The following is a 143533-nucleotide window of genomic DNA, read 5'->3' as shown; positions in this document are numbered from 1 at the left end:
ATGTAACACAAAGACCTTCAATTTTCTTTTCACAAAATAAAGTTCCATGCATTACTTCGTCTAATCTCATTATGGACACAGGGACCTCGTTGGGGTGAAAGTAGATCAGAAAATAGCCGTTCGCATCTGTTTGTATATCGGATAAAGAAACATTTTAGCATTTGACTAACATGTATTCATATTTGTATCCATTTAATGAAAGAGATACGGATATGGATAAACAATTGTACAATCTGTATCCAAATATTCGGTATTATATAGCACTCATAAATTTTTAAGATAAATAAATATTCATATTAAACGTTAGGTTTTATTTCCCTTCTACTTGGTGATATTTTTGATTGGTGGTTATAAAGTTTAAAATATTTAATTTATATCTATATTTATATCCATATTTTTAATACTCAATCTGTATCTATACCTATTTAAAGCAATATAGATTTGCATGTTATGGATATATTAATATCCTATCTGAATTCTATCAGCTTTTAGTCCCGGAACATGGAGAAGAGGGGATGTGGAATAGCTATTCATTCGGGTAAGAATCTATTCAATATGATGCAAGACGGACATTTCAAGGATGGGTCTGAAGGAGATCATTGCATGGAAAGCCCAATGATATAGTTTCTAAGTATAATCAATGAACTATATAAAAAAATGTGAGGGATCTAATAATAGAGTTATATGTTATATTTTCAGCAAAATGTTGGGTTTTGGTTCGTGATGGGTTGGGTTCATAAAAATCAAATCCATGATAGAAGACAAAGCAAGATAAACTTATTAGTTGGCCTAAACTTTGAGCCAAAAAGTTACATTAGTCTACGTCTAAACCTATACCCGAACTACAAGCCTGCACATCAACGCCGGGCAGCGCCGGAGGTTAATGCAGTCTATGAGCCACCTTGACCACAGGTTACCAAGCGAGCAAGGTAATGAAAAGGTTACCAAAAAAACTTTTGTTATCTTTTGTGGATGATGTTTCGGTGTTATGCTAGCACTATGAAAATATGTGATTTGTTGCCGTTGATATCTATTTCAGTGAAGTTGTGGACAACTGGTTGAATTGTGATGTAGCAATTATTTTTTCTGGACTTGAAGTTGGATTTGGAATTTAGTCCTGTTTAGTGAAAATGTTGAACTGGTCTCGGACATATTTTTACTTAAAATTTGTTTGGAAATTCTTATAGGAATATTCTACAAGAATCAGATCTGTTCGCCCACCCGATCCAACATCTTTAAAAGACTCACCATGGTTTTACCTAATTCTCAGTCTGTAGATATGTTGGTTTGCAAGAAAAAAAAAAGGACCAAGGAGATCCTTTTTTTTTTTTTCCCCCTCCCCAAAGGATTTAGATTAAGAGAGTGTTGCATTGGTATAGGTTATGCTCAAATTGGCTTCCTAGTCCTTGAATTCAATAGACAATTCAGTCCAAATATTATTGGATTACCCAAACGAGCTTTTAGTTAGATATTTGCATCGTGTTGCAAAAAAAAAAAAACCTATTTTATTTTTCTCTTACAAATTTCAATCATGTTTAATTTGTTTTTTTAAAAAAATTAATCAAATTTTAGAATTTCTAGATACTTTTCCCCCTGTCTGAGTGGGCATACTTCAATTATGTATTTAAATGAAATTAAATATACATATTTCTAAGGTTGCATGCAAAAATTTGTTGAGTATTGGTTGCACATAATCTATCTACGAGACCAACGGCACAAGCATCTAAAAAAATGAAACTAGATCAATATGCTCTAAAAAAGAATAAACAAATAAAATTAAAAGTGATTCTAATCCACAAAAATAATAAATTCCCTATCTCATGAAAATTAAAAGTGGCTTTCTTTTGTTTTTTACATAGTCTCAAAAGGAAAATATAATGCCCGAAAACCATGAAGTCGGCCATTAAAGCTTCAATTTTATATTAAAATTATTAGTGTATTCCAAATGATAATTATATGCAAAATATGACGGCATGGCAACCGGTTACAAGAACTCTATCTACTTTTCAACTTCAAAAACATAAGAAAAATCATTTTCCACCAATTGAACCAAAAAAAAAAACATACAAAAAACCTAGAATCCACCAATTAAAGAAAAAGAGGAGGATCTGTGGGGCACCATACAAAGATGATGTGGATGCTGAGGTTATAATGGAAGCCAAAGCAATCAATGCAAGGAGACAAGATGGCTCCAAAGGGGTGAGAGAGGAGGGAGAGGAAAAGGACGTGCCTATTTGGTGATTTTGTCCCTCTCTCCTAATTTGAAATAAAAGCCTCCTAATATAAGACCTCTAGCATAAAGAAACAGTGATCTGTATCACTATTCTTTTTGGAATAAAAATTGAGAAAATGATGTGATTTATAAGGGCATCAAATCTCACCTTCCCCAAAATTATTAGTGAATGTAGTAAATGCAATCTTAATCATTTCCTATAGTTTGATGTATTAGAGCTCCATAAATATTGGTAGTTATTAAAACCCTCCCAGGAAAATGGTCATCATGGTATGCCTCTATAAATAAGTACTGCAATTAACAAATTATCTCCAGTTGCCAATACGAGTATGAGATGTTTTCTCCTTCTTCCTTTTCATCTACATGACTAATAAGTTGGGTTAGGCTCAATTTGAACTTGATTAGACCAACCGGCCTACTGGGTTGGATTGGACCAAAAATTTATGAAATCGGGTTAGCTTGGGCTCAAGAATCATCCCTATTTCGATAAATAAATGTATCTGTTATGGGGGAATTAAGCCGCCATGCCCCACGTGATCGGCACGCGTATCCAGGAAAGCTACAGTTACCCTTTGACCCAGCACTCCGACCCCGAGTCGGACCTCCTCGGCTTCGCAGCCCGACCCCGGGTCGGCTGCCCTATGATCCAGCACTCCGACCCCGAGTCGGACCTCCTCGGCTCCGCAGCCCGACCCCGGGTCGGCTGCCCTATGATCCAGCACTCCGACCCCGAGTCGGACCTCCTCGGCTCCGCAGCCCGACCCCGGGTCGGCTGCCCTATGATCCAGCACTCCGACCCCGAGTCGGACCTCCTCGGCTTCGCAGCCCGACCCCGGGTCGGCTGCCCTATGATCCAGCACTCCGACCCCGAGTCGGAGATCTTTTGATAACGACAGGCTATTCTCCAGAGGCACGCCGCGGCCTCCTGCTCCACTACTCCCTGCAACGGCTGTACCCGATGCTGCCCACGATCTCCTGTATCAACCGTACAAAGCGGAGCTCCACTACGCCCTGTCATGGCCGTACCCAGCGCTGCTCCACGACGCCCGGTAACGGCCATGTCAGTGGCCATTCTATCGTGCCCCACGACGACAAACCCCCCTGAGGGACCTCCCAGCCAGGTATATACGCGGCTGGGGGGAGAAGGGGGGGAAGTAAGCAATACCTCCCAGAGCACTCTCTCCCACTTGTGATTATCATCTCTCCTCCTCCAATCTCCTCTGACTTGACCGTCGGAGGGCCATCACCACCCTGGTGGTGGTGCAAGGCTTGTTTGCAGGTTCCTTGGCGGAAGGTGGAGCGCAACCAGCACCAACCAAGACAACTCAGGCGGAACCCCGTTCACACCGTCGTGTCAATCGTTCTCGGTTTGGACCACCAGCAACAGTTGGCGCTAGAAGGAGGGCCCGAATCTCAGAACGATCGTAATGGCACGGCGAGGTGGTCGCGGAGCTTCCAATGCTTCCGGTCGCGGAGCCTCTCGCGCCTCTGGCCGGGAGGCTGCTGCGTCCCCAACACACTCTCAGCAGCATTCCACCGCTTCTCCTCCCATTCAGACGGTCGAACCTGCTCAGTTCGACCAGCTAGCCCAGCAGGTTCGCACCCTCGCGGAGGCAGTGCAGAATCTACAGGGTGTGATCTCTCGGGTGCCGCAGCGGGCTCAGGAGCCGCTGCTCCCCGAGCACTCGCCTCTTCCTCACAACCCGCGCTCCTTCCTCTCCCATGGAGAGGAGCGCCGGCGCGAGGAGGATTCTCGAGTGCGGTCCATTCTGCCAGGGCCTTCTCATCGGAGCTGCGCGGGGTACGAGAGGCGGACCCGGGCGCGTTCTCAGACACCCCAGTCCTCGAGGGGCCCGCACTCCAGTCGGTCCCCCTCGCGCCGCTCCTTGTCTCCCACCCACCGGTCGCGCTCCCTGGACCGGCGGGTGGACGATCTCCACAGACAGCTCCAGGTCCTGAAGGGCCACTCCAAAGATCCCTTCGCCGACTTGGAGATCTCCTCCCAGCCGGCGCTTGCCTCAAGGATCCTGCGGACCCTAAACCCGCCGGGGTTCAAAATGCCGGCGATCGAACCGTACGACGGGGCGGCGGACCCACGGGACCACGTGGAGAGTTTCAGGACTCTTATGCTCCTCCATGGAGCATCGGATCCTCTCCTCTGCAAGGCCTTCCCGGCGACCCTCCGCGGCCCGGCAAGGGCGTGGTTCGCCGGCCTGGAGGCTAATTCCATCCAGTCCTTCCACCAGTTCACCCGTCTCTTCATCAGCCATTTCGCCGTCAGTAGCCGGCGAAGACTGGTCTCCGACTCCCTCTTCGATGTCCGGCAGAACGAGGGAGAGAGCCTGCGGGATTATCTCACCCGCTTCAACAAGGCAACACTGGAGGTCCGGAATTTGAGCCAGGAGGTGGCTCTCTCAGCCCTGAAGCGAGGCTTCCGGAAGGGCAGACTCACCTTCTCCCTGGACAAACGCCTGCCGCGGAGCTTCCCGGAGCTGTTGTCTCGGGCAAACCAGTATGCAGACGCCGAGGAGGCAGCCTCCCACCGGAACAAGGAGGCCGCCGAGGCCCCTCTAAAGCCCGGGAAGAAAAGGCGAAAAGAGGCACCCCAGAGGAGGAGCCCGACGCCTCAACGCCGGCGCAGAAGCCCGTCACCAGCAAGGAACCACGGCGCCATACGCCCTCGTTCTCCGCACCGACGCTTCAACCGGTACACCCCACTCCTGGCCCCCCGGGCCCAGATCCTCATGGAGGTCAAGGGGCGGGAGGACCTCCCGGTCCCGAGGCAGATGAAGAAGATCCCTGGGAGGAAGCCTTCTCGGGCGTACTGTGAATACCACCGAGACCACGGCCACGATACCGAAGACTGCTTCCAGCTTCGGGACGAGATCGAGGCTCTCATTCGCCGAGGGCGTCTCGGTCGATATGTAAACGACCGACGTCCCCCCGCAGATCCGCGTCCAGCCGACCCGGCCCCTCAGGAGCCTCGGGAGCAGAATCGACCCGTTGCGGGAGTGATCCACACCATCACTGGGGGGTGCTCTCGGCCCGTGAGGAACACAGGGGGCTCGGCGGAAGTATCAGGAGTGGCCGTCGCGAAGAGGCAGCGGGTCGGAAATGTAATCACTTTTTGTGATGAAGATGTAAAGGGGGTTCAGACTCCCCACGATGACGCCATGGTGATCTCTCTCACTATGGCGGACTATGATGTAAGGCGTGTTCTTGTGGATAGTGGAAGCTCAGCTGATATTTTGTATTACGAGGCCTTCCAAAAGATGGGCTTGTCCCGACAATTGTTGCACAAAACATCCACCCCCCTCATAGGATTCACTGGAGACGCTATCTCGGCCGAAGGTGTCATCGAGCTGCCTGTGACTGCGGGCATTGCACCCGCAGAAGCCACGGTGCGGCTCGGGTTCTTGGTCGTCCGTGTCCCCTCGGCCTACAACGCTATCCTCGGACGACCCGGACTGAACGCCCTTCGCGCGGTGGTTTCTACCTACCATTTGCTCATGCGGTTCCCCACGGCGGCCGGGATTGGAGAGGTCCGAGGTGACCAGCCGACCGCACGGCAGTGTTTCCTAGCAACTCTCAAAGGGAAGAAGCCCATGGAGGCCCTAAGCGTCGAGTCACTTGACGCCAGAGACGAAGTGGCCTTGCGGCACGGGGAGCCGGCTGAGGGCGTAATCGAAGTTCCCCTCGAAGAAGGCCGCCCGGACCGCACGGTCCGGGTCGGTGCCAACCTCGACTTGGAAGCTCGGCTCCGGTTAGTGGAATTCCTCCGAGCCAATGCAGATGTGTTTGCCTGGTCGGCGGCCGATGTACCTGGGATCGACCCGGAGGTCGTTTCTCACGCCCTCAGCGTCGACCCGACCCACCGACCAGTAAAGCAAAAGAAGAGACACTGTGCCCCGGATCGGATCCGGGTGGTCGACCAGGAGGTAGACAAACTCTTGGAGGCAGGTTTCATAAGGGAGGTGAGCTACCCCGAGTGGCTGGCAAACGTCGTACTTGTCCGGAAGGCGAGCGGGAAGTGGAGGATGTGCGTCGACTACACCGACCTGAACAAGGCGTGCCCCAAGGATAGCTTTCCGCTTCCACGGATAGACCAACTGGTCGACGCGACTTCCGGATACCAGCTACTGTCTTTTATGGACGCCTTCTCCGGCTACAACCAAATAATGATGGCTCCACAGGACGAGGAGAAAACTGCCTTCATAACAGACCGGGGGCTGTACTGTTACAAGGTAATGCCCTTCGGTCTGAAGAACGCTGGCGCCACTTACCAGCGCCTCGTCAATAAAATCTTCAAGGAGCAGATCGGCCGGAATATGGAGGTGTACGTGGACGATATGCTGGTAAAAAGCCGCCATGCAGACCAGCACATTGCAGATCTGGAGGAGACTTTCACCACCTTGCGAAAGTTTCGCATGAAGCTAAACCCAGCGAAGTGCGCTTTTGGTGCTTCGGCCGGGAGGTTCCTCGGTTTCATTGTCAACCAACGGGGGATCGAGGCCAACCCGGACAAGATCAAAGCCATCCAAGATATGTCCCCTCCGACCAAAGTGAAGGAGGTTCAGGAGCTCGCTGGAAGGGTCGCCGCGCTCGGACGATTTGTGGCAAAGTCGGCCGAACGCTGCCAACCATTCTTCAAGGTGTTGAAGCGCCCAAAAGACTTCCTCTGGACGGCCGAATGTCAAGCGGCGTTCGACCAGCTCAAGGAGTACATGGCGTCTCCTCCCCTGCTGTCCAAGCCGCAAGAGGGGGAGATGCTCTACCTTTACCTGGCGGTCTCCCCAACCGCAGTCAGCGCAGTACTGGTTCGGGAAGAGGCAAGACTTCAGAAGCCTGTGTACTACATCAGCCGAGTCCTCCGGGATGCCGAGACGCGGTACACGAAGGCTGAGAAGATCGCCTTCGCGCTGCTGACTGCGACCAGGAGGCTTCGCCCCTATTTCCAGGCTCATTCTGTCACCCTTTTGACCGATCAACCACTGCGGCAGATTCTCAGCAATCCAGAGAATGCGGGACGGCTGGTGAAGTGGGCAGTAGAACTTGGTGAGTTCGACATCCTCTACCAGCCCCGACCAGCCATCAAGGCCCAGGTGCTCGCGGACTTTCTCGCTGAGTGCACTGTGCAGGAGGCGGAACCTAAGCCGCCGGAGACACCCAGCCTCGATCTCCCGATCTGGACGCTCCACATTGACGGGTCGTCGAACCCTGAAGGTGGAGGGGCTGGGCTGGTCCTCACCAATCCCGATGGAGTGATAGCCGAGTATGCCTTGAGGTTCGGATTTACAGTGACCAACAATGAGGCGGAGTACGAGGCCCTAGTCACGGGACTCAAACTCGCCAAGGAGCTCGGCGTCCGGCGTCTGAAAGTCTTCACCGACTCCCAGCTGGTGGTCGGGCAGGTTCGAGGGGAGTTCGAGGCGCGGAGCCCGACCATGCAGAGCTACGTCCGGAAGGTGCAAACACTCATTCCCGACCTCGGCAGTGTTGACATTCAGCAGGTCCCAAGGAGCGAAAATGCCAGGGCCGACAGGTTGTCCCGCCTAGTGGACGCAGACGCGCACAACTTGTTGAGGGCAATCTACCTGGAGACCCTGGATGCCCCGAGCATTGACGGGGCTGGAGCGGTGATGGCAATTGACCCGGAGCCGTCTTGGATGGACCCGCTCGTCGCCTACCTCGCCGAAGGAATCCTCCCTGAAGACGAAGATCAGGCCCGGCGGCTTGTAAAGAAGTCCGCCCACTACGTACTTTATGAAGGGAGGCTGTATCGGACCTCGTTTACCGCCCCCCTCTTAAGGTGCCTCCGCCCCGCGGAAGCGGCCTATGCCCTCGGCGAAGTCCACGAAGGCATCTGCGGATCGCACTTGGGGGCTAGGTCCTTGGCGCATAAGATCATGAGGCAAGGCTACTATTGGCCGACCTTGTTGGAGGACTCGAAGGATCACGTGCGGAAATGCGACGCCTGCCAGCGCCACGCCAACGTCCAGAGAGTCTCCTCTGTTCCCTTGGCGCCAATCACCGCGCCCTGGCCCTTCGCACAGTGGGGAATGGATATCCTCGGACCATTCCCCGTCGCTTCGGCCCAGCGGAAATTTTTGATTGTCGCCATCGACTACTTCACCAAGTGGGTGGAGGCAGAGCCACTGGCCACCATCACGGAGGCACAAGTCCGAAAGTTCGTAAAGAAGAACATCATTGTCCGATTTGGAGTACCTCGGGTCCTCATCTCGGATAACGGTCGACAGTTTGATAACAAGCACTTCCGGGACTTCTGCGAGGAATTCGGGATCGAGCATCGGTTCACATCCGTGTCGCATCCCCAAACCAACGGCGAGGCCGAGGTCACAAATCGGACAATCCTCCAAGGTATCAAAGCGCGGGTCGGCCGGACGGGGCAAGCTTGGGTCGAGGAACTCGAGAATGTCCTTTGGGCGTATCGGACCACGCAACGGACTCCTACTGGAGAGACGCCTTTCAGCCTAACCTATGGCACGGAAGCCGTTGCCCCCGTGGAGCTCGGACTCCCCTCGCCTCGGGTGGCCGCGCACCGACCCAAGGCCAATTCAGAGCAACTCCGAGGGAACTTGGATCTCTTGGAAGAGGCAAGGGAAATGGCTCAGGTTCGGATGGCAATGTATCAGCAGAGGGTGGCCCGATATTACAACTCCAAAGTCCGACCGAAGCTTTTCAGAATTGGAGATCTGGTGCTGAGGCGAGCTAAGGCATCTCAACCTACGGAAGGTGGGAAGCTAGCGTCAAATTGGGAAGGCCCGTATAAAGTTCGTTGGGTAAACCGACCTGGCTCCTACCAGTTGGAAGCCCTAGATGGCCGAGAAATTCCAAGGGGCTGGAATTCCGCTAACCTGCGGATGTATTACCAGTAGAACAACAAGGCCAAAAAGACAATTTAAAAAGGTGCAACACTTTTCATTTCAATAATTTCTGGTTACAATGGCGTGCTCGTGTGATTACAAGGAATTCCCAGAGGGGAATTAGGGAGTAAAGAAAGTAAAGAAGAGGTGGGGACCCAAACCCTCAACCCAGGGCGGCTGCAGTCCCGCTAGAAGTGGGTGCTTCTAACCGGAGGCGCCATCCAGCACCTCACCAAAAAGACGAGGAGCCGCCGCAGAAGAAGCTCCCGCTGCCCCCAGGGGAACGCCGCCTCCAAAGGATATTCCCATCTTCCCCAGTGGTAGGGAAGAGAAGGGATTCAAGGGGGAGGAGCATTTGGTGGCGCGGTCCCGGATTGAGCGTCCGGCGCAGAGCTCAACCGGGAGGCTGAACTTCAAGGAGGGGAGATGTGATCCCGGATGAAACGCCTAGGGCGGAGTTCCGCCGGGGAGACCCTCCTTGTTGATCCCAGATGAAACGGCTAGTTGGCTGAAGTTGTAAGGGGAGCGCCTCCCCTTTCCTTCGACAGGAGTCTCTCAGTCATATGCCAAGGAGGAGGTCCGCGATCCATGGCAACCTGCAGCTCCGGCTTGGCAAATTCCATCGTACCTGCACCTGTATTTATAGCCAAGCTGCGGCCCCCTGGTAGTTCCGATACGGGTGGCTCCAATAAATGCAGGCGCACTGAATCCGGAGCCGTTCCGGCTCCCGAGGCGTATCTCCCCGCGATTTCCTAAGCGTCATTCTCCTTAAATCGCATTCTTTGTGCAGGACAATCCGGGTGACGTATACCCCTAGGTCCACGTGTCTCCGCTCGCGCCCAGGCCGCATCCTCCTCGAAGAACCCGCGTATCGCGGCCGCTCAACTAACACTCCTCACCAGCAGCAACTGGCAATCTGATTTCACAGGTAACGCATTAATTAGCGTTTAATACCCTTCTCGTGTTCCCCCCAGGCAACGCTTGGAGGAGAGGAGAAACACGGTCGCGGCTGGGCACGGAGAAACCCCGATGGGCGGCGAGCGACAAGTGGCCGACCAACGAGTGGAATGTCCCGGGGCTCGGCCCCCGGATGCCTGGCTAACCCGATGATCATCCCGGGAGCAGACTAGCCGGAAGCCCCGACCGGTCGCCTCGGCTTGCGCCAGCCTAGGCCGACCAACGAGTGGAATCTCCCGAGGCTCGGCCCTCGGATGCCTGGCTAACCCGATGAACATCCCGGGAGCAGACTAGCCGGAAGCCCCGACCGGTCGCCTCGGCTTGCGCCAGCCTTGGCCGACCAACGAGCGGAATTTCCCTGAGGCTTGACAACCCTCAGATGCCTGGCTAACCCGATGATCATCCCGGGAGCAGACTAGCCGGAAGCCCCGACCGGTCGCCTCGGCTTGCGCCAGCCTAGGCCGACCAACGAGTGGAATCTCCCGAGGCTCGGCCCTCGGATGCCTGGCTAACCCGATGATCATCCCGGGAGCAGACTAGCCGGAAGCCCCGACCGGTCGCCTCGGCTTGCGCCAGCCTTGGCCGACCAACGAGCGGAATTTCCCTGAGGCTTGACAACCCTCAGATGCCTGGCTAACCCGATGAACATCCCGGGAGCAGACTAGCCGGAAGCCCCGACCGGTCGCCTCGGCTTGCGCCAGCCTTGGCCGACCAACGAGCGGAATTTTCCTGAGGCTTGACAACCCTCAGATGCCTGGCTAACCCGATGATCATCCCGGGAGCAGACTAGCCGGAAGCCCCGACCGGTCGCCTCGGCTTGCGCCAGCCTAGGCCGACCAACGAGTGGAATCTCCCGAGGCTCGGCCCTCGGATGCCTGGCTAACCCGATGATCATCCCGGGAGCAGACTAGCCGGAAGCCCCGACCGGTCGCCTCGGCTTGCGCCAGCCTAGGCCGACCAACGAGTGGAATCTCCCGAGGCTCGGCCCTCGGATGCCTGGCTAACCCGATGATCATCCCGGGAGCAGACTAGCCGGAAGCCCCGACCGGTCGCCTCGGCTTGCGCCAGCCTTGGCCGACCAACGAGCGGAATTTCCCTGAGGCTTGACAACCCTCAGATGCCTGGCTAACCCGATGATCATCCCGGGAGCAGACTAGCCGGAAGCCCCGACCGGTCGCTTCGGCTTGCGCCAGCCTTGGCCGACCAGCGAGCGGAAGAATTTCCTGAGGCCTAACCCTCGGATGCCTGGCTTAGCGCCGGAAGAATTTCCTGAGGCTTAACCCTCGGATGCCTGGCTCAGCGCCGGAAGAATTTCCTGAGGCCTAACCCTCGGATGCCTGGCTTAGCGCCGGAAGAATTTCCTGAGGCCTAACCCTCGGATGCCTGGCTTAGCGCCGGAAGAATTTCCTGAGGCCTAATCCTCGGATGCCTGGCTTAGCGCCGGAAGAGTTTCCTGAGGCCTAACCCTCGGATGCCTGGCTTAGCGCCGGAAGAATTTCCTGAGGCCTAACCCTCGGATGCCTGGCTTAGCGCCGGAAGAATTTCCTGAGGCCTAACCCTCGGATGCCTGGCTTAGCGCCGGAAGAGTTTCCTGAGGCCTAACCCTCGGATGCCTGGCTTAGCGCCGGAAGAATTTCCTGAGGCCTAACCCTCGGATGCCTGGCCTAGCGCCGGAAGAGTTTCCCGAGGCCTAACCCTCGGATGCCTGGCTTAGCGCCGGAAGAGTTTCCTGAGGCCTAACCCTCGGATGCCTGGCTTAGCGCCGGAAGAGTTTCCTGAGGCCTAACCCTCGGATGCCTGGCCTAGCGCCGGAAGAGTTTCCTGAGGCCTAACCCTCGGATGCCTGGCTCAGCGCCGGAAGAGTTTCCTGAGGCCTAACCCTCGGATGCCTGGCTTAGCGCCGGAAGAATTTCCTGAGGCCTAACCCTCGGATGCCTGGCTTAGCGCCGGAAGAGTTTCCTGAGGCCTAACTCTCGGATGCCTGGCTTAGCGCCGGAAGAGTTTCCTGAGGTTTAACCCTCGGATGCCTGGCCTAGCGCCGGAAGAACTTCGGGAATCAAAAGTCAGCAAGAAGCAACCAAGAGCTAAAAAAAAAAAAAAAAAAAAAGAGGACGAAGGCGAGATGAAGAAATATTCAACGTGCATTAATTTTCAGGGCCGAGGCCCATACAATTGGGCAAAACGCCGACATACAAAAATAAAAAAGACAATGAAAGGTACAAGAGGTCAGCTTGGAGGAACTCCCGGGTCGGGAATGCCGGGCTCGTCCGCGGGAGGTAGGGAAGCAGCAGGAGAACCAGCAGGCGATGGCGCCGGAGAGGAGTCCAGGAGGGAGATCTCGCTCAGGTCAACTTCGGGATACTTAGCCGACACCCTTGCCAGGCCCTCCTCGAAGCCCAAGGTGAAGGCTTCGGCCCCCGCGTCCGACGCGTCATGGACAAACTCGTCAGACTGGCGATAGGTCCGCACTGCCTCCGACATATCATGGGCGAACTCGGCGGACTGGCGATAAGCCTCTACCGCCTGACGCCCGATTTCCGCCCTCTTCTCGGCCAGCTCCGCCTCAGCTCGCTCCATAATCTGAGCCTTGGCCTCCAAGACCTTCGCCACAATCCGGCCTTCGGCCTCAGAGGAGACCCTCAGCAGATCAGCCTGAGCCTCTTTATGCTTCGCCTCGGTAGCAACCCGAGCGGCCTCGGCTTCCTTCAGGCGCGAACGGAGCTCTTGGACGTCCGTGCATGACTTCTCCAGGGCCGACTCCAGTTCGCCTAGTTTGGCTTCAAAAGAGCGGATTCGGTCGCAGGCGTTGTCGGCAGACCGCTGGGCCTTCTCCCACCGCTCTCGATAGTCCGCGATCTTCCGGGACTGCTTTTCAGCCCGTTCCTCCGCCTTCTTGACCCTGCTTTCGAGGCCCGAGGCGGCTTTGAGTTGCTCCCGAGCCTCTGACAGTTGCTCCTCCAGGGCGGCGAAGCCGAGTGCCCGCTCTTCGGCCTCCCGGAGCCTCGCCTCGAGGTCCCCGGTCGTCCTGCCTGCCGCAGCCCGGCCTCCCTCTTCCATTGCTTTCAGCCGGTCCTCGGCCTTCGCCAAAAGCCCCGCCTGTTCCTTGTAGCACTCCTCCAGACGGATCATGTACTGGGCGAGCTAAGAAATAGGAAAAATAAGGGAGTCAGGCGGAGAACAACAGAGCCAATAAATGGTGAAAGACGGCCAGAAGAACACTCACCGACATGAGACAGACGCAGCTGGCGGCCCCAACGTCAGAGACATCCAACTCCCGGACCCGCCGACGGTCCTTCTCCAGCAACACTGTTTCGATGAGATTTCGGGCGCCATCGGTAGTGAAGGCAGACCCCGATTTCTTCCCGGAGCCGGATGGTGGTTCTGCAGCCTTACCCTTATCCATCGCCTGGGGAAGAGTCCGGCTGATCGCGCTCGGGGCGGGGGTCGCCCCAGGAATTGATAGGGTCCCGCTCGGCCGGGGCCTCGGCGCGTCCCTCCTCGAGTCATCAGGAGCCGACCGAGTCGAAGGCCGGGTCGGGGACCGATCACGTCCGACCCGTCCGTCTTGAGCAGGCTCAGGTGGCACCTCCGGAGTAGCGGCAACCTTACCACCGGAGGGCTGATACAGCGTCAGCTGCCGGTCGGTGCCCACGACATCTCCCTGACCGGTGGGCCCGGACTCGTCGGTCGGCATCGGAGGTATCTCCTTACGGGACTTCTTCGCCGGTGGGGCCCCGCTCGGAAGAGCTCGTTTCCTCCTCCGGACTGCTTCCAGCAGGGACGCCCTACCAACAGCCTTCGACTTCACCGACCGCATGACGTCGTCGACCTCTGCAAGAAGGACGGGATAGTCAGGGACTGAGAAACCGAAAGGAAGAAGGAACGAAAGAGAAGAAAAGAGCTAAAGAAATGATGGCGGACTCACGGTCGGTGGGGACCGAGCTCAAACCGACGTTCACCAAGGTATCCTCAGAAATAAGGCGGCCCACCGGGGGAAGCTGGCCCTCGGCGACCAACCCTTTCAAGGCGGCGACGCCCTCGGATTCCTCCCTCGACAACTTCGACAGGCCAATTGGGGACTTCACCGGCGTCCCCCAGATTGCCCTGATTTCCCAGGAGGGGTCTGCATCAACGAAAAAGAAGCGCTCCTTCCAGTGGTGAATGGAGGTAGGACCCTCCTTGACAAGGCCGCACCCTCGTCGCGCTGCGAAGCACCACCACCCTTTGTCCTGGGGGTGGCCACTCAGGCCGTAGAGCTCCCAGAAAACGTTCAAGGTGGCGGGAATCGCATGCAAGCGACAGAGAACCTGGAAGATCGTCAGAGCACGCCACGAGTTCGGCACCAGTTGCGTCGGTGCCATTCCTAAACCCCGGAGCACCTGTAAGACTAGGTCTGAAGGGGGAAAGCGGAACCCGGCCTGGAGGATGCCCTCATTGATGGCGATCTTCCCTCGAGGAGGATGAGACATCCTCTCCTCAGGCCCTGGGAGCGTGACATTGCAGGCCTCGGGAAGGTGGTACCGAGCCACAAATCCGTCTAAGTCCTCGGCGACCAGTTTTGACTTGATGCTATCTGCTCCCACTTCGCCCATCCCTAATGGCCAATAAATCTACGGTCAGGACGGGGTCAAGAAGGAGGGAAAGGCCGGAACGACTGGGGTGCACTAGTACAAAAAGAAAAAGTATGAAGAGCTCAAAGTAGAAGAGTGGGAAACTCACTTGAAGAGGAGGAAGAACGGCTCCGAGAGCGTCAAAGGAAAAGCAAGCGAACGTTTCGGTGGCAACAATGGCAGCGCAAAGGAGAAACTCGAAAATGTCCGTAAAGAAGAAGACGGACGGGGGAGGGCCCCCGATTAAATAGGCGAAAGGGCAAGTGACGCCTCGATGACGCCAGAAGACGCCTGGCCGCCGAAGGGTCGCTCGCACCCCAAAGGCGAATCGACACCATTAAGGAAGGATGTCCGCCGAAATCCTCAGGTTGCCAGGTCAGCAGCAACCGCCATACGCCATAAAGAAGGCGGGAAGCTTGAAGCGCGCGCGCCTCTCCGAAGGATGGCGGCAATCTCGAAACATCACTCCCTTCACCTGTTCCCCTTCTGGTTCCAGGCTCGGAAGTGGGGGGCTACTGTTATGGGGGAATTAAGCCGCCATGCCCCACGTGATCGGCACGCGTATCCAGGAAAGCTACAGTTACCCTTTGACCCAGCACTCCGACCCCGAGTCGGACCTCCTCGGCTTCGCAGCCCGACCCCGGGTCGGCTGCCCTATGATCCAGCACTCCGACCCCGAGTCGGACCTCCTCGGCTCCGCAGCCCGACCCCGGGTCGGCTGCCCTATGATCCAGCACTCCGACCCCGAGTCGGACCTCCTCGGCTCCGCAGCCCGACCCCGGGTCGGCTGCCCTATGATCCAGCACTCCGACCCCGAGTCGGACCTCCTCGGCTTCGCAGCCCGACCCCGGGTCGGCTGCCCTATGATCCAGCACTCCGACCCCGAGTCGGAGATCTTTTGATAACGACAGGCTATTCTCCAGAGGCACGCCGCGGCCTCCTGCTCCACTACTCCCTGCAACGGCTGTACCCGATGCTGCCCACTACGCCCTGTCATGGCCGTACCCAGCGCTGCTCCACGACGCCCGGTAACGGCCATGTCAGTGGCCATTCTATCGTGCCCCACGACGACAAACCCCCCTGAGGGACCTCCCAGCCAGGTATATACGCGGCTGGGGGGAGAAGGGGGGGAAGTAAGCAATACCTCCCAGAGCACTCTCTCCCACTTGTGATTATCATCTCTCCTCCTCCAATCTCCTCTGACTTGACCGTCGGAGGGCCATCACCACCCTGGTGGTGGTGCAAGGCTTGTTTGCAGGTTCCTTGGCGGAAGGTGGAGCGCAACCAGCACCAACCAAGACAACTCAGGCGGAACCCCGTTCACACCGTCGTGTCAATCGTTCTCGGTTTGGACCACCAGCAACAGTATCAATTTTATTTTCACAAAAAAATATATGTTTTGCTTAACTATATATTTTTAATCCTATTGAATTAGACGTGCACCAAATGAGATCCTAACCAACAAAATACTAACTAAATAATTTTTTTTTTAATATCTTTTTTGATCTTGAATGACTCATACAATTTGCCCTGGGTTCATCTAATCTAGTCCAATTGGAGATTAAACCAATCCGGCGTGAAGTTAGGTCAACATGGATTGGGTTATTGCAAAAAAATTCTAATCCAAGATGGGATAGGATTAGAGTTGTGAGATATAAAGATTGGTATAGGCCAGGACTAGCCCTTAACTCAAACTCGCCCATCCAAATTGCAATCTAATCCAACATGACCTACAAATCCTATGATGCCTTACATTAGAGATTGGCATGTTAGACTACTAAAGTTATATGATCTAAGCCCATTTAGAAGATCATTTCTGACCTAATGAGGATTTCCACCCTGCTCGACCCATATATCGATTCTGGATTCGGGTGAGACCAAGGTCACTTGACCTACTTGCATCCGACCCTCTTAACATGGATTCTCTTGAAGTTGCCCAAACTATGTGATAATGTGGGACCAATCCAATGCCTTCGGTCTCTACCAAAGGAGAGGAATTCCTACAAGTCTTCCTCACGTTGCAGATATTGAAAGAAAAAGTAAAATAAAGTATAAGGAGAGGAGGGAAGACAGGGTCCAGATTTCCTCAGATTTCCCCAATGGAAACTTGGTTTCAACATTTGCTGAAATGGGCTTCCACTATTTTCATTTTTCACTATTAACATACAGATAATAATTTAATAACTATTACGTACCTGGATCTAGTTGGATTTGGATGTTAGGAACTAAAATAGTAGCTGCTATAATGATTATTATATATCATTAAATAAAAAATAACAAAAATAATTAGGAGATGATAACTTTATTTTTAGTTATTGTTTTTTGATTAATAGAATTATTTTAGTAAAAGAAGTTTTTGACTTTCGGCTCCACTGGGGCTACAAGTAATGTCAATTGGATTGGAGATAAGTAAAATATAGATCCATTTATATTTGAACCAATGTTTTAAATTATAGCAGAATGAAAGGTGTCTTGACCATTCTATCGGATTTTTCCCATTCTTATGAGAAAACAAGATTGAGGTGGTGGCTAGACTCAAAAATCCATCCATGTAGGCAAAGTAGAAGAAAGAGGCATGGGAAAAAAAATAGAAAAAGGAAAGATAAATGAAAGGAAGGAAAAATGAAAAAAAAAGTAATGAAGGAATGAAGGAAGGAAGGAAAGAAAGAAGAAAGAAAGGAAAGAAAAAAAGAAAAATATGAAAAAAGGTAAAGAAAAAATAAAAGAAAAAGGAAGAACAGAAGGAATAAAGAAGAAAAGAAACAATCAAACAAAAAAAAGAATAAACAAAAAATAAGGTAATAGATGGAGGGTACTTATGAAAATGCTCAAGTGGGACGGGTAGAGACAATAGGGCATCCGATTTTATAAAGAAACAGAAACATTCCCATCCGCAAGATTTAAAGCCTTCATTTAAGCTGAGTAATAAATTAATCAAGGCCTAATTCAGTTGTATTCAATTGATTAGATTAGATTCATGATTTATCTTATCGTTCTATCAGATTTTTTTAGATCAAACCGGCTCAAAAGAATGTAAACACAAGCCATCCATCATAATTATATCTAACTAGATTATATAATTTTATCGTACATATAATATGCAAAGAATATTGATAAGTAATACACAAATATTATCGACAATCTAAAATTAAAAACTATGTATACATTATAGATGACAAATAGATTCATGACTATGCTAAATTTAAGATCCATTTCATAGTTGATGATATAATTATACAACCAGCATATCAATGCTCCGCATTTCTTATTCGAGCTTGGGACCAGCCATGATAGTGCTTAAGAATAAATTCACGAACATCATAAGATATATGATGTACTAATTTTAGGTTGACTCAAATTTGGGTTGGGATACACGGTATTTCCATCCTATACATACTTGAAAAGGAACATAATTTTCGAACTAAGCATGATTTAGATAATTTTGATTTAGATCAGTCCGATCATTTTTAAGTTGCTTTAGGATCATAAATGTGTCAAAGTAAGTCACTTGTAATGTCACAATCTAAGGATATATACACCGGTATAGATATTTTAATTAGCAATACATTAATTTGTAAGAAGATGAATAGTCAAAACTTTGAAACAAAATTATTATTCTTATGATATAACGACCATATAATGGCACTATGGGCACCCTTACAATAGGTCACAAAAACAGTTATAACAATTATAATTGTAAACATTGGCTGTTATGATGTCATAGCCTCCATCATTTTAAACCTTGGCAAAAAACAGGGGCTAGTAATGTTTTTTTTTTCCAGTTATTCTTCAAACTGCTGTGCCTAAATTTCAAGCACTGCAAGTTTGGTTGGTAGGTGACTCTCCAATAGTGGCTAAATGAATTACGAAACCCCTCTACAAACAGTTGTCATTAATCCCCCTTATTGAATTATATTCCTTGCATCCCATACCTATCGAGAAGGCGATCGAGCTGCCGTTCTGCATTTTCTAGTTCTTGATGTTCAGTATGGTGTGTTGGTCTCTGTTCACTTATGGTTCCTGATGTGTAGTTTGGTGTTGGTTCTGCAACTTATATACTATGAGATTCTCTGACTTTGGTAATACCAGCTACAAGCTTCTCTTCCTACCAAGAGAAAGAAAAAGACCTAAAATTGTTTCTAGACTCTAATTGGACAGGGCATGGTCCAAGTTATAGTCATAACTTAATTTGAATTAGAAGTTGTCAACTGCTAACTGCTTGCATGTTTTACGAACAGGGTCCATGCAAGTTTAGTCCACTTTGTCTCAATTATATGAGTGGAGCTTGATAAGTATACTTTGTTGTGATTAGACTTGATAAGTATACTTTGTTTTTTCTGAAGATGCGTGCTTAAACTTCTATTCTTGTTGTGATTATAAAAGTATTTAAGGAATTAAAATATCCATTCCCTGCTTGGTTCTTCGATTGCCGTGGCAATTGGAGATTGGTGCAATGAGTGGGATGTAAGTGAGTGTCCCATAAGAGTTTAGGCATTTACTAGATATCACATCAGAGGAAGGAATGGAGTGGGAAACTGTAGCTATGCTCCATAATATATCTTTATTTTCTGAAGAATTCCCATTGTGCAACTCTTTGTCTAAGATTTTCATGCAACTTTTGCATCTCTTCTTTCCTATAAAATATAAGGATTATAATAACTTTGGTATAAATTCCATTTATAATCAAATATTGATGCACATTCATTAAGAGTAAATTATAGGAGGGAGAAGGAATTTAGAAGAAAGGCATGCTACTTGTTACCCAATAATTAGTCCCACCTTCATTCCTAGCTAGAATAAAGTGGATCTAAAAAGATTAACCACAACAAGAAGCACCAATACCTGCTAGTTTTAAAAGAAAGGCATGCTACTTGTTACCCAATAATTAGTCCCACCTTCATTCCTAGCTAGAATAAAGAAGATCTAAAAAGTTTAACCACGACTGGAAGCACCAATACCTGCTAGTTTTAAATCTCATGCCCGAATGATATATTCTATAAGCTAAAATGTATTTTTATTCAACATAGTTAATGATAAGATTTGCTACCATTAAGCAGATTACGAGAATATATCCTTTCATGCTTCCTTTACATGTAGCAGACACACCTTTCCCATAGATTAGCCTAGCAATTCACATTGAATACCATCATGGCTCTAAATCAAAGGAAAAAATAACCTCCAGTTAACATGATCCCCACCATCCTTTTGATATTTTTCATCTATCACCCCTTCTCTTTTAAAAATAATAGAAAAATTATAGTTGCAGCCCCTCTATTTTGACTGATTTGTATTGACACCTCTTCGGATTTGAAAATTTTTAATTGGATCCTTTAAATTAGCATATTCGCCCAATATGATACTGCCGGTCATCTCCATCAATAGAATGGTGTTATGTGCTCATCACATGATAATTTAATTATTTTAGGTTTAAAATACCTTGGGCATCAATTTTCAGGAGTGGAAGCCATAGAAGGGAAAATGGAGAAGTCTTCAGTGTATCTTCGAGCAATTCGATGTGAATGGCGATGTTGTCGTCTTGTCGGATCCCTACAACAAAGGCCTCGACCACTCCTACTACATCCGCCGGACGCCCCGTCGGCACCATTGCCTCCTCCAAAGTCCACCACGCCAAAGAAACCACCACCTTTCGTACCATCTCTGATGCCTCTGTCGGCACCAACACTACCATTTCTCTCTCCACTGCCCTCTCCAACCTCAATTACCCGCCAATCTTCTATGCCACCTTTAAAAGCTCCACCTCTTTCTCCTTGGTCCCTCTCCTGCTCGTTCTCCCTTTCTCCTCTGAGCCTAGGGGTGCAAATGGGGTCGGACCGGGTCATGAGTGACTCCGACCCAACCTGGTTCCTTGTTCGGGTCTTAATATTGGACCTAGACCCAATCCAATAGAAGATCGAATCAGGTTGGGTCATGTCCGTTGCTAAAATTTTTGCACCAATGAGTCATTTGGGTCGGGTCGGATCCATGTATAATCCGGTCCCAACCCAAAAAATTCAGGTTTGGGTCGGGTCGGATCCATGTATAATCCGGTCCCAACCCAAAAAATTCAGGTTTGGGTCGGGTCCGGGTCGAGTCCATTTTGGATTAGAAAATTGAAAGCCATTATAGGAATTATAAAGTAGAAAAATAAATTATATAATATAGAATAAATAAATCATCACAGTGAAAACCATGTTTATCCTAGAAACACATTAATTGCTAAAAAAATCTATAATCTTTGACCATCTGTGACCGCAAGTTTTTGGTTTCTTAGGGCGAACAGAATTCATAGGCCAGAGATAGCATCAAGACTTTTGTTATACAAAAATAAAATAAAAAAATAAATAGCTAAACTCAAACACATGAACATAAATATGTGGGTTGCATATTTTGGGCCCTATTCGGGATAACCCATTCTAGGCCCATGGGCCAGGACAGAACAAGTGAGATGGTAGAGACTGCTTGAAAGCTGTGGTTCGTGGTCGAGCATTCCAGAGCTATTGACGTCTTCGCACTATAGAGTCTGGAGGCTTCTCCACTGCTGGCGGCGAGCCCCACCACCACAACCACCTCCTCTCTCTCTTCACGAGGGCCCACCAGATCGGCGCCCTCATCCTCGCCACCTTCCTCCTCATCCACATCTTTGACCGCCTCTATTGCCCCCTCCCTTCCCCTGCTCCCCTCTCCACAGGCTGCTCTGCTGCCTCCCTCTTCGACTGCATCGGCGCCCTCTCCTGACCCGATCAAGGCTACGACTCTGGCCTTGACCTCAAGGTCTACGTCTATGAGGAGCACGACGAAATCCAAGGTTCCAAAGAGAAGAGATCGAAATCAAGAACATGCAAAGGCATTGAAAAATTCAAGGTTTGTACCATCTTAGGTGGAAATGTAGTTGACGTAGCTATAACCGAGAGAGTGCCCGATGGCGAAATCGCGGTAGACCCGGACAGATGTCAGCACCCCAATAGAGGAGAAGAGCTTGAAGATGTGCGCATCCATCACTGCCCTATGGAGGTCTCCGACGTAGAGCGCCAGCACCGGGGCCGTCGGAGGCACCGCCATTACTTTCCCCAATAATCCAAGAAAATAAAATCTAGGGTTAGGTGCAGTTCGGGTTGGGCCTGAATTCAGTAAATCCAAATCCGATACAAAAAAATGAAACAGGTTCAACTTTAAAATCCAACTCGGCCCCATAAGTCCTCCAAAATGGGCTACGTTGGGTCTAAGCGGGTTTGGTCAAGTCGAATCACGGTCTATCCGACTCATTTGCAGCCTTATCCGAGCTCCTTCTACCCATCCACATGAACCAATGGAAGCCTCCCTGCCAACTGCCTCATCATTGGAGCCGGACATTCGACATGCCCCCACACTTGGCTGGTAGCCCATGTGGACCCCACCCCTAATGACGACCTCTTTGAGCCCGTCTCCCTCAAAGATTCGACCCACCCTTCCCTGATTTCTTCACCCCAACCAACCATGCCCCCATCACTGACTCCGTCTACTCTATCTCCAACAACTTGAACTGCTCCTTTGGCTTCGACACTACTTTAAATTTTCCTCTTTTGTCATCGAGGTGGAGCTCCAAGACTCCCTCTCTACTGACATGCACATCTCTCCACCATACGACCCCTTCGGTTCGATGCTCAAGCCATCGCCCTTGCCAGCTAGCTTTGGCTCTTACTCATCCCTTGTTGGCTCACTGTGAGGACCCATGCCGGCTAGCCATTTTGGGTGAGGTCCTGGGTTGTTACACTCACCGTCGAAGTCGAGGGTGAAGCTAGCAATGCTTAGAGATTGTTCATTTGGTTGACTTCACAGTCATAGAGAAGGCGGAGAGCATCAAATCAATGGCATCAAATGGCGGCACCTATGATTCTAGGGATATATCAAGTGCACTTCTTGCTACAATGGGAGGAGGGGAAGGCCTTCATGAGACAAGAGGTGATGCGCCTGCAAATCGACCAAGCTGATCCTTTGGTTCCCCTAGGATGGAGACTCAAAGAACTACAAGTCTTCGAGAACAATAATGGTTAAAGCTTTGCCTTTAATTTTGCGAGCTTGCACTAGAAATCACACAATGTGCTCAACTGAAGGATTGCTTGGAATCTTATTGCAACTTGTAGAGTGCCTTGAGATGGGATACCATTGTGCCAAGGAGTTCAGGATTTAGCAGGGCATGGGTTGAGCGAACTCATTAAGAGGGGTCTTTTTTCTTTCTATTTTATTTTTGAAGCCTTTCTTGCAGTAGGCCGGCCTAAAGCGAACTCACTAAGGAGGGTGAAACTATAATTTTCTTAAAATAATAAAATAAAACTTTTCTAGCCCACCCGGGGTCTACTACTTATAAAGTATTTGCCGAAGATGCTAACACAAGGAAAGGCTATGTGGGGCAAGGAGGCATACGGTCCAGCCCCATAGAGAGAGGGTTCATGTTCGAGAATTGCACTCAAACCCTCGCCTAATTAGCAATCCATTAAGCACATGGCATTTAAAGTGATTGATAGCATGAGAGCAAATATCACAAGCCGTAATCCAACAAAACCTACAATGACTTCAGCAACAACAAATTTTTGTGATGATTAAAATTCAACTCTACCTATGTTAAGAGAAGAAAACATTCAACCACAGATCGTAACTAGGAACAAAAATAAAATAAAAAATACAAAATTTGAAGAATTAATGAAGAGAGGTAGTTTCATCATTTCAGATGATGGACTACGATATTGGATGATGGATGAGCTATAAGGATAATATTAGGCCAGTGTTCTAACTTAAAAGATTCAATTAAAAATTATTAAACTCAAGATGATGTAAGTGCAAATCGACCAAAATAGAAGAATATAACTATAATTTTTTAAAATAACAATGATAAAACTTTCCTAGCCCGCTCAAGACTACTACGCTTATAAAGCGTTTATTAAATAGTAACGGTCTAAAAATAAGACCAAAATATGCCAAATTCTGTCGCCACCAATGCTAAGAAGCCCAACTTTGGTACCAGAACACAATGTCTGAAACCATTCTCGACGTGACACGTGGCGGTACTTAGACCGCACTCTGGAGAATTTGATAAAGCATTTACTAAATATAATTTTGAAAAGATAATGCCACAGCTACGGAAACATACGTGAGGAGATTTTTCATGCCATGTGGCATCGAAGCATTGGCTCAACCAATCACCCTCTCGTCACCCATATCACCATCAGTCAACATTGTGTGTACAATGACGGCTCGGACGCGACCAACGTGGGCGCAATCAATAAAATTAGATAAAAAAATATATAAAAATTAAAATACAGACACATATTTTTTTTTCGATAAATTTTTTTTAAAAAAATTTGATAAAATAATGAGCCAGAAAAAAACCATCCAATCGGCAGCACTATTTACCTTAGCATGCATGCCTGGCCCGCTATTTGTCGCCACCTTTTCTTCCTTTCGTTGCCCGAACGGCAGCTGAGAATCCGAATTTCACCCGTGTTCTTCCAGTGTTAACAGAGGAGGAGAAGAGAGGGGTCTTTGAGGAGTCCCAGTACGCTGCAAGTCTTCGCATTTGTTTGGAGTCCTTGATCAGGTCTAGGGCTTCTATCCTGGGATCCAGCTTCGTCTTCTTTATGTCCTTTTGATTTGAGCGGTTCAGTTTGTTTTTATGAATTATGAGATGAGATTTCCGTGATTAGTGTTAACAAAAAAAAATAATAAAGAAAAGGTCTCTACGTTGATTTTATTTTTATTATTGAGCATTTCGTTCTATGTTCTTGGGAGTTCATCTTATTTGTTATTTGATTGTTGGAGTCGGCTTTTCTTTATTCCTTATTTAAATTTCTTGCGGGATTTTTTTTTTTTTTGGAGAAAGTGTTTTTAAGGATAAAAGAGTGTTTTCGTTTGGGTTTCTGTGGATTGTACTTTTGTTGATTTAATTGGAAGTGGTTGATACTTGAATTTTGGTTGGTGAATGTGGTTTTCGTTCTTGGATATTAGATTGTCGCAGTTAGATACTTCCTTGGAGGCTTGAGTACAGGACTTGTATCGCAATGGAAACACAACTAGTATGAACTGTTTGTATGATTGCTGGAGATTGAATGTATTGGTTTCTGACGATTATCGACTCATAGGCATGTGAAGTCAAAAAGCTTGCACAGCGAGTGTCAATCTTTGCCTAGCTCTGTGGGAACAAGGTCACAAGTTCTTCTGGATGAGTAAAGTCATCTTTTGAATGCAATTTTCACAAGAAGCAAGTATAGCATGCTCGCCCTTGTTGTGCTCCTGTGCATGAAGAGAAAGGATACAAGTTGCCAATTTTTTTATAGCAGACTATAGTTTGAGGTAGTTTTTAAAGCATGGCACAAGGTTAGGCTATTTGTGATTGGTGATTGACATATGTACTGAAGAAAAGACATGCATGCGGTTGAATATGTAGCTTTCAAATTTACCAGTGGTGCCCTTTGGTTAGCAACATCATTATTTCAAGCCTTCTTATGTGCTTTTTGTTCATAAAATGTTAAAAAGTTTTGACTATACCTGGATGGAACAGAAAGAAAAAAAGCTTTATCCTGGTGGAATTATGAAGAATCATGATTATTCAGTAAAGCTTCTTGCTTTGGGACTAGGTCTTGTTATTATGAGCTTCATAGCAACTATTTTTTTATCCACAATCTTTTGCATAAATGCAGTACTGTTTCTTGCAAATAAGTTGCTTTACATGTATGTGGGTTGAGCCCTTATTTGTTGGAATGTATCATGATGGCAGTCTGCGGAATTTCATTATATGTCTTATGAGTTACACGATGGAGTATTGTCAAAGCCTGAAGATATCTATGTTTTATCATTGATAGAGATATGTCTTGGTTTGTCTTGTAAGCATATTATCTAGTGTATGTATGTATGTATGTATGTGTCATCAGAAGAAGGAAATTTATGATGAATGCTTACTGCCCTCAGAGCATGGTGTGAATAAAAACATGATTTAAGGTATGGTACGCAACTGCATACCAATTTGTTACTGATACGGTATGGTATCTACTGGTACGACAAACTTCGGTTATAATAGTGTTAGGGGTTTGAAGATATCATCACATTTTCAAGTTTTCGAGTTTTCAACGAGCTGGTTGTGTGCAATATTGTCAGTATAGTTTTTTCTTTCAGAGATTTAAAAATAATGTTTTTGATAGGGAAATTGATTGAAGCAGTCTGGTCAAAGATTCATTGCTCTTTGCAATATCCTGAGCCTTAAACTTCTTAAATGAACCCTCCTCTTTGAAACCTCTTTGAAGCCTTAGGTCTATGTTTAGAGCATTGAATACTTTCTCCTTCTCTATGTTCCCCGCCAGATTGGAAGCATCAGGCTTTTGACCACAGTGACTTCAATTAGAGTTGTTTGGGTTTGTGTCTAGAAGCATCATTGGTGGCAACAAATTGTTTACCAATGAAGGGGGAGAAGAGATTAGCCAGGGAGAAGAAAGCCATAGATTTTGATTTGACTAGATAAGCAAGAATCAAGAATCAGAGAGTAGAAAACACTCAGCCAATTTTTGTGATTACTTCATCATAATATTTTCTTATAGCTGAAGTGGCACATGTTCAGACCTAAATCTTTTCCATCATAGAGCAGTTTTCTTAAATGCATTGACTTTTATGGAACAAAATTTATAATTTAATACATTCAGGAGCTTAACATATCTATTATCTGGAGCAGAGGTTTACGCACAGCTCAGATCTCCTCCGGGGTTCCATAACTTGGTGGAAGCTTAACCTGGTGGATTGCACCTTGAATCAACCTTGCTCTTGATCGAATTTTGACCAGAACCTATAGCTCTTGGACCAGGACAGCCAATTGGCATCCCTCCTGGTCTTGGTGTAGATTCCATTTGGAGAGCTAAAATGTTGGGGGTTACATTCAATTGGATATGTAAATGGATAGCTTGAGATCCATATGTGCACCTTTTTTTCTTACGTGGCTTTTGTTGTAATTAGATTGCAGTGCAATTGTCAAATATAGGCCACTTTTTCATATCATTCATCAGTTCTGCTGATCCTATGTTCTGCATATTAGCCATTGACCAAGACATGATAGTTTTTCTTTTCTTTTTCTTTGTCAAGAATTAATATATGACAGGAAAACTGGCCAAGAAAAATCAAATAGTTAGATTTCTCAGCCAATATGCAACTAAAAAGATAATTTATAACCAAGATAATTTTAATCCCTAATTTTTGGCTCTTGCCTTTGTTTTTTAGTCAATTGCTTTGCTGAGGAACTTATACAAAATCCTGAAGTTGGCCTTCAGAAGCAACAGTTTCTTTTCTCTGTGATGTTATATATTCTTTTTCTAGGTGTATGTGTTGGTGGATCATGTTTTGAATACTAAGCAGTGTATTTTTCTATTAGGCTAATAAAATGTACAAAAAATGGTTACTGCTTTTCAATGTGACTATGAACATCTTATGGGTTAGTAATATATTTTCATGGCACTTTTCTGTTTTTAATGTTTTAATGGTTTCTTTTCCAAAAACAGTCATATTCAATAGAATAATGAAATAGAATCATCATTTCTTTTTCACTTTATTTTTATGTCTTCTTCTCAATTAAACAGGATATGTTATTGGAAGTATTCAACGCTACGGTGTTTTCTTAGACTGAGGTCTTGTTCTTTAACTGGCTCATGTACATCTACTGACTTGCTGCCTATGATGCCTGGTTATGAAACTTTATCATTCTTGAGCTAGAACAATTTTGTATCATTTACACTTTATTTAACTTTATTTCATACTAAAATGTTACAGAACCTGCTGCTTGTTGATCATATTGTCATGAAGGCTGAGCCATCTTTTTGAAGAACTAGCAATTATGAACATTTGAACAATGTGGAACAGCTTCCGGCTTGAAGAATCCCTATCTTTGCGATTTTAAAGTTGGAAAATCATGGCAAAGCTTGGTTCCATCAGCTGCAGGTGTATATAAGTTCTTGTGAACAGAGAGCTGCAATTTTTATGTATCATATACTTATTTTCACTGTACGCTGTTTTGCTCGAAAAAACTAGGGCTTGCAGTGGACTCGTTGGGAAAAAAAATGTGACTGTGAGGTTCACTATAGCAACGATCATAGGAATTGTGGTTGGCTTTTTGATTGGAATTTCTTTTCCTACAAAGGTGGACTAAATTGTTCCTCTCTCCCTCTTTCTAAGTTTGTGTCTATATATACACACATAAATAATGCAAGTAACTAAAATTTTTACTGGATGAATTTGGCAGCTCTGCTTTCCTTCTAGCGTTATTCCATACATTGAAGACAGGAACTGGGTCACAACTCAAGCATTGTTGAACCATGCTTTGACATCTGCAAGAAATCGCAGCGGAAACAATTCAAACGATTTCAATGATACTTTAAAGGTACTTCTATGCTACAAAGTACCAATACTATATCAATTTCAATGATACTTTAAGGTCTCCTTTGCAACCTTTGTGCTGCAACCTCAGAATCTGAAGGTCAGTGTTGCCTTAACTCCTGTCATTTATGTGGATGTATTTCAAGATTATACACAAGACGAATAACCTTCAACACAACTTATATATTGAATCAAGATAGGTATAACAAGGTAGTCCATGGTATGATGAATCAACCACAACTGATGAATAACCAGACCTTAGAGACTGAGGATGTTATCTGAGTCGAAGGCCAATATTTTGTATTGGGGCGTGAGCTGAGCTGAGCGGGGTACTATATATATAAGCGTTTCAATCTGGCCCTGTCCAGAGGTAGCTCAATGCAAGCTCAACATGTTATGAGTCTAGCAGTTCATTTTGTCTCCCCTTGTAAAACTAAAGGAGGAATTCTAGAGTTGTACGCTGACCATGATTTGAATTCACATATGATCTCTGTTTTAGTAGTTGTGAATTTGCCTCTAGTTACTCATCCATGCTCGCATGCTAAAATAGCCTCTCCATATGGTGCTAATGGCTAGTATTAATAACATAATTTGTATCTTTAGCTTGTCTATGAACTTGTTTGTTCCTTGAGAGCTATTTGGAAATTTGGAAGTTCATGATATCCATGTGAAACCTAAGCATACTGACATGGTTATAGATTTGTGATATCAGTCCGCTTTTTCTGGATTTGCATCAGTTAGAGGTCCTTGAAGTATTTCTTTTGGTTGATCCAAATGGCAATGAAAACAAAATTACAAGTAAATCAAATGAAAGCTGTAACATGAAGATCACCCCTTTTTTTATTTTTTTTGGTACAACAACGGCTCAAACCGGACGGTGTAAGTATGGCCAACAAAATCAGAAAAAAGAAGACTACGCAAGGGCTGAGGCACAGACACGTAGTTGTCCTAGATGAAGCCTCTGGAGTGGTGCGCCGCAAATGGGACAACCCAATCAGCAGCACCATTCGCCTCCCTATAGACATGTGTAGCCTGATAAGAGCAACACTCTCTCAAGAGTCTGCGAATGTCGTGGAGCAGCAGCCTACCATCAACAATGCACCCCCGACCCCGAACCCACTTGATCACCATGGCCAAGTCCCCCTCGAGGAGAATGCGATCCGCACCCAACACACGCTCGCATAAGTGATGCCCTCCCTGGCAGCTCTGAGCTCGACACTGTCGATAGACGTGTCGAAGATCCGCCATTCGCCGGCCGCCACCAGTCAGGCATCATGATCTCTGATGACAAATCCCACACCTCTACTGCTCTCTCCCTCACCGACACTACCGTCAAAGTTCATCTTAAGAATGCAAAGGGATGGGGGTACCTAGGAAACAAGCACTATTCTGGTCGCTGCGAGAGCAGAATGGGTACCCCAGATTATCCTAGCCGTCCCAAAGGATAAAGCTTCAGTAGTGCCGATAACCTCCGCTTCATGCTGTAGAGCTCTGTCCGCCACCAACCATGGGTACGTGTTGCAGCCTTCAAAGACTCGGGCATTCCTATCTAGCCAACAATGGTAGGCCAGGTAGGCAGCACTGATCCTCCGCTCCATAAGGTTGGGCCCCCACAAGGAAGCCTCTAGAAAGTACAGAAAATACTCGATCGACGTCCACCTCCGCCACAGGACAGGAAAGTCCGAGGCGCACCCCCAGATCTAAGTGGCACATAGGCACTCAATGAAAGCATGGAGAATAGACTCCTCCACCTCCGAGCAAACCATACAAACTGAGGAAATCCTCACCCACCACCGAGCCAGAACATCTCTGGTAGGCAGGCAAACTCATGCCACCTTTCAAATAAACAATGCAAACGGGGATGGATGCGCAACCTCCAAATCCAGCCCCCATCAATATGCCAAGTTGAAGTCCTCCCGACCACCCCAGATAGGTCTCGAGCTCTCACACCCGATCTCCCCGTCGTTCTCCAGACTCTCCTGTCCACCGCCTCCCCAGCAGGAATCGGTAATGATAGGACTCACTCAGTCAGCTGCTCCACAAATATTCGCCTGATGAGGTCCTCATCCCACCTTCGCTCCTCCGATGCGAATAGATTACATACTCTGCGTCCCTCTAGCCAACCATGTGGTGGGGTGCGTCGGACGGCCGCCTCTACACCACATAGTCCCCTTGCCTCCTTTGCGTCTGCCCTTTGAATGATAGTGCCACCTCGACCGGATATAAGCAATGCCGAGTAGATTTGATGTTCGACACACTTAAAATCTCTTTGTCGAAGATCGAGATTTCAAGCTGTAGCTTATCTTGATGTTTGCACAAAAAGGATGGTTGTCTCTTCCTCGGAATTCTTGAACCATCTAAGGGATTACTGGCTGCAGCTTATCCTTTGGTTTGTCCAAGTTGAATCAACACACACGAGATGCACAATGAGAGAAAAGCTTGCTGATCTGATTCCAAAAGAAACAAAGACGAGAACAATTTAAGGAGGGATTGGTTTATCCCAACCTTAGCCCAAGCCCGAAGGCCGATTACAATAGGCACTAGGCCTCCCAAGCCTTTGCGGCCAACTCACACTCTAGGTGGATAAAAACAAGACTTCCAAGATACCTTCCTTAATCCTATCCTACGCCTTATATAGGGTTTTACATGGACACATGCAGAATTCTAAAATAATTCAAATTTAAATTTCAAATTCAAATTCAAAGGAAAGATGGAGGGCAACACGTGGCATGGGATATGGCTTGATTTGCACTGGGCGTGATCAATGGGCGTCGGTTGCTGTTGTTGTGTGGATTGCAAAATTCAAATTCAAAATTTGAATTGAAATTCAAATTCAAAATTTGAATTCAAATATAGGCCGGTTGGTTGGGCGCATGGGGCGATTGCTGCGCGCGGCGTAATCCTCAGCCTTAATTGCTGCAGTGCTTGATGGTTGCAGAATTCGAATTCAAATTCGAATTTAAGCGATTGTTGGAGGCTGAATGCGATGGACAAGTGCCTTAGCCGGGCGCTTGGCTAGGGGTCTCATCATCCCCCCTCTCTTAAAGAACACCCTTGTCCTCAAGGGAGAGTTCTTGTGAATACTTATCCTCTTCCATTATTTCTGCTAGCAATGGGCTTTCCTTTTTCCGTGATAATGCATCTGCTACCTTGTTGTCTTTGCCCGATTGGTAAACTATATTGTACTCAAATCCAAGCAATTTGACTAAGAATTTTTGCTGCTCCGGGGTGGTTATCTTTTGCTCAAGGAGGCGTCGGATGCCTGCTGATCTGTAACAATGGTGAATCACCTCCCTAATAGGTAGGGCCTCCAAACTTTCACGGCATGTACCACGGCCATCAATTCATAGGCATAAGTACTCCAAGCCCTCTTTTGTGGACCCAAAGTTTTGGACATATACGCGATTGGCCTCTTTTCTTGGACCAATATGCCCCAGTACCCTCTCCGCTAGCGTCGATGTAGACTTCAAATGACTTGCTGAAATCCGGCAATACAAGGACTAAGATTTGAGTCACTCTCTTAAGATCTTCAAAGGCTTTTCTAGCGGCATCTGACCACTCAAACTCCCTTTTTTTAAGCATGGAGGTCAACGGTTTTGCAATCAGCCCGTAGTTTTTTACAAACCTCCGGTAGTAGCCCGTCAACCCTAGAAATCCCCTCATAGCCGACACATCTTTGGGCAAGGGCCAATCTACCATGGCTTCGATCTTTCGCTAGTCAACTTTAACTCCATCCCTCGAAATGATATGCCCAAGTTATTCCAACTCTTCTTGTACGAATGTGCATTTAGAAGCCTTGATATAAAAATGTTGTTCTTCTAAAATGTGCAACACCAACTCTAGATGCTCCATATGCTTTTCCATAGACTTCAAATAAACTAAAATGTCGTCGAAGAATACGATGACAAACCTTCTCAAATAAGGTCGGAAGACTTCATTCATGGCGGCTTGGAAGGTTGAAGGTGTTGGTATACCGTGCATGTTGCAGAAAAATAAAATCGCAGTGGAAGATGCATGCACGGCCGTTCATCTCATGAACAAAACAAAAACCGTTCATAAATAGATTAATATTAGATTATTAGAGGAAAGATTGTATCTTCATCTTGTGCAGGTAGATTTTCACTGCAATCTGATGATCGTAGAAAACTTGAAAGGCTCGCTTGAAGCCGCACACGCGTCCGGCCTCTACGGATATCCACATAAGTAAGAGAACCAATCCAAGCATCTAAATCTCACCGGGGTGCTAGCTCACTTGCAGAGATCATCTTTAATGATTGAAGCCCTCTCTTTTTGAACCATCTCTTTGATTGTTTTTGAGAGGAAGAAGAAGGATGAAAGGAGGAAGAGAAGGCCACACCCAAGAGAAGGGAAGGAAGGTCGTACGCACCCTTTTTATTTTTTTCTTTCTTTTCTGGCGGTCCAGATTTGCCCCCAAAGTCCCTTAGGGCTTCCTCTTACGCATGCCCCCCAAAAAATCCAAAAATAAATTAAAATAATGAGGGGTGCATGCCCCTCTTTTTATTTTGTGCGTGAATCCTCCTCCAAGGGGGATTAGGTAGCCTAATCCAATCATGACTCAATCATGGGCTCCAGGACTCTTAATCCTTATCTAATAAGAAGTCATATTACAATTAGGATTCTTCATCCTTATCTAATAAGGAGTACTATTGCAATTAGAATTCTTCATCCTTATCTAATAAGGAGTCCTATTGCAATTAGGATTCTTCAATTAAGATTTTCAATCCTAATCTAATTAGGACTCTACGAGTCCTACTCCAAATTGGACTCTTATAATTTGCAGTCCTAATCTAATTAGGACTCTAAGAGTCCTACTCTTAAACCTTATCTAATAAGGTCAAGCCCAATTTAATTAAGTCCAATTGATTCAATACAATTACAATTATTCCTTCTTCAACTCACTAACTCTTAGTGGGTTAAACTAATTATCAATCAAATTGATAATCATGATCTATTGTGATTCCAAATCACAATCCAACCATTAGATCGGTCAAAACTCTAATGTGTGTAATCCAATAGGTTCTATTCTATCTAGTAGTGAGATATATTGTGATGCCTATCACAATATCATTGAAAACTCCTTTCAATAGGTTGGAACAATTCCAACTCATCTCACCAGGGATCATTGACCATCAAGATAATCTCTGTGAGTCTCACCATCCACCAGTGACACCTAGCAGTATGTAGTGGCAACTCATCAGAATGAGATAAATGAACCTCTAGGTGCAGTTATCGTATATCCTTCTATCATGGATCCCTACAAGACGGAGGTCATGGATAACTCGTCAAACCCTATTGTCTATTATATGTCAAAATTTATTCAACTTTAGTTCGAGAGTGGAAAATTTCTTTTCCACTATACATACTGCTCTGGCCGAGGTCTTTCGAACTCAGTCTCATAAATCACATAAAACTATTCCTTATCTACCAAGATCGATTGATTCCATGTATGTGCACACCCTACTCCTACAGTAAACCTACTGCAGCCAATCTGCACCACAAGGACCCATATGACTAGAGACCAGGTACATGTGCAGTCAAACTATAACAATTTCACTATGAATAGCCAAGGCACCGCAGGTTAAAGGATCAGTCATACCACTGCAACATCAAGTAAGTCACTGACGAGTGGATAGACATCCAAGTAACTTCTTGCATTAGTCACGCTCGGTATCCTCGTTCTCTAACAAGCACCTGCACTATCACTCCAGTGTTCCTACACTGTGGATTCGAGACTCGTTCATCCAAAAAGAAAAACGATCTGTGCACTAATTTCATCGGATCAATTACCGTCTTCGTGATGATCCATCGATCAGGAGCATTTAGGAATTAATCACCAATGATATATGACTCAAATTCTCAACTCTTGAGAATATATATCATCATCTTATTATTTTTTGGATAATTCATGGATATATACACAACATGAATGAAAACACATGCCCAATATTATTAAATAATAACAAAGTCAAGAACAAAACTATACCTCAGAATAAATAATATGTCAGCCAAATTAACTTTTAGGGCATACATCTAACAATCTCCTACTTGCACTAAAGCCAATCAGCCATGTATCTAAGATCCATCTTCTCAAGGTGAGCTTCAGTCTTCTGCTGACTAAACTGCTTAGTGAATGGGTCCGCTACATTGTCCGTGGAGTTTACTCTTTGCACCTCGACATATTTCTTTTCGAGGTAGTCGTGTATAAGATAAAAATGCCGCTCTATAAGTTTGGGCTTCTGATAAGACCTAAGCTCCTTTTAAAAATTATGGTGCCATTATTATCGCAGTAGAGCGTTATGGCATCTGATGACAATACATCTAACTCTGCAATAAACTTCTTGAACCAGAAGACTTTTTTTGCAGCTTCAGAGGCGGCAATATATTCAGCTTCCATAGTAGAATCAGCAATGATCGGTTGTTTGGAACTCTTCCAATTTACCGAACCACCATTGCACAAGAACACATATCCTGATGTAGACTTTCTATCATTAATATCAGTCATAAAATCTGAATCTATGTATCCTTCTACCTTTAACTCTGATCCTCCAAAGACCAAGAACATATCCTTAGTTCTTCTTAAGTACTTAAGAATGTTCTTCACAGCTATCCAGTGCTCCTCACCTGGATTCGACTGATATTTGCTCATGGCGCTCACAGCAAGGGCTATATTAGGTCGTGTACATAGCATGGCATACATGAGGCTTCCTATAGCCGAAGCATAAGAGATCTTGCTCATGCACTGAATCTCTTCAGATGTGTTGGGGCATATCTTCTTGAAGAGATGTATCCCATGCCTAAGGGGTGGAAATCCTCTTTTAGAGTTTTCCATATTGAACCTCTTCAGCACCTTCTCTATGTACATTTTTTGTGATAGGCCAAGCATCCTCTTAGATCTATCTCTATAGACCTTAATCTCCAAAATATAGGATGCCTCCCTAAGGTCTTTAACGAAGAATTCTTTAGACAACTAGACAGACCTTGACCAAAGTTAGCATAGAAATATCATTTCCAATCAGGAGGATGTCATTCACGTACAATACGAGAAATACAACAGCACTCCCACTAACTTTCTTATAAACACATGGTTTTTCTTCGTTCTTGATGAAATCAAATGATTTGATCGCATCATTGAAACGAGTGTTCCAACTCCGAGATGCTTGCGTTAGTCCATAAATGAACTTTTGTAGCTTGCAGACCTTGTAATCTCCATCACTGGAAGTGAAACCCAAAGGTTGTCCATATAGCTATCTTCCTCAAGATATCCATTTAGAAAAATAGTTTTCATATCCATCTTCTAGATCTTATAATCATGATATGTTGCAATAGCAAGCAATATTCAGATAGACTTCAGCATGACCACAGGTGAAAAGGTCTTCTGATAGTCAATGCCTTCGCGTTGACTATAACCTTTCGCCACTAGCCTTGCCTTATAGGTCTCTACCTTTCCATCCGAATATATCTTTCTTTTGTAGATTCATTTACAACCAATAGATACTATACCTTCTGGTTCCAAACTTGGTTAGAATGCATGGAGTCGATTTCTGACTTCATTGCTTCCAGTCATTTTTCGGATTCGATGTCCAACATCGCCTTGTTGTAGGTATTGAGATCCTTTCCATGTTCCTCATCCCCTATGAGGAACATTTCCTCTATATCCTCTGCAAGCATACCTAAGTATCTTTCAGGAGGACGGAAGATCCTACTTGATCTACGAGATGGAGGAGGTAATACATATACTGACTCAGTATGAATAGGTTCTGTAGGTTCAATGACTCGTTGCTTTTCAGAGACTTTTTCTTCAAGCTCAATTTTCCTCCCACTACCTCTATCATGATAAACTGTTTTTCCAAGAAGATAACATGTCGGCTCACAAAAACATTGTGATCCTTTGGGACATAAAAATAGTATCCTATGTAGTCTTTTAACGAGGGCCGGATATCCCCAAATCTTGAGATGACCAAGACTAGGCTTCTTACCATGCCATATCTCATACGGTATGGTAGGAACGGAGAGGGAACTCTATTCGACAAGTAAATTGTAGAAAGTAAGGCATCTCTCCAAAAAAACAAGGGCAAATCAGTGAAGCTCATCATTGACCAAACCATATCCAATAGGGTCTAATTCCTCCTCTTCGACACCCCATTGAGTTGAGGTGTTCCAGGAGGGGTCCATTGTGAGACTATGCCATTTTTTTTAGATAGTTACAGAATTCTTCACTAAGGTATTTACCTCCTCGATTTGATCGAAGAGCCTTAAGGGATTTTCCAGTTTGATTTTCTACTTCATATTTGAACTTTTCAAAAGCTTTAAATTTGTCTCATAAGATACACATACCCATATCGAGAAAAATCATCGGTAAAGATAATGAAGTAAAGATAACGACACCTGACTTGCACATCAAATGGGCCACACACATCAGTATGTACTAGAAAAAGTATCTCAGTGGTCCTCTTCCCATGTCCTACAAAGGGTAATTTGGCCATTTTTTCTTAAAGGCAGGATTCACAGACTGGATATGACTCGAAAGTCAATGAGCCGAGAAGCTCATCTTTATCTAATTTGTTTATTCTATCCTCTCCAATATGGCTAAGCCTAAGGTACCATATATACTTCTGGTTTATCTCATCTCTGGATCTTTTGGATCCAATGGCACTCATTAGTTGCTCAGATAGATTCACAGATATATTCATATGTAAGTGATAAAGACTATCAATCATAAAACCATGTACAACCAATTTATTTGTAAAATATATGAAACAGTAGTCTTTATCAAAATTAAAAATATGATCATCCTATGCTAAACATGAAACAGAAATCAAATTCCTACTAGCAGCAGGTACATAGTAAGTCTTTAAATATCAAACTAAATCCAAATGGTAGTCGCAGAGGATAGGTGCCCATAGCCATAGCAGCAACTCTTGCCCCATTGTCAATACGAAGGATTACTGTATCTTCCGTCAGCCTTCTACTTTTCTTTAGACCCTGCATAATAGTGCGCAAGTGAGCACTAGAACCAAAATCAATAACCCAACTGGAAGTAGAAGAAACTGTTAGATTAGTTTCAATAACGAGCAAGTCTAACATACTTTTCAAAGCTGTATCTCTTTTTTTGTTCTTCAGGCTCTCCAGATATAAAGGATAATTCCTTTTTCAATAGTCGTCGACGTTGCAGTGGAAACATTTTGCTTTGTCATCAGCCTTTTTCTTTTGAACTTCCTTCTTTAGCTTTTTCTCGTTCTTTTGCTTCTTCATAGACTTCTTCTTCTTCCAAGTACATTTTTTCTTAGAAGTAGAAGCCAACTCTGCAGCGAGAACAGTGCCCCTTGAACCCTTCAAGGCCCTTTCAATAGGTACCAACATGTTTACCAACACAGTCTTGGTGCAATCAATCTTATTCATATGGTAGTTTACTATAAATTGCCCAAATGAATCTAGAAGGGATTGCAGGATCAAATCCACTTGCAATTCCGTATACATGGCCATGTCGAGCTTCTCAAGCTCCTCCAAATTTTTGATCATAGTCAAACAGTGATCATGGACAGACTGCCATTCGCACATCTTTATCTTGAAGAGCCTCTTGGATGCTTCAAAATATGCTGTGCGACTTGGCTCACCATACAACTCTTGCAGGTGAGTCAATATGTCCCTAGCAGTCTTTATGTTCTTATGCTGGCATTGGAGTTCATTGGACATAGAAGTCATCATGTAGCACCTGACTCTGAAGTCATCATCCGTCCACTTATCAAACGTAGCCTGTTGATCAGTGGTCGGATGGGCTAGTAACGAGGGAATATCATTGTTGAGTACATAGCCTATTTTCTCGCAACTCAAAATAATTTTCAAGTTTCGTAGCCAGTCTTTCTAATTAGTTTCGGTCAGACGGTTGGTTAGAAGCTGACATTGTGATCTGTAGAGAGTAAAGATTCTAGTTAGATTTTGTACTTAATCTTAATTTGTTTTAGGATCTTTTAAAATAAATACACTTCCTACTATTTTCTCGAATCTCTCACACTCTTTAGGTAGAGAAACGAAAACCCTTCGCGATTAGAGTTTCAAGTGGATACTGCGGTCCCATCGATTTACATGCCATCTAACCTAATAGTTATTGACGATACATAGAATGATGAGTGTACAACTCTTGTACAATACTTCTAAAGCAAGTTGCAACGATATCCGGTCTCTAAGTCATGAAAGCCTCACCTGACATTTATTGGCTTCATTTTTTAGTTAAGTCAGATCCACCATATAACCGTAAAAACAAAGCCGTCATTGGGTCCCTCACCTGACAGTTATTAGGTAAGATGGGTGCCACAACTCATCTCGGACACTTATCCTTATTATTATATGTCACATGGCCCACCATTACCATATAAGATAAGTAGTGCTAACCCGCCTCTCACATCATAGGTAATAGAAAGATGGGTACCACTACTTGGTTTTGACAAATATCCTTGCCATTGTATTACATGGCCTACTATTACCATGTATGGTAAGTAGTGTTACCACTCTTCTCACGTTTTTAAGTAATGCACTTATCTCTTGTCATGCTTCAAACCCGAAGTGCAACAGACACCGCATACCTGCAGGGCGGACCATACATGCATACAAGGCTATTGATCAAATTATAATAATTCTTCGCCTCTCAAAATTAATTTCATTAAGATCTAAATAAATCATTCTCATAACATAATTTAAGATATGCTAACTAATTATTATTATTCAAATTCAATAAAATGTTCAAGCTAAATTGAACTAGTCTAACTAAGCTAGACCAAAAATTGAAATAATCACGAATTTCTTCAGACAATAGTGCACTCCCCCAAGTCCCGAACAATCATGATTCATGATCTGAAAAATAGAGAAAGAAAAAATAATGAGCTATACTAACCTAGTAAGCAACATAACATAACAAAGTAGAATCTAAGCATGCCAAATAAATAACTAATCAAATAGCATGATACAGACTGCGAATAAATCAAATCTTGAATAACACATATTTTTTAAAAAAAAATTATTATTATTTTTATAAACCGATACTATGCCCAATGGGCTATGGCCACGTAACCAGGTAGCATGGGTCAGATAGCAGATACAACATGCCCCAAGAGCCAAATCATAGATACCACTGCTCTAATCACCGGTAGCTCGGTTTCGAAACCAGTTTTTCATATTATAGTTGATAAGGCCAACGAATAATCTCCATTGGCGGGGCCAGATCATAGCCATGCTTAGAATACACACATATAAAACAATTTCATAATTTATCAAGTCATATTTTTTGAAATTCATCTTACAAGAGTATTAAAATACACATTATATTTTAGAACAATTAAAATAGTAATAATAACATGCTTGCCCTGTTTAATCAAGTATAAAACAGAAATCACAATCAATTTAACTAACTAATTATAATATTTTAAAGGTTATTAGAAAACACACTTTGAAGAATTAGGTTACTTCCTCTTGCTTCAAAATCCCACTTTTCAATTAGGCGGGTCAGCTTCATCTATTTTAATATCATTAAAATACCATTAATTTTATCATTATTTTAAAAGCCAAGCAAAGTCAAAAATTAAAATACTATTGGAGATACGCCTCATGCCTAAATTAGATCGGTCAGATGGCGGTGCCCGACTACTCGAGTCGGTCTGAATAAGGTGAACTAAACTCATCAAGATGAGCTATAATTTAAATGGTTCAATAAAGGTTAATGGTAACCAAATTCTAGAGGTACCTGACAAGGCTAGGGTACTGGGTCGGTATGCCACCCGAGTATCAAGATGATGCAGGGCCTCCACCCTAGGGTCAACTTGGATCCAAGCAAAAGAGAGTCATGGTGTTACACTAAGATCGCTGGGTCTTGCTTAGAGAGAGGAAGTGTGGAGTGATTGATCATAACCCTATTTGATTTTGATGAGCTCAAAGCATCTGAGTATATCTCGTGTTTACTAATGAATTCAATTGAGTGTTTCAGTGAAAATCTTGTCTAAAGTGTTTCTAGACTTGGTTCATAATATTTTGGATAAGTTAAGAAGTCAGTTTGAACCAAAGTCTGAGACTCGAGTCGACTCCAGAGTATTACGAGTCGACTCCAAGCGTATCAGAATCACTGGCACGGGCTCGAGACGACTCCGGATCATTACGAGTCGACTCCGACTGAGAACAGACAAACGAGCAGAAAGCATCAACTCAAAACCTGTCAGCGAGTCGACTCCTGAAGTGCGCGAGTCGACTCCGATGTTTACCGAGTCGACTCCGGAGTAGTATGAGTCGACTCCAAGGAGTTACAGACAGAAAAGTCAGAGAGCGATTTTCGACCCTGAGATTCGAGTCGACTCCTGTGGAACGCGAGTCGACTCCGATGGTTGGTAGGTCGACTCCAAAGAAAGCGAGAGTCGACTCTCAGTGGTTCACAAGGCAAAAGTCAGAGAGCAGTTTTCGGACTCTGAGATTCGAGTCGACTCCCGCAATGCGCGAGTCGACTCCGAGACAGCGCGACCCCAAAAAGACAGAAGACCGATTTACTGTCTCTGACAGCCAAGTCGACTCCCAGACAGCTCGAGTCGACTCCAAGGCAACGCTACACCAAAAAGGCAGAAGCCTATGTTTCGGAAACTGAGAGCCGAGTCGACTCCGGGAAAGTTCGAATCGACTCCAAGACTGGACAAGCCAAAAGACAGAAGATCGGGAGTTCGGGCTCTGAGCGTCGAGTCGACTCCCAGGATTGTCGAGTCGACTCGAGTGGGCCAAGTTGAAAATTAGCTCCATGGATTTCATGAGATGAGCCGACTCCGAAAATGCCAAGTCAGCTCCAGAAGTTGGCGAGTCGACTCCGGGTCAAGACGAGTCGACTCCCAGTCGAAGAGGCTATTTTAATTCAAACCCGGAACAGTTGCCGAGTCGACTCCAGAAAAGCATGAGTCGACTCCCGCTACAGCCGAGTCGACTCCTGATCGCGCGAGTCGACTCCGACCCCCAACGGACATATTGTCAGGTTGTGCAGAGTGTGCAGAACGGGCAGAAAAAGGTGTCTAACGGCTAGTTTCCGTGGGGGATGGCTTAAATAGCCACAGAGGACTGTAGCAAGGGAGAGACGCACCATTCCATTCAAAGTAATCAAGCATTCATTCTCTGCAAGTGGTTTTTCAACGAAAAGAGGGAAGAGCGCCATAACTCCATCCAACTACCTCTTCCCAAACATTGAAAGAGATCTCCTCCTGCATTCAAGTCGACCAGACATTCAAGAGGAGACCCGAAGTTTAAGAAGCCCTACTCTACTCCAACTCAAACGTGTTTGAGGGCTCTTAACTTCTCTCTAGTTTATATTGTTATTTATCTGCTTTTGAGAAGCTCTGTTTTTCTGTTTGTTGTCATTATTTTCATCTTGTCTTTGCTTGGTTCAATCGGGGGATTGAATCAAGGGTGTAGAGGTTGGTTGGTGAGCCGAGTGTAAAACCAACGTGTAAGGGTTCGATTGTGATCCCGGAAAAACAATCGGGGTGGTTCTAGTCGGTGAGCCAGGAAAAACCGACCGACTTCGTTGTGAGCTCGTAAAACAACAAGTTTGGTTGTGAGCTTGTAAAACAACCGGCTGTAATCCAAGGGGTTATAGTGAATTCCCAAGTGAGACTTGGGGAGTGGACGTAGGAGCAAGGGTTAGCTCCGAACCACTATAAAAGCCTTGTGTTTGTGATTGTTTGTCTCTTTCTTTTACTCTCATTTCATTCACAGCACATAACAATTAATTAATCATCTTGGTAAAGCATTAATTAGTCATCCACAACGTTTTAATTGCAAAATTATTTTAAAACCCAATTCACCCCCCCTCTTGGGTTGTCTATCTGGGCAACAAGTGGTATCAGAGCCTAAACTCTTCTACCCTAAGAGTAAAAGACCAAAATGACAACCCCATTTGGATCTTCCCACATTGAGGGTCAGTCCACCCGAAGACCCCCATTCTTTAATGGATCCGACTACTCATATTGGAAGGCTAGGATGAGAATATTCATCCAAGCCCAAGACTATGAGATGTGGACCATTGTAGTAAATGGACCATACATCCCATCCATCTATGTAGAGGGTGTCACTGTACCTAAACTAGAAAAGGATTGGGATGAACATGACATGAGAAAGGCACAACTCAATTCTAAAGCAATGAATGTGCTTTACTGTGCATTAGATAAGAATGAATTCAATAGAGTCTCTACTTGCAATTCTGCAAAAGAGATTTGGGACAGACTTGAAGTGACCCATGAGGGCACGAATCAAGTCAAAGAATCCAAAATAAATATATTAGTTCATAAGTATGAACTATTTAAGATGGATTCTAATGAGACAATCACTAGCATGTTCACTAGGTTTACTGACATTGTCAATGGCCTAAAAAGCCTTGGCAAAAACTATACTAACAGTGATCTTGTCAGGAAAATTCTTCGCTGTCTACCAAGGTCATGGGAAGCCAAGGTGACGGCAATCCAAGAAGCTAAGGACTTGAAGAAGGTTCCACTTGAAGAGCTCCTTGGATCCCTAATGACTCACGAGCTAACAATGAAGCAGCACAGCGAAGAAGAGTCCTCCCATAAGAAAAAGGTAATAGCTCTCAAATCTACATCATCTAACAAAGATTTGTCTTGCAGTAGCAGCAGTGAAGAAGAAGATCATGAGGGAGATGATGATGAGGCTCTTCTTGTGCGCAAGTTCAGAAAATTCATCAACCACAAGAAGTCCTATCATCAAAGGAGAGGCCCCTCAAATTCCTATCGCAAGGATAAAGGTAAGGAAAGGGAAAATGAGGGGATTGGGTGTTATGAGTGCAAGAAGCCGGGGCACATCAGAGCTGAGTGTCCCTTACTAAAGAAGGGCAGCAAGTACAAGAAGAAGAAAGCCCTTGTCACCACCTTATCGGACTCCGACGCATCATCTTCATCATCGGATGAGGAACAAGAAGAAAAGGCCAATTTCTGTTTCATGGCCAATGAAAATGAGGTAACATCCAACACGTATCTCGATTTTACCTTTGATGAATTGTATGATGCATTTAATGAATTAATGATTGAATATAAGGCCATAAATCTTAAGAATAAAGAACTAAAAATAGCTAATCAATCTTACCTACATAAATACGATAAGTTAGTTAAGGATAAGGAATGTATCACCAAATAAAATGCAGAACTTAAAACAAGCAACCAAATCTTGATACAAAAGAATAATACCTTAACTAAAGAAAATGAAAGGCTGAACAAAGAAACATTAGAACCCAAAAACTATAAACATATAAATGAGAGTATCACAAAAGAACTAAATGATCTAAAAGCAGAAAAACAGACACTAACTAAAGAACTTGAGAAATACAAACCCTTGGTTGAAAAATTTACATATAGTTCTGAAAAATTAAATATGATACTTAATAGTCAACGAGCAGTATTCAATAGAGCAGGTCTAGGATACAAACCTAAAAACAAGTAAAAACTTCTTAGTAACTTCTTTGTTAAAGCAGGAGAAAGTAAAATTAAGAAAATAACCTGTTTTTGTTGTGGAACTGTAGGACATAAAGCAAATGTATGTGACTATAGGAAAGAAAAAACTAAAAGAAAAATCAAAAGGGTATGGGTTCCAAAAGGAACCAACATGACTAACCATGAAGGACCCAAGAAAACTTGGGTACCTAAAATTATATGATCTGCTTGTGTAGGAGTGTCTTGCAGCCAAGGTCAACAAAAATTGCTGGTACTTGGATAGTGGCTGTTCAAGACACATGACGGGTGACAAGGATCAATTCTTCACCCTTGAAGCTAAGAAGGGAGGTGCTGTGACTTTGGGAGACAACAACCAAGGTCACATCATTGGTATAGGTAAAGTACAAATTACCCCTTCTACTTTTATTGATAATGTTAGATATGTTGACGGTCTTAAGCATAATTTATTAAGCATTAGTCAATTATGTGATAAAGGTTATGATGTTATGTTTAAACCATCACTATGCATCGTAACAAACCCAAATGACAATAGTTTAGTTTTTAAAGGAATAAGACGTGGAAATGTGTATGTTGTAGACCTTGAGGATCTTGCCAAACACAACCCATGCTTAGTTGTTAATGAAACTAAGGACAATGATGCTAGTTGGTTATGGCACCGTAAGTTAGGTCATGCAAGCATGGACACAATATCTAAACTAGTTAAAAGAGATTCGGTGATAGGTTTGCCAAAATTAAAGTTTGAAAAGAATAAAATATGTGAAGCATGTCAATTTGGCAAACAATCAAAGAACTCCTTTAAATCTATAAATTGTGTCTCAACCTCTAGACCTCTAGAACTACTACACATGGACCTATTCGGACCAACTAGAACCACAAGCCTAGGTGGAAATAAATATGGTCTAGTTATTGTAGATGATTATTCTAGATACACTTGGGTCATGTTCTTAGCTCATAAGGATCAAGCTTTTTCAGTTTTCAAGAAATTTCATAAAGAAGTAACCAATGCTAGAGATACTTCAGTAATAGCTATTAGAAGTGACCATGGTACCGAATTCGAAAATCATTTATTTGATGAGTTTTGTAGTAAAAAGGGGATAACACACAATTTTTCTGCACCTAGGACACCACAACAAAATGGAGTTGTGGAGAGGAAGAACAGAACTCTAGAGGAAATGGCTAGAACTATGTTATGTGAAAGTAACCTCCCTAAGTACTTTTGGGGAGAAGCCATTAATACTTCTTGTCATATATTAAATAGAGTTTTATTGAGACCTATTATAAAGAAAACATCTTATGAACTTTGGAAAAACAGAAAACCAAAGGTAAACTATTTTCATATCTTTGGATGTAGGTGTTTTGTTCATAATAATGGGAAAGATAATCTAGAAAAATTTGATTCTAAATCTGATGAGGGCATATTCTTAGGGTACTCTACAACTAGTAAAGCATATAGAGTCTTTAATAAAAGAACCCTAGTTATAGAAGAATCCATACATCTTGTCTTCGATGATTCTAGCGATATCTCTTCTAGTAAGAGAGTTAATTTTGATGATGATACGGAAATTCTTGAAGAAAAGATTGACGAGATGACATTACAAGATAACAGTCAAAAATTAATTGAAGATGCATCATCAAGCCAAGAGACTATAGTAGATCATGGGCTAACTAAAGCTTGGAGGTATGCTCACGGGCATCCTAAGGAATTAATTCTAGATGATCCGTCTCAACCTATTAGGACTAGAGCATTCCTTAGGAACTTAAACAATCATCTAGCTTTCGTTTCACATTTTGAGCCTAAACGCATAGAAGAAGCTGAAAAAGATGTAAATTGGATAAATGCAATGCAAGAAGAATTAAACCAATTTACTAGAAACAAAGTATGGAATCTAGTTGAAAGACCTTCTGAATATCCAATTATAGGTACCAAATGGATTTATAAAAATAAACTTGATGAAAATGGAATTGTCATAAGGAATAAGGCTAGACTAGTAGCAAAGGGCTATAATCAAGAAGAAGGTATAGATTTTGATGAAACCTTTGCTCCTGTAGCTAGACTTGAGGCTATTAGATTATTATTAGCATATGCATGCTCTAAGGACTTCAAACTATTTCAAATGGATGTAAAAAGTGCATTTTTAAATGGGTATATTAATGAGGAGGTATATGTAGAACAACCCCCTGGTTTTGAAAATCATCAATACCCTAATCATGTTTATAAATTGAACAAAGCACTTTATGGTTTGAAACAAGCACCTAGAGCATGGTATGAAAGACTTAGCAAATTCCTATTAGAACATGAGTTCTCTAGGGGTAATGTAGATACAACACTATTTCTGAAAAAGCAAAACAAAGATATGTTATTAGTGCAGATTTACGTTGATGATATTATTTTCGGTGCTACTAACAATCGCCTCTGCGAAGAATTTGCTGATTTGATGCATAGTGAATTTGAGATGAGCATGATGGGAGAGCTGAACTACTTCCTCGGGCTTCAAATCAAACAGTCTGAAGGAGGCATCTTCATCAATCAAGCCAAATATATCAAGGAGATGCTTAAAAAGTTTGATATGGAGGGGAACAAGTCAATCAGCACCCCCATGAGCTCATCATGCAAATTAGACCAAGATGAATTAGGTAAATCTGTAGATCAGAAACTATATAGAGGTATGATAGGATCTTTATTGTATCTTACTGCAAGTAGACCTGATATCATGTTTAGTGTTTGCATGTGTGCTAGATATCAGTCTAATCCTAAGGAATCACATCTAATTGCAGTTAAGAGAATCTTTAAATACCTAATAGGAACTAAGAATATAGGTTTATGGTATTCTAAAGAATCTAGCCTAAAATTAATAGGATACACAGATTCAGACTTTGCTGGATGTAAACTTGATAGAAAAAGTACCAGCGGGTCTTGTCAATTTCTAGGAGAAAACTTAATCTCATGGTTTAGTAAGAAACAAAACTCGGTTGCATTATCTACTGCTGAAGCTGAATATGTTGCAGCCGGAAGTTGTTGTGCTCAAATCTTATGGATCAAACAACAATTAGAAGATTATGGCATTAAACAAGATAAAATACCCATTAATTGTGATAATACAAGTGCCATTAATCTAACTAAGAATCTAATTCAGCATTCAAGAACTAAACATATTGAGATAAGACATCACTTCATAAGAGATCATGTACTGAATGGTGATGTGACACTACAATTTGTTTGTACTGATGATCAATTAGCTGACATTTTTACAAAACCCCTAAGTGAAGAGAGATTTAGTGTGCTTAGGAGGGGATTAGGAGTGATTGATCCATCCTAGTGGAATTTTCCACTAGATTCATTTGATTTTGATGATTAGATTGTGATTAATATAGAGTTTCGTTTCAATGATCATCAAATCAGATCATAATTTAGTGATTTTCCCTCATTCGGCACGAACATAGCATGATTTTTAGGTGCGTGCCAGAGTTCGAGACGACTCGAGCAAGTTTCAGAGTCGGCTCGTAAGGGGGAGTCGACTCGCGCATTTGCAGGAGTCGACTCGAGATCGATGGCAGCAGAGGGGGAGTCGACTCGCATACAGACGGGAGTCGACTCGAGGTTAACAGGCACATAAGGAGAGTCGACTCGCGCCTATTTTGGAGTCGACTCGAGGTCGAGTCGACTCGCGACTCAGAGGAGTCGACTCGCAGTCGGGATCCGACTTTTTAACCCTAACTCCATCGTTTAGAAAACACTTATTTCCACCGCCGCCACTGTTCAAAACCCTAGAGCCGACTCCTAGATCGTCTCCGGCCGTCCCTAAGCCTTTTCCCGTCGACCTTTCACCGTCCATTAGCGTTTTACTCCATTCTAGGTCGACCATGCCTCGTAAAACCGTTGTCCCAAGCCGAAAGAGGCCCCAACCCACAACCGGCACCGAGCGACGTTCCAAGGCTCGGAACGATCCCGCGAGGCCACAACCTCCGGCTCGTTCCCCGCCGAGGGCGGTTCCCTCGAGGCCGTGCGCTGGGAAGGCGGTCTCCACCGGGAGATACGTCGATTTCGACTATCTCTCCCGGGAGGGCTTTACGATAGGAGAGAGACTTAGGGCCCAGGGCTTAGAGTATTTCCTCACCTTAGATCTCCCCACATACCCTGGACTAGTATTTCCTCACCTTAGCCAGCATTCTTAAGACCAAAGAGTCGGGCGGAAAAAGGGGGAGAGCTCTCCGTTCCTGGTTCTCCTGTAGCTGGATTCTCCGGAACCAGGAAAGAGCAGCGAAGGAACGTGACGAGCAAATTGCTCAGGTCCTCCATCTTCCCCAAGTTGGGGTGGCACCCGCACACCCTGAGGATAGGACTGAGGCCCTTACGGCCATTCTAGGGCATCCACCCCAGTCCCCCTTGGATGAGGTATCCGCTAGCTCACTTCCAGTTGAGGTGCGGATCCTCCTGAGCATCCTGTCTAGGTCCCTCTTCCCGAAGACTGGGCGCTTCGACTTTGTTTCTGAGAGGGACCTCGCCCTTATGTTCTATATTCTCCAGGACACCCCAGTCAACTTCTCAAAACTTATTTATAGATATCTATGTGAGCCACTAGATAGACCTAGGCTCACCCTCCCCTACGGCATGATGTTCACCCTTTTGTTTAGGGAGGTCGAGATTCCCATTCCTGAGGGGGAACCCTCTCGCGCATTGCGATGGACAGATCGCATGCGTCCGGGGACCCTACACAGGATGGGATTTCGGAAGGTAGAGGGGACCTGGGTCAGGAAGTCTTCCACCTCCACACATACCACCAGACATTCCCCTAGTCCTGAGCCAGACTCAGATTATCCTGACTTTCCCTCCACTTCTGCTCCTACCACCTCAGCCGGACCCTCCTCCTCAGCTCCTCAGGTCATGGAGATCCGGATCGCTCCGAGCAGCTCCGAGAGTTGCGGCAGGAGATTGTCCGAGATCTGCGAGATGATCTACTTCGGGAGCTCCGGGGTTCAGTGCCTGCTCCCACTCCTGCACCTTCGTCAGCGTTGGTCCCTTCCTTGACAGCCGTGACTGAGATGACGACCCATGTGCGGGAAGAGATTTACAACGTCCGGAGCCTGATCCAGGCTCAATTCTCCAGTATGAGTGAGGTCACGGCATCACTCGAAAGATGCGCGATGACATCCGGAAGGACATGAGCACCACTACTCAGGGGGCGAGCGCTTGTCAAACGTGCTCATCGACAAGCTGGACGCACTTCAGAAGTCGGTGACCGAGCTCTCCACTACCCATAGCAGGGCCACTTCGTCCATTATCTCTCAGCTCGGGCATGTTACAGATGCGGTCACCCTCCTCATGGAGCAGAACAGATTGAGAGGAGGAGCCACATCCTCGAGGAGACCTTAGCTGCTTTTTGCTTTATTTTGACATGTATTCCTTTTTTTTTGCTTTACTTATTGTATTCTCAAATGTATTTACATACACATCAATACAATGAGTAGACATATTCTCTTCAATTGTGTGCACTTTGATCTCTAAGTGATTGTTTGTTCTGCTTACCTCCTTTTTGATATGATGACAAAAAGGGGGAGAAATACTTAACAAATATGTAAATGGAATCAACATAAAAGGAATAATGAGAATTCAAACATAATTTGTTCTTAGTGGATTTGGTACCTCGAGGCTCATTATCTCTCTGTTGGGGCTCCTAATGGAGTAATCTCCAGAATCTATTCAAGGAATATTCGGAGATTAGTTGAATCCAACTCAAGAACAAATTGTCAGATTTTCCCTCTAAAAACCAAAAAATTTCAGTTCAAAAACTTCAATGCATTAAAAGGAAATTCAGAGAATCAAAACAAAGTTGAATGCATATGTTGAGGGGGAGAATCTGAATTTTTAAGAAAGCTAAATCCTTAAATATATATAAGCCAAACAATTGATTGCATGATATGAAGGCTTATATAATTCCAAATGAAAGGGGGAGCCTTAACTCCAAAATTTATTGTTTCACACCTTTCAAGATTGGATAAATCAAATAACCAGACACTTGAATTCATTTATGGATTTTATTTCCTTGTTTATTGAGCAATTCACTTTACATATACTCAATGTTTTGTCATCATAAAAAAGGGGGAGATTGTGGAGTGATTGATCATAACCCTATTTGATTTTGATGAGCTCAAAGCATCTGAGTATATCTCGTGTTTACTAATGAATTCAATTGAGTGTTTCAGTGAAAATCTTGTCTAAAGTGTTTCTAGACTTGGTTCATAATATTTTGGATAAGTTAAGAAGTCAGTTTGAACCAAAGTCTGAGACTCGAGTCGACTCCAGAGTATTACGAGTCGACTCCAAGCGTATCAGAATCACTGGCACGGGCTCGAGTCGACTCCGGATCATTACGAGTCGACTCCGACTAAGAACAGACAGACGAGCAGAAAGCATCAACTCAAAACCTGTCAGCGAGTCGACTCCTGAAGTGCGCGAGTCGACTCCGGAGTAGTATGAGTCGACTCCAAGGAGTTACAGACAGAAAAGTCAGAGAGCGATTTTCGACCCTGAGATTCGAGTCGACTCCTGTGGAACGCGAGTCGACTCCGATGGTTGGTAGGTCGACTCCAAAGAAAGCGAGAGTCGACTCTCAGTGGTTCACAAGGCAAAAGTCAGAGAGCAGTTTTCGGACTCTGAGATTCGAGTCGACTCCCGCAATGCGCGAGTCGACTCCGAGACAGCGCGACCCCAAAAAGACAGAAGACCGATTTACTGTCTCTGAGAGCCGAGTCGACTCCCAGACAGCTCGAGTCGACTCCAAGGCAGCGCTACACCAAAAAGGCAGAAGCCTATGTTTCGGAAACTGAGAGCCGAGTCGACTCCGGGGAAGTTCGAGTCGACTCCAAGACTGGACGAGCCAAAAGACAGAAGATCGGGAGTTCGGGCTCTGAGCGCCGAGTCGACTTCCAGGATTGTCGAGTCGACTCGAGTGGGCCAAGTTGATTAGCTCCATGGATTTCATGAGATGAGCCGACTCCGAAAATGCCAAGTCAGCTCCAGAAGTTGGCGAGTCGACTCCGGGTCAAGACGAGTCGACTCCCAGTCGAAGAGGCTATTTTAATTCAAACCCGGAACAGTTGCCAAGTCGACTCCAGAAAAGCATGAGTCGACTCCCGCTACAGCCGAGTCGACTCCTGATCGCGCGAGTCGACTCCGACCCCCAACGAACATATTGTCAGGTTGTGCAGAGTGTGCAGAACGGGCAGAAAAAGGTGTCTAACGGCTAGTTTCCATGGGGGATGGCTTAAATAGTCACAGAGGACTGTAGCAAGGGAGAGACGCACCATTCCATTCAAAGTAATCAAGCATTCATTCTCTGCAAGTGGTTTTTCAACGAAAAGAGGGAAGAGCGCCATAACTCCATCCAACTACCTCTTCCCAAACATTGAAAGAGATCTCCTCCTGCATTCAAGTCGACCAGACATTCAAGAGGAGACCCGAAGTTCAAGAAGCCCTACTCTACTCCAACTCAAACATGTTTGAGGGCTCTTAACTTCTCTCTAGTTTATATTGTTATTTATCTGCTTTTGAGAAGCTCTGTTTTTCTGTTTGTTGTCATTATTTCCATCTTGTCTTTGCTTGGTTCAATCGGGGGATTGAATCAAGGGTGTAGAGGTTGGTTGGTGAGCCGAGTGTAAAACCAACGTGTAAGGGTTCGATTGTGATCCCGGAAAAACAATCGGGGTGGTTCTAGTCGGTGAGCCAGAGAAAACCGACCGAGTTCGTTGTGAGCTCGTAAAACAACAAGTTTGGTTGTGAGCTTGTAAAACAACCGGCTGTAATCCAAGGGGTTATAGTGAATTTCCAAGTGAGACTTGGGGAGTGGACGTAGGAGCAAGGGTTAGCTCCGAACCACTATAAAAGCCTTGTGTTTGTGATTGTTTGTCTCTTTCTTTTACTCTCATTTCATTCACAGCACATAGCAATTAATTAATTATCTTGGTAAAGCATTAATTAGTCATCCACAACGTTTTAATTGCAAAATTATTTTAAAACCCAATTCACCCCCCCTCTTGGGTTGTCTATCTGGGCAACAGGAAGAGAAAGAGAGAGAATCTCAGTCTGGGTTCAATCATGGGTATGGGTTGGTTGTCAATAGCATGGGTCATTCCTACATCTAATCCACAGGCCAAAGAAGTAGTAGCTAGGAAAGAAAATTATTTATTTATTTATTTATTTTAGAAATAAATAAATAAGAATAAGATGGAAGAAAAGAAAAAATAAGAAGTGGAAGAAGGAAACATGAAGGAAGAGAGGGAAGAGGAGAAAAGGTCTGACAGTGGGTATCGGGGATTGATCGGCCAATCACAGGGAGCCAGCTGCGAAGGCAGCGGTGACTATGGAAGCGGCCAGGGGAGGTGGCAACACCGAGAAGTGGGTCTCAGTTTGGTCCAAAAATAAGAAAAATGGCTCAACATAAGAAAGAATAGAGAGGGCAGGAAGGGAAGCTCATCGTGCATGGCGGAGATAGTGGATCTCAGCCGAAGACCACTGGGTCTGGCAAGATTTGTGGCAGCAATTCTCGGATCAAAGGAAAGCATGGTAATCAGGTTTTAGAGGGATTTAAAGAGAAGGAAGGGAGTTCGACAGTGGCGCTCAGCTGAGGTGGCATGCTGGCCATCAGAGAAGAAGAAGAAAGGAGAGGAGGTGCTCGGTGGTGGATTAATTGCTGAAGTTGAGGGACATTTAAAGGGTTTTAGTTAGGGGGATAGGCTCAATGTCGTTGCAACCGCCTATGATTCTGGCGACAGTTGAGCGAGACCAAATGGCCAACAGCTGTTCGAATGACCCGTATAGGCCTTACCAGCCACGGCTCCGCGTGGTTCTCCCTAATGGTGAGCGATCGGGTAGGGGATCGTGATACCTTATTCCGACCCTATTCTTTTTTTTCAAAGTTCTGAGCTGAAGTTGATTGGGCCTGCTGACTTCAGTTCAGAACGGGCCCAATAGGCCGGTTCTCATATCTCTCCCACATTAAGAGAAGTGGATCACCATACTTCGACTCCACCCCATGAAGGCCTTGTCCTAGGCTGCTCCTCCTCGCCTCCTTTCCATCACATTCATTCGGCCTGTGCCGTAGGTGTTTTGGCATGTGCCTCATTTGGTGGCTTAGATATGGTGTAAACAGAGGGTAAGGCTATCTGCATCTAACCCGCTACAGGCCTGCAATGACAAGAGCCTCGTGCATTGGGGTGCTTTTTTTTGTACTCTAGATGTAATGAAGATTATTAGTCTTTAGCTGTGAAGCTTTGGTGAGCAGTAGTCTTATGATCCTTAACCACACATATCAAAGGCTAGAAAGTGGTGTCGTCTTAGTTTTTAGTAATCATAAGGCACATGGAAGTTAAGTCTTTTCAGGTAGTTGATGCATGGGGCTAATCAAGAATATAATAGATATGGCCGAGATTCAGCAAATGTATATGGTAGAAATCAGAGATCAGATGTAAAATGCAACTGCATGAAGAATGTGTTAGATAAATACCGGAGAATTTTATCAGCATTTTAGGGGCAGAAATGTATTCATCTAAGTCATGATGTTCAAGACTGCAATTAGTCGACTCCTTCATGTTAACCCTCTTCAGTCGGATCTTTTCTGTCATCCTTCTTTTTAGCCATAGCATTTGCTTTTCTTTCTTATGGCAAAGTTTCAGGTTTCATTACTGACTAATTATTTGAGCCTACAGTATTTTTTAATAAGATTGAGCAAGTAATTTTTCTATTATCTTCATAACATTAACCTCTGTTTTTCTTGTGTAGACTTATGTTCCAACAAAACCTCGAGGTGCAGAAAGACTGCCACCAGGCATCATTGTATCAGAATCAGATTTTCATCTTCACAGATTATGGGGGAGCCCTGATGAGGTATGTACTTGTTGTATCCTTAAATGCAGACTGAATTTTTTTGTGTATCGCCATTATTAGTAGATCTTAGAATGCACGAAATGTTTGGTGTATTTGGATGAGGATATAGTCTTATGAAGTTTTTGTCAAAGCATCATCCTTTGTTGTCCCTAGAAGGATAAAAATGTGCCAATTGATAGTTTTATAGAAGTACATGTATTGAATGCTTTTCTATTATACACTTGGTTTTTACTGAGCACTATTAGAATGACAAAACTTGTTCGATCTTTGTTTCTGTGTTTTCCGTACATACATAGAATATCTATTTACTATGTTTTCATGTGGTGTTAAACAAGAATCAATAGCAGGAGCATATTACTGCTAGAGCTTTTGATAGATATATGTTGCTTTTTGCTTTTGATTCAACAATTTATGAAACCCGTATTATGTTGTAGTTAGGGGTGGCAATTTTGCCGGATCATGTCAGATATGGCAAGAAATGTGGAACTGTCGGTTCTACCCATTCCGAACCGTACCAGTGGTCTACTTGTACGGTTCCGGCTGTGAAACGGGTTCGCTACTAGAGCCGAAGAAAACAAAGAGAAAAAGAGAGCAAGTGGGAGAGGGAGAGAGAAGAAGCGGCTGCGGACGCCCGCAAAGTGCCGCAGGAGGCGGTGGAGGCTGAAACGGCAGAAAAAAATAGAAATTTTTATGTAAAGTCGGCGAAATTTTGAAAATTAAAAAAATTTTCAATTTTTTTCTGTGGCCACATTCCCTATATCCACGACTTCTCCTTCTCCCTCTCTCCTCCGCGCGCTCTCTTTCTCTCTTCTTATTCTCCGGCTGGTTTATCTCAGTACGGGCCCGGTACCAAACCGGTATCGCTCCGGACCAGTCACCAATCCTTGAATACAGGTCTGGTTAGAAAATTACAAAACCTGAGCCTAACCTACTTAGTCAGAATTTGAAAGCTGAAACTCTCAAGTTTAATAAGTAGTTAACCTGACCTGGCCTACTTAATATAGCATATTAGGTCAAGTAACCTGTTAGCTATTGAGCTGGTGTCTCTCTTTAGGTCACTGGAGCAGCTGTTCAGGAGTTTCATTTGGGGCAGCCGAGGAGGGAGACGGGGGATGCATCTCATGGCCTAAGAGGTGGCCTGTCGGCTAGTACATCAGGGGATCTGGGGATTCAGTCATTGGTGATGAGACGAGAGGTGCTAGCAATGCGACATACAGGTAGATTTATATTAGAACCAGATTGTCTATGGAATGCCCTTTTGAGTGCTAAGTACAGTGCTTATACGGCGACGGGGGAGCTCCGGGCTGGTCAGCGCTCTTCCTTCATATGGAGGGAGGTATGCTGTTCGGTGGGCGGTGGGTGATGGGCATTCTATAGATGCATTGGAGGACAGTTAAGTGTACGATCAAGCTCTTAGCTGCATGCCGACCTTTTTTGATCCATTTAGACTAGAGGACCGTCGAGTTAGCAATCTAATTGTTTCGGGCTAGGGCAGGTGGGATGAGGCATTGATTCGAGAGGTCTTTGGTAGGCAGCTGGCTGAAATGATCCTGACCATTCCACTTCCCGCGATGAAGGTGGCTGATAGTGTAGGGTTTCATGGCGATCTAGGGGCGCAGTAGAAGCACGGGATTTCAAAAATTTCTTAATAAAATTCCGTTACATCAAACCCTTATGAACTAAGAGCACCTTAATGGTAACAATCAAATAAATAAATATAAATATAGGAATAGAGGAATAGCTTCAACGCTATATCCAATATGCAGAATTTCTACTAGGTGCCTAAGTGTTCACCCTCCAACGTTGATCCACACGGAAACTTGCTTTAAGATTCTAACTCCGAAAGATCTTGATTCTTGATGCTGAATTCTTCCAAAGAATTCAATTAGCTTTTAGGCAAGATGACACTTCTCAAGTGCTTGGCCTTTCTCTTCTTCCTCTTGGCTTCCTACTCCCCTTTTCTAATTTTTCTTATCTTTCCTAGTTCTTCTTCTAAGCCTTTTGACCTAAAAAAGACTCGTCTTAATTTAGAACAACCTAGGAGAGAGATGTAAGAAAGAAGGGATAGGAATTGGTGTGTGAAGAACCCCAGGGAATGCCAACTATTTATAGTTGGTGGAGGGGTGCTTCTTTCTTGACGTGAGGATGCATCCTTATCCACACGCCTTATGGAGAGGGAAGAGGCGTGTGATCAAGAGGTGGCTCCAACTAGAAAATTCCTCAGGTATCTCATCCTATAACATAGGGAAGAGGCGCCATCCTTCTCCAAACACCCTTCACGTATCTCATCCCAAAAAATAGGGAAGAGGCGTGTGATCAATTCCTATGGGGCGCCAACCTCATCCAATGGCTGATGGTAATCAGAAGGTGCGCCCTATATGGATAAAGAAAAGAGAAGAGAGAGAAAGTTGAATGGATAAGATTACTTTATTCAAATGGATTTTTCATCCTTATTCATTCATGGCACCATCAAACCCAATCTAATTGGGTTCTGCTTGGGGGGGGGGGGGGGGGGGGGGGGGGGGGTGCCGAACTTAGTCCCACATCGGCTAGAGCGGAAAAGTTCCGTGCCTTATAATGAGGAAGGCGAAGCCTTTTCCTCACGAGGGCTCTTTTACGGGACAAAACCGTGAGGGGGTGAGTGGTTCCGTGCCCACGAGTGGTTCCGTGCCCGAAAGCCCCCAAAGCGGACAATACCTCGTGAGGGACGCGGTCTCTTTTCTCTGCTAGCTCGGCTGGGACTAGGGCTGTTGCCGGGGTGAAAATCCCGCAACAGATGGTGCTTTCATTGAGAGGCGTGCCCCTTGCCGCAGGCTACCCTCCGGGACTGTGGGGGCCTCCGGGTAAAAATCGGCACGGAACCTTCCCGCTGGGGGGGCTATGTTGTGGGGGGGTGCCGAACTTAGTCCCACATCGGCTAAAGCGGAAAAGTTCCATGCCTTATAATGAGGAGGGCGAAGCCTTTTCCTCACGAGGGCCCTTTTGCGGGACAAAACCGTGAGGGGGTGAGTGGTTCCGTGCCCACGAGTGGTTCCGTGCCCGAAGGCCCCCAAAGCGGACAATACCTCGTGAGGGACGCGGTCTCTTTTCTCTGCTAGCTCGGTTGGGACTAGGACTGTTGCCGGGGTGAAAATCCCGCAACAGATTCAAACCAAGCCAATTAGGTGCCAACTCTTGGCTAACCCGAATTAGGATATGATCTAACCAAAAGGCTAATTTAATTAAATCAATCCAAATCAAGAATCAAAATTCAAATCCAATTCAAATTAGGAGCTAGAGTTTGCAACACATGCTAGCATGTTCATTCTGCAAACATGATCTAATCTAATTAGATCCTTAATCAGTTCCTTTATGTGTGACCCATTGGGTTCCATATCTAGTCAGGTCCAGGTGCAAGTTGACCAGATTTGATTAGAATTCTTCTAATTGATTTAGGTCCAAACTGTGCAAACCCGAACTTAACAATTAGAACCCTTTCTAATTGGTGATTGAATTAATTTCTTTAATTTGATCAAACCTACAAGACAAGATTAACGTCTAGCAACGTATCATGTCTATCCGAAAGATATAAAATTTGGTGGAAATATCAAATATACCCTTCAGTGGCAAGTTATCGTACAATTCAATCCTTCAATCATACTGCATTCCGAATATGTATATGAGTATGAATCTATGTCAAACTCAATTACATATATTCATGTTTCTCTCAATCTTGCAACGATAATTCGAATAATGAAATATTAAAAACTCTTTTTAATTTTCATTCTACTTTGATCAAAAATTTTCTGAATTATCATATGATTAGAGTAAGTAGGATGCGCTCTTCTCTTACTATAAGTGATTGATTATTTATTGACCTACTTATAATCTTCGTACACAATCTACCATATCCGAAAGACCCCGTGCACAAATTATTATCATGAACGAGAGTAAACCAAAACATGAATTCCTGTGCACAAGATACCATGGTGATCTTAGGTCAAAGGATCAATTGCACAACTCCCACTAAGAGAATCATTTTTTGATATGTAAGTAAGACTTCATAAGATATTCTCTTGGCAGGTCAATTCAATGAACTCATTCCTCTAATGAGCACCCACATCTTTATATTAGTATCTCCACATAAGTGATTATGAGATCAATCATCCTCTGCATCGAGCATACATAAGATGTGCCAGTCTTACCGATAGCATTGATCCCCGACTCAATGTACCATCAACTGAAAATATCGTAAATTAGGATTTTAGGATTTTAGGTCTCACTGGCATAATCTCATCATAGCCCTAAAACCATTTTTTTAATCTATGGGGTTCGTCATAAATATAAGATGCAGCAAATGATGAAACATAATGCCTTTTATTTATAATCAAAATGTCATGTACATGATCGGAAAAAAATAAAAGAAACCCTATCGCAATATAGAATGCGGTTGGCTTTTAGGGCACTATTTTTTCAGATAGATTGGTATGGACAGTTACAAGCAGATCCAGGGTATGCATCACAGACATCCAGGTGGCTATGAAAGAAGAGGCAGTGAGACAGATGGATGGGAGGTGGATTTGGAGACTACGCATTCACCCTCGCGTGGCCATATTTCTATGAAAAGTGGCCTGGAGCTGCTTACCCACCAGGGGCGTGCTGGCCAGAAGGGGCATAAGGATCACTCTAAGTTCCGCCTGGTGCTCGAAAGTGGAGAAGTCCATCAATCACATGTTGCTTGGCTATGATTGGGCAGTACAGATTTGGAGTTGTGCAAGCATATTCCAAAGACAGGTCATCCGATCCTTGGACGACCTACTATAGCGGTTGAGGGGAGCAATACAGCAGCTGTAGACAGTGGAGTGGAGAATTCGAATGGCCTATGTGGCGTATCATATATGGTTGGACAGAAATGCTCAAATCTTCAATGATAGACAAGAGCCTCTGTGACGCATTGTAAAGAGGGCTCACATCCAGGTGGCTAAGATCATTAGGGCTACCTCACTGAGTTCATCTAGAATGGCTAGGAACAACCCCGCTCGGCAGCTTCAGTGTCATCTTTAGCGCCCAGGTTTCTTCTTATCTCTTGAAAGTCCCTACCCCCCGGCTATCTAAAGGTGAACTTCGATGGTAGCGACCCAGAAGCTAGTGGTAGGAACGGTGTGGGTTTTGTGATCCGAGGCCATGACTCACAGTTGATTGTTTCTGGTGGGTGACGGACCGATGAGCTTTCAGCTACAGAAGTGGAGCTTAGAGCAGCTTGGGAGGGGGTCTCATATGCGAGACGAAGGTTAGAGGCCGAACGCATCATTCTGAAGGAAGACTCGGCCCCAGTGATCGATTGGATATGAGAGGAGGGATGGAGGAGGATGGCAATCCCCTGCTAAGCGACATCAGGCTGATGCTGAGAGATTGCAGCGCCTCCCAGGTGGTGCACGTGTACCGGAAGGCGAACAAGACCGCAGACTAGGTTGCATCCTATGATGCGCAACATTCTGGAGAAGTACTTTAGCTACACCGGAGAGCCCCTCCCTCGCATTTGAGCCAGGTTTTAGTCTCTGATTTTGTTGGTAGGTCCTACACTAAAGTAGGATGAGCAGCCGCTGTACCAAAAAAAAAAAAAAAAAAAAACATGTTAGCTGTTGGGTACCTACATAACTTGTTTAACCCACTATGAAATCACTAGATGAGATTCAATCCCTTACAAAATATGGAAGTAGCCTTACGCACGTACAGAATAAAACTCCAAATACATGATAAAAGTTCTGATCCAATTTCTCTGCTACCATTCTCAGATGAACAATGCATATTTTGTAACAAAACCTAGAGCAATAGATCCAGCAATTATGCATTGATAAATAAACTAATTAATGAATCAATAATAGTGAATAGGATTCACTTTAAAACAACAATTTTTGGTATTGATAACAAAGAAATTCATGGCCTTCACGGCTTCACCAAGTGTTGATTTTCTCCTAATATCAGAAAATAAGGAATTGATCAAAAACCATAGCTTTACAGTGGGAGGACATCAAAACCCTAGAAGGGGGAGAGACAAAGGGTGATGGGGATGCCATCTTCATGGAGGATGAGGGTGGGGTAGCTGCAGGCGAGCTGCCCGGTGGAGATGACATTGTCATCGGGCTCGTGTTGTTGCAGCATGAGCCACATAGCCTCGATGTAGTCCCGACGACTCCCCACTCATGGGCGGTGGACAAGTTCCTGAGGAAAAGCTTGGTCTGCGCGGAGGCGGCCGACGGTGTGCGTGATCTTGGGAATTCGAGAAAACAGGTGAGGAGTGTCGATCCAAGACCAAAATCAAATTCAAAGAAGGAAACCGTTGAGTGTATTCCTAGGAGCCTAACAAACGAAGAGAAATTGGAGATAACCTCGAGGATTCTTCATCCTCGGAATCTTCTTCTTGCGCTTCAGTTTCTTCTTCCTTGGCGGAGGAGGAGGAGGAGGAGGAGGAGATGGAGATGATCACGCGCTTCCCCTTCTTCGAAGTTAGCGTCCTTCTCAAGAGAATGGTGAAGGATTTCGAGATGGGGAACGAAGCTTGAGGAGGAGGATGAGGAGGGTGGCAGATGCTAGGGCTAGGGTTTCAGGTTTTAGAACCAAATTAGGGAAGGCGAAAGGTAAGGTTGAGATTTTGTTGGGGGGGTGGTGGATTTTTATGGGTCGTAGAGGAAGATCGGATGGCTGAATGAGATGAAATTTGAGGAAACGCGATCGGTGTGCTCTCCTCTTATTGGATGAGTATTTTGATGAGGATGGCTTGCTGGCTCCGCCAGATTAGGACTCGAGATGTTGTTTTGATAAAAATAGTCAAACAGTAAGCAACCTGACCCGGTTATCAAACGAGTTGAGTGAGTTAGGGCCGTTTGCCGAGTTTTTTTGTGGAGTAGGAAGTATTATTTTTTAAAAAAAAATATTGTTAGATGAAATGAGATGTTTACTTAAAAATTTTAAAAAATTATTTTAGTTTTGCCAGAAAAATAAAATAATTTTTTGAAAAAAGTTTCTAATAAATTTTTTTTTTTTTACAACGGCAGCTCACATTCATTGAGTATAAATGCGGCCAACAAAATCAGAGAACAAGTGGCTACAGAGAAGCTTCAGCGCGGATGCATGATCCACTCAGATGAAACCCTCCGAGTGATGTGCAGCGAAGAAGGCAACCCAGTCTACGATACAATTTGCCTCTCTATAAACATAGAAGTCATACTCTCTCAGTAGTCAGCAGATGTCATGAAGCATCGGCCTCTTCTCTGCAGAGCACCCCTGACCTCGGACCCGCTCGATTATAGTGGCCGAGTTTCCTTCCATAAGAATATAGTCCGCACCCAGAACGCATCTCGCATAGGTAACGCCCTCCCATGCTGCTTTGAGCTCGGCGCACGCAACGGACATATGGAAGATCTGCCGCCCCCTACTACCACCAATCTAGCGTCATGATCTCGGATGATAAATCTCATGCCTTCGCATCTTTCTCCCTCGGCCACACTGCCATCGAAATTCATCTTAAAGAAGCTAGAGGGTGGGGTACTCAAAAAAACAAACACACTCCTGAGCGCTATAATAGATGAGTGGCAGCCCCAAATTTTCCTAGCTAACCCTACAAATGAAATCCCAGTGATGCCAGCGAACTCTGCCGCATGCAGTAGTGCTCTATCCACCACTGCCCTTAGATGGAGCTTCTTCAGGGAAAAAAAAAAGCTAGGTAAAAAAGCTATTTTGATTTATAATTTTTTTAACCAAAATATTTATAATAAAATATATTAATTATAAAAAAAATATTATTATGAAAACCTGCAGAGTACTAAAAAAAAACCGGCGGGATGATTCCGTGGACAATTTTTTTGTTAATTTTTTTTCTATTATTTTAAATTTTGTTTTAACAAAAAAAAAATTAGCTTTCTTCTCCCTTACTTCCGAAACAATCATGGAGTCGTCCCTCTCTTCCATCGATCCCTTCTCTCCTTCTTTTTTTCCCTCTTTCTCCTCGTCCTCCATCACCTACTCTCGCGGTCGGCATCGGAGAGAATGGAGGGGGATAGACAGGACCGCGACATCGCGGTCCACCTCTCACCGTGGACGGCGACATCGCGGTCCTCCTCTGAGCGTGGACCGCGATGTCACCTCTCAGATATTGACCGCGATTGGTGATGGAGGAAGCCGCCTCCGCGATGGCCGACACCTCGTGGAGAGGAACGGGGAAGAGGAATTACGGTAGGGATCGCATTGAGAAGCCTTGTCGCGAGAGCGGCAGAGTTCATTCTCTCTTCTTTATTTCGCTCTCTCGCTCTCTCGCTCTCTCTCTTACTTCGTTCTTTGATCGGTTGGGGCGGGTTTCTTAAAGAGCCAGCTGCCAATGGATCTATCTATGCTCGATGACGAAAAGGCCAAGATTTTTTGACCTTCCAATGGATGGGAAGAAGGCAAATGGAAGCTGGAAGCTTTCGCACGTGGAAGGGCATATTATTATATTCCTTACGTTATGTTTTAATGGATAATTAAAGATGAGAGATTTTGTGTGCAAAACAAGTCATTAGATTTTGTTTCGAGTGATCAATATTTTGTCTGCCACGCAAGCTGGATCTTGGATTTTCTTTAGATGCTATCTTAGATTATTGACTAGGAAACTAAAGAAAAACACCCGGGTGGCTTAATGCTATGGATGAAGAATTTGATGCATTACAAAACTAGGGCATTTGGTCCCTAGTTCCAGAACATGCAAACGAAAATATTATTGGATATAAATGAGTGTGCACGATGGATCAATAGAAAGATATAAAGCTCATCTTATGTCCAAAAGCTTCCATCAATAACATAGTATTTACTTTGATACACATTTTGCCAAGTAGCCAAACATGTTACATCATAATATTTTAATACTTTTATTATTATATTATACTATAAATATAACATTATATTACATTATATTTTAATACTCTTTTACGTTAAATAATTTAATATTATATTAAATTATTATGCTATAGTATACGATGTTATATTACTATATTATATAATATTATATTATATTACAGTAATATCATACTATATCATATATTTATATATTAATACATATTATATTTTATTATACTCTGTTGTATAATACTATGCAATGTTCTTTATGGTTATTTTATCATACTAAAAGTATTTTCTCAGTTTGTTTACCAAACACATGTTAAAATTCCACAGCACTTCAGAAATGTAGTTTCCAAACAGCAAACATCTTTTTATAAAAGCTTTACTTCAAAAAGCTATACTTCCACAAATTCTACTTCCAAAAACTTTACTACCAACAGCTCTATCAAACAGGGCCTAAGAATATGAAAGCCAAACCTAATTCATTTAATAAAAACATCAAGATAGGTCAACATGTTTATTACCCGAACTTATTTAGTTTAAATCCAAACTTGTTTATTGCAGGTCCGATACAGGTCTGGTCGATGGGTTGGATTACTTTTTGCCATCCCTAGTTGTAGTGTTGTATTTGATTGTTTTCAAAATTAGTAGAATGTATAGGCATTGTATTAGGTTTGCTCTGTGAGGTCATTATATTCAGACAAACTAAATTTTGTTCTGTCATGTGTAAAACTTAAATTGATAGATACAACAAAATACAAGACAATAAAGATTGTTTCTCTAATGGTTTCTTTGATGGTCGTTGATTAATGAACCCACCAGCTTTAAATTATTGGTCTGATTAGCATGTTTCACTTTTGCTGATTTTCTTGTATGAATCTTTAAAAGTAATTTTACACAGCTTAACCTAATATTTAATCTTAACCTTATTGATCTCCTATACTCTTACATATGGTTGGAAATGCATAGTTGGATTTAGAAATGCTTTTGCTGATAAATTTGCAGTTACATAACACCTCGCCAGCTTTTTCTTGAAAGTAATTCTGCCATTGGAAATTAGAAAACCATCATGCGATGGCCATTTTGATCATTGTATTTTGGCTTGATTTGTTGAAACATGCCCAGCAACTTGAAAAGTGAATGGTTTTCAACCTGTTTTGCATATGTGGTGCTTAACCTCATTTTTTGTTATTTAACTAATATAATGTTTTGGTCTGGTGATATGCAGGACTTAACCATCAAGCAGAAGTACCTTGTAACGTTCGCAGTTGGATATGACCAGAAAAAAAATATTGATGCAGCAGTCAAAAAGGTTAGTGAAGAACCATCAATGGTAAAGGTTCTTAGAATGGCTGTCAACAATTGTTAGCCATAAGAGTGTTATACTGTGATTGCTTTAGCTCTTCTGAGGAAGAAAAATGCATTAGATCGTTGTGAGGACCCGTGCGGGCGCATGTTTAGTTCCATATTGGTTATTTGTTCGGTAGATCTTGGATACTTATATAAGATCAAGGAACCTAAATAATATATTTTGGCTAGCCATTTTGAGTGAGGTCCTGAGTTGTTACAAATGATATCAGAGCGGACCCGGCTCACTCCAACATGTCTCCATTGGGACTGACCACGGGCCGATCGTGGTATTTGTGATTAGATTTGAATAGACGAGGACGTCAGAGCTTAAACGGGAGGAGTATGTGAAGACCCGTGCGGGCGTGTATTTAGTCCCACATCGATTATTTGTTGGGTAGATCTTAGGTATTTATACAGAATCAAGGAACCCAAATAATATCTTCTGGCTAGCCATTTTGGGTGATGTCCTAGGTTGTTACAATTGTACTACTGAAAGTAAATAATTACAAGCAATTCGTCATTCAGTGGCTTTGTCTAATTACAATTAATCTAGCTACTTCATTTTCAAATTATAGCTTCTTTTTTCTGTTTGTTCTTGCCTGACTTAATAAGAATCATGAAATTGCAGTTTTCTGAAAACTTTACGATCTTACTGTTCCATTATGATGGCCGAACTAGTGAATGGGATGAATTTGAGTGGTCAAAACGGGCTATTCATGTGAGCGCTAGGAGGCAGACTAAATGGTAAGAAAGAATGATCTGTTTTAGTGAAGCTTGTTACAGCATAGCTTGAAAACTAATAAATTGCATTGGATGCTGATGGCTGGTTTAAGGTGGTATGCGAAGCGATTTCTGCACCCTGACATCGTGGCTCCATATGAGTACATATTTATCTGGGATGAAGACCTAGGTGTAGAGCATTTTAATGCAGAAGAGTAAGTATCGGCCTTGTTCATGCACGCATTCATTCTACTCTAGAAGCTCACTGCTGACCAGGAATCGCAATATTTTTACACCCAGGTACATTAAACTGATAAAGAAACATGGGTTGGAAATATCACAGCCTGGTTTAATGCCAAACAGAGGATCTATAACCTGGCGAATGACCGAAAGGAGAGGGGATCATGAGGTCCACAAGTGAGTTATGAGTCACTTTAGTTGGTTTTCATCTTCGATTATATATTTATATATTGAATTATGATGCATAACTGAGCCTACCAAAGAATTATTTGATTGGTGGTCATGTTGGCAATAATAAGGATACGGCATATAGGCAAAGATAGTAACAAGCTGATTTGGTGAATCTCATTTATTGATGTGCATGATTGTTGTGCAACAGAGAAACAAAGGAGAGACCAGGCAGGTGTTTCGATCCTCATACTCCACCATGTGCTGCGTAAGAGTTCTTGGTTCCTCATCTCATCCATACTGCATTGCCATTGCTGATTTACTAGAATCCACTTCGATCTCATTTGTCATCCCATCTATAGGTTTGTCGAGATTATGGCGCCCGTCTTCTCTCGAGATGCATGGCGCTGTGTGTGGCATATGATTCAGGCAAGTTCATCTCCGCTGATCCATGCTATAAGGGTCTCCATGCCTAGATATAAATTAAATGCAATTGTCTATTGCTGCAGAATGACTTGGTCCATGGATGGGGTCTCGATTTTGCTCTTAGAACATGTGTGGAGGTACTTTATTTTCACAGTTTTTCTGTTCCACTAGTAGGCAATGCATTGCGACTTGTCCTCCAAGCAGGAAAGATATACTTGATGCTATATAAAAACACCGCATGAACTTGATTGTCTTTTAAAACCCCGCATTCGGAGTCCGAATGGTGGCAGAGAAGGTCACCCCCTACTTCGGAACATTTGGGCGATGGTAAGAGATGGAGTGGCCTTTCAGGCCAAGCATGTATTCAAAGAGGCCAACAGAGCTGCAAATTGAGTAGCTGCTTATGTGGCCTGCCACTCTGAGAATACCTTATGGGTGGGAGAAAAGAAGTTGCCTAGAACACTCCATGACTTGTTGTTTTCTGATTTTATTAGATGTATCTGTACTCGTAATATATAAAATGCCCGTTTTACCCAAAAAAAAAAAAAAAAAAAATCCTGCATTTGGAAGGATAACCAATATGAACTTTGGTTTTTTCGGTCACATTTTCATGATATCCCAATTATCTGATTACATATACTGTGCTCATATTGCCTTCAGCCTGCTCACGAGAAAATAGGAGTGGTAGATTCTCAGTGGATCGTTCATCAAGTGATTCCTTCACTTGCGAACCAGGCAAGACAAAACCTCTTTTTTCTTTTTCTTTTTTTTGATGGAGACTTGATGAACTTTCTGCTAAAATTTGTTTACTTGGTATTTTACCACAGGGCCAGGCTGTTAATGGAAAAAAACCAGGGGAAGCGGTATGGGACTTGCATGTATCACGAATGCTTTAGCCCTTTTTGTTAGAGCAAACATTTTATTCTTTCTTATGATTCCGCAATTATGTGACAGAGGGTTTGTTCATTGTGCTGGTTGTTGTTTGGCAACGTCCAGGTGGAGGAGCGGTGCCACAAAGAGTGGCGGATGTTCCAAAAACGAATGGAGATAGCATACTACATGGAGATCGGATTCCCTCCCCCAACATGATGGCTGCTATAGATTAGTATTGTAAGGATTTTTTTTTTTGTATAAATACCCTCCTATATTTTAAATTTTACACGAATACCCTTCCAAAATTAATATTTACATATATATACCCTCATAAAACACTTGTTTTACTATTCTACTCTTTTTTTATCCATGTTTTTACATATATACCTACATCATCTAACAATATTAAAAATTAACGGTTTTAAATTAAAATAACTAAAATGCCCTTAATGAATAGATGTGCAAAAAAAAACATTTATAAGGTGATCGTGATGGGGGATAAAGAAAATAGTTTCAATATTCTATTATATTTTTAATTAAAATAAATATGATTTTATTAACGGAAGAACCGTTATATTAAAAGTATTTGTGCAAAAACAGTATTTTATGAGGATACAAAAATAAATATCAATTTTAAGATGGTATCAACACAAATTTAAATTTTTAGAAGAGTACTCGTATAAAAAAAAACCCTATCATTAAATTGGACGATAGATATATATCAAGACTGATATCGTAGAGTATATAGATTTTTTTTAATATTAATATTAAGTTTACTCTCTCTTTTTTTAGCTCCAGCTCCAGAATGACTGCATTTAGCATTTGAGTTAGAAATTTAAAATGCTGGCTTTGATAATTCAATTTCAGCCATCAGCAGATGATTAGAAAATGGAGCATACACAGCAGGATTTTTTTTTGTGTGTGTGTGTGGCTGTGGGGTTGGGGTGGGGGGTTGGGTAGGACGGAGAAGGCCAAGGGTGGACGAATGTAAAGGATACAGGGAGACTTGCTATGGGCACCCAAAATATTTAATACTTGCACTCGTTTTTTTTTAAAAAAAAATGAATAACAATATACCTTTAAAATATTTGGGACCTCAGGATCCTGGTGTTGCTGGTTTTAGAGTTTTCTCTACCAAACCCGTTACCATTTCGCCTGTGAGATTGAACCAATCAAACCATCACTGCATTTTCTTACTGCATCAAAGATTAACATTATGAGCTCTCAAAGAAAGGCAAACTAATTACTAGCCATTTTAGCAGCGTTTCCATCCCCTTACTTTTGGTTGAATCCAATATTTATTATTGTATTTAGGTGTTTAGTAGTAGTACCTAAAACCAATGTTTTCATCTTGGCTGAGGTACAAGCTTGTGCTGCTATTTGTCGCTGATGAATGTGATTTAATCTATATCTCTCAAACCTATTTATCTGGGCCAGTATAAGCCAATATATTGCGATACATTGATATATTGGCTGACAGGGTATGCGAATATTGGCCAAGATTTTTTTAGTCAAGCTTTTCAAGTTTTAAAATTCATGGATGGATGTGATACAATTTATATCTCGATTCTATACATCTTGGCCGACATAAGCTGAGAAATATCCATTCATATATTGGCTGATACAGTTTTGGAATTTCAGGCAAAAATTTTCCAAGTCAAGCTTTTCCAGTTTCAAAATATTTTTTGAATTCTAAATATGCAAATTAATGTCTCAAGTGAAAATAGTTTAATTTATTATAAGTTTTCAGAATATCTCAGTCCCCACTGTTTTAGCTCTGTTTTTCCATTCTGGTCAAATCAAACCAAGATCTCAATCCATTTCAATCTTGGCTAGCCAGCCACCGAGATAACCAAGATATTGGATCTGAAACCTTGGCCAGTAGGAGAAAAAAAAGGAAAGAGCTTTGATTAAAACAGCCACTATGAGCTAGAAGTATTTGTCCAAAGATTAAATGGATTTCCAAGATTTAGTTCCTCACCAAGAAATTATACCCGACACTGCAGACACCACGTAGCGCTGCACGCCAGCTGGTAGGCTCCATTCATCAAGCTCTCATGCTGATACACCGTTACAGGAACGAGCGGTTGTGGATATCAGTGTGTATGGCCACGTGGTGCACGCTGTGTAGAATATAATTTCTCCATCAAACAGTGCACATATAGATAAACTTGGAGGTCAGATATTATAGAGCTAAATTATATTTAACCACCAGATTGTCATAGCAACAGCAGAAATAAGAGATGAAACGTATGGAGACTACTTTTCCATCTAACAAAAGCTTGGGTACCAAATAATATGCAGAAAAAGGCGATGGTATCCAGCCAATTATGCAGAAAAATTCCAGTTCTCACACAGACGCCTTTTCTGAGAACCAAAACAGCATTAGGTGCGACAGCACCTCTCCATTATATTTTATATATAACAAAGGGGAAAATATGATAGCCCTTTAGTTCACTATTTAGCATTAAAACAGCCCATTATACTATGAAATAACAGTCATTATTTTCACTTACAACTTTCTATAAACAAAATATTATTTTTTAATTCAATTTTTTTTCATCAAGACTCAGGCCAAAAATGACTGGATGGTCCCAAAATAATATTTTTTATCCAATGAAAAGTAAAGAGAAAGATAACGCTGTTTTTTTCCTTTCATTGCCCCTTATTTTCCATTACAATGACCATTCCAACAATAATTATTTTAATATAAAGAAATTTCAAACACTGCTTTTTGAGGCAAACAAGGGTTATTATAACCATTATAACGGTCAATAACAATTTTGGTAGGGATCCATTGTAACAACATAATGTGTTTAAAACCTTGATATGTTTTAATATAAAAAAAATCAATATCTACACACCAAACAGAACATCCAACATGTTTAACACTTTCACCTTTGAATGCAGCAGTATTTACAAATGAAATTCAACAAAGAGAAATTATTGATTCTTGCAGTTCATAACTCATCAACAAACTTCCCACATAAATGTGAGAATGCTGAACTTCTGCCAACTCTACCTGAATTTAGAAAAGAAACTGCTCTCCAGACTTATGTCACACCACGTTTGTACACAAACGTGAGAGAAGAAATCTTGATTTAGTGTTTAGTGATAGAGACCTTTTATAGACTCTTGTCAAGTGTGCATTGGGCAGTGTTTATTTGACAAACTCACAAAAGTTATTGCAACAATTGACTTAAAAGAAAGCATTAGACAGGACAATTACTTGATTCTGAAAGAAAAAAACAAAAACAAAGCATTAAAAAGGTTGACCCTGTAATTGACATATAGAAGGTATATGACTTATCTTTTCCCACTACAAATAAAGAAGAATATCTGAATGGACATCCTTTAGTTCTTTACATATGATAACCACAATTGAAAACACAACTGTGCAATCCTGATGATCTATTATTCAACAATGGCGTACAAAAACAACTATAAAGGGTCAGAGGTTGAATATGCAAAAAGCAATTAACTGTTCCTAGGTTTATTTGTTGAACATCTTGCATACATCATGTCAAGGGCCATAATCTTAGACAACTGAAATATGAAATTACATGGATCATTCAAAATACATTTGTTTAATTTGAACTGTAGCAATAGCTTTATCTGTCAATCATTTGAAATGGCAATTTTCTATGACTAATATAAACAAATATAACTGAGATATCTTCATGTCATCCCAATGAAAGCAAACACTGCGAACTCCTAAAGATGACCTAAAATCAGATACTTACCTGCTAACTCTCCAAACAACCACAATGCGAGAGATGAGCAACATAAATTTGATTTCTAGATTCAGCACAACATGCTTCATATTATTTCACATTTGGCAGTAACAGAATTACGAATGTTACACATTTAATGTTATATCATATGCCAGTTAACTTGGATATCTAATGAAAGCTGACAAATGAATGAATGATGCAACCTTTAGTTTAAAAAACCTCATTCAATCATTGTAAAGTTAATTCATGTAGCTTTGGTTGTTTACATCACCTAAATGCATGTAGACTCATGCAGCTAGAAGTCAGCAACATGGGCGTAAAAGTTTGCATAACATTAACACATGTAATAACCAGCTCCATAGGGAGTGAGAAGACGCAAACTACAAGTATCTGTCCACCAAAACATGCAATCATAAGAAAAAAGCAAAAATAAAAGTTAAAACAAGAGTGAAATAGATCCCCAATATACGATATAGTTTTTTTTTCATATTAATCGCCACATATAATAGTGAGTTGTCTTGTTACTTACTAAAATATCGAGTATGAAAAGATTAAATGAACGAGTACAGATCATAATCAGTAGAATGATAATGAAATTGCTGATTGGGGCTCATGATAGAGAATACTCTAATCACCTAAATACAGAATTATCTTTTTATACATAATTTACTATTAAAAAAAATTAAGCATATGAGATGTAGAAGTTTCCACATTTGTAATAATGCGACTCCAATGTATTAATACTAAGCTTCCAATTAGTGAAATTCCTCACGTTTTCAATGAAATATAGATCATATTTATATAAAATCTTATGCTCTTTATAAAAATTAAGTCATCATGTCAAGATCCAACTCACATGCTAAAAATGTTATTTCATGCTAAGGCATCTTCTGTTTACATTTCTCTTGAAAGAAAGAAAGAAAAAAACAGTAAAATTTCTAATTCATTGTAGAAATTTCCATTGTGAATTTGGGAATTACTAAACATTGTAACAATAACTTTCTTGTATAAAGATTGAAAATTTAGAACATTAATATAAATCTTTTATTAAAAGTGAAACCAAAAAAAAAACTTTCCTCAAATAGTTTGTCCTCAAATATTAGAAATTTGGCAGGAACCAAGATTCTAGATATTTCACATAGTTGACAAGCAAGTTTAACACTCCTTGTGAACAGGAACCCTTTTTTTGGGGCAAGAATAGGAACCAGTTTAGGTTGCAAGACATTGCAATCACAATATCTTGTCAAATTCCCTTCATGTGCACACAAATGGGATGCAATGGCCCCTGGTTGCTCATTCTGCACGAGAAAAAGATGAAAGGAGGGCAGGAAGCAGCATGTCATCCCAATTCATTCCCCGCATTCACATTTGGCAAGATGTTGCAATCACTATCACAATCTATCTTGTGATATTTCCTTGAGAATTTATATGTATCCCTTATATTAAATAGTTTACAGATAAGTTTCATTTTTTGACCAAAACCTATATTAGTGATAGTAAATTTGAGTCAAAGAAAAGAGTTGACTGATATCAACTGATACCCCAAATCAGGATTAATCCAAATTCGCTTGAGTGGAAACTAAACCAAGACAGTTAAAACTTGCAGTTTCAAAGATGAGTATATTATAGGAAGCACAAAACTTTCACTAATAAAGCATAAACTGATGGAAAATTTACGAATAAAAATCATAGGATATGTGCAATAACTATAGTAAGAGGCCTAAATAAAAAGCTACTCAGGCTTGTGTGGAAGGATATGAGGAGAGAACCTAAATGGTAGCTACCAGACAAGGCTTTGAGAAGCGCACTGAGAGAGCTCGAAGATATCGATGACACAGTTTGCTGAAAGGATACGCAAAGCTAACTTGATATACAAGGGATAAGGATTGTTAATGGTTATAAAAGATGAAAATATGTCATTCAAAGGAAAAGAAATGACCTTCTGGTCTAAGGATCAATGATTCACGTTGGCTCGTTTTCTTCCTATGTTAAATTCATCTCATACAAATATTATTGAAGGATACAATAACAATTCACAAAACTTTTTCAAATTAAACTGTTGTGGCGTAACAAAGGAAATGAGCATACCAACAGAAGATTAAGATTTTCACCAATAAAAGACGAACCGGCAGATAATTGACTATCAAAGCTATATGGCTTGTGCAAACATCATCAAAGGAGGCCTAAGCAAGAAAAGCAGCCCAGGTTTGTGCAGAATGATAGGAAAAGGAGGGAAAGAACTGGGATGATTTAGATGGAACCTATCAAATGAGGATTAAAAGAAGCTTTTATTAACAAAGGCATACCTATTGATAGCCATCTGCTTAAAGGATTCATGAAGCTAACTCTACATGGATGTGCAAAGGATTGTTGATTTTAATTATATCATCAACTGAATCTTATCCTGGTCATTCAAGAAAGATGCTTGACCCTTTTATAGGGGTGTAAACATGCCAAGCTCAAGTGAGCCAAGCCTAGCTATAGCTTGTCTCCTTTCATATTCGAGCCAAGCTCAAGTGAGCCAAGCCTAGCTATAGCTTGTCTCCTTTCATATTCGAGCCAAGCTCAAGCAAATTCATTTAATTTTGAGCCAAAATCAAGCTGCTCTCAAGCAACTCATTAAGAAATACAAGTGACGGCTTGAGGTTCCTTGAGGCTTTTATATATTAGTTTGAGCCAATATGTACCATTATATCTCAATGTTAGAAATAAATTTTTCTTTTGCATGTATATTATATTAATCTCTAACATAATATAAAGAAAGAGCCCGACTCTTTCTTTATTTGTCAAGCTTAATCAAGCTTAGCTTGAGCGAGCTTAGCTCTAGTCAACTCATTTCCTAGTCGAATGAGTCGAGTTCATGTTGAATTTCAAGCCAAACACAAGATGCTCACGAACAGCTCGTCTGTTTGGCACCACAAACCTCTGAAGGATTAGATAGCATGGTATTACATTTTTTCCGTGGAGAGGACTCACCATAAGTTTAGTTAATAAAATATAGGAAATTATAATAGGAAAATTCATGAACCTTTCTTCAGAAAAATACAATACATGTCTCTTAATAAGGTAATGAGAATTGGCTCTAATTTGCCGAGACCACAAGGCAATATATCATCAGTTGCAAGTAAGGCTGCAAATGGGTCGGGTTGACCCATGACCCGCGTAGACCCGACCCGACCTGAAAGTTAGGACCCGCAGGGCCGGGTCAAGTCCTAAAATTGGACCCGTTCTATTTTTCGAGTCAGGTACCCAATCCCAACCCGAACCCGACCCGACCCGACCCATTTTTTTGGGTCAATTTTGGATCGTTTACCAAAAGACCCTATCCAACCCAACCCAAACCCGGATTACCCCTTTAGACCCGCAGGCCCACAGGCCGCAGCCCACAAGGAAAAAGCGCTCCGAGTCCCGTGAGTCCTCAGGCCCACAGGCTTTCAGCCAGCTAGCCATAGCCCATAAGACATAAGTCCCTTCTTCGCTTCTGAGTCCCCTGTCTGGCTACCCTGATTCTTTCAAAGGGTTGTGGCAGAGGAACCGTAGATCTGGAGAAGAGTAGAATACCCTGTCCGGCTGTCCCTTTTTCTCGGATCGATCTCCCCCTTCTACGTGCCCGCGAGTCTCTTCGACGTCCAGCGACTTCGGCATGCTTCGTCCCTTCTCCCAAGGTATGTCCCTCCACCAAAACCCTAGGTCTGCAACTTGCCCCAGGTCCCTTCTTCGATTCTTCCTCCTCTCATTCATTCTCTATTTCGAAGGGCTACAGCAAAGGAACCCTAGATCAGGAGAAGACTCTGTCCGACTGTCCCTTCTTTACCTTTTGGCTGCGATGTTGTTGTTGGTTGGATTCTTGCTCGATGATCGCTAGCAAATGAAAGCAAAAAGGCTCATAAAGAGTTGTTCAGAGCCAATCTTGGGATTTTGGTATAGCCTGGGTGATGAATCTCATGTTTGATTCTTTATGAATAGCAAGGACAATGCTTTTGTTTTATTTGTATAATTTCCGGCGGATAGTTTACATTATTGATCTTGTTTTCATACTTGGATTGCGGCCATCTATTTATTTTCTTATGACTATAAGTCTCTTTTCTTTTGTTCTAGGTCTCTGATTTAGAGGGGGTTTTTTTATGCCTTTCAAAATTTATCCCAAGCTTCCTGCTTACTGCATATTTCTTTTGGAACTAATCCTTGCATCTGGAACTTGCTAGTTAAGCAGAAATCACTGTTCCTTTTTGCCTCTTCTGTGAGATGAACTTTCACCAGATTAATTTTTTAAATTCTAGAAAGGTTGTGAAAAATGCGATCTTTTCAGGTTGATTTGGTTTCTCGTCAGGGTATTTGGAGACGTGACCCAGACCCAAACCCGACCCGTACCCGAATAATTTGGGTCGGATCTAGGTTATACATGAACCCGACCCAACCCGAATGACCCGTTAGGTCAAAAATTGAAGGCGTGAACCCGACCCGACCCAACCCGATTTTCAACTGGGTCGGGTCTGGGTCCAAAATTAGGATCCGAACAAAAAACCGAATCCGGTTGGGGTCACTCAGGACCCGACCCGACCCATTTGCACCCCTAGTTGCAAGTTTAGCACAAGAGTATGCATAACTAATGCATTTGAATTGCCTTTGAACATTTGTGAAGATTTTACACCTAAGCGATATAGACCATGGAGATGGAACCATCATTTTAATGAAAATAATAATGAATGCACATATATGTATGGATGTATGGATGTATATATGTATGCATGCATGTATGTGTGCTCACATATATGTCTACATGTATGTGGTTATACAAAACCAACAAATCTTTCATTATTTAGCTTAACTATCCTTGTGTAGCTATAACCCTAATACCCAGTTAGCAACAATATCTACAAACATAGCTTCATTATACACCAAGGTTGAATCATCAGGGTCTTTCATCCATCTCATGTGCAAAGGAATAGTCAAATCAAGCCAACCATAGTCTAGACCAATTGAAAATGTCCTTCTGAACAATCCCCACAACAACCCAGTATATGTTTTAAATGTTCCAATGATGTTCTATTTCCAGCATTGACCAAGTTGCCTCTCTCAATGTTCTATTATATCCTTTAATGTTTACATGTTCTTGAGCATACAATCAGTGGGAGCATGCACCAGTTCCAAGCTTACATCTTTTGTTATCATCAAATCAGCAGCCTTTGAAGGTCATAGTTCTGCATAAAAATCAAGGTATAGGAAGGCAATTTGAGAAGACTCTAGATCGGTTAACCTCCCATGGAAACTTGCACTGAATGATAAAGATCAACAGTATCTGTGACTTATTCCTCTATAATTCAGAGTTGCAGAAAAGCAAAGACATCTAAAAAACACAAAAAGCAAACTTTACTCATTCTAAATTTGAGATTACTATAGTAATAAAAGTTCACTTATCCCACCTGTTCTTCATATTCAGACATCTGAAATTCATTTCATTGGAAGGCCGTGATCCGCAATTTCCCAACCAAACCTAAGGCAGAAAATGAGAAGCAGCAAATTGAAAACATACTTTATTTCGATGAAAAACCAAGGGTGGGTCAGCATTAAAGAGCAACAAACACCATAGCTTTCATTTCCTTGCAAAACAAAGCAGGCAAGTCATACATATACATACACAAGTCGGTTGAGTAAAAACAACAGACATATAATGGCAAAGGAACATAAAATGCCCCTTGGAGTTAAAACCTTTACAGTTAAACTAATCTGATAGAGAAGCGATGAGAGACCGAGGGCTTCCCCAAATTGGCAGGCTGATGAGAGACTCCGCCAATCTCTCCTCCTGTCCCTTGCAGACCAACTCCACAGAGTCGCAAATTTCCGATACCTTCCGCAGAATCGCTTCCTGAGACTCCACCTGAAAGCCCCAAATCATCCACTAAAACACAGAATTACGCTAAAACCCTAACCCTAACCCTAACCCTAAAAGTGGAGATATTGCTTTCTCGTTGGACATCACTGCAGGTACCTGAGAGAGAAGATCATCAATCGACGGCGCTAAAGCACCGCCCGGAGGCTCCGGCGGAGGCGGCGGCGGAGAAGGAGGAGGAGGAGCGGCGGGGGCGGTGGGGATGGGGGAGGTCAAGTCCAGCAAGGTGAAGGACAAGGTCTCCCACTGTTCCAGCTCTCTCCGGTACTTTTCCCGGAGGCCGATGAGGCACCGCCGTCGCCGCTCCCTCCGGTGGCGCCTCAGCTCGGCCTCGGTCTCGCCTGACGGCGGCGGCCGCTCCTCCTCCGCCTCCGCCGCCGTCCAGCGGCGGCGGCGGCGCTTGTAGACGAAGCCATTGTCATTGCAGATCTCCCACTCGTCGTCGTCCCTAGCGGAGTCGGTCGTGACGGCCATTCGCCGTTGGAGATCAAAGCGGGAATGGAAATGGAATTAGAGAAAGAGGTGGGAGGACGACAAGAAGGGGGAAAGTTGATTTTTTTTTTTTTTCCCCCTTATCTCGATGACCCTACCCCTTCAAATCTCGGGCGCTGATTTTGAACCGTTGGATTAAATCCGGCGGTTTCAAAGTGAACACCACGTCCCAGCACTTCCTAAACCGTTGGATTAAATCTCGCGAGTTCATCGAGCTTTTTTCTTAAAATATATATATATATATAAAGGAAGATCTTGAATAATCGACTTGTAGCTTGAAATAGTTCTTATTTCAAAGCATCTCTAGTCGTCTTATCAACCCTATTCCAAATTTGGTAAATGCTTTGTTACCTTCTTAGCTTGGAAATGGTTAGAAAACACAAAAAAAATTGAAGAACTATATGCATTCTCCAAGTTTAGTGTTTAGGCTGGATTTTTTGTTGGATTTGGATTGGACAACTTATTTAGATATCGCTCATATTGAACCAACACTCTTAATGTCGAATCTCGTAGGAGGAAAAAAAGAACCGCCATGTGTTTTTTGTTTTCTTTACAAACCAATAAGCCCATGAGCTATGACATGTGCGAAGATTTAGGCACGCTCTTAAAAAACTGCGCATGAGACGTGCCATCAAGCCTGATTCCTGTAGAATATAACTACAAGAATATTGAAACAAACCCTTGGTTGCTAATTGATTCTTGATAAATGGAGAATACAAGAGGGTGGAAGTTTCCACTTGATCTAAAGAAGACATTTTTGCTCCAAGCAAAATCTTCTTACACTATTTTACTTCTTCCAAAGCTTCTTGAGGAGTGTCATCATATCAACTAGTATTTGGACTTTTTGCGAAAGAAGTAGAACTTTTGAGATACTTAATTTCTTCAAACATAGATGCCTCCTCACTATTAATAAACGTTGAAGCAGGAGCATTAAAAGTTAAGGACAACTAGCATGGTGAGTAGAGTAATCAAGCTCAGAATTGCAGAAATAGTTTGAAAAATAGAACAAATATGATAGACTATCCTTATTTAAGACAAGATCATGTAGAATAAACATTACCTATGTGCCAGGCTAAGTGGTTGTCAGCATTAACCTATTCAAGTATATGACCAACATTATTGCTATGTGATGCTGATTAATCTACAATTTACACTATTGCAGAACCAGATAAAAATGGATCCTTCTAAAATATCTTTAACAGGTGAAGGAACTTGGAGGGTAGAGTCCTCAGCCTTGTCTTTAGCTTTGTGCTTGATTGTATGATGGATTTTTAGAAGAGATAGGCGATTTCAATACTAAGGACCCTAAAAAGCCTTAAGATGTTGGTTAATATGAAAGGGCAAGATTAAAATTACAAAAAACAAATTAAAAGAAAATATATCTTAGATGGAGGTTTCATAGTCTTCCCCAACTTAGACGGAGGACTATTATCATCATTTATTGGTATTGAGGTTGGTTTTGAAGGTTTCTCTGTATATTCCTTTAGCTTTTCAGCCTCTTTTTTGACCATATTATATATAATTAGTTCAGAAGCCTTATCACATGATTGAGCCTCCGGCTTAGTTACCAGAGTGTCAGAGGTGTAGTTTCATACATGGATCTTTCGGATTCAGCAGATCAACTATGAATAAATTAAAATTATTTAATAATAAAAAATCTCTAAGGTATTATATTATTATTGTTATAGAATTAGAGCTATTTTAGGAATAAAATTAAAAAATAATTTGTTGGTTAATGAAAAAATAACTTCTCCATCTTCCGGAGGAAGAAATTTTTTTCTTAATTTATAGATAAATACTATTTATAAAAAAAAACTTATTCATCCAAAAGAAAAAAAAATTGATTGATTTTGCGCTCGTATTTACCCACCAAAGAACGACTCTCAACCCGGCAGCATAGGCCGGTCCCAAGGGCAAAGCTAAGGGAGGCATGGGCCAATCCGGGCCATGCCTTGCGCATGCTGTGGACTAGAGTAGTTATGCTTGAGGATGATTTGACTACAATGATCGATTGGATTCAAAAATTTACTTGACGGCATGGGTGGGTCATGGGTGTCACCCTTTGCTTTGAGACATTCGGACTATGGCTAGTAACAGCTTGGCATTCTAGGCCATATATGTTTATAGAGAGGCCAATAGAGCGTTGGAACGTGGATTAGGTGCCCCGTGTTGTACCTAAAGCAGATATTCTATTTGTTGACTTTTTTTATAGTATATCCGTACCAAGTGTTTGTTTCAATCGTCAGTTTTACTTCAAAAAACAAAAAAAAAAAACAAAAAATCCGGCTCTTGGAGAAAAAGCGTGTCAAGGCCTCAAGGGGGAACTTACCGGTTGCCAATGCAAAAGCAAGGTACCCTCGATAAAACCCGAGTAGAAAGAAGACCGAGCACCCGAAGACTCGCAAGACAGTGGCAAACGTCAGTTTCTCCGGCCGCCGACCAGTTTGGTTTTGTTTCGAAGAGTAGTAAAATGCTTGTGACCTCAAGAATCCTCTCCTCCTTCCTCTCCCCAAAGCTCACGCCTTTGCTCTTCCTCAAATACCGCCGCTTTCCTCCTGTCTCCCTCCGGCCCCTCTCCACCACCGCCACCCCTTACCCCCTCTATTACGAGCTCATCCGCCACCGCCCCGCTCGGCCCCCTCCCCGCCACCACCCCCAGCCCGCCGCCGGCGACGACCAACCGACCGCCGCAGCCGCCGCCGACGACGACGACGACGACGACGATGATGAGAAGCTCATGGACCGCTCCAAGCGGCGGTACTACCGGAAGCGGCGGCAGCGGATGTTCGGCGGGTCCGACACCGACGATGATGGCGGCCGCCGGTCTCAAGCTGACGACTTTGTCGAGCTGAAGCCGGAGGTCGTCGACTTCCCGAGGCTCCACGCGCGGGAGGAGGAGCTCTACTTCTATGACGCCTTTGCCTACCCCTGGGAGAAGGACAAGCACTACCGGATGGTATACCGGCTGGAGAAGAAGTACTTCCCCGAACATTCCCTCGACAAGGCGTTCATCGACCCAGGAACGGAGCCGGTGCAGGCGGCGGCGGCGGCGGAGGGGGAGAGGAAGAAGGGGAAGAAGTCGAAGAAGAAGAAGGACGAGGTTGAGGAGAGGGACACGAGGGGTTTGGTGTTCTTTGACGAGGAGGTGAAGGCTAAGCCTGCTGCTGTCTCTTCGGGTGCTGAGCCGACTGCCCGTGATGTGACAGAGAGGAAAGTGGAAGAGTTCTTCAAATGTTTGAAAAAAGTCCCCAATGCCAGCGGGCAGAAACCTGCTGCAAAAGAGGTGGTGGAAGATGGAGGAGAGCCGTATCTGGTGAGTAGGAAGACGGAGCTTCCTCCGAGGTGGGATGGGCCATCTGGGACGGTCGTGCTGGTGGACAAACCTAAAGGTTGGTTGCATATTTCTGCTTGTTAATTTTCTTAGCCCTATTGTTAGATGATATATTTAGCAATTGGAATTCATCTGGAATGTACATGAGTGATGAATGTTTCATTGGATTTGCTTGTATCCCGAATGCTGAAAGGGGTTGACTATGTATGGGACAACTAGGACATCTTGTCAGATTGCATATTGAGGTTCTGTTGATCAGTTGGGTGGACTATTGGATGTTCTAGACTCTAGAATCATTGAGCGTATTAACGAGATGGAGAATTGTATTGCATAGTAGCATATCTTAGTGCACCAAGGCTCTTGAAAACATGCATTACTCCCAGGATGTGCCAAATTCTTATTGTGGAAGAGTGTTTCAGCCTTGAAATTTCATGTTATAGTTAAAGAAGGTAGACCATGAAGATTTAGAAGAATAAACAATATACATTTCTTTTAACCAAACATACCTATGAAATATATCCAAAATAGCATAGGAATATAAGTCGAGTTACTCAAATGAATCATGCTTTGTACGAGGAATGATGCCATGAATGTTTGCTTTTGATATGTTCTTGGTTATAATGTTTAGCTTTTACACAAGTTTTATGAAATAGATGTTTTAATTTATTTTGTCTTCTAAATTGTTAAGTTGTTATTTCATAATCAGTCGAGTAAGTTCATGAAGAATTCTATGTTTCACTAAGGAATTTAAGGCTTTAGAAAGACAGACATATGCCGTAGTGCCTTTTCTTTTTTGCACGTATGATGTCTTTTATCGGTTTGTTTCACTCTTTCTAATAAATTTAAGGGGAGAAAAATAGTTAATGGAAGCAATTAAGGATGCCTCAGAGTACAATAAAAAGGAAAAGCTAAACGAGCCGAGAAAAGGAAGATAACTGAAGAACAGTGTGATCCCTGTAGGGCTCAGGAGTGTAAGCTCCCTAAGATGGCTCCTCCAACAGTTGGAGTCAGGACCATGATTTTCAAATTGAATGTACAAAGTCCATGCCTTAGGATAGAGTTAACCATCGTGGAATAGAAAACTCATAATGAAACAAATTGCAAGTGTGAAAAAGCAAGCATTTTCTAGACATCCTTCATGTGTCAGTGTTGTTTTCCATTCTGCCTGAAACTAATTGGATTTGTATATTCTTGGCATTGGACAAAAAAAGTATGTGAGAGCTGTTCATTGGAGAAATTACCGTGACTAAGAAGATACTTGCACAATGATGCAGGACCAGATAGAAAAGGCCTGCAATAGTTGTTAGAGGAATCTTGCAGATGCTAGAAACCCAAACTAAAAGTTTTATGGCAATCCAAAATGATTCAGCTTCTTGCCAAAACAGAATTGCAGGGAATAGTGAAATAATTTGCAAAATTCAGTAATAGGATTAGATTTTTTTTTAATGGAGGACAGACTTGAGAGATTAACTATATGAGTTAATCATATCTGCAATAAAGAATAACAACAGAGAATTGAAAGAAGGTGACAACTGGAAGTCAAGACTCGCTGTTTGATGGACCCACAATTGTCACGGCGGTCGCATAGGGTGCCCAGGATGCCCACCAGCTCATAGGTGAGGCTTGCTTGAATGGGCTTATGCCCTGGCACTTACCAGCTAAATGGGCGCCTGCCTAGGCATTGGGCTCTCACCTAATTCGCCCAAATCTGCTGGGCACTCGCCCTAGCTTGTAATAACCCAGGACCTCATCCGAAAAAGCTAGTGGAAAGGTATTATTTGGATTTCTTGACCCTGTATAAGTACCCAAGTTCTACCTAGTGCATAACTGATGTGAGACTAAACACACGCATGCACGGATCCTCACATACTCCTCTCGTTTAAGCTCTGGTGTTCTCGCTAGGCTAACAGTCTAAATCTATTCAAATTTAATCACAAGGACCACAATCGGCCAGTGGTCAGCCCTAATAGATCCGTGTCGTAGTGTCCCCTAGTCTACATGAGCCATGAGCTGGATTTACTCTGATACCATTTTGTAACAATCCAGGACCTCACCTAAAAATGCTAGCTGAAAGATATTATTTGGGTTCTTTGGCTTTATAAAAGTACCCAAGATCTATCCAGTGCATAGCCGATGTGTGACTAAACAAATGCTTGCATGGGTCCTCACACAGCTCAGCCCTAATAAATTAGTTGAGTCAAACCAAATTTGGTTGGCTCTAGATCCGTGGCTGGGGTCAAACCAGAATGGACTAGAGAAAAGGCATTTGAGCTAAAAGAGTGTTGTGTACTTGTATTCTTAAAGTTTAAATCAAATAATATTGTACTAATACACTACATTTTAAGTAGAATTCATGCGTTAATTGTTATCAATGGATCTTTGGTCATGTAATATAGATAGTTTATTGAAAATATTGCGAATTTTAATCATTGAAGGTGTAAATAATTTTGTAAATCTTGTACAAATTTTGTCGCCTTGGCGGTTGCCTAATCGCCTAGGCTGTCACCTAGGATACAAGAGGGTCCATCACCTAGAGTCGCCTAGACTATTTGACAATTATGGATGGCTAGCTGTGGTAGAATATTGTGAATGGCATCCTGATTTCAAATCTTTTGAGAAAAGAGGGAACAGAACAAGATTGGATAATGCCGTAGTGTTTAAGAATTGATCTACAAGTGATATTGCAAGTAACGTGAACCTTAAAACCTTTTCTAGACTCAAACTCTTTTATAAATAAAACAGCAATATGATCAATTCACAAAACAGAAGTGAAGATAGATAGCAGATCTATGATATAAAGAAGAAGAAGATTAAGAGAAAGAAAGAAGAGTAAGCAGCCAAAAAGAGAAAGGAAGGAGAGGTCCGAACCTTGGCCTCTATTTCCTCATAAAAAAAGATTCCAGTATATAGACCTTTCAGTCAGCCCTTCTGGACTCTGTATCTTTTAATAGACTTGACCAATCCTCTAGAAAATTCCTAGTTTGTGACATCTAGGACTCCTTCAAATATAGAAACATAACCCATCAGAATCTCGCCAATTGACCTCCTATTTAGCTCTTTATAGAACTCCTAGAAGACAACTTTAATGTGATATGTGAACTTTAACTGACCTCTTTTTATCAGTCAAAATTAATATGGACTTAATCATCAGCAAGTTTGTGGCTGTTGATTAAAATATTCTCGCGAACTGTTTCATGGTTATTCATTGCTTCAGAGATGAGGCCTGAAGATGCCTTGATTGCCACCCGACCTTGCAATCTCAGCCTTTTGTGGGTATGAACAGCAATCTGGTTGCTTTTGGAGCTGATTTTTGTAGCCGTTGCACCCTCCCTAAGGCCCTAGCAGCTGATCTTCAATGTTTAATGTAGCATGCAACAGTGGGTTTGGTGGGTCTCAAGAATCATATGTGTGCAACGTTGAATCCTTGACATTATCTTGATCCAAATAATCTTGTACAACTGATTATTGACTCCAGGCTCCAACTTGGTCTCAAAGCATTCATATGCTATAGGATATAGCACTGGGTAGTTGAATGCATCTTCTTCTATGCATGGGAACATTAATCTGTCTTAATTTCTGCTTTTGATACCTTGATTATGTTTTAAACCATCTCTCATTCTTTTAGTGCCAACATACGGTCGACATGGTTGTGGGGCTCGCTAGAATCTTTGGCCTATATCATGAGCTGGGTGTAGCGTCGTTTCTATGCAACTGCTAAAAGTTTACATCTTCAATCTCTCTACTCGATCCATATATAATTATTTACCTGGTTGCAATTATTCACCAAATCTGTCATTTCATGCATCCTTTGTTGGTATATGTTTTGATTTTAAGCTGTATCAACTTTCTCTGACTTAATGAACCTAGATTCATCTCCATTCTGCTTTTACTTGCAAGCATCTTTTTTGGAAGACTTCAAATTGTGTACTTGCATTTGCCATGTTTTAAAGAATTTGTTCTAATGTCACTCATTCATTGATCTAGGCAACTTACAGTATATAAGTATCTGACCTTAAGTTTGCTACTATCCTTTGGTCTGCATATTATGCCATTTGACCTTGCCATTTAGGCATCTTGTAGATTTTCTTTAGAGAAACTAGTGGTGGAACTAAACACACACAATCTGAGGTTACATGGACTGACTTGAAATTTAAAACATCATTGCACTCATTGTGATAGTTAACTTTTGTTACTTAAGAGTGATGTACCATTTATCCCAGAGTTCTTACAGCATGTCATGCACTAACCTAAATATCTTGCCCTTTTATTTCCATCTGTTGGGATGACTGACTCATTGTCCAGGACCTAGTTACATTATTTACAGTTAACATGCTGTCTACCTGAATATTCTGTAACATGTCATGTCCTCCTGTTAATTTTTTTTGTTTCATATATTCATGACCATTGCTTTGTTTATAATACTTCATATAAGTTAATTGAGAGTTGACAAATACATTACCAAGGCAGGATGGACTTCATTTACTGTTTGTGGAAAGCTGCGGCGGTTAGTCAAAGTGCAAAAGGTGCTATTTTGTTTTTACGTGCATGATAGTGAATTGCTTGCTTATGTGAAATTCTCATGCTAAATATTTTATTCATAGGTTGGGCATGCTGGTACTCTTGACCCAATGGCAACTGGTTTGTTGATTGTTTGTGTTGGTAAAGCAACCAAATTAGTGGAAAGGTACACTTTTTTGCCTTTTGATTATGCATTAATCTTGTTATTATCAGATAGGCTGCAAAAATTTTATAGAAACAATCTTTTTCTTTAGGATAATTAAGGATGTATGTTTATGCTTAGTCAAGTTAAAATAATGATATATGCTATCATCATATAAAACATGTTTATTGATGCAGTATTGTTGACCAAACCTCCTGCAGGAAACATAGTGTTATATATAAATTGCAAATCTGATTTTTGAAATATTTTATTAACCATTTTAAGTGACAAGGAAGACCTCTGCATTTGAAAAGTGATAGGTCTGTGTAAGGTCAAAGAAGATATAGCTAAACTGAAAAGGAGAAAGGAGAGAATGGAAGAAGGAAATGTATCTTCTTGTCAATTCTCCGCACTTTTTCTTATTTTTCTTCTCCTTTTTTTTAAACCCTGGCTCTTTTTTAAAACCCTAAAGTACCTGCACTTAATTTAATCCATTGCTTTAACTTAATTAATTAATTTAGTCCAGTGATTTAACTTAATTAATCATGAACTTAAACCAAGCTTTTTACAATAAAAACCAGAACATGACATTCATGTCCCTGGTTCCTGGTCCTGTTTGTCCTTTCAGGCCATGATAACTGATCAAATTAAGCCTCTTTGGTTCACCTAACACATCCAAAAGATCATTTTACGACGACACTCAGTCTCACATGGAACTTTGCTAAAAGGGACTTCCAAGTCTCAAACTATAGGCGAAAAAGTTAGTAGTTGTAAGTATACCGACCGGAAAGTAAGAACTTATATTGACTTGTTAGAAAAATAACATTAGAATAACAAACCCTTAGATAGCTAAAACCATTTTTATGTTGCTCGAGACAAATAGAAAATACTTGGTCTTTCAATTTCAAAATGACCTTCCTGTCATTGCACGATCCTTTATATATCATAGGGCTTGGATAAAGTTTTAATAGAAATATAATCATGGTAATTTTGTAAGGGGAGGTATATTGAACATAAAACCCAAATTTTGGTAGAATAATAAGGAATTTGAATGTTGGTAGGCTGCTGATAACTTAAACCTTGAATGGCAATTCTTGGGAGACATAATCCAAAGGGAAGTTAAGCTGCTTCCAATTAAACCCAAGTTTAGAAGCCCAATATTTTGGGAAAGCAGCTTTCAAGTGGAGACAACTTCTAAGGAAAACTAATATTGAATTTCCAAAATGTGAGCAACACATTAACTGTAAGCAACATTATGTAAAGTTGAGATTCTGAAACTCTCAGGATATCGTAGAAGCAATCCATGTTTGTTCTTCCATTGTCATTGAGCTCAATGAAACATTTTCCCCTTCATCAATCATCCCTCCAAGAAAAATGGCTTTTGTTTCATTAGTTGCTAGGCCGTGATGATGTATTGTTATCTCCCAAGATATTGTAGAAAGCAACACTGCTTGTTCTTCCATTAGTTTACCAAATTGGATGACATAGATCTCAAGAAGTGGTGGGGTCTAGTGTTAACTTATTTACATCGATGTTTTAATTTGACATAACCTAATTGTGGAGACGTTCTAGTTCATTGTAATGAAATTTTATGGGATTGGATTAGAGAGCATGGCCCTAGAACTAGAAAATTTAAATAAAATCCGATATCCCATTAATATAACCATAATCATAACCATTAGCATTTCTCCATCCATCAGGGGTCGGTCTTTGCCAATAATTTCTATTAAGGACCACCTCAGATATTATTCAAGCTTCTGTATATCCTTTCTCATAACCTCTATCCATGTGACCCTAGGTACTCCCCTCATTTCTATGCATACTTAAACACGAATCAAATTGCCCCTTCTTGCTGGAGTCCTCGTAGATCTTAGTTGCATATGCCTCTACAATTTCAATATTTTTTTTAATCATTTTGTCCTTAATTTGTGCAACTCATATAGATTTTCTAGCACAACCATTTTTAATTCTAAGTATCCTAGCTTTATCACACATTGATTTCAACATTCTCATTTTTTACTACATTTAGCTTGTCATCTTAGACTCTCTCTATTGCCAAAATTTTAATGATACAACATTTTGAGTCTATGCATTGATATTGATACATTAAAATAACTTTGTAACCTCAAGACCTTTGAGATAAGGATTAAAGTCTTAGTGTTGGTACCCTTCTCAGTTTGGTCCTAGATCAGTACAGTATTGGCATGGATTATGATGGATTAGGACAAACTAGACGAACATTAACAACAAGAATGAAGAAAAAAAAATTGTGTCCCAGGATGCAAGTCTGTCCCAAGTGTTAGGAGTCATGATGCAACTGTCCTACCAACCAGGATGGTTGGGATGTCTCAGTTCATGAGCAAACCAATATACCGAGGGCATCCTGGGTGCCATTCTCTTGTCGAAATGGTAGGGTACTAGCGGGACTCATTGTGACACATTGAGACGTGAATCCTTGCTTACAACTTTGAAAATTAATTTTAATATTTTATTATTGTCTTGTAATATCTGGTGCTTGGGAGTAGTTTGTCCAGTTCAAAGGAAATAATAAGCATTGTTAGGATGAAGAGACGTCTAGGATATGAATGAAATTGCTGTATTTGTTTTGAAGCTAGCAGCATTGACAAGACAGCTCAATTGGGGTTACATTTGTAATATACCGAGCCGTTTTATAGCTTTTGGAGCCAGATGAGGGCATTAGGATGCACCCCTGTTTTATAGAGTTCTTGTCATTGATATCCATACAACTTATCATGACATGGCATTGATGCATCATTTACATTGCATGAAGCTGATATATAACATGAATGAATGTAGATTTGTATGCATTGACACGCATAGACACTTCTCTTTTGGTGCATAAAAGTGAGAAATTGAGAATTGTTGTAAATTTTGAAAGAACAATGAACCAATCTGCAGATGTCACAAGATATGTTCGACTAATTTGTTAGTGTTAAAATGAGGACCTTTGTCATATGTGAGTTGATGAAAATTCTGCTTATGGTTGCGTCTGCAGATATCAAGGTATGATCAAGGGTTATAGTGGTGTTTTCAGGCTGGGTGACGCTACTTCAACTTGGGATGCTGATTCACCGGTCTGTTTGCTGGCTTTCATTTTAATTAAATTAAATATTCATTTGTGAAGAAACTTATACTAACTGAATATGTTCAATTAATGCTAAGAGAAATTTAATTGTGAAGTCTTTCTGCTTGACTTTGTATGATGTGACATAACATTGGCACCATGTTGTCAAATTATTGACATTGCAAATTCGGTTCTCAAATTCATATCTTGTATATAACTTTTGGTAGATATTCAAATATGTCGTAGTTTTAAGGTGTATTATGATGCTTGTGATATGCCAAAGATGTTTTGAGGTCTTATTTTTTTGTAGCTATGTTTTTCTAGTGACAACAAGCAACGAAGTTCATCTGGAATAGCATGTGGTTATTCAAATTCAAATTGGAATTTTTTTTTCTTTATGTTTAGGTTAGTGGTTGTTGGTACGAGATGCAGCACCCCTGACTCTTCTTAGGTCCTACCTGATATTTTGCAAGTTCCATCTTTCTTGCAGATTAAAAGTTAAAATTTTAAAACTTCGATTTTGATATTATATTTAAAAAATGGTGGTAGATTTTCCTTGCTAGGTTAGGGAGATGTGAAACTGATTTCTGTGAACGATGCGATCGGGATATCAAAGTAAATGGGAAGTTCAGCATAAGATCATTTGACTAATTGTATTTTTGCTGGAAGCCAAATCACCATCATTTAATCTGTGCTGGCAACTCTCTGGGCTGCATCCATTATTTTGGCAACATGACTAGGCTCCCAATGTTTTGTTTTCTTTCCTAGATAGAGGCAAGAAAGTGCAAGGCCGCAATACTGGAATTATTAGGCCATGTATATGGCTGCCTCTTAAGATGGAGGTTCATTGGATGATTCTTAAAGATTCTAAAAGATCTATATCATAAGGGTAAAGGTAATTATTTATCTTGATTAATTCTATAAAAATGGCCTCATTTGCTTGATGTTTATTCTCATATGGATGAGGTCACTCATAATGGGAAATAATGATAAGGTGAAAAAGGTTTTGAAGATCTTTTCAAGTATTTTATTTAAAATTAGAACATTGCATGGAGTGGAGAACAGTCTTCCTAGAAGTCTTTTGCAGACATCAATTTGGTACATTCAACCAATATGCTCTGATCCTTGATCCCTATGAAAGGGCAATAAATAAGTATATATAGTTATAGACTTCATTTTGGAAACTTGAGCTTCTTATCAGTTTAGATAACATTATCATTATGCAATAAAGCAAGGGTAAGAGGAATTAGAGGCCAGCCTTTTGATGTGCGCATTTCTGTTATTTTTAAATGAGGCATTGTCTCAAAGTCCATGTTTCGTTTTAAGAATTGCTCTGTGTTTCTAAGTTTGGATCTATTGCACCCGGTAGAACCTGGTAGACATTAGTTGCAAAGAAGAAGAAAGAGGGGACCATCTGGATCTGAAGCACAAAATGAGCTAGACTATCAATTTGGATGATTAGTCTCAAAAGTGGACAATCATTCTGTTTAGTCACAAATGGGAAAATGGTTTCTCAATTAATCAATATGCCTTGTACACCAAAAAATATCGATGTGCGTTATAATTTTATCAAATCTGTACATTTTCTTTCCTTGGAACTTTTGAAATTTTTGGTCCATGCCAGTTTTTCACTTTGACCAAGATGGGCAAGTGTTTGCTTCTAAAATAAAAATATCATGATGTGGTGGTTGAGTCCTGAAATACTTGCCTGGGTAGGTTAATGGGTAATCTGGAAGGCCCATGGCCTAGGCCAGCAGCCTCTGTTGTACTCGAGGAGTGCTGGTCTACCATCTCTCCAAGTGGGAGAGTGGGCATCATATTGGTGGTTGGCACTCGAAGCTCATTAATTGAAGTATCAAGACACATTGTACCATATTTTATAATTTATATAAATAATCAAGCTCACTGTTATGAGTCATGACAGATCCTGAACAAATCCCATATCATTTGGTAATTTCTTAGCAGCTGATTTTATCACTGAATATCAATGGCTACACTATGTTGTGGTTTAATAAAACTTGCTGAGAACCTAAAATGAGACAAGATTAGACGCTTGTTATTTTCTGGGAATGACATAAAATCCTTCTCTCACCCTTGAACACTATTGAAATCCTGAAAAACATGTTAATTATGTTCAACTTCTTAAGAAATTATGAACTGAGGTGTGGTCTTCAATGGTGTGTACGTATACCTGTCCTTAAGATTAATATCCATATCCTCTGTATTTTTTCATCTCCATTGGTGAATCCACTAAATAATAGACATCACATTTGATATATTTATATAAATACCAATACACATACACATCATCCCAAGTAAGAGTAAATATGAATTATCATAAATGTTTTATTTTTCTAAGAGGGATGGAGTCGAATGACATTAAAATGCCCCTAAATAAGAATGCTTGGAAAATTAGGCTAATGAGGCTTCTTAAAGCTGACCCCAAATAGTTAGGATACAGCTTGATGGTTATTGGTTGGTAGGGAAGGAGTGCTGGGGTGTAGGCGTGTAGCTGTATCTGACAAAAGGAAGAGTCAGAGGAGGATAAACTAGGGGATAGGAAAAGAAAGATGGATTGGATAGGATTGGATCACAAGAATAGATGGTTGTGAGTGACATGGGGTGGGAATGCTATTGAAAACAAAATAGGGTTACAGTTTCTCTATAATGTACATTAAATGAAGTATCCCTTAATTCTTTTTCCATTGGGGGAAAAAATGGCACACCTAAGGATTTCAACTTGTCCATTTAGTGTATATAATATATAATAAGAGACTGATTAGTTTTTTACCCCCAAATTATGAATTTATGATTTATATATAGAATGAACGCCCATGAGTTTGTTGCATAGCTTGTATGCATGGTCAGTCCTTGGTCAAAACTAAACTTTTCTTGTTGATGTTATTACTTGGATATTATAAGGTTATAAATAAAACTGATTTTGAATTTTTTGTAATTGGTAATTAGCTTACTTAAATGTTATGTTTGTTCAATTGCTACTGTGCGCAAAAAATGGTATATCTCATGCTTTTAGAAGCCTTGTTTTTGAATATGACTGCCCTAAATTCTCTTATGTTGTTATACCTTTTTGAAACAGTGCCTACATGAGTTTTCATGCATATACATATCACATCAAGTTGTTAGGTGGTATGCTTAAAGGATCATGGCCTAGGGATAGGAAATAATATTAGATCATCTCACGTGGCAATCATTTGTCCAGAAAGATAAGTTGGAGCAGTCAAGAGGATAACCATCTAGGAACCATCGTTACAAACTTGATATCATCTCAACCCAGTACCAATTAATGATGAAAACATAGTATACTATTTTGTGCATCCTTTGGAATGATACTATAATTATGGAGGGCATTTTTTTTTTTTTGAGAAAGCAGACAAATTTCTTAGAAATATGACAGGGCAACAAAACTATCACCGAGCATCATCAAAATCAGGAAGAAGCGACAAAGCTATTGGTTGAGAGAAGAGAAACAAAGCTGATTTTTGCGGGTACACAAACTAACAGTAGCCATATCAGCATGTACAGGTTATGTACATCTTTTGGTTTGCCAATGAATCTGTTTTTAAAGACGAGTTGTCAGAGAAAGGATTGATGTAGCATTAAATTTTGATCATGTATTGTTCCAGGATGAGTATCTTATCACTTCTTTCACTTTAGCATGTTCTTTATTTAATGACTTACAAAAACATTATCAAATAATATATTTAACTTTTGTGAACGTAAGTATTTGTTGGTCCTTGTGTTTTGGATGTGAGTGCCAAATGCAAGGAGCTGTTGCTTCTTATAACTGTGTATATGGTAGAATGGCAAAATAATTGATAACATATTCAATTAAATTTAAAAAGATTGAAGTAGATGGAGATATTTTCTAGAATATTTAAAACTTAAGTAGTATATGGTTGCAATCAAACTGACAATTTTAGTATGTGCTGAAATATTGGGCAACAAAGAATTTGCAAATAATTCAGATAAGCATTAGCAAATATTAGAATGTTGAAGTGGATCTGCTCATAGTCGGAATCAGGGGCATGTGCAATGACGGAAGCTTAGTAGTTAGTAGTTGAACTAATAATTTGTGGAAGCTCAGAGTAAGGAAGAGAGAGAGATAGAGTTATTTTTTATTGGCAGTGAGGATTTGTGACAGCTTACTAATTTATAATTTAGCAGTATTAGGTCATGAGGGGTTTTGAAGGAATTTCAATGCCATCCCAAGATATACGAGATAAGGCTTTGTGTTCGTTTGGCTGTGTTCCCTTGTTGTTCTACTATGGTTTTTGTGTTCCCTTGCTGTGTTCCCTTGTTGTCTTGAAATCCTGCTTTTACTTTTGATGATTTGGCAAGTTTTTTGCTATCCTACTAAATTATTATATTGGTCTTCGTAATCGTCATTTTCTTTTTTTTATAGTTTTGATGGGACAGCTGTCTTTGTTAACACTTCTAGATAACGATTACTATTTTCCTGACCAGGTCATCCAAAGAGAACCATGGGAACACATCAAAGATGAGGATATAAAAAAGGCTGCTGCATCTTTCTTGGGAGAGATATGGCAAGTTCCTCCTATGTTTTCTGCCATTAAGGTTACTGATCTTGCTAACTCTCAAACGCATCTATTCGTTTCCATATGAGTGTCATTTATTCTCTTGATAATGCTAGAACTGGAATCTGGTAAAGCTTTGGAAGCTTGGATTTCTGCTTAACACTACGTTTGGTTTACTAGAATGAGTACTGGAATGAAATGAGAATTCTAACCTTGGCCTCATTTCGTCATTTGGTATGACAATAAGCAATGTAATCATATTTCTTTTAGAATCAGCATTCCTTTAAACGAAGGGAAGGAATGATGATTCCACTCATAAATGGGAAGAATAGTTATTCCCATGAGAGTATGAAACTATGAATAACGATTTTTTTGGTAGTGAATTAGTTACTGACATGTATGGTGTAAATTAATAAGTAATTTTTTTATGGTATATAATAACAATAAATAATGGTTTGTATATAAATCAATTATCGATGACTATGGTATAAAATAAAATTTAACAATTGACTACCATTCAATCTAAAATAATATTTTCTTAAAAAATAAAGTAACATGAGTTGTAATATTATTATCAATTTTAAGTCAAAAGTTTAATATATACTATATACTAGCAAGTGAGCATTTTGCATTGCACATTAAAGGAAAATAATAAAAAATAAGAATGTAAATATAAAATAATATTAAATAATTAAATAGTATTAAATAATAATAAATAATATTAAACATAAAAATAATATTTATTAGGTAAATAATTTAAAATTAGTCAATATAATATATTAAAATAAAAAATACAAAATAATATTTAGAAAAATAAAAGAATAATGCCTCATCAAAATACCAAGAATAAAAAAATAGGAAAGTATGTTAATTAAAATTTAAAAATATAAGCAACGATAGGAAAAAGGTATAAAAATATAAATAAATAAAATAAAATATTAAATTTATAATATCAGATATACATAAAATATTATAAAATAAACAAAATAATTAATGTAACTAAAAAGAGGATAAGGATTATAGTGAAATTATAAGTTCTCACAATTAATCAAAATATTGTAAAAGTAAAATAGAAATATAAGACAAATATATTAATTAGAATAACAATATGAAGTAAAAAAGAAAATATAAGTAAACATAAAAGTATAAATTATGAAAATAATGGGCCATGATAATATTTTAATGGCTGTTACTTAAAGGTTTGCCAAATAGATAATATAATCTAATGGACAATGGAGGGTCTCCAAAAAATTATAATGATTGAGTTATATTCCTTAGTCAAGCATATATTAGAAAATTGATATGGAATTTATCCAGTCTAATAATGAAACTAGTTAAATTAGATACAAACTGAATTGCTATTTCTTTTCCATGCACTCCTTCATTTTCGACGTGACAATGGAATAGGAACCATGGTTTCCGATTCTCTGCCCTCCATTCCCATTACATTGTGATTCCGATTCCAATACGTCTTTGTACCTATGAACCAAAAGTAGTGTAAGAGAGAATTGGCATAAAATTTAGTTCCTTGCTTCACACTTTTTGTCATGTGTCATGCCAATTTGTAGAATAGAAGGAGCTAAAAATTGCTCAAGAGAGAATAATTCTGGCAAACTAGTAGATTTATAGTACATCAACTGCACCAAGCAACTGAGTAAAGTTCTCATACAGTTGGTAAGATATGCTTTGCCAGTAAAATTCAACAAGCTGAAGGATGATCGTGCTATCTCAGGGTCCAGTTCTAGTTCTGTAGGTAGAACTGGCAGGCGTGTGATGAAAGTGATTTAGTGTCCACAAGAGATTAAATGCTTATTTCTGAAAAATGGCTTTCTCACATCAATTGATTTATTGCATTTGAAGCTTTTAAAAAATCATCAGAACCATGACACTTGAACCTAAATACAATAGCTACTAAGCTTGTCTAAGGCTTTTTTTTCTAAAAAGAATTATTTTGTTTTGGTTCCTGGTGGAGTTTCTTGATTGATTGCAGGTAGGTGGTGAAAAGATGTATGACAAAGCAAGGAGAGGGGAGATGATTGAGCTGTCACCAAGACGCATATCAATATATCAGTTTGATATTGAACGCAGCCTAGATGACAGGTCACTGTTTCATTGACCACTAAAAAATATTATTCTCATAAATTTTTAATTTTTCTTTTTCTACTTTTTCTGCTACATCCCAACATGGGCAATAATTCTTATCTTTTTTTTTTGCAAATTTTTTAGTATTTATATTGCACCAAGATGCAATTTGTAGAGTAGTAATATTCACTTATTTTAAAAGGATGTATACTTTTATTGGTTTATGCTAGTGACCAGTTAGGTTAGTCTGTGAATCCACGACTGGTTTTCAAGGTTCCCCAATAGGACCTTCTTTTGTCCAAAATTGCCTTTGCCAGATTGGCACACAAAAAAACAACAACTAAAAGGGAGAAGAGATTATAAAATGTCAACTTTAAATGATCATGCTTTGTATTATAAACCTAGCACTGTCTATATGCATGAAGGCTTGTTGGCTGAAGTCAGAATTGAAGAAAACTGAAAAATATTGGTTCAAGCTTTCGAAAATAATATTAAAAGTTGTTAAACGCTCTATATGGTGATCGTGATTGACCCAAATTGGCAGCTTGGAAAAACAAATGTCGTTCCATATTTAGCCAAACTCAAGCCTGCCAGAGAGATTAATAAAAAGATGGAGATCAGCGACTGCCTTGTCTAGGTAGGTATGGCCGCTGACAGAGGAGTGGGGCATCATGGACTTGCAAGTGACTTGGTGATGGATAGCCAAGACATATGAATGTCTTTAACGCAGCATTTGGCCCATTTGAGGAGCAACGGAGGTCTTCAGTGGAAGGAACTCCTGACTTTTCATGTCCTCAAGATCATTTTTGGTGCTAATCATCTAGGTGAAGGTTACGTGTGGTTTTAAAGAGCTGCCATTTGAGGACTCTTCAAGGTGGGAGGATTTAATGCAGAGCTTCCTGTGATCGGCAATGAAGCTTTGATTTACCTTAGCTAGACTAGTAGAGAGCCTTTGGGTTTTCATTAAAAATTGTTTACAATTTCGACTAACAATATTAATGCTGATCATCTTAGAGGCATGTAAATATGAAGCAAATAGCAACTATACCAAAAGCTTGTCTTTGAGACATACCATATGCTTAGCCCGTAATAGTTTAATTGATATAATTGCAAGGATGGCTACGCAGATCGACATTTTAGAATACTAGGAGATTATATTCTCATGTACGTAATTAACTCTTTTGGTGTTTTATTTGAACTGCTTTGAAAGATTGAATCTAGCATGGTGCTCACTGCTGCGCTCCTTGTTACCCCTCCTTCCCAAACTTGGACACACTCAACAAGATTAAAAAAAAATAAAAACAAAGATCATCTATATCTTCTCAATTTTTAAATGTAATTCTATTGTGAAGCATTCTCACCCTTGCATGCTTGAAGTTACAATTCGTGAGCATGAAGAACCTTTAGAGTTCAGAATGCTTCAGTATATCTACATGCTCTGCAAAATAATAATGGCATAAGCGTTATCATTGCCATGAAGAATTACCTCTATGAATGCCCAAGTTCAGCTGAAAATCTTAAACCTTTGATAGAGAAATATATGTATCTGGTGGTGGGCATTCGAATCACTAGTATGCACTTAAATATGCTGGATATTTAGATTGCACCTAACATTGAATGCTTGTTTTGTTCAAAGAATTGCAATTATGATTATAGCAAAAAGGTAATATTATTTTATATCTTATTGTCATCCCTGACATTTTGGTTGTAAATTTCAATATTGAGTGATGATTGTGCTGGCTGATCATGACAATTATCTATTGAAGGCTGTAAACAATTAACTGTTTAACTTGAATCCAGTAAGTGGATTAGCTGCTTTTCTTGGTCGGTGTTTGCTAGCTTCCAATCTTGAAAGCCAAATATGTTAATTTATTGCATGGCAATTTGAACAGTAATAAAGAAGATATGCAGCAACGTTATTACTTTCTTATTGGCATCTTGTGCTTTCGCACATTGATCACATTCCAAATGCCTCATCAACCTTTGGACTATTTGAGTAATTACTGCTTAACATATTTAAGGGGTTCTAAAGACTGTGTTGTTGTAGGTAAGCAAAGAATCTCAAGAATTTGAGGTTGAGAACTTGAGATCAATCACGATGCATCCATATTTTGCAGAGATCAACAGTGGTGATTATCCTTAAAGGAATTGATGTTCATGACCCGTTATAATGTAGTAAGGTAAGAAGGGAAGAGAGGAGAATAAAATAGAAAAAAATGAAGAGCAATGTTGGTGGATGCCCTAACTACCTAGGTCATGTGTCCTTAATTAAATTTTAATGCTAGGGTGTCCATTTTAGTGGACCAAATACTGAAAAACTGTTTAAAAAAGGAGTTGGCAATTCAAGGATCTAAAAAAATATGCGTTAAGAATAAATCCATTCAATATAATGATAGGATGAACAATAGGATTTTTTTCATTTATAGGAGTTTTGATTGACTTAGTATCTCCATGATAACATAGAATCTGACTTTTTAAGCTACTTAAGAGCGATATAATAATGCTTCTTCTTTTCATGATATAGATATAAAACATGTAGGTTCTAATGAACTGGCCCTTGAGTGCACTTCTTCTATCATTACAAATAAGTCGAGAGGGGAAAGAACAAGCACTGCTAGTGCTTTAGACTTGAGAAACATGTGCTTGCTTCATTAGTAGGCACATTTTTCCTATATATGTCTGGTAACAAGAATGAGTTCTATATGATACCTATATTCCTCTTTTATGGGTAAACCATAAACTTGATCCTTAAGATCCAAGGGGTAATGTACGATTGTCAAAAAGCTGAACTGATCAAATATCGTCAACATCTTGCTTTACATTTCCAAATATGATTCAGGCACAACTTTGGTAGGGGATGGGTTGGGGCAAGCGTGGTTAAAATGTACTACTTTACCATATGATCTTTTAGAGTGTAATCTGTTGGTGGTGTTTTTTCCCAACTCTTGTACATATTAACATAGTTGGTTCTGTGTCATTATCATGTTTTATATATATTCTGCAGGCAAAATTTGATATTCCGAGTCACTTGCTCAAAAGGGACATATATCCGATCCCTTTGTGCTGATTTTGGGAAAGCTCTTGGCAGGTATGTTTTTTTTGTTCCCTATAATGAATTACATAAAAATATCATGAACTAGCTCTTTCAGTTTGTTCATATATTTATTTCATTAAACTATGGATATATATAGAAAAAAGAAGGATGTTGCAAGGTCGGAGGAACTGGTACTAGGCACTGTACCGGTTCTTCGACGGGACGACTCAATACAGGCCATGCTGGGCCTGTACCAAGAGAGGGACCGTGCAGAGAGGAAAAGAGAAAGAGAGAGAGAGAGAGAGCCGGCGGAGTGCCGGAGGAGAGTGGCAGATGCCGGCGGAATGCCGGCGGAGGCGAGCAGAGGCCGGCCTTGGCCGTGGCCGTTACCCCTGTTTCAAATGAAATAGGGTCCGGTTGCGGCCTTAAAAAAATTCGCCATTTTTAAGTGAAGTCAACATTGCTCCCCACGGCCGAGGCCGGCCGCCGTTGGCCTTCGCCGGCCTCCCGCCCTCTCTCTCTCCCTCTCCCTCCCACGCTAGCTCTCTCTTTTCTTCTCCTTCTTCGACTCCGGCAATGGGTTCCGTTTCCGTTGCCGAAACTATATCGGTGAGACATCGATACGGCTCGGGATGGCCGAAACTGCCCGGTTCGGGACGGTTCCGCCGACCTTGGTCCTTGGGATGTTGTGCCATTTTTACTATTTTTATTTTGTCTACAATTTTTTTCTATATTTTGAGCAATTTTATTTTTCTGTGTTCTTTAATACTACTATTGAAGATTTTTTCAGCCACTTTAAAAAGTTGTGCAAGTTGTGTAGGTGGGATAATTAATCTGTTATTCTATGTAATTGGATGTAACTTGCATATAAGCTTGGACATTTGATGCGACAAACTTTAGTGACCACCTCCACTAAGAAAGCCTTTTCATAGTTTGGGCATGTAGTTGCTTCTCCTACCTTCTCTCTTTTCACATCACTCCCTATCTTATATCTCTTCGTCATTTCCTTTCTAACATTTTTATCATACATATGATTTTTTTGCATCTCTCTGCCTTTCTTCAATAGTTTCCCCTTTGATCTGCTATCATGTTCTTTACTGCAGGATATGAAGCATAGGTAGATTGTTTTTTCCAATAATAGAACTAGGAGAACAATGTTGTATGAGATCCTTAGTCACCGACTCTTTTGGCTTACCGTTGTTCCTCTCTGATCTTATCGGTGGAATACGTGCAAGTCTGACCTGGTAATTTATTTTCACTTTTTTTTTTTCATGCATGTGACCAAGCTGGGTTTTGTATCAGCTCTTCTAAAGTTCAAGTACTTCTCACATTAAGCCAAATAAGACTGCTGTGAAGAGAAGAAGTGTAAATTCTGCATGGGTTATGATCATGTTTGCCATGAATGTTCGACAAGTCTAAGTCTGTGGCTTTGGAGATGATGACAGATGGAATTGTAAAAGGAAATAGATCTTTTTTCATTTTCTCTTAGCTATGAGATCTATATGGGCTTCATGACAGATAGCTTGGTGTTGAAAAAATTCTCTTTCGCTTCACACATAGAAGCCTGCTGCAGGAGAAGAGGTTTGGTGCTGCTTGTGTTATGAACATGTTTGCTATAAAGGCTCTATTAACTTATAATATTTCCCTTTTCTTTCAATTCATGAAGTCTTTGTGCTGATCCTTAATTGCATATATTCAACTACTTCATGTTTATGCACCAATTAATAGTTGTTGTCAGCAACCTTGTGCATGATCTTCAATTAAGCTAGCTCAGGAACATGCAGTTAAGTCGTTCTTCATGCTGTAGGAACGTAAATTGCTTATGTTGAGGCGGATGGGAAGGAGTATAATCTAATGTACAAAGATCATTAATAGTCTTAATATTCTTGCTTGTGTTTATTCATATATATTTTTTGGCCTTCTATTTTCTACATTGAAACATATGCTAACATGTGCGTCCATTCCTGTATATGCAATTATTAATGGCTTGGTTTTGTCAGATATCTGATGGATATATGATGATTTCTAATTTCTTTCTATCTGTTTGGATTAAATTAAAAAAAATGAAAATTTGAATCTACAAATTACACTTCCATTTTTTCCCTCTTTCATATATAAGTTCTTATTTTATTTGAATCTATAGGAGCTGATATATTTAATGATATACATCACTATCAGTAAGAGATAGGTTTTCCAGTGAAAAGGTATATACTAAAATGTAGAAGTCATCTAGTGAGTGGGACTAGTTTTAATTGCTTATTGTATGATTGCAGTTGTGCTCATTTGACTGCCCTACGAAGAGACTTGATTGGTAAGAATTCATCAACATTTTTTTTTTGTGCTAGAGCCACTAACCTGATATATAGTCCTGATAATTGATGCATGATTCATTTTATTACTTTATATTTGGTAAATAATGCATGCAAAGTGTAGTATTTTATGTTCTGTTCTATTGCCACCTCTAAGTGATATAAGTATTATGTATCATGCTGGATGCATATCATGTCTCCATGCCAACACTTGTGTGCAATAAAATGAAATGGTATACATAATAGGAAAGCTGTGATGCACTACTTTATTCATTATTTTTTATTTCTTGTGATTGAACACATGTACTTTATACTTTGTAATGGTCTGGTTTGAACATATAACTCCATTCAACTCAACTGAGCCTTAATCCCAAACTAGTTGGGGTCAGCTGCATGAATCCTTTTGGCCATACTTTCTAAACGATGTAGCAGTTTCACGGCCTTTGCTACTTCATCCCATTTGAACATACGAACATATTTTTGACCGATCAATAGAGACCTAGTATTAGAAATCATTCTAGATATTTGTCTTCATCGTTTTTTAACATGTGCATATGCATGTTTCAAGTATTTTTTTCATGCAAACAAGCATTGAAGAACTATATTTATAATAGCAACATTAATAAGTGCAAAGTTCCAGGTAACAACTATAAGAGGGCATGTTATGTACGAGAAGTACTCATATACCCCCAGTAATGCATGATTTGTAATAGTACAACTCCATTTCCTCATGAATCTGGCTAAGTATATGTATTGTGTTTTTTTCATTTAATGAGTTACTTCAACTTAAAGCAAGAGATATGTTATTGAACTGTTTTCTTTTAAATAAAACCAAGAATAATAAAGAATCACTACCTGAATTTCTCGCCTTTGATGTTAGAATCATGAATTTTCATTTTGTTGCATCATATTTGTAAATTGAAAATTTAAACCAAGCACAAATTAGTAGGAAAAAGAAAAATAAAAACCAGTGTGGAGGAGTTCTAGAGTGTTGCTATCAGGAAGGGCAGTTGGGGTGATTGGGCATAGGTTTAAATGGAAACTTGTGGAAGAGGAACACATCGGTATCAGTGATTTGATTGGTATGTATATATGGTATAGAGATATGCTTGCTGGTACTTTGCCAATAAACTGCCAATTTGGTATGTTCCATAATCTGCTTGTTGCTTCTTCTATGCTGTACCATTCTTAGCTTGGTATTGTGCTAGAATAACTGTTCCTTCAACTTCCTGCTGCCTCGACTACACCTGAGGCAGATTTTGGTGAGTTTGTTGCTGGGGGACTTTGCTTTAGTTACTTGCAAATGTTTTCAATGGGTCTAATTTTATAATTATGCATTTACTAGTTTGAGAGTTGCACAACTTTTCACAATTAAGATTTCTTCTCTGAAATTTCATTGATATAGTTTAAGCTAATTATTCTCCAGATTATGCCTTTTCTTTTTACCTGCTAGAGGAGTGAGAATGAGTCTTGCTGATAATATATCATTGTCAAACTACTATAATTTAACATGCCCTATGTAGATTCAGATCATATTGTGATTCTAGTTCTCCAGTAGATGAGGACAGTTTTTAGCCTTCTCTTTCTTTGTGAGTTTTAGTTGCTTATGTCATCCTTTGTTATCTAACAATAATAGAGGTGTACATTTCTCATCTTATATTATGTTGTAGGAGCTGTATTTAGAAGTAATGATATTTGCACAAAATGAAGGTTTTATTTTTGAACTGTGACCATTCTAAACATTTTTGGCAATAAAAAAAAGCGATATGCACTATATTTGTCTGGAGGCATAGACTTATCTAAAGTTTGTCACATCTAAGGATTTAGAGTCAGAAGTCATGCTGGTCTTCTTAATGTTTATGATGACTCCGGAGCTTTTATTTGGATTAAACTATTCTATCGTTATTGGTATAACATATTTGACTTCTACTGGCAATGCTAAACTCTTTTTTTGCAATAACAAAACACTATGTACTACATGCTATGTTCATCTAAGATTTGCTAAATTGTGAGCTTCAAGTTGAAAATGAAGTTGGCCTTCTTAGTGCTTATGACACTGGAATTCTTATGCAGGTCAAAGTTATGGGTGGATGCCTTCTTTCCATTATATTCACTAGCCCTTCTTTTGGATATCTATTTTTTTATGATATAATCCCCTAAAATCTATCAGGTTTTTAATTGCTTCATGTAAACTATGGAAAGCAGAGAGTTTTTTCCAGGCTCTCATTGCTACATTTTCTGTCAAAACTTAACCTTAGTTCGAATGCAATTATCAATTATGGTTGGTCGCAGCTTTTTATATTTTTCTTGAATACAACTGCCAAAGGAATGGCCTTTTATTTTATACTTTATAGTATCATGCATGCATGCATATTCTTCCTTGGCACATTTGCATCTCATGTGAATGCTCGTCTTCTGTTCTCCTGCACTTGCATCTGAGTTAGGAAATTATGGACATGCTCATGCATAAGCATGTTTTAGGTATAAATCTTATTGCTCTTCGAATGCCTTTTTACATTGAACAGCATATGATTGTCTTTCCTCCATATTAGAAGGGATATAACCCAATTAGGATCCCGGTGATCTGAGGTCCTGGGAGGGACGAACTAGGGATAGTCCTAACTTTTGGCATTCTTGTGCCCAAAGTGGCTGCTCCAGGACTTGAACCTGTGTCATTGCACTTGTCAACCCAAGCTTTTTACCATTGCACCAAGCAATGACCCCTCGTTTTTTCCTCCACATTCTAATTGTAATTTTCTTTTGCACCCATCCATTTGTAATTTCCATTCTGACATTTTGTGGATGTCCTGTCGGGAATTGAATCCTTGGAAGAAACTATGGTAATACTGTGGTTTGCTATGTCCTTGGAGCTGAAAACATGCCTATCCATCCCACTTTAAGAATTAGTATTACTGATCCTTGTAGTGCAACATGTTTATTAAGTCATGGTTTTTATGGTGATAAATTTTATCCCCAAATGCATTTCTATCATTTCATTCCTAGATTCAACTTGACAGATTTGATCTAATGCTATGTTCCGTGAGAACCATCTCCTCCATTATATCTTGTGATAAACCATGGCATGTCATGGGAACCTTACACTGCCATTTGCACATGTCATTCATTTTTCACAGGGGAATATTCAGTTGATGATGCATGGAATTTTCAAGAATTGCAAGAACAGATTACAAAGGGATATCTCTGAGCTGCACAATCTGTTCCCTCCTAAGTTTACTCCAGTAAGAATTTAAACCATGGATTTTCCAGTCTTGTTACTAATTATGTTTAAATTCTTGCTTTCTTTTGAATCAAAATTAAATTGGTAAGCACTTCTCTTTTCTGTCTAGGTTTCTTTAAGCTGCTGAGAGAAAGATTTCAATATCCAGTCAGTTATTAGTGAGTTAATTGTAAGTCTTCTACAATAGCCTTCAACTTTTGGCTGCATTTGCTGGAAGTTTTAAATTGTCATTTTATATTTGGACACCATTACTGGGCTACTGGCAAGCTATAGAGGAGATATCCACTGAAAATAGTAAATTTTGTGATCCAATAATGGTGAGAGATTCCAGGTTTCTTTAGGGGTGGGCAAGGCATATCACAGTTGCTAAAAGATTATGCTTCTATTTTTCATGAATGTGTAAATTATGGACATCTAATTGGATGGCCTATTGAATATGTTGTTGCATGTATCTTGTGTTGTTTATTCAAATAGCAATAATTTTAGTAAATTCCCTGGCTTGTCCATATAACACCGTATCTTAAATGGGCTGAGAACCATGCCATAATTTCATCGCAGCCAACATTTTGCAGCATTTTTTCACATGGCCTCTGCCTCAAAAATCATGTATGTTAAATGATGTGTTAGGGAATATAAGATGAAGACTGAAGAGAACTGTTGAATGTACATAGCATGTGCATTGTATTCCATTTTGCTGCCATGACATTCTGGTTTTGCTTAGTAGTTCCTCTTCAGCTACTAGTACAACATCTGACTCTTTTGTTCATATCGATCATTTTAGGAATGCAGATGGGGCACAGAAACAACAGATACAAGGGTGAAGCTCTGAAAACACCAATTCCAAATTTTCAGTTTTGTGATGAACTATTTTTCACTTGGCAGGCAAAATTCATGATGCTCTGAATTACTATTATTATTATTATTATTGAATCTTAAATTTATCTTTGTTAAAAGGAAAAATGTTAGAAGTTTAGCATATTTGAAGTTTAGAAGACAGAATTGCAAACTGCAATGGTGGGCAGCTAACCACTAATGAATTACAACTGCAAAGGGAAATGCCTGTATGTCAGTTGATAATGACTTAATGATCAAGGCCTAGTCAATGAGAGGGTTTTTCTTTTTTGCCTTAATGAAAATTTCACAATTTTTAGGTGATTAAAATGAAAAAAATAAATTGAAAGCTAAAACTTAGATCACCTCTTTCATGGAATCGAAAATTATACATCTTATGTTGCATGATTGTATTGCATACTTAAAACTCAATTCAAACTCCCATTAAAAAGGAAACTAGCATTGCCTCCGGATTCTAAGAAAAAAGTATGAGAGAGCTTTGTTCTACAATGTTGACGTTGATGTCAACAAAGTGAGTCGAGTTGAAGATGAAGCTTTCCCTTATTCTTACATTGGAAAGAAAGAATTATATGGGAAAAAAAAACCGTTGTCATAGGTGATGGTTGCTTTCAGCTTGTTTTGGTGGTTGTTTCAAAAGAATTTCTTTTTGATAGCTTATTTTATGAAGTAACTATTCATGTGGTCTCTTGTATCTATGATAAATTACTCGATTTAACGTTTCTACATATTGATATATATATGAATCAATAAAGCTGAGGTCAGTTCATTGTTTCTAGCCATTTGTTGTAGTTGGTTGATGTCGGTTAATATTGGGTATAAACAGCACTGAAGCTCTATCATTTCTTCAGCCACTAGCAAGACAATGACTTTTTTTCATAATGAGAACATTAATCTGGATGCTCTCTGAGCCCATTTTAACAACTTCATTACATGTTAATAAGATTATATTGCTACAGCAACAGAATCCCTTGGTGCATTAACTTAGCCTATTAGCACCATGCTATTATGCTGCAAAACCTACCGACTGAGGCCTTTCTCTAATGAAAGCTTGGTGGTATATGTTCTCCAGAGTTCAGAGGTAATTAACGCTGCTTTCTTAGAAGTTAGAAGCCGAACCATATTACCAAAACTTACAATAGATGCCCTTAGTCCATTGCTGTGGCTCCATGTGGAGCATACTGATGACCGTAGCCGCCAAAGAGGATTAAAGACTTGAATCTAGTAGATAGCTTTGGAAACTTTGGGGATAAAACCACATAAAACTTGGCCTGGTTATCCTTCGATTGGCGACCTGGTGCCACCATCTTTTGATCTAAAAATAATTTGTCCCCGTATCCTAGTACTCTCTTCTGCATTGCCTTTTTTTTTGGGGGGGGTAATTTTCTGCATTGATTTAAAACAATCGTGAGAAAGATGATTGCCGATATTATAGGAATAACATACTTCATCCTATCTTGTCAGACTAATAAAGTAAATACCGGCTCCTTTGGTTTGCCGGAAGAGGAGGAAAATATGGCCGAAGAGAAAATGAAGAAATACTTATAATTTTCAAAAAAAAGAGATGGAAAAATTTAATTTCCACCAACTCGGAATTGGAATAATTTTTATTAAAAAATATGTTTAAGCTTTAAGATAGAATAGTGCTTTCTTTTTATTAAAGGGATAACGAATATTTTAATAAAAAGTAGGTGCTTATTCAAATATAGGCCATCCTAAAATATTTTATTCTTTTATGGTCAATTAAACATGCAAAACTATATTTCCATGCATCATATATTTTAGCATCAGCTTTTCAGAAATAACATTACAATGAGAGAAAAAATTTTGCGAACCAAACAAGTCCTATATTTATTCTCCCCAGGGGAAAAAAACAAGGGATATTAAGTCATGGGGTTCAAAAGGCGGTGCATACAGTGGTAAGTAGGCTTTGTAGATTAGCAAAGAGGCTGATGAGATTTTTTACTTTTTGAGACCGGAAAGGGTGCTATCATCATCCCTTGAACTATAGCGACGCTCCTCTTTTACCTGGAACAAGTTCAGGTTCCGATCCTCATATTCCTATACCACCTTAAACTATCTTGTACTTGGCTTCCTTATTAAACACTGTGGGGCCTTTGCCCTTCCCTTTTCCATGTAGAGAGGAAAAAGAGATCATCGTCAACTAACAATTCCATGGCAATGAGTCCTGAAGGAAGCGCTGAAACCAAGCCAGCTACAAAAATGGAGTCCATTGCAATGCTCAATTCTCCTTTCAGATAGAACTCTAGTGCAGATACAAGAAGGAATTCGCGCTTCTTCACTTCAAATTTCACCAACCCAATGCTTTCAGTAAGCTGGGATAACAGAAGGGAAACAATGAGGTCATTGTTCTGAGAAAAAAATCACAGGACTAAGCATGTAATTGTAAAGCACAAAGCTAGTTTAGGCAAAGACCAGAAGTTATTTTGAGTGCCAATGCTGCAATAGCTTCGAACTCAGCAGAACAGAAGGGTGGAGGATCTAGAAAGAGAGGATTGGAGAAAATTCAGATTATGTTAAATAATATTTTTTGTTAAAAAAAGATCAAAAATTGAAATAAGAAGTGCATAACAAGAATAGAAGCAAGTTTAGTTAGAGATTCTAATGCAGGTGCGGCATTCTAAACAAAAGTTTCCTACTACTATAGTCTAGAATGCAAATCATGCTGCACTAAACAGTAGTGAATCCATAGCCAACATAACAAAGCCACACTTGCAGATCATAGCAATCAGTGAACCACCATTCTCTCGATGCTTAATAACATGCAAAATACAGATATATTTTCATCAAGTCCAATGTACTATTGAATATGATCACTTCTTGAAGCTTCCTTCATCACAACAAATAATAACCAACAAGCTATCAAAACAGATATGATAATTTCAGCTAAGCGGATAAATCCATCTAATGTTCCATCCTATCAAGGACTGCATTTTACCAATCGCAGGCACCCTTAATAAACTAATCATAGCATAAGAAGGTGTTGAATTGAGTTTTCTATGCCACCATGTGAGAGGATTGCCTGCATTCACATTATTCTTCCATGCGGTCCTCCGCTTGTGATTGAGAAACCTTTATTTTCATCTTTGGAAGAGTGAGGGATGGATCCTCTTGGATGGCAGCGGGTGCTTTGACCAAATGAATGCTCTGCTCCAACTCCTTAGCTGCTGCCTGCTGCTCAATGGCTTTCTTGCCTTTCATCCTATGAAAATTTCCATAACATATTAGAATATGTATTGAAGAGTTATGGTATAAGAGGAAATGATTTCAGCACATCCATCTTTTTGACAGCACACTAGATGTTGCAGAAGGAACCCACCTCATAGCATGGTGTCTAGCCTCTCTAGCCACTCTGATTTTGTCAATCTTCTTAATGGCCTTTAGTGTGCTCTCTGTAACATTCCTATCATATCTCTCAGGCCTGTTGCGTTTCCTCTCCAACTCAAAGGTCGAATCCTTGAGAAGAATGACAATCATTAGACATTGGATTTACTAAAACAGCTTAAGGGCCATGAGAGGATGTATAGGGAAGATTAATGCTCCTGCCACATTTATTACCTGTGTCATATCCTTCCCATGTAATCGCCTGTATGCCTTTGTCCATTTCAACTTGCGAGGATTTCTCTTCATTTTAAAGTTCTTATGGCATTTGGATCGGCAAAATCGGAAGATCTGCAGAAAGATGCTGGTCAAAATACTATCATAGGGGCCAAAAAGAATGTACTAGGCAATAAGAATACCATGCTCATACATGCAAAAGTTTTTGACAAACCAACCAAACCATCAACGTATGAAAACCCAAACACATAAAATATGGTTTATATTTGCGGTCAAGTGCAGCATACTGGCTTCGCCTATTTTTGGGTCATTGCTATGCTGACATTTTTTATCTAAATCAGAAATATATCCCTGTTAGAGTGCTAAAAAATCTTATATCTGCTTAACCTTCACATGATAAGCTACTTTAACTAACCAGTCAATTTTAAATGTTACTTCCATGTCAGCTACTCCTCATTCAAATATACCGATCTAATTACAAACTGATGCCAAGCAGCTGCCTAGATGCCTTGCAATTGATACCCTTTTAATTCACCTTACCTAGCAAGTTCGGATACATATGCTACCCTATATCAAAATTTGTATTACGCCACATTACAGACATAATATATGTAGCATTGCTCATGATACAACACAGGAATCAAAAATTAATGATATTAAAATGATAGACTATAGTTAATTTGTCAGCACCACTTTCTGATAAATGGAAATCCGATAGTTTACGGAAGAATATGTGCCTCAAAAGGGGAGGAATGCATTACGGTTAGATCAAGGCCGGGTTAAGGCCAGACTATCATAATTGATAGATTACATATATACGTATAGCAAGATGTAGTATACAATCACTAAATGATCCCCAAGCCAAAAACTTGCAATATCAAAAGTCTATTATATAAAATTAACTTAATAATGCATTCTGAGACCAGAAACCATGAAAATCTTTGTCTGGTATAAAGATTTGTGAAGCATATTACATACAAGAACATAAAAAACTCCAATCTATAAAAACAACTTCTCTTTGGAACAAAGAGAGTTTAGAATATTATTACAGGAAATTATCAGAGATATAGGGCCTACCTTTGCATCATTGCGAACAAATTGAATACCATGCCCTGGATAGATGGTTGAGGAACAGAACCAACACTTCTCTAATCTCATTTTGTATTTGAGTCAAGTGTCAATTATATCCTGCAATAAGTTAGAACAAAATCATATATGAGACAAGTTATTAAAAGTCATCATCTGATTCCATCATAGTCCAGTTACTACTGACCATGATTATAAAATAGCGAGAAGGAAGTGCTATACAGGGTGATTACTATCATCAAACTTAGGCTGTTAAAAGCGTGAGTAATGTGAACAGGTACTCAAAATTTAACCAAAAAAAGAACTAAGATGATCGAGTCAAAAATAGAGGAGAGAGATGAACTTCATTGATACCGTAAACCATAAAATGGCCAAAGAATGATTATTTTTTTGGGAGAGGGGGTGAGAAGGAGATGGTGAGGATACAACCAAGAACTCATTCATTCAAGTAATTGAAGAAGCAAGACAAGTAGCAGCAAAGATTTAGGAGCAAACACAATCAAAAAAAGCTAATTTCGTGAACTCAATCATAAAAGCATGTTTCATAGAGATCATATTGTGGAAGGATCATAACCTGATCTCCAAACATAGAACAAAATCTGAGCCCTAAATGCATACTTTAGAAACGTTAATCTTGAGCTCCAAATATGTAATCATAAAGATCAAGGTGCCTAATCTTTCGATAGAAGTTGGAATCAATACTGCTGGAATTGATCTTTGCCAATGTTTGGAGCATAAGAAAGGATATGTGAATCCTACAGTCGAAGATATGAGGTATGTGAGGGGAAGCAAGGGTTTTGGGATGAAAAGGAAGAGAACCTAGAGAGAAAGCAAGGATTTTAGGTGAGTAAGAAAGTAAATCACGCACAATCATGGATCCTGCATCAAGTAAATCCTGCACAATCATGGTCCCCTGGTTTTTCATAGTAGTCAGATTATGTGATTAAAATTCATAACACGTCTTGGAAATTCCAACCAAATATCCTTTTAAAGTAAAACTCATTCTTTAATAATGTTTATTACATGTTTTAGTAAAACTATACATCCAACAGTATCTTAGAGATTGCTAGAACATGTAACCAGAAGAGAGACAAGAAGAAGAGGGGGGATTGGTGGGGGGGGGGGGGGGGGGTTAACTGTTGGACTTGTTGATTACAAATGTATATGTTTCACTATCAATTGACTCTAGATGGCTAAATCTCCAACAAAGACTTGAATATTGGTTGATTAACTATATGAACACAAGACAGTTTGCCTTATAACAAGTAACTGAATTACAGTTTGGTTTGCATTAATGCTAAAAGTAAAGAATTCTCTAACCGATGTCAGACATATAGACAAACATCTGCATGTCTCTATTAGAATCCTGGTCTAGGGCAAAGAAATATTCTCCCACTATTTAAAACAACATGAATAATACAGGCCCTTATGATATTTCTTGAGCCTAAGATCAACCCATTCAGCCTCCTAACTATAGCATTATTCTCAGCATACTCAAGAAAAACAGCAATAAGATTGGATCTTGGCAGGACAAAAAGATGGAAAGCAAAACACCAGTGCCTCTTAACTAAGTAAAAACTTTATCATTCTTTTTTTTTTTTGTTATATAACCAACAAAAAGAAGAAAAGAAAAGGTTATACAAGCATCACGTGTTAACTAATATAATGCAGCAACAAAGCTAAAACTTCAACCTACATTTGTCTATAATCTATACTGCAAGACCATGGTATGGTACATGCCCTTTTGATGTCACAGACATTTGCTCATACATAAAGATAACAATCAGTAAAGGCAAAAAAGACATATCAAAGTGAGCACATTCACATAGGAGCAATAAAATTCCCCTTCGTCATCAATGGACAAGCTCAACTGAATGCAAAATCCAATCTGAATTATACTGAACTAAGCAATCTAAAGAGTTGTACACCAAACTTCCTTCTATGTTCAAAAGTTACAATGGATATCATTTTCGAATCGATCCATTAAAACCCAGTGCCTATTCATATTTGCAAACTATATTTGCTAAGATGAATTGCTAAAGACTAAGATTTAGAATTCGGAACTGATACATAACAGAAGCTGGTGATGAAAAGAAAAGACAAAATGGAAAGGGGAAAACAACGAGAAATTGAGATGCGGGTGATGAAAAGAAGAAAAGAGCGGCGGATTTGCCGGTCGGAACAAGAATTGGAAAAAACAAACTGGCGGTGGGAACCGACTGACCCTCCTATTTCGGCTTTCTTTTAACCGAGAAAGAATGGAACAGCGGAGGTTAGAGATGGGATGAGATCTCCGGAGGTGGATTTAGGTTTAGGGCACGGATTCGTCGTGGATGGAATCCGAGAGAGCGAGATGGAGGCTCGATGGCTGGTAATTAACTCGCCAGATCGGGGGTATGGGAGTATGTGTCGAGGAGACGAGGGGTCTCCGTTCAGGTGGGGATAACGATCTGCAAGAAGAAGCTAGGATAAACCCCACAGAGAATAGAAGAAGGGAGGAACAGAGAAAAGAAAGAGAAGAAGAGAGGAAAGATCAAGGGAAGAAAGAAGAAAAGATGGATCTTTCTTACCTTGGTAGAGCAGAGGATTCGACGGGGAGGCGAAGAATCCGGAGGAGAGGAGAGGGGAAAGAGACACTGAGGGAGGGAGGGAATAGAGCTCGGGCGGCGCACAAATGACAAACCTAAACCCTAAGTAAGGAGAAGTGAGAACTTGGTGGACCTCACGCCGAAATCGGGCAGAGGCGGAGAGTTGGGCCGGCTCTGGGCCTCGCAGGTTGTGGCTCTTATCTATCAGTCCAACATGCAGTCTAGGGCTGCAAATGGGTCGGGTCGGGTCCTAGATTACCCCGATCCGACCCGGTTGCATGTTCGGGTCCTAATTTTGGACCCAGACCCGACCCGGTTGAAAAACGGGTCGGGTCGGGTCGGATCCATACCTACCCGACGGGTCATTCGGGTCGGGTCCGGGTCTGGTCGGGTCCGGATTGGATCCGGGTCAGATTTGTATTTTTAATTCAATATTTTGTCAACTCCAATACGCCATCACCAAGTCACCATCAGGTGAAGCCTTTTGCAAGCTCAACAATTCCTCCTGGAAGCGTGAAAATAAAGGTTTCTCCTTTTTTTTCCAGAAAACAAAAAAATTAACAGCTTAATAACGATGTATATCTATGACAAATAACTGAATAAGTAACAAATATTTTAAATTTTTATAAGGACAAAAATTTGCCACCAAAAATATAAATAAATAAATTCCTTCTTCAGAGTACAAACTTCAACTTGAGAGTACAGATTTCAATTGAATAGTTACACACTTACACTAGCAGGAGCTAATTAATATATAGGCATACGGACAATCTAAGCATTTTTTGAATTAATGACTTCCACAGAAAGCTTTACTCTTGTACAAAGCTGGTTAAAGGAATTCAAAGACAAGCTGTTGCTGCAAGCAAAATGGGTTAGCTTCCCAATAAGAGCATCTTCTTATTGGAAGCAAAATGGCCAACGATATAATAATGGCAACTTGGCATTTGCAGCTTTATGAAGTGGAACGCCATAAAATGAAACACTTGTCATGGGGACCTTCATAGGCTTATAGCGTATCCATTCTCCACCACCCATGTCATCTTTTTTTCATAATTTATAGCATGCAAAGCCAACTATAGAAATCCCTACTATATGGATCCTCCCGTCAAGACCCAAGGACCTAAACTTTGCTTAAGTCAATCAATATTAGGAAGGAGGAAAACTCTGATGAATGATAAAAGTAACAAATCCAAATTTGTCTGTCATTTCATGAGAAAATAGATCGTATATAAACCCGTCCTCTTACAGAATATCACAAGTTATGCAAAAAAAAAAAAAACCACAGCACTGTTCAAAACCAGATCAAGGAAGACTTTAGCAGAGAGAATGTCGTGCATATAGAATCTTGAAAACTGTGATTAGATCTCAAAAAAAATGGGCAAACTAGGTTAGATCTCACAGATTGGTAGAAAATAAAATAAGTAGGCCTGGCACGCCCCTCCAAATCTCCCGACTATCCCCGACGACCCCCACCTCTCCCTCTCCCTCTCCCTCAAGTCCGGCGTCATTGCCCTGTTACAAGATAAGGCCCCTTCGCCGGAACCTCCTCCCGGCCTATGCTAAAAAAAATATGGAGGACTGGAGGAGGGACATACCTTGGGACGCTGAAGAATGAAAAGAGGGAGATCCGCGGAATGGGGAGCTGGAAGTCAGGAGATCTAGGGCACCGAGCACGGAAGCGGTCTACTCTTCTCCAAATGATCCTCCGCCGCAGCTCAAGATCTAGGGCACAGCCGCACGGGAGATCTAGGGCACCGAGCACGGAAGCGGTCTACTCCTCGTCTCCTCCAGATGATCCTCCGCCAAAGCTCAAGAGTCAAGACCTAGGGCACGGCCGCACGAGAGCGAAAAAGGGAGGAAGGGGTCCAAGCGGTGATTCGGTGAAGCGGATGATTTATATATCATCCGCTTCTACTTTCCTTGCGGGCTGCGGGCCTAGCACTGCGGCCCAATGGCCCTGCTGCCCTGCAGGCCTGCATGCCTTAAAAAAATTGATCCAAAAAAATTGGGCGGGGCCGGGTCGGGGTGCGGGTCGAAATTAGACGGATCCGACCCGATCCGAAAAATAGAACGGGTCCAAATTTAGAACCCGATCCGGCCCCGCGGGTCCTAAAATTCAGGTCGGGTCGGATCTTAAACGGGTCGGTCGGGTCGGATCGGATCACGGGTCGACCCAACCCATTTGCAGCCCTAACAGGCACAAATGTAAGTGCGATATTTGTGCCGAGCCAGGCTTGGGCAAAAGCAACGAACTTAACTTCTACTGCAGAGCCCGACCCAAGCCAGGTCCTTTACAGAGCCATGGACGGAGATTTTTAAGATCACTGGGAATTAGAGCTGATCAAAACCCGGGCCGGGCCGGGCTCTATAGCAGAAATTAGGCCCGATGGCTATGCCCAGACCCGGCCCAGCCCGACTGTCGGGCTTAAATTTTTGTCCAGGCCCGACCCAACCTTATAAATCTGGTCCCAGGCCCGACCTGACAGGCCCGGATTTTTTTTTTTTTTTTGAATCTAGAAATGAGCCAAAATGGCCCAACAGCTTAATGGGCTCTCTAAAACTGGATGTATTTTTCTACCTTTATTTAGCTCCCAAGACACCCGATTGTTCCAAAAAAATGTAAAAACAAATAAATATGAAACAAAAAAAAGGGATCAGGAGCCCATCTCAGCCTGATAGCCGCTCCCTGAGATTCTCAGGTCAGGGGAAAAGAAACCAAGAGGAGAAAATTAAAAGAATCTCCACCCTCCAAGAAGTCCATCTCCAATCCCCCGATCTTTCTTCCTGATGGCCCAGCCGGAACCGGAGCAATGTGAGGGAAGGAAAACCAAGACCAAAACCAAAAAAGAGAAGGGATGAAAGATCACTCCCTTCCTCAGAGTTCAGACGTGTGTATCAACTATCAAGCCAACCAAATCCCTCCTCCCTCTTTCTCTCTAGTCTCCACCGGTCCACCCAAAACAAAATCCATCCGGGATCGAGCTCGAAGAGGAGGAGGAGGAGGAGAAAAATCTTACCGGTGACTGTAAGTCGGTGACCGGAGCCGCGGAGGTTGCCGTCCGGGGGAGAAGGACGCGAAGAGCCGCCGGTCGGTCGTTGAAGAGGCGACGATACCGAGAGGAGGCGGCGGCTACAGGGAAACCGGCGGAAACCGGCTACAGGGAGCGGCTATCAGGCTCTCAGCGAGGGAGGGGGGCTCTCAGCGAGGGAAAGGGAGGGGGCGGCTCTCAGCGAGGGAAAGGGACGGCGCGAGGGGGGGGGGGGGGGGGTGGCGGCTGCTCTCAGCGAGGGAAGGGGGAGGGGGGGGTTTAGGACTTTAGTTTTAGGGTTTCTTAATTTTTTTTAATATATTATATTTTATAACAGTGTTTTATAGCCGGGCCGGGCCGAATCGGGCAATTTTTAAAAGTTTCTAGATCCGGCCCGATTTTTTTGGTCGAGCCGTTTTTTCTGCCCAGGCCCGACCAATGAGCCCTTTTTCAATGTCCAAGCCCGAAAAATTTCAGACCGGGCTGGACGGGCTGGGCGGGCCGGCGGGCCCGCGATCCCCTCTGCTGGGAATGGAGGCGCCCAAACAAAGCAACGCTGTCTTGGAATTAAAAACTTCATCCGTGATCGTGATGAACTCTGATGCTAATGCAACAGCCTTTCTGAAAAATTCGTGGTGAAAGAGGCTGGGTGGTGTTGAGGACTCGCTCATTCCTCGATAGCCAAATAGCGCATGCGTTCGAGCCCACCATCGCGTCCATGTCCTCGGCTCGTCTCCGTCCCCTCCTTTACTCCCTCCTTCGCTCGACCCCAAAACCCCCCGCCCTTCCTCCCAACTTCTCCACCGCCGTCTCCCCGGACTCCGATCTCCCGGTCCCCGCGTCCCCTCCAACCCAGGAATCCGTCCTCCGTGTCCTCAAGAAGCTCGACAAAAGTCCCCCAAAGGCCCTGGCCTTCTTCAACCGCATCACGTCCCAGTGTGGCTTCAAGCCCGCCCACCTCACCTACAATCTCGTGCTGCAAATTCTCTGCCACAAGGACTCCATGAAGGATTTCTGGGCCTTCCTCAAGTCCGTGGACGACGCCGGCCACACCATCGACCGGCGCACGTACGTCACCCTCCTCGCCAACTTCAAGAAGCACAAGATGGCCGCCGAGTCCTCCGCCTTGACCCAATTCTACTCCCGAGCCATGGCGAAGGCCGCCTCCGATGCCGCCATCGACTCCGCCGCCAAACTCATTCTTGGCTCGGAGGAATGGAGCGAGGCGGTCGAGAAGAAATTGCAAGCCCTCAATTTGTCGTTGTCGGAGATTGTGGTCGCGAAGGTCCTTCGAATAATGCGACGTTTCCCTTCAAAGGCACTGGCTTTCTTCCGGTGGGCGGGGCAGAGGCCGGGGTACAAGCACGGGTCGGTGGCGTAAAATGCTATGGCTCGGGTTCTTGGAAGGGAGGATTCCATTGGAGAATTCTGGAGCTTGGTTCGGGAGATGAAGGGCGAAGGGCATGAGATGGATGTGGACACGTATGTAAAGCTCTCGAGGCGGTTTCAGAAGACTATGATGATGAGGGAAGCAGTGGAGCTCTATGAGCTCATGATGGATGGCCCCTACAAGCTGGCAATTCAGGACTGCGGCATGCTTCTGAGGCGGATTCCTCGGAGTGGAATGCTGGACCTCGAGTTAGTTTTTAGAGTTGTGAGGAAGTATGAGGCTGCTGGGTATTCACTGTCGAAGGTCCCCTATGATGGGATTCATCGGTCGCTGACCAGCATTGGGAGGTTTGCCGAAGCTGAGGAGATCTTGAAGAGGATGAAGCTTGCAGGTTATGAACCGGATAGCATCACTTATAGCCATTTGGTCTATGGACTCTGCAAGGTTAAGAGATTGAATGAGGCTTGCAAGGTTTTGGACAACATGGAAGCTGATGGTTGCGTTCCCGACCTTATGACTTGGACCGCTTTGATTCAAGGGCATTGTTCGATAGGTGAGGTCGATGAGGCCTTAGAGTTATTGACAAAGATGATTGAAAGAAATTATGAAGCAGATGCTGATGTTCTGGATGTCTTGGTGAAAGGTTTGTGTAGTAAGAGAAGGGTGGATAGTGCCTACACTTTAGTTGTTGAAATGATGAACACCCATGTAAGGCCATGGCAGGCTACCTTTAAGTATTTGATCCAAGAACTACTGAGTGTAAGAATGCTTGAAGAGGCATTGAAGGTTCTCAATTCAATGAAGAGCCATAGGTTTCCTCCTTTCGCAGACCCTTTTCCTCCCTATATAGCCAAGTATGGGACAATTGAGGATGCTAGGGATTTTCTGAAAGCATTAACAGCGAACAACTACCCGTCATCTATGACCTATTTACACGTCTTCAAGTCCTTCCTCCAAGAAGGCAGGTATTCTGAGGCTCAAGATTTACTTTCTAAATGTCCTCGCTATATCTGTGAGCATGGTGAGATCTCTAAGCTCTTTAGTTCTATTAAAGCTGGGAATGCTGCTTGAGTTTACTTGTCCAACAACTCATGAAGGCCTTGGGAATGCCAATTTTAGGCCTTGATGGATTGTCATTGCCATGCACGATGATATGATCAGACTAATGTTACAGTCTATCTTTACCTGGTATTTTTTTTGTGAATAGTGGATGAGTTTGTAGCTGTTTAATCTGTTTTTTATGCAAAATCCGGATACACTTTTCATACATTCTGCTGACCCTGAATAGTTGTTTGTGATAAGGCTTGATGATTATGGTTGTGGTTTATGTGATCATTCTATATGCATTATATAAAAAGCAAAATATGAATCTTTTTCTCCCAGGACTTGGAAAATAACCTTGCAACGAAAGTGATTCTTGACCTGGATTCCTATTAGCATTGTGTTCGGAAAGAATCTACAGATGACAATGATCACAAATTGTGGTCAATAATTTTGGATTCTCTTTTATGCTCTAACTAGTCATTGGATTCTCTTTACGGCTCCAAGGAGTCATTGTGGAGATTTTTAGGCCTGAGAAAAAGGTCTAACATTGCACTTCTAGAAACTGCTTCTGCAAATGTATTATACATGATAGATTTTCAAAGTTATCGAGAGCCCCCTTTGCTTTATAATCTTTATGAAGCCCTAGGCTTAGTCGAGTTTTTTTTGTTTTCCCCAAAAGCATTAAATCATGTCTGCAGGCCCTCTTTATGTTCTTAAAACAAGTACTTGTAAACTGAAGATCTTTTAACATTCTAAAATGGAATAATGGAGAACTGTTATGAGCTGATGAGTCTCTCGAGTTCTTCTGCACGTGTACTCTAAATATGTATGATGGGAAGTCTGTATATTAAGTTATTAAATCAGTGTTTAAAAGGGTTGAGGTGAAAAACAAGGCTTCTATCACTCTTGATGAAGAGAAGAGTAAGCTTTCTGGTGCTGCTCATAAGCAGAGCCGGCCCGGGCCCTAGGCGACTGAGGCGGTCGCCTAAGGCCCCGGGCTAATGCAAGGCCCCCGGGAGGCTGACCAAAAGGAAGCAAAGGCCCCGATCTGGGGCTGGCTACGAGTCTTCTCCCTTGATGGAAAGGAGGTGGAGAGTTTCCTGGCCTGCAGAGGGGCAATTTGGGATGTTGGGGACAGTAGTTTTGTTTTGGGTAGGGAGAGCGAGAGAGAGAGAGGAGGGATTTGGTTGGCTTGATAGACGCCTGAAGCCACTCTTATCTTTCATCCCTTCTCTTTTTTGGTTTTGGTCTTGGTTTTCCTTCCCTCACATTACTCTTGATCCAGCTGGGCCATCCGGAAGAAAGATAGGGGGATTGGAGATGGACTTCTTCGAGGGTGGAGATTCTTTTAGTTTTCTCCTCTCGGTTTCTTCTCCCCTCTTGGGTGGTAGAGAGAGAAAAGGAGGGAGGGGGTTTAATGGCTGCTGTGCTGTGATGTTGCAGTTGCCGCTTGGGTACTTACTTGAAGGGGAGATGGTGGGATGGGGTGAATTTCCCATAATGACCCTACTTTTTCTTAGAGAGGTTCCTTTATGGAAAAATTCTTTCCTTTACCTTGACTATGAAGTGCCATGGGATGACCTTTTCCTATTTGGCTCTTGCTTGACATGGTAAACAGTATTGCCAAGCATTATCTCAGTTATTTAATCAGTTTCATGGCCCTTCATTTAGTATAATTACTTTTATGTGCTTCCATTCAAGAATTATATTAAATAAAAAAGGCTTTTTGTCTATCTTTGTTAGATTCATGTATCTTTGTTAAAATAGTGTACTTGATAGCTATCTATTTTTATATATTTTTTTAAGTATTTTATATTTATTAAAAAAAATATTAAAAAAAAGGCCTCGTTCATTGGATTCGCCTTAGGCCCCAGAATGTATTGAGCCGCCCCTGCTCATAAGCCTCATGGTTTTTGTTCCCAAGTTCTTTAAAATCTAATATAATAATGTGAAATAAGATGGATAAAGGTTTTGGGGCTTGTGTTTGGACTTATTCCCGTGCGTGTAGGAGGTCTTTTTTTAGCGTTGGGTTTGTTATCAAGGCAAGGGGAGTGTGCTTTTTCGCGTGTTCCTTAACTTTGAAATTTGGTAAATATCACATATTCCATCTAACAAATATACATTAGTAATGTTTTTAACCATGATAAGATTTAGAACCTGAGTTCATCGACATTATCATTGGAAATATTGTGAAAGTCCATCTCTTTTGAAGCACTAGTTATAGAACTGATGGAAGAGTAATGTGCATACATCCTATGAAATGTATCTTAAAATGTAGGATGTGGCATGTGCTACATATGATCTTTGAGTTTTTTACTATAAGAGTGCCAAAAAGAAAAGTGCAATATGTTGTTGGAAAATGCAAAATCTTGAGTGGAACAAAGGCAAGACATTGACAAACCTGACCCTCTAGTTCCTTTTCCAGGATAGATGTGTTTAGGCATAGATAAAAGCACGATTTACAATCCTCATGGTTGTGGATTGTCTCAGTAAATAGGCATATTTCTACCTAGTATCCCATCCTTATATTGCATCAACGTTGCCCATTTGTTTGTAGATGGTATTTTAACTGTATGGTTTGCCATGATATACAGTGAGTGGTTGCCAAACAATTTTCACCAAGGTCTGTCGTACCACCTCATACCGCTCGGGACGGAACGTACCATATCATACCGAGAGAAAATCGGTATGAAATATACTTTTAAGTTAGTACAAGCCACGTGCCGCTCGTACCAAGGCGTGTACCGATCCATATCGAGGTGTACCAAGATAAAAATTGAGAAAAATGATTAGAAAACTATTTTGGTACAGTGGTGTATCATACCATGCCGTACCGTACCAAATTGATAAGGTACCGATACAATATCCATTACTGGAATTGCTGACCTTGGTTATCAGCAATCAATTTTGGAAGGAGTTCTTTTTTTCAGGGTGCAAAGTTGAATATGAGTACGAGGCACCGTTCTCTGAGAAATGACGAAATTGAGGTCTTCATCTGATGCTCGGAAAATTAACTATGATGCTTAATTAGTTCTAGCAAAAGAAATGGGTACATTAGCTTCTTTTAATTGAATGATGGCTCAATAGCATCTATCAATTAGCTACAAAAGATCATTTCATTCAAGAAAGCATATCAACCTGCACACCTTTCATCCCTCATCAATATTACTCCCATGGATTTTTGGTTGTACCCCACATGGATCAAGCTTTGTGCATGCTACAACTCAATGACAACTTTAATTGTTGTTCAGGCCAAAATCGAATAGCGTGCGGACAAATATTGGACTAAAGGTGAGCTTGAAGAGTATAGTTAGGCTTTTCATCATCTTGATTCTTGTAAACAACTATCCATTAACATTCATCCTCTTAAAAACTATTATGTTAGTTTAGTGGAGAATATGGTGTTGTTGCTTATTGGCTTGAACTTCTCATCGGTGTTCATGGTACATCCAATTTTCTGTTCTCGCACATAAAGAATAAACTGGGTGATCATTTGTTCCTCTCGATGCCACTTGCAGGGATTTCTTCTAGTGAAAAAAGCTGAATTTTTACCATATACCATTGCGGACTGGAGGTTCCTTAGGTGGAATATCTAGGTGTTAATTGAGGTTGTAACAACCCAGGACCTCACCCAAAAGGACTAGTTGAAAGGTATTATTTAGGTTCCTTGATTCTGTATAAGTATTCAAGATCTACCCAGCGAATAACCAATATGGGACTAAACACATGCCCGCATGGGTCCTTATATACTCCCCCTATTTAAGCCATGTTGTTCTCGTGAGGCTAAGGGTTCGAATCCATTCAAATCTAATCACAAGCACCATGATCGGCCCATGGTCAGTCTCAAAGAATCCGTGCTGCAGTGTTCCATAGTCCACATAGATTATGGATCAGGTCCGTTCTGATACCATTTGTAACAACCCAGAGCCTCACCCAAAAAGGCTAGCCGGAAGGTATTATTTAGATTCTTTAATTCTGTATAAGCACCCAAGATCTATCCAGCGAATAACCGATATAGGACTAAACACATGCCTGCACGGGTCCTTACAGAGGTCATTGTTTAATGGGCCAATTTACAATTCAAGCTGTAAAATGGGAACCTTATCAGGTAATACATGAGAAGTTTATGGAGTGCACTTTTAGCTAGCTTTAAAGGCATAATTGAGAATGAAGATGCAGAAATTATACAATGTTTTTTCTAGCTTTCCATACTTTGGTGTTTGGGCTTGTTTTCCTGGAAGGAGCTCGTCAGAGTAAACAGACCATTTCCACAACAGCAATATATGAAAATGTTGTGAATGAATTGATTGAAAATCTTGGCTTGGCTTTAGAGAAATACCATGTGAAATGTTATGTGATCCATCAAAAAAGAAATTAACGAATGCTACGAGCTTTAACATTATCCAAATCATGTTATATGTGTTGGTAATTTGTTCCTTTTTTTCATGTCATCAGCAAAACCTGCAACAAAATGATGGATGACTACGGCTAAGACTAACCATGACAAGTTATTGCAGCTATTTGTAAAAGATAAAGCAGCAGGATCAATTGTTAGAACTTGAAACTGCAGAGAAGAGAGCATGCTGATGGGCTAGGTCAGAAAGTGTAGACCTTATGGACAACATTGACAATATTGATCATATGATGTCTCAAAATGAACTTATTCTGGAGGAATTTAATAATACAATCAATGATACCACTCAACCAGCAATTTCATTTGAAGGAGAATCCCAAGCACCTTCCTTATCTGCAATATCATCAAAAGACAAGAAAAGAAACGGTTTAAGATTTGATGAAGAGTATGAAGTAATAAAGAAGGCAATTTATGATGTTGCTGCTGCAATCGAGGGTGGTCGAGATTCAAAAGGTGAAGGTTTTTGTTCATTTAGTGAAAATTGGACTTTGTCTGCAAGTATAAGGCTTGAGCTTTTGAATGTACATGGGCAGGGAAGGCCAAGAAGAGAAAGAATAGAAGATAGAAGTGTCTCAAAGAACAGAGCTGGATATACCATCTTGTATACGAAATGTTAGGCAGGTGAAGTTAGTAGTGCATATTAAAGCCAGTATTCTGATGAGGTGTAGTATAATGTCCATAAGCCCAATGTTGTTATTTTGCTTGAGACTTATCTTACTAGAGAATTCGTTTGGGAGTTCTCAGATCAATTGGTGATGATTAGAAATTCAGTATCATTCTTGAGGAAGGTTCCTCTGGCAAGATTCTAGCTCTTTGGGACTCCACAACTTGGGGATGGTTATTGTTGTTTATGTCTCTTAGTCTGTGATTTGTGTAACAGTTGCTAATTTATCTTCTTTGGCTTGTCTGTTTTGAGGTTTTTATGCAAGCACAGGGATGGATGATCAAAGCTGCCATATGGAGTGACATGATTCAAATCTTAGGTGGTTGATTCATCGCTTTCATGCCTGTGGATATGAATGTTATATGTATTGCAGAAAAGAGAAGAGAGTGACCTTTTTTATCTGGATCATAACACGGTATGGGTTCAAGGGTTTATTCCTTCCGAATGGATTATTTGATACAGGTTCTTATACAGGATCAAGGAATTCAAATAATAACTTCCGGCTAGCCATTTTGGGTGAGATCCTGGGTTGTTACAACAGCTTTGCAGAGTTAGTAAAATGGATGTCCTTGAGTTTGTTAACCATTATTAACAGAGCAGCAGCTGCTTGCAGCATACCTGGTGAGAATACTCTTGATTGAACCAATTGGCAAGCCTTCTTGCTATAGAAATTGGCAAGAGGTTAGAGTAAGCCATTACCTGGAGACACATCTGAACATGAGGAAATACTTTAGAAGACGGGTGAGAAAGAAACTAGACCAGGTGATCTACTGGTAGCCTCGTTGCCGGGCAATTGATAAAATCTCATTGGACAGTGCAAAAGGGGTTGCTTCATGGTTGTTGAGAATTTAAAATGGAGGCATGGTGAGAGGAGAATTTTGTTTGGAATATGAGCATCCTTGTCTGCAATCTGAGTACTAGTATGACTCGGTTTTGAAACAGTGTAATGGGGGTTTATCCTTGCTTAAACATGGGTAATCCTGACTATCTGGTCAAATCAGGGATAATGGGCTAAATTCTATAATGTAAGTTTCTAGTATTAGCTATGCCTAGGTGATGTAAGCCCATTTAATTTTTGTTTGATCCAAATATAATCCTTATTCATAATTTAAATAGTATTTTATATTTAAAACGTGTGGTGCAATTTTTATACAAATCATATTTTATGTTAAATATTTAGGAAAAAGATTTAAAAATTTTAAATTCAATGATGCATCCTTCAAACTGAAAATTCATATTGTTAAAAATAATTTTACACTACAAAAGAATATTTAGAAACCAAAGTTCACATCATTTTAGTAGCTTCTAACCTTTGCATTTAGTTGATAAAACAAAAGAACAATATCAATTACATTAAGTATGCTAAATTACAAGATAGGATACATGTTGATAATCTACTTTATTGATTATAATATACATATCTTTGAATATAGATATATTTTGTATCATGCTGCTAAAAATATTTATTTTTGTACCCACATGATGCTTAGATTAGAAAGTACTAAAATATACTATGAATTTTGAATTCCAGTCATTTTGCATCAAGATGTGATCTAACTATTATTACTTTACTATTATGGTAATATAATATTTTATATTATTATAATATAATAACATAGTGATATTTTAAATAAAAATTAAATATTAACATAATATTATATTACGAGGTTCATGGTTTATTCTTTTATTAGGTTTACATATATAAGATCATTCCATGAATTGGGAATTATAACCATGTTGTTGCCCTGAATTCATCTTATTTGTTGGAAAGAAATGAACAATTAGTCAAAGGTAGGAATAATATTGCTGTCGTTGGGAACCGGTCTAACCTAGATGTTGAGTTAGTGGTAGGCTGGAGTTTATGGCTCATGCACCGGCTCTCTTTTGGGCTCCATCTGTTCGTTCCTGCTTTTCTCGAATCTTATCACTCGAAGTGGAAACTTTCTTAATCAACTTAGAGAGAATTAGAGAGACCGAATAAGATCACTGCAGACCTCTATGGCCATACGTTGGTAGATTTGAGTGGCAGAAAAATAATTTTGGATGGCACTCCGACGCTGACTCCAATCTGAAACCTCCAAATGGTCGAGCCAGATGTTGAATTTTTAGTGACCGATTCATCTCATCAGCATAGATTGATTTTAATGTATATGAGATGCAAATATCTTGCCAATGTTTTCAATGGGTCTAATTTTATAATTAAGCATTTACTAGTTTGAGAGTTGCACAACTTTTCACAATTAAGATTTCTTCTCTACCACTCAAATCTCATTGATATAGTTTAAGCTAATTATTCTCCAGATTATGCCTTTTCTTTTTACCTGCTAGAAGAGTGAGAATGAGTCTTGCTGATAATATATCATTGTCAAACTACTATAATTTAACATGCCCTATGTAGTTTCAGATCATATTGTGATTCTAGTTCTCCAGTAGATGGGGACAGTTTTAGCCTTCTCTTTCTTTGTGAGTTTTAGTTGCTTATGTCATCCTCTGTTATCTAACAATAATAGAGGTGTACATTTCTCATCTTATATTATGTTGTAGGAGCTGTATTTAGAAGTAATGATATTTGCACAAAATGAAGGTTTTATTTTTGAACTGTGACCATTCTAAACATTTTTGGCAATAAAAAAAAGTGATATGCGCTATATTTGTCTGGAGGCATAGACTTATCTAAAGTTTGTCACATCTAAGGATTTAGAGTCAGAAGTCATGCTGGTCTTCTTAATGTTTATGATGACTCAGGAGCTTTTATTTGGATTAAACTATTCTATCGTTATTGGTATAACATATTTGACTTCCACTGGCAATGCTTAACTCTTTTTTTGCAATAACAAAACACCATGTACTACATGCTATGTTCATCTAAGATTTGCTATATTTTGTGAACTTCAAGTTGAAAATGAAGTTGGCCTTCTTAGTGCTTATGACACTGGAATTCTTATGCAGGTCAAAGTTATGGGCGGATGCCTTCTTTCCATTATATTCACTAGCCCTTCTTTTGGATATCTATTGTTTTATGATATAATCCCATAAAATCTATCAGGTTTTTAATTGCTTCATGTAAACTATGGAAAGCAGAGAGTTTTTTCCAGGTTCTCATTGCTACATTTTCTATCAAAACTTAACCTTAGTTCGAATGCAATTATCAATTATAGTTGGTCCCAGCTTTTTATATTTTTCTTGAATACAACTGCCAAAGGAATGGCCTTTTATTTTATACTTTATAGTATCACGCATGCATGCATATTCTTCCTTGGCACATTTGCATCTCATGTGAATGCTCGTCTTCTGTTCTCCTGCACTTGCATCTGAGTTAGGAAATTATGGACATGCTCATGCATAAGCATGTTTTAGGTATAAATCTTATTGCTCTTCGAATGCCTTTTTACATTGAACAGCATATGATTGTCTTTCCTCCATATTAGAAGGGATATAACCCAATTATGTTCCCGGTGATCTGAGGTCCTGGGAGGGACGAACTAGGGATAGTCCTAACTTTTGGCATTCTTGTGCCCAAAGTGGCTGCTCCAGGACTTGAACCTTATGTCATTACATTTGTCAACCCAAGCTTTTTACCATTGCACGAAGCAATGACCCCTCGTTTTTTCCTCCACATTCTAATTGTAATTTTCTTTTGCACCCATCCATTTGTAATTTCCATTCTGACATTTTGTGGATGTCCCGTTGGGAATTGAATCCTTGGAAGAAACTATGGTAATACTGTGGTTTGCTATGTCCTTGGAGCTGAAAACATGCCTATCCATCCCGCTTTAAGAATTAGTATTACTGATCCTTGTAGTGCAACATGTTTATTAAGTCATGGTTTTTATGGTGATAAATTTTATCCCCAAATGCATCTCTATCATTTCGTTCCTAGATTCAACTTGACAGATTTGATCTAATGCTATGTTCTGTGAGAACCATCTCCTCCATTATATCTTGTGATAAACCATGGCATGTCATGGGAACCCTACACTGCCATTTTCACATGTCATTCATTTTTCACAGGGGAATATTCAGTTGATGATGCATGGAATTTTCAAGAATTGCAAGAACAGATTACAAAGGGATATCTCTAAGAGCTGCACAATCTGTTCCCTCCTAAGTTTACTCCAGTAAGAATTTAAACCATGGATTTTCCAGTCTTGTTACTAATTATGTTTAAATTCTTGCTTTCTTTTGCATCAAAATTAAATTGGCAAGCACTTCTCTTTTCTGTCTAGGTTTCTTTAAGTTGCTGAGAGAACGATTTCAATATCCAGTCAGTTATTAGTGAGTTAATTGTAAGTTTTCTACAATAGCCTTCAACTTTTGGCTGCATTTGCTGGAAGTTTTAAATTGTCATTTTATATTGGGACACCATTACTGGCAAGCTATAGAGGAGATATCCACTGAAAATAGTAAATTTTGTGATCCAATAATGTGAGAGATTCCAGGGTTCTTTAGCGGTGGGCGAGGCATATCACAGTTGCTAAAAGATTATGCTTCTATTTTTCATGAATGTGTAAATTATGGACATCTAATTGGATGGCCTATTGAATTTGTTGTTGTATGTATCTTGTGTTGTTTATTCAAATAGCAATAATTTTAGTTAATTTCCTGACTTGTCCATATAGCACCGTATCTTAAATGGGCTGAGAACCATGCCATAATTTCATCGCAGCCAACATTTTGCAGCATTTTTTCACATGGCCTCTGCCTCAAAAATCATGTATGTTAAATGATGTGTTAGGGAATATAAGATGAAGACTGAAGAGAACTGTTGAATGTACATAGCATGTGCATTGTATTCCATTTTGCTGCCATGACATTCTGGTTTTGCATAGTAGTTCCTCTTCAGCTACTAATACAACATCTGACTCTTTTGTTCATATCGATCATTTTAGGAATGCAGATGGGGCACAGAAACAACAGATACAAGGGTGAAGCTCTGAAAACACCAATTCCAAATTTTCAGTTTTGTGATGAACTATTTTTCACTTGGCAGGCAAAATTCATGATGCTCTGAATTACTATTATTATTATTATTATTATTATTATTATTGAATCTTAAATTTATCTTTGTTAAAAGGAAAAATGTTAAAAGTTTAGCATATTTGAAGTTTAGAAGACAGAATTGCAAACTGCAATGGTGGGCAGCTAACCACTCTAATGAATTACAACTGCAAAGGGAAATGCCTGTATGTCAGTTGATAATGACCTAATGATCAAGGCCTAGTCAATGAGAGGGTTTTTCTTTTTTGCCTTAATGAAAATTTCACAATTTTCAGGTGATTAAAATGGAAAAAATAAATTGAAAGCTAAAACTTAGATCACCCAAGCAAATAGATCCACTTTCATGGAATCCAAAATTATGCATCTAATGTTGCATGATTGTATTACATAAAACCCAACTCAAACTTCCAAACTAACATTGCCTCCTGATTCTAAGAAAAAAGTAATGAGAGAGCTTTGTTCTACAATGTTGACGTTGATGTCAACAAACTCAGGTTCCAATTAGGGGTGGCAAAATATGACCCGACCTGCCAACCCGACCCGTGTTCGACCCGCCATAAACAGGTTTGGGTTTGGCCTAAACAGGTTCGGGTCGTAAACAGGTTGATCCGTTTAACCTGTTTATTAATTGGGTCGGATACGGGTTTTAGACGTCCAACCCGTTTAACCCGTATAACCTGTTTAATTGTTGGGCTAGTAGATAAAGGCCAGAAGACAATGCCCAGGCCGGCCCAACTTTCTGCCGCACGCGCACATGGGCCGTATGCACATGGCCTCAGCCCGATTTCACACGAATACGATCCCTCTTCCCTAGTTCCCTCACTGTTCCTCTCCCGTCTTCGCTCCCGTCTTCCCTCAAGACCCTCGCAGAGCCGCAGCCGCGCTCAAGTCCTCGGAAGGTCAACGATTGCACATCAAGGGAGTGGAGAGAGGAAGAGATGGGAAAGAAGGCCATTGCTCCGTCGGCGGTGGCGGCGGACCTTGCTCGAATCGCTGCCTTGCCGACCTCGATCTTTCCATCTCCGCTGTCGTCGATCTCGGCCTCACCCTCTCTGCTGAGATCCAAGGATCGCCGCCCCCGACCTCGTCGCCGATGACTTCAGAGGCGCCCTCTCAATCGGTATGCCTCACTCCCCCTATCCTCCCCCCACCCTACAAACCCCACCACCAAACCCTCCTCCGGCGCCACCACCACCAGTCCATCCTCCTCAAGCCCTAATCCCTGAGGCAGGCCTGATCTATCGAAGCCGGCACCTCTCTCTCTCCGTCGAACCCTCCACCTCTCCGTCGAACCCCCCACCTCTCTCTCTCTCCGTCGAACCCCCCACGGCCCCACCTCTCCATCAAACCCCCCACCTCTCTCTCTCTCTCTCCCCGTCGAACCCCCCACGGCCCAACCTCTCCGTCGAACCCTCCACAGCCCCACCTCTCCGTCGAACCTCCCACCTCTCTCTCTCTCTCTCTCCGTCGAACCCCCCACGGCCCAACCTCTCCATCGAACCGTCCACGGCCCCACCTCTCTCTCTCTCTCTCTCTCGCCAGAGGCAACCCACCGGCAGCCGTGTCTGTCGAGATCGACGATAGGGTGAGCAGGTGACCGGCCCACCCTCCCAGCTCTCTCTCTCTCTCTATTTGGTTAAACAGGTTAGAAGGGCAAATCCGACCTGTTTAATCGACCTGTTTATTAAACAGGTTAAACGGGTCGGGTCGGGTTACCTGTTTAATAAACAGGTCGGATTCAGATTTGTAATTTCTGACCTGTTTAATAAACAGGTCGGATTCAGATTTATATTTTTCTGACCCGTTTAATATCTGACCCGACCCGTTTATGTCCGACCCGACCCGATTGCCACCCCTAGTTCCAATCCTCATATTCCTATACCACCTTAAACTATCTTGTACTTGGCTTCCTTATTAAACACTGTGGGGCCTTTGCCCTTCCCTTTTTCATGTAGAGAGGAAAAAGAGATCATCGTCAACTAACAATTCCATGGCAATGAGTCCTGAAGGAAGCGATGAAACCAAGCCAGCTACAAAAATGGAGTCCATTGCAATGCTCAATTCTCCTTTCAGATAGAACTCCAGTGCAGATACAAGAAGGAATTTGCGCTTCTTCACTTCAAATTTAACCAACCCAATGCTTTCAGTAAGCTGGGATAACAGAAGGGAAACAATGAGGTCCTGAGAAAAAATCTCAGGATTAAGCATGTAATTGTAAAGCACAAAGCCAGTTTAGGCAAAGACCAGAAGTTATTTTGAGTGCCAATGCTGCAATAGCTTCGAACTCAGCAGAACAGAAGGGTGGAGGATCTAGAAAGAGAGGATTGGAGAAAATTCAGATTATGTTAAATAATAAATTTTTTTAAAAAAAGATCAAAAAATAGGATGAGATATATTTATATTTTCATTTCTACAATAAAGAAAATTGATTATTTTAATAAAAGCAATTGATCATTGAAAAAAGATTGCTAAACATACACGTGCGAGCAAGCGGTATGTTTGCAGTTCATACATGCTCAGTAGTTCATACAAAAATCAAAGAATCATTTTCGATTATGCGGGCCAAATCCTAGTTCAATTGAATTAGAACATCTCCATTCTATGCGCAAAGCATTGATCTTGTGATGCTTGGTTGTCATAGTATGTAGCACAAGCTACTAAACAATGAAGAACATATATTTGATCAGAGATGTCATGGATGGGCATATTATTGTCTGGATACTACTGAGTAGAGTGCATCTTTTAGAAGTGTCATGGAAATAGTAAGCTTCATAACAGTGCTCGCAACACACAACATAGCTGCTAATAACACTGCTCTCTTAATATTTTGAATCCTGGACTACTCGTTGGAGCTACCAAGAATTGGAGAAAAATTTAACCCCACTTTTTTTGTTTTTGTTGGGCTAATTTAGCACATTTTTATTAAGAAGTATCTAGGCATTGCCATAGAAAGTCTGAGAACTTCTACCTATCCCAGATTTTAAAAAAAAGAAAAAAAGGAGAACCTAGTCCTTTAGATAGTGTGCCAAACAATTTCAAGACTTTGTCTAGTTGCCAAGATATACAAAGCCAACTCAAGAGAATTACTAGAAGTGTCCAAAACATAACCAGCTATGTCTCTATTCTAACCAATCATGTCATTCGAAAATGAAACTAATCACAGCAATTGAGACGACTATTATGTCGTCTTCAGAAACTGATTCTTTCAAACTTGGTGTAAAAGAGTCTCTTGTATATCACTATTACTAAAATCATGATAACCATCATGCCAGCAAGCTAGCAACTCCTAAATAGTCCAATGATAATCTAAAATTTAGTTGCATAAACTGCAAGCAAGTTCAGAAAGTAACTTAGGTTTGCGTGCAAAAACAAATCCCTCAAAGAAAAATTGAAATAAGAAGTGCATAACAAGAATAGAAGCAAGTTTAGTTAGAGATTCTAATGCAGGTGCGGCATTCTAAACATAAGATTCCTACTACTATAGTCTAGGATGCAAATCATGCTGCACTCAACAGTAGTGAATTCATAGCCAACAAAACGAAGCCACACTTGCAAATCATAGCAATCCAGTAAACCACTATTCTCTCGATGCTTAATAACATGCAAAATACAGGTATATTTTCATCAAGTCCAATGTACCAGCGAATATGATCCCTTCTTGAAGCTTCCATTATCACAACAAATAATAAAACAAGCTGTCAAAACAGACATGACAATTTCAGCTAAGCGGATAAATCTATCTAACGTTCCATCCTATCAAGGACTGCATTTTACCAACCACAGGCACCATTAATAAACTAATTATAGCATAAGAAGGTGTTGAATTGAGTTTTCTATGCCACCATGTGAGAGGATTGCCTGCATTCACATTATTCTTCCATGCGGTCCTCCGTTTGTGATTGAGAAACCTTTATTTTCATCTTTGGAAGAGTGAGGGAAGGATCCTCTTGGAGGGCAGCAGGTGCTTTGACCAAATGAATACTCTGCTCCAACTCCTTAGCTGCTGTCTGCTGCTCAATGGCTTTCTTGCCTTTCATCCTGTGAAAATTTCCATAACATATTAGAATATGTACTGAAGAGTTATGGTATAAGCGAAAATGATTTCAGCACATCCATCTTTTTGACAGTACACTAGATGTTGCAGAAGAAACCCACCTCATAGCATGGTGTCTAGCCTCTCTAGCCACTCTGATTTTGTCAATCTTCTTAATGGCCTTTAGTGTGCTCTCTGTAACATTCCTATCATATCTCTCAGGCCTGTTGCGTTTCCTCTCCAACTCAAAGGTCGAATCCTTGAGAAGAATGACAATCATTAGACATTGGATTTACTAAAACAACTTAAGGGCCATGACAAGATGTATAGGGAAGATTAATGCTCCTGCCACATTTATTACCTGTGTCATATCCTTCCCATGTAATCGCCTGTATGCCTTTGTCCATTTCAACTTGCGAGGATTTCTCTTCATTTTAAAGTTCTTATGGCATTTGGATCGGCAAAATCGGAAGATCTGCAGAAAGATGCTGGTCAAAATACTATCATAGGGGCCAAAAAGAATGTACTAGGCAATAAGAATACCATGCTCATACATGCAAAAGTTTTTGACAAACCAACCAAACCATCAACGTATGAAAACCCAAACATATAAAATATGGTTTATATTTGCGGTCAAGTGCAGCATACTGGCTTCGCCTATTTTTGGGTCATTGCTATGCTGACATTTTTATCTAAATCAGAAATATATCCCTGTTAGAGTGCTAAAAAATCTTATATCTACTTAACCTTCACATGATAAGCTACTTTAACTAACCGGTCAATTTTAAATGTTACTTCCATGTCAGCAACTCCTCATTCAAATATACCGATCTAATTACAAACTGATGCAAAGCAGCTGCCTGGATGCCTTGCAATTGATACCCTTTTAATTCACCTTACCTAGCAAGATCGGATACATATGCTACCCTATATCAAAATTTGTATTACGCCACATTACAGACATAATATATGTAGCATTGCTCATGATACAACACAGGAATCAAAAATTAATGATATTAAAATGATAGACTATAGTTAATTTGTCAGCACCACTTTCTGATAAATGGAAATCCGATAGTTTACGGAAGAATATGTGCCTCAAAAGGGGAGGAATGCATTACGGTTAGATCAAGGCCGGGTTAAGGCCAGACTATGATAATTGATAGATTACATATATACGTATAGCAAGATGTAGTATACAATCACTAAATGATCCCCAAGCCAAAAACTTGCAATATCAAAAGTCTATTATATAAAATTAACTTAATAATGCATTCTGAGACCAGAAACCATGAAAATCTTTGTCTGGTATAAAGATTTGTGAAGCATATTACATACAAGAACATAAAAAACTCCAATCTATAAAAACAACTTCTCTTTGGAACAAAGAGAGTTTAGAATATTATTACAGGAAATTATCAGAGATATAGGGCCTACCTTTGCATCATTGCGAACAAATTGAATACCATGCCCTGGATAGATGGTTGAGGAACAGAACCAACACTTCTCTAATCTCATTTTGTATTTGAGTCAAGTGTTAATTATATCCTGCAATAAGTTAGAACAAAATCATATATGAGACAAGTTATTAAAAGTCATCATCTGATTCCATCATCGTCCAGTTATTACTGACCATGATTATAAAATAGCAAGAAGGAAGTGCTATACAGGGTGATTACTATCATCAAACTTAGGCTGTTAAAAGCCTGACTAATGCGAACAAGTACTCAAAATTTAACCAAAAAAAGAACTAAGATGATCGAGTCAAAAATAGAGGAGAGAGATGAACTTCATTGATACCGTAAACCATAAAACGGCCAAAGAATAAAGTTAAGATTATTTTTTTGGGAGGGGGGGTGAGAAGGAGATGGTGAGGATACAACCAAGAACTCATTCATTCAAGTAATTGAAGAAGCAAGACAAGTAGCAGCAAAGATTTAGGAGCAAACACAATCAAAAAAAGCTAATTTCGTGAACTCAGTCATAAAAGCATGTTTCCTAGAGATCATATTGTGGAAGGATCAAAACCTGATCTCCAAATGCATATTTCACATAGAACAAAATCTGAACCCTAAATGCATACTTTATAAACGTTAATCTTGAGCTCCAAATATGTAATCATAAATATCAAGGTGCCTAATCTTTCGATAGAAGTTGGAATCAATACTGCTGGAATTGATCTTTGCCAATGTTTGGAGCATAAGAAAGGATATGTGAATCCTACAGTCGAAGATATGAGGTATGTGAGGGGAAGCAAGGGTTTTGGGATGAAAAGGAAGATAACTTAGGGAGAAAGCAAGGATTTTAGGTGAGTAAGAAAGGAAATCATGAACAATCATGGATCCTGCATCAGTAAATCCATTTTATGAAATATTGTTTTCTGATAACAGGGTCCCCTGGTTTTTCATAGTAGTCAGATTATGTCATTAAAAATCATAACATGTCTTGGAAATTCGAACCAAATATCCTTTTAAAGTAAAACTCATTCTTTAATAATGTTTATTACACGTTTTAGTAAAACTATGCATCCAACAGTACCTTAGAGATTGCTAGAACATGTAGCCAGAAGAGAGACAAGGAGAAGAGGGGTCATTGGGGGGGGGGGGGGGGGTTAACTATTGGACTTGCTGATTACAAATGTATATGTTTCACTACCAATTGACTCTAGATGGCTAAATCTCCAACAAAGACTCGAATATTGGTTGATTAACTATATGAACACAAGACAGTTTGCCTTATAACAAGTAACTGAATTACAGTTTGGTTTGCATTAATGCTAAAAGTAAAGAATTCTCTAACCGATGTCAGACATATAGACAAACATCTGCATGTCTCTATTAGAATCCTGGTCTAGGGCAAAGAAATATTCTCCCACTATTTAAAACAACATGAATAATACAGGCCCTTATGATATTTCTTGAGCCTAAGATCAACCCATTCAGCCTCCTAACTATAGCATTATTCTCAGCATACTCAAGAAAAACAGCAATAAGATTGGATCTTGGCAGGACAAAAAGATGGACAGCAAAACACCAGTGCCTCTTCCCTAAGTAAAAACTTTATCATTCTTTTTTTTTGTTATATAACCAACAAAAAGAAGAAAAGAAAAGGTTATACAAGCATCCCATGTTAACTAATATAATGCAGCAACAAAGCTAAAACTTCAACCTACATTTGTCTATAATCTATACTACAAGACCATGGTATGGCATATGCTCTTTTGATGTTACAGACATTTGCTCATACATAAAGATAACAATCAGTAAAGGCAAAAAAGACATATCCAAGCGAGCACATTCACATAGGAGCAATAAAATTCCCCTTCGTCATCAATGGACAAGCTCAACTGAATGCAAAATCCAATCTGAATTATACTGAACTAAGCAATCAAAAGAGTTGTACACCAAACTACCTTCTATGTTCAAAAGTTACAAGGGATATCAATTTCGAATCGATCCATTAAAACCCAGTGCCTATTCAAATTTGCAAGCTATGTTTGTTAAGATGAATTGCTAAAGACTAAGATTTAGAACTCGGAACTGATACATCACAGAAGCTGGTGATGAAAAGAAAAGATAAAATGGAAAGGGGAAAACAACGAGAAATTGAGATGCTGGTGATGAAAAGAAGAAAAGAGCGGCGGATTTGCCGGTCGGAACAAGAATTGGAAAAAACAAACTGGCGGTGGGAACCGACTGAGCCTCCTATTTCTGCTTTCTTTTAACCGAGAAAGAATGGAACAGCGGAGGTTAGAGATGGGATGAGATCTCGGGAGGTGGATTTAGGTTTAGGGCACGGATTCGTCGTGGATGGAATCCGAGAGAGCGAGATGGAGGCTCGATGGCTGGTAATTAACCCGCCAGATCGGGGTTATGGGAGTACGTGTCGAGGGCGACGAGGGGTCCCCGTCCAGGTGGGGATAACGATCTACAAGAAGAAGCTAGGATAAACCCCACAGAGAATAGAAGAAGGGAGGAACTCTTACCTTGGTAGAGCAGAGGATCCGACCTCGCGTAGATGAGAGGGAAGGCGACGGGAGCCAAAGAAATCCCAGACCAGGTCCTCTTTATGACCTCTTCCGTTCAACCTTGGTTCTCAGGACCCGTCGAGCCGCCGCAGTCGCCGTCGACGGGGAGGCGAAGAATCCGGAGGAGAGGAGAGGGGAGAGAGACACTGAGGGAGGGAGGGAATAGAGCTCAGGCGGCGCACAAATGACAAAACCTAACCCTAACTAAGGAGAAGTGAGAACTCGGTGGACCTCAAGCTGAAATCGGGCCGAGGCGGAGAGTTGGCCGGCCCTGGGCCTTATGGGTTGTATCCCTTATCTATCAGCCCAACAGTTAAATAGATTATATGAGTTAAACGAATTAGACATATAAAATTTATATCCGACCTAATTAATAAATATGTTAAATAGATCAATTTGTTTACGACCCAAATCTATTTAGGCCAAACTCAAACCTATTTATGACAGGTCGAACATGAATCAGATTGGCGGATCGGGTTATATTTTGCTACCCCTTTCTATCCCCACCAAATCTTTTTTCATTCTATCTTCTCCCTGGGTGTGTGTGTTTATAGCAATACAGTTATTATTTCTCATCAAAAATAAAAAATAGAACTAAAAATGAAAGCTAGCCACGTCAAAAAAAAAAAAAAAAGGGTTTCTCTTTTTACTTCATTGATCTGTTGCTCTTGGATTGTTTTTCCCCTTACAGCTCTTACTATGTTGCTCTGTATTCCTCTCTTTATATTGATCGCTTTTATTGTTATTTTTATTTTGTTCACGCGTATGAGCACAACCAAAAGGATCAAAAGATCCCTCAGAGCAGTTCATAAGTCATTAATCCATGGAATGGAAATATTATAATTAGCATTTAATTGCAACCTAGTCCACCAATCTGTTAGTTTCTCTATGGATGTGAGCAGCTCGAAAGAAAACAAACTGTTTTGTCAAGCCATGCATCCATTAAGAGAGGATGAGGATTAGCTTCCAAATGGAGGGAAGCGTTGCAGAATCACCTTCAAGCCGCATCTTATTTGCTTACATTGTGTGTCGTACCTAATTGTTTCCCTCCCAAGATGCTCTTAGGTCAGTCATCGAAATAGCTGCATCATTATATAGGTTGTCCATAAAGCTGATCACAAGCTAGGTCGCTTGCCCAGATCAACCTGCCTTGCCCGAAATTTAGTTGCTTGGACACTAAAAATAGGCTCGCAGGACAAGCCCGGAAAAAAAAAAAAAAGACCCGATTTAAAAATCAGACTGGGTTAGAAAAAATTAAAAAATGGCATGACCTAGCCCAAGATCATATATATATATATATATATATATATATATATATATATATATATAAACTAATTATATATTACAATGAAATAATAATTAGAGTTGATCATGGGCCAAACTTCAGGTTTAAACTATATTCATTCTTAGTCGGGTTTCTAATTAAATCTATTTAAAATTTGACATTTTTTTATACCCAAGTCAGTTTATGATCCACTCTAATAATAATATATTATATTACACTTAGTTTTTTTTTGCTGCTTTGGCGGGTTCTTTATACAAGATGTACGAATACATCCAATACAATCAAAAAATACTAGCTCACGGAGTGTTGGAGGCAGCTCCTCCATCCCTGACCAGAGGGTGTACCCGGAGTGCTGAGCCGCGTAAGCAGTCACCCAGTCGGCCGCTCCATTGGCTTCTCTGAATACATGCTTGGATATTACACTTAGTTTATAATAACAGAGGAAAAATAGAAAAAGCAAAAAAATAAGCCCGATGTTTGTGCCGAGCTAGGCCTGGGCAAAAGCAACGAACTTAACTTACAGAGCCATGGACGGAGATTTTTAAGATCCCTGGGAATGGAGGCGCCCAAACAAAGCAACGCTGTCTTGGAATTAAAAGCTTCATTCGTGATCGTGATGAACTCTGATGCTAATGCAACAGCCTTTCTGAAAAATTCGTGCTGAAAGAGGCTGGATGGTGTTGAGGGCTCGCTCATTCCTCGATAGCCAAATAGCGCATGCGTTCGAGCCCACCATCGCGTCCATGTCCTCGGCTCGCCTCCGTCCCCTCCTTTACTCCCTCCTTCGCTCGACCCCAAAACCCCCCGCCCTTCCTCCCAACTTCTCCACCGCCGTCTCCCCGGACTCCGATCTCCCGGTCCCCGCTTCCCCTCCAACCCAGGAATCCATCCTCCGTGTCCTCAAGAAGCTCGACAAAAGTCCCCCAAAGGCCCTGGCCTTCTTCAACCGCATCACGTCCCAGTGTGGCTTCAAGCCCGCCCACCTCACCTACAATCTCGTGCTGCAAATTCTCTGCCACAAGGACTCCATGAAGGATTTCTGGGCCTTCCTCAAGTCCGTGGACGACGCCGGCCACACCATCGACCGGCGCACGTACGTCACCCTCCTCGCCAACTTCAAGAAGCACAAGATGGCCGCGGAGTCCTCCGCCTTGACCCAATTCTACTCCCGAGCCATGGCGAAGGCCGCCTCCGATGCCGCCATCGACTCCGCCGCCAAACTCATTCTTGGCTCGAAGGAATGGAGCGAGGCGGTCGAGAAGAAATTGCAAGACCTCAATTTGTCGTTGTCGGAGATTGTGGTCGCGAAGGTCCTTCGAATAATGCGACGTTTCCCTTCAAAGGCACTGGCTTTCTTCCGATGGGCGGGGCAGAGGCCGGGGTACAAGCACGGGTTGGTGGCGTACAATGCTATGGCTCGGATTCTTGGAAGGGAGGATTCCATTGGAGAATTCTGGAGCTTGGTTCGGGAGATGAAGGGCGAAGGGCATGAGATGGATGTGGACACGTATGTAAAGCTCTCGAGGCGGTTTCAGAAGACTATGATGATGAGGGAAGCAGTGGAGCTCTATGAGCTCATGATGGATGGCCCCTACAAGCCGGCAATTCAGGACTGCAGTGTGCTTCTGAGGCGGATTGCACGGAGTGGAGCGGACCTTGAGTTAGTTTTTAGAGTTGTGAGGAAGTATGAGGCTGCTGGGTATTCACTGTCGAAGGTCCTCTATGATGGGATTCATCGGTCGCTGACCAGCATTGGGAGGTTCGCCGAAGCTGAGGAGATCTTGAAGAGGATGAAGCTTGCAGGTTATGAACCGGATAGCATCACTTATAGCCATTTGGTCTATGGACTCTGCAAGGTTAAGAGATTGAATGAGGCTTGCAAGGTTTTGGACAACATGGAAGCTGATGGTTGCGTTCCTGACCTTATGACTTGGACCGCTTTGATTCAAGGGCATTGTTCGATAGGTGAGGTCGATGAGGCCTTAGAGTTTTGACAAAGATGATTGAAAGAAATTATGAAGCAGATGCTGATGTTCTGGATGTCTTGGTGAAAGGTTTGTGTAGTAAGAGAAGGGTGGATAGTGCCTACACTTTAGTTGTTGAAATGATGAACACCTATGTAAGGCCATGGCAGGCTACCTTTAAGTATTTGATCCAAGAACTACTGAGTGTAAGAATGCTTGAAGAGGCATTGAAGGTTCTCAATTCAATGAAGAGCCATAGGTTTCCTCCTTTCGCAGACCCTTTTCCTCCCTATATAGCCAAGTATGGGACAATTGAGGATGCTAGGGATTTTCTGAAAGCATTAACAGTGAACAACAACCCGTCATCTATGACCTATTTACACGTCTTCAAGTCCTTCCTCCAAGAAGGCAGGTATTCTGAGGCTCAAGATTTACTTTCTAAATGCCCTCGCTATATCTGTGAGCATGGTGAGATCTCTAAGCTCTTTAGTTCTATTAAAGCTGGGAATGCTGCTTGAGTTTACTTGTCCAACAACTCATGAAGGCCTTGGGAATGCCAGTTTTAGGCCTTGATGGATTGTCATTGTCATGCACGATGATATGATCAGACTAATGTTGTAGTCTATCTTTACCTGGTATAATGTATTGTTTTTTTTGTGAATAGTGGATGAGTTTGTAGCTGTTTAATCTGTTTTTTATGCAAAATCTGGATACACTTTTCATACATTCTGCTGACCCTGAATAGTTGTTTGTGATAATGCTTGATGATTATGGTTGTGGTTTATGTGATCATTCTATATGCATTATATAAAAAGCAAAATTTGAATCTTTTTCTCCCAGGACTTGGAAAATAACCTTGCAACCAAAGTGATTCTTGACCTGGATTCCTATTAGCGTCATGTTCGGAAAGAATCTACAGATGACAATGATCACAAATTGTGGTCAATAATTTTGGATTCTCTTTTATGCTCTAACTAGTCATTGGATTCTCTTTACTGCTCCAAGGAGTCATTGTGGAGATTTTGAGGCCTGATAAAAAGGTCTAACATTGCACTTCTAGAAACTGCTTCTGCAAATGTATTATACATGATAGATTTTCAAAGTTATAAAGAGCCCCCTTTGATTTATAATCTTTATGAAGCCCTGGATTCTTGCTACGCTTACTCGAGTTTTTTTTTTTTGTTTTCCTCAAAAGCATTAAATCATGTCTGCAGGCCCTCTTTATGTTCTTAAAACAAGTACTTGTGAAGTGAAGATTTTTTAACATTCTAAAATGGAATAATGGAGAACTGTTATGAACTGATGAGTCTCTCGATCGAGTTCTTTTGTACATGTACTCTAAATATGTATGATGGGAAGTCTGTATATTAAGTTATTAAATCAATGTTTAAAAGGGTTGAGGTGAAAAACAAGGCTTCTATTACTCTTGATGAAGAGAAGAGTAAGCCTTCTGTGCTGCTCATAAGCCTCATGATTTTTTTCCCGAGTTCTTTAAAATCTAATATAATAATGTGAAATAAGATGGATAAAGGTTTTGGGGCTTGTGTTTGGACTTATTTAAATATGAAATTTGGTAAATATCGCATATTCCATCTAGCAAATATACATTAGTAATGTATTTAACCATGATAGGATTTAGAACCTGAGTTCATCCATATTATCATGGAAAATATTGTGAAAGTCCATCTCTTTTTTTGAAGCACTAGTTATAGAACTGATGGAAGAGTAATGTGCATACATCCTATAAAATGTATCTCAAAATGTAGGATGTGGCATGTGCTTCATATGATCCTTGAGTTTTCTACTATAAGAGTGCCAAGAAGAAAAGTGCAATATGTTGTTGGAAAATGCAAAATCTTGAGTGGAACAAAGGCAAGACATTGACAAACCTAACCCTCTAGTTCCTTTTCTAGGATAGATGTGTTTAGGCGTAGATAAAAGCACGATTTACAATCCTCATGGTTGTGGATTGTCTCAGTAAATAGGCATATTTCTACCTAGTATCCCATCCTTATATTGCATCAACGTTGCCCATTTGTTTGTAGATGGTATTTTAACTGCATGGTTTGCCATGATCTGTAGTGAGTGGTTGCCAAACAGTTTTCACCAAGGTCTGACGTACCACCTCATACTGCTCGGTACGGATCGTACCGGTGATGGTGTGCGTGCAGAGGGCTAAGCATGAATTTCAGAAAATTTTTATGCGGAAAGAACATGTTAAACATTTTAACCCAAAACATGCTTAATATTTTAGATATTTTAACTCTGGTACCAGTCGAAGACAGTCTTCAACTGCACATCGCATGTGGCGTGGGCTCAGTCCCAATACATAGGGTGACACCCGCGTGTGCCTATCAAAGCATTCATCATATGAGCCCCCGGGTGGAGAGCCACGCTTCGTCACACGATCATGTGTGAGAGTTTCCGGGAATCGGATAGTCTCTACTAATCCTTTGTTTTGACACCAAATATCACAAAGCCCTCAGATCCCGAGGATTGTATGATTCAAATAAATATGCATAAATCACAACTTCTTGTGATTTGAAGATTGAGATCATATCTCAACCATAAAAGAGATCAGATCTCTTACCTTTAGAAGGAGATTCCTTCAAGCATGCTTCGCAGCCGCACAAGCGTCCGGCCTCGATGACTCGTCCACGCGAAGCTTCGGAATGATCAGCTTCCCGAGGACTGCTAGCTCGCAGGAAGGCAGAAGGTTGGCTGAAAGGGAGAAGAAGGAAGAAGATGGACCTTCACAGCTCAAGAACTCCTTCTTGGGCTTTCACCTTCAGAACTACTCTCTCCTCTCACTCTCTTTCTCTGGTGCTCTTCATGTGTATAGAGGAAGGAAGAGGGGTGGCCTATTTATAGGCCAAGAAGAGGGTGAGGTGTCCCTATGAGGTGTCCTGTGAGGTGTCCTGCCAGGACACATGTCACACATGCAAGAAAAAGAGGTGTCCTGCTCCGCCACGTGTCACGCATGCAAAGGGGTGAGGTGGCCTGGAGGGCGATGTCATGGATGACCTCATGAGGTAGATGAGGTCATGGATGACATTAGGAGGAGTGTGAGGTGTCCAGGCCTGCCACATGTCACACATGCAAGCAAAAGAGGTGTCCTGCTCCGCCACGTGTCACGCATGCAAGCAAAAGAGGTGTCCTGCTCCGCCACGTTTCACGCATGCAAGCAAAAGAGGTGTCCTGCTCCGCCACGTGTCACGCAGGCAAAGAGATGAGGTGGCCTGGAGGACGATCGGGATGTGGGTCCCACCTAAGCAGGACATGGGTCCCACATACAGTATGTGGGTCCCACCTAGGCAGGACGTGGGTCCCACATACAGTATGTGGGTCCTATATAGGGAAGGAAGTCCTAGTCATACTAGGATCATAATTGATTTTAATCCAATTTGACTCAAGCCAAATCTGATTTGGTTGGGGGCAAATTAGACATTTTCACCAAACCAATTTTGGTGTCAATTACGGTTTTACCAATTTCAAATCATATTTGAATTTGGTCAAGCCCAATCTCTATTACTCAATCAAATTGAGTCTAATCAGTGATCCAATCACCAATTAACTTCTCCAAGCAACAATTGCTTAGGGCAATCAGTCAATCACATTGACTGTTTTACCTCTAGATGATTTTCAATCGTCAATCAGCCATTTGATCAATCCAGAAACTTCTAAGCGTGTGACCTCACAGGTTCAAACCTAAACCAGTAGTACAAGAACACTTCCTGCACTAATCGAAGTAACCATCTAGCAATAGGACCCGACGACCGGATAGGTCGAATAGATGCAAAGCAACATTCTAGAACCTAATGACTATGGTTACCGCATAATTCATCCTCTTGACCAAAAAATGCCCAGGATGGGTTTAGAATCTGTCTACCCTAAAACGATCCATCCGGAAATATGTTTCAATTCAATAAGTCAAGTGATAGAGATTTGACTTTCCCTGGCCAGGGTACTACTTAATTAAAAACACAAGGCATTCACCCTTATTTCTAAGGGAGGTCAATCCCATCTTGATCTGCAACTGACTACCACAAGTACTTGATTTGACCCAGAAACCTTCCGTCGCTGGATTAGAAATCCAGGTAGTCCGGCACCAAAGTACAATGAGTTGCTTGCAAGCCACCGGTTGCAATATTCGATCTAAAGGATGCATATACCCATATCCACTCGGAACAACTCTTGACAAGAAAGAGTCCGTCAATTGGTCACGTTCAGTGAACGTACACTACCATTCACCTGTATATCATACTAGTATCTCTATACTCTTTGGTTTGGAAGACAACCAACAAATATGATACACAATGACCTATGCCCGATAATACTATCGTCCTATTAAAAAATAAATCATACGGTCATGAACATTTAAGGACCTATGTGACAAAATTATATTTCGTTACACAAAGCAGTCCTAAGGACTTCATCACATCGGAGTTTGTGAAGATGTTCTGGTGATGAATAAATACCATGTTATTTATAATTGATTCAAATACATTTACAATCAACAATTGATTGGATTTAGGACACAATTTCCAACAACTCCCACTTGACCTAAAGCCAATCAGTACAGTATCGTATACCCATCTTCAGGTAATGATGGTCAAACTCTTTTACACTAAGGGCCTTAGTGAAGGGGTCGGCTAAGTTATCCTTCCCGTCAATCTTTTGAAGATCAGCGTCACCTCGTTCTACTATCTCACGAACCAGGTGATATCTGCGCAGAATGTGCTTGGTGCGCTGGTGAGCTCTTGGTTCCTTGGCCTGAGCGATGGCACCAGTGCTATCCGAATAGACAAGGACTGGTCCACTAAGGGAGGGTGCAACTCCGAGCTCAGCAATGAACTTCCGCAGCCACACAGCTTCCTTTGCCGCATCCGATGCCGCAATGTACTCCGCCTCGCACACAGAGTCCGCTATAGTAGTCTGCTTGGAACTCTTCCAACAGACAGCCCCACCATACAGGGTAAAAACATAACCAGACACAGACTTGCTATCATCACGGTCTGATTGAAAACTTGAATCGGTATAATCGATAAGTCTCAACTCAGTATCTCCATAAACAAGCCACTTATCCTTAGTATTTCTCAAATACTTGAGGATAGTCTTTACAACTTTCCAGTGGCTCTCTCCTGGGTCAGACTGGTACCTACTCACTACTCCTAGCGAGTGTGCCACATCTGGTCTAGTACATGTCATAGCATACATAATAGATCCCACAGCAGAGGCATATGGAATTCTACTCATACACTCTCTTTCTTGGAGAGTTGTGGGGCAATCTTCTTTAGAAAGAGTAATTCCATGACCTATCGAAAGATAGCCTTTCTTGAAATTTTTCATGCTGAAACGTTTCAGCACAGTATTTATGTATATGGATTGGGACAGACCGAGCAACCTCCTAGATCTATCTCTATAGATCTTCATCCCAAGGATGTAGGATGCTTCTCCCAAATTCTTCATGGAGAATTGTGATGAAAGCCATATTTTTACTCCCTGTAGTGCAGCAATGTCATTCCCTATTAGGAGAATATCATCCACATACAGTACAAGAAATAAAACTATCGTACCATTAGCCCATTTGTATATGCAAGGTTCCTCTTCGTTCTTAACGAGCCATAAATTTTGATAACCTTGTCAAAACGAATGTTCCAACTCCGAGATGCCTGCTTTAGTCCATATATGGACTTTTGCAGCCTACACACCTTAGACTCATCTGCAGAAATAAAACCTTCAGGCTGTATCATATACACCTGTTCCTCTAAATCTCCATTTAGAAAAGCGGTTTTAACATCCATCTGCCAGATCTCAAAGTCCAGATGGGCCGCAATCGCAAGCATGATCCGAATGGATTTCAGCATTGCCACAGGCGAAAACGTTTCATCATAGTCAATACCATAATGCTGACGAAATCCCTGGGCAACCAGACGGGCTTTATAGGTTTCCACCTTTCCGTCTGCGCCTCTTTTCCGTTTGAAAATCCACTTACACCCTATGGGTTTAAATCCTTCGGATGGGTCAACCAATGTCCATACATCATTGACCTTCATGGACTCCATTTCAGATTCCATGGCTCCAAGCCATTTATCAGAGTCAGA

The 143533-nt window shown here is 41.2% G+C and overlaps 7 protein-coding genes and 1 pseudogene across 35 annotated transcripts in view; 5 read left to right on the top strand and 3 right to left on the bottom strand.

Moving 5' to 3' along the window:
• The window catches only part of CSK (chloroplast sensor kinase), a 16078-nt gene extending 16014 nt beyond the window's left edge, over positions 1 to 64 (top strand). The window contains exon 9 of the mRNA XM_008813527.6: positions 1 to 64. This exon is cut by the window's left edge and continues 407 nt beyond it. The gene's annotated coding sequence lies outside the window, so the exon portion shown is untranslated.
• Positions 65 to 24086: 24022 nt separating this feature from the next.
• On the top strand, positions 24087 to 68016 carry LOC103722823 (uncharacterized). Of its 9 annotated transcripts, none has more exons than XM_088709817.2 (16): positions 24087 to 24255; positions 27462 to 27629; positions 27720 to 27828; positions 27931 to 28068; positions 53337 to 53441; positions 63520 to 63603; positions 64270 to 64385; positions 64475 to 64576; positions 64662 to 64778; positions 64981 to 65037; positions 65132 to 65198; positions 65279 to 65332; positions 65856 to 65930; positions 66023 to 66058; positions 66150 to 66305; positions 67819 to 68016. In XM_088709817.2, exons 2-15 carry the CDS (start codon positions 27601 to 27603, stop codon positions 66282 to 66284), a joined length of 1224 nt encoding a protein of 407 aa, XP_088565943.2. In that variant the 5' UTR covers positions 24087 to 24255; positions 27462 to 27600; the 3' UTR covers positions 66285 to 66305; positions 67819 to 68016. The 9 variants fall into 9 exon arrangements, with proteins under 9 accessions (XP_088565943.2, XP_089783181.1, XP_089783180.1 ...); XM_089927055.1 differs by lacking the exon at positions 67819 to 68016 and adding an exon at positions 27272 to 27319 and having other exon boundaries at positions 66150 to 66404; XM_089927054.1 differs by lacking the exon at positions 67819 to 68016 and adding an exon at positions 24663 to 25007 and having other exon boundaries at positions 66150 to 66404.
• Positions 68017 to 75369: 7353 nt separating this feature from the next.
• On the bottom strand, positions 75370 to 76257 carry LOC103722821 (cryptic loci regulator). The gene is made up of 2 exons (XM_008813515.5): positions 75792 to 76257; positions 75370 to 75680 (listed from the first exon to the last, which is right to left on the bottom strand). Exons 1-2 carry the CDS (start codon positions 76164 to 76166, stop codon positions 75525 to 75527), a joined length of 531 nt encoding a protein of 176 aa, XP_008811737.2. The 5' UTR covers positions 76167 to 76257; the 3' UTR covers positions 75370 to 75524.
• A 2249-nt stretch (positions 76258 to 78506) lies between these two features.
• On the top strand, positions 78507 to 103439 carry LOC103722831 (Pseudouridine synthase family protein). Of its 4 annotated transcripts, XR_005513690.3 has the most exons (11): positions 78508 to 79573; positions 83983 to 84038; positions 84117 to 84199; positions 87192 to 87270; positions 91746 to 91856; positions 93807 to 93916; positions 96903 to 96986; positions 99206 to 99243; positions 102376 to 102480; positions 102589 to 102648; positions 103261 to 103439. XR_005513690.3 is itself a non-coding variant. In XM_039130933.3 (10 exons), the coding sequence occupies exons 1-9, from the start codon at positions 78523 to 78525 to the stop codon at positions 102444 to 102446; spliced, it is 1683 nt and encodes a 560-aa protein (XP_038986861.2). In that variant the 5' UTR covers positions 78508 to 78522; the 3' UTR covers positions 102447 to 102480; positions 103261 to 103439. The 4 variants fall into 4 exon arrangements, 2 of the variants coding, with proteins under 2 accessions (XP_038986861.2, XP_038986860.2); XM_039130933.3 differs by lacking the exon at positions 102589 to 102648; XM_039130932.3 differs by lacking the exon at positions 103261 to 103439 and having other exon boundaries at positions 102589 to 102969.
• A 759-nt stretch (positions 103440 to 104198) lies between these two features.
• On the bottom strand, positions 104199 to 134277 carry LOC120112181 (putative ribosome biogenesis protein RLP24). 8 transcript variants are annotated; one of them, XR_016398208.1, is made up of 8 exons: positions 108181 to 110654; positions 107985 to 108095; positions 106908 to 107021; positions 106669 to 106805; positions 106372 to 106551; positions 105765 to 105830; positions 105295 to 105664; positions 104258 to 104714 (listed from the first exon to the last, which is right to left on the bottom strand). XR_016398208.1 is itself a non-coding variant. In XM_089926953.1 (5 exons), exons 2-5 carry the CDS (start codon positions 108063 to 108065, stop codon positions 106383 to 106385), a joined length of 501 nt encoding a protein of 166 aa, XP_089783079.1. In that variant the 5' UTR covers positions 108066 to 108095; positions 134139 to 134277; the 3' UTR covers positions 106079 to 106382. The 8 variants fall into 8 exon arrangements, 4 of the variants coding, with proteins under 4 accessions (XP_089783079.1, XP_038986864.2, XP_089783080.1 ...); XR_016398205.1 differs by having other exon boundaries at positions 104199 to 104714; positions 105295 to 105830; positions 110564 to 110693; XR_016398207.1 differs by lacking the exon at positions 104258 to 104714 and having other exon boundaries at positions 105154 to 105664; positions 108181 to 110751.
• On the top strand, positions 114211 to 126329 carry LOC103723161 (pentatricopeptide repeat-containing protein At3g02490, mitochondrial-like). Of its 11 annotated transcripts, none has more exons than XR_015972654.2 (5): positions 114217 to 115961; positions 120500 to 120911; positions 120992 to 121537; positions 125134 to 125240; positions 125349 to 125675. XR_015972654.2 is itself a non-coding variant. In XM_039130938.3 (3 exons), the coding sequence occupies exons 1-2, from the start codon at positions 114998 to 115000 to the stop codon at positions 125202 to 125204; spliced, it is 1035 nt and encodes a 344-aa protein (XP_038986866.2). In that variant the 5' UTR covers positions 114211 to 114997; the 3' UTR covers positions 125205 to 125240; positions 126012 to 126141. The 11 variants fall into 11 exon arrangements, 4 of the variants coding, with proteins under 4 accessions (XP_038986866.2, XP_088565942.2, XP_088565941.2 ...); XR_015972653.2 differs by having other exon boundaries at positions 114217 to 115965; XR_005513691.3 differs by lacking the exons at positions 120500 to 120911; positions 120992 to 121537 and adding an exon at positions 126012 to 126329 and having other exon boundaries at positions 125349 to 125408.
• Positions 129677 to 134258, bottom strand: LOC120112185 (putative ribosome biogenesis protein RLP24). Its single transcript, XM_088709813.2, has 5 exons — positions 134139 to 134258; positions 131591 to 131701; positions 130515 to 130628; positions 130276 to 130412; positions 129677 to 130158 (listed from the first exon to the last, which is right to left on the bottom strand). The coding sequence occupies exons 2-5, from the start codon at positions 131669 to 131671 to the stop codon at positions 129990 to 129992; spliced, it is 501 nt and encodes a 166-aa protein (XP_088565939.2). The 5' UTR covers positions 131672 to 131701; positions 134139 to 134258; the 3' UTR covers positions 129677 to 129989.
• A 1792-nt stretch (positions 134278 to 136069) lies between the features above and the next one.
• Positions 136070 to 138153, top strand: LOC120112186 (pentatricopeptide repeat-containing protein At3g48250, chloroplastic-like; annotated as a pseudogene).
• Positions 138154 to 143533: the final 5380 nt, after the last annotated feature.

The sequence above is a fragment of the Phoenix dactylifera genome, chromosome 13 (assembly GCF_051530095.1).
Source record: "Phoenix dactylifera cultivar Ajwa chromosome 13, Ajwa_hap1_PhDact_Kaust_v1.1, whole genome shotgun sequence".
Taxonomy (NCBI): domain Eukaryota; kingdom Viridiplantae; phylum Streptophyta; class Magnoliopsida; order Arecales; family Arecaceae; genus Phoenix; species Phoenix dactylifera.
The sequence above is the reverse complement of the archived record's forward strand: the minus strand, read 5'-3'. Positions and strand labels throughout refer to the sequence as shown.

Bases quoted from the DNA above. Each gene is read 5' to 3' on its own strand.
- LOC103722823 (XM_088709817.2), top strand. From the start codon at position 27,601: ATGGCAAAGCTTGGTTCCATCAGCTGCAG. The intron at 27,829-27,930 runs GTGGACTAAATT...TGAATTTGGCAG, and splicing joins GAATTTCTTTTCCTACAAAG to CTCTGCTTTCCTTCTAGCGT. The intron at 64,779-64,980 runs GTGAGTTATGAG...GTTGTGCAACAG, and splicing joins GGGGATCATGAGGTCCACAA to AGAAACAAAGGAGAGACCAG.
- LOC103722821 (XM_008813515.5), bottom strand. From the start codon at position 76,166: ATGGCCGTCACGACCGACTCCGCTAGGGACGACGACGAGTGGGAGATC. The intron at 75,681-75,791 runs GTACCTGCAGTG...TGGGGCTTTCAG, and splicing joins TTGATGATCTTCTCTCTCAG to GTGGAGTCTCAGGAAGCGAT.
- LOC103722831 (XM_039130933.3), top strand. From the start codon at position 78,523: ATGCAAAAGCAAGGTACCCTCGATAAAACCCGAGTAGAAAGAAGACCG. The intron at 79,574-83,982 runs GTTGGTTGCATA...TTACCAAGGCAG, and splicing joins GCTGGTGGACAAACCTAAAG to GATGGACTTCATTTACTGTT. The intron at 99,244-102,375 runs GTAAGAATTCAT...CATTTTTCACAG, and splicing joins CCTACGAAGAGACTTGATTG to GGGAATATTCAGTTGATGAT.
- LOC120112181 (XM_089926953.1), bottom strand. From the start codon at position 108,065: ATGAGATTAGAGAAGTGTTGGTTCTGTTCCTCAACCATCTATCCAGGG. The intron at 107,022-107,984 runs GTAGGCCCTATA...ATCTTTCTGCAG, and splicing joins TTGTTCGCAATGATGCAAAG to ATCTTCCGATTTTGCCGATC. The intron at 106,806-106,907 runs GTAATAAATGTG...ATTCTTCTCAAG, and splicing joins ATGGGAAGGATATGACACAG to GATTCGACCTTTGAGTTGGA.
- LOC103723161 (XM_088709815.2), top strand. From the start codon at position 114,998: ATGGCTCGGGTTCTTGGAAGGGAGGATTCCATTGGAGAATTCTGGAGC. The intron at 116,022-125,133 runs GTGAGATCTCTA...CATTTTTCACAG, and splicing joins TCGCTATATCTGTGAGCATG to GGGAATATTCAGTTGATGAT.
- LOC120112185 (XM_088709813.2), bottom strand. From the start codon at position 131,671: ATGAGATTAGAGAAGTGTTGGTTCTGTTCCTCAACCATCTATCCAGGG. The intron at 130,629-131,590 runs GTAGGCCCTATA...ATCTTTCTGCAG, and splicing joins TTGTTCGCAATGATGCAAAG to ATCTTCCGATTTTGCCGATC. The intron at 130,413-130,514 runs GTAATAAATGTG...ATTCTTCTCAAG, and splicing joins ATGGGAAGGATATGACACAG to GATTCGACCTTTGAGTTGGA.